Raw genomic sequence first — 144,179 nt, 5'->3', positions numbered from 1 at the left:
CCACCATCGGCCAGTAGAGCAGACCATGGCACACCAATCTCTCTTGGGTTCATACAAGGGCCCTCCCTACATACTAAAGTGATGTAAATATATTTCCTGGTGTATGTGTGTTTGTGTGTGTGTGTGGGGGGGGGGGGGGGGGGCGTGCATGCGTGCGTGCGTGAGTGCGTGTGTGCATACAGCAAGGAAAACCAACTGTCTTAGTCGTTCTATGCTGATGTACTTCGTGTTGTGCAGACCACGTGTGCATTGGTGGTCGATTCTCATAACTTCACAGGTTGTATTGACTACAGTCCATTCGGAAAAAGTTGAGCGCTGGCTCTGGAGAGCTCCCGTATTTGGCGATTTTGTGGTACACTGTGCAATGCCGCGATATTCGAAACTTGAAAAAGGGTCCAAAAAAGGTACCTCAACTGAGTTTCGAACCGGAAATGTACTGTTATGCAAGTGGAGTGAACGGCCTGCATTTTCATGGTTTTTCCCCAATTCAGTGCTTTGGGGGCAAAACCTGGCCGAAATCCTTTTCTTGTTATGGCTAACTCTTTGGAAAACTAGACTTCAAAAGCACAATTGGAAGAGAATTCCATGGGGGACTGCCTAAATAAATAAGACGGAAACTTAAAATTTGACCCATTTATGGCCAGAAGCTAGGATATCATTTATTTCTGAATTGACTGTAGGCAGATATCTGGCACTAGTCTTGATCTGTCTCATTCAGATCTTGTCCACTATCGTTGCTATCGTTTGCGTGCTTCTTTTGTGACGGGAGTACACATGGTACACGGTGTGTATGTGTTGGGGGAGGGGGAGGGGGAGGGGGAGGGGGTGTATGTGCATGTTTGTGTGTACATGTATATATTAGGGCTGAAACGATTATATCGGTTATCCGTATAATTGATCATAAAGCAGGATTCACAGAAGCATTTTGCGTTGTGACACACGATGCGACGGTTGCAAAACTGGGAAATCCCCAAATCGCAGCCAACTCGCAGCCCATTTAACTGCCGCAACTGGGCCATCGCAGAAGTTGAGCTCGGCTCAACTTTTGCGATGCGACAAACGATTTGGCGTACGATTTTGACCTTTTCTACAGCAAAGTTGTACAAAGATTCAAGAGTTGCCCGAAAATTTGTACAAGTTGTACCCAACCGCGTGAATACCATGGTGGCGTACCTGCCTGCATTGAACTTCGCGCCAAATCAGCAAGGTATCATCGCTTCGGGGACTTCGCCTGTGAATGGTATTTCGTGAGTTCGCATCGCACGTCTCCGTCGCAAATCGCGTCGCATCGCCAATCGCATAGCAAAAAAAGCTTCTTTGAATCCCCCTTACAACGAAGCGACTTCGATTATGCTGTCTATTTCGATAATGCGATTCCAAATAAATAAATACATAAAAGGAATAAAAAACGTGTACAAGAAGATGTCATGCACATGACTGTACTACGTAGTAGTAGGATCAGATAATGTTACGTACATAAGTCACCGGAGGATGTACCCAGTGTGCTGACGGTGCTCAACACCACGAAAACAGAGCGTTTGTTTGCCAGCTAGCTGGCCTCTGCGTACACCGCAGACACACCCACACACAACAGAAAGATACAGATCACAGTAGTAGTGTGGTATTTGTTCACTCACGATGATAGTTGTGTGTAGTAGTGTGGTTTTTGTTCACTGACGGTGGAAGATGGAAGAGCGTAGTGTATAGATGAGCATGAAGAAGGTTAAGGGCATGCCACCTCACGCATATACATGTACACGTATGTACCAGACCAACATGATGCAAGAAGTGAACCACTGTGGCGAATAGGGCCGCCGGATAATTTACCAGCCAGAAGCTGGCGGAAAAAACCTCAGGACCCCGGCGGAGGCACATCCCTGAGGAAAAACCGGTTAGAATAACCCCATAAGATAAACGAACCAAACGTAGCCTGCAGGACCTATCCCGAAGTGAGAATAAACGGGAGGGCGGGTGGTAAACTACAACGAAAAGAGAAAGACCACGATGAAGAGAAAAGTTTGAGAACACTGACAAAAAAAAACAGCTGACGCAATCCTGGTGCCGTAACTATGGTGAAAATGCTGGCAAAAAATACATTTTTCGTTTTATTCGCTACGCTCAGCCAACGAAAAATAACACTTTTTACCAGCTAGCTGGCCTCTGCGTACACCGCAGACACACCCACACTCGGTGTGAAACTTTGTCGAATGCTCCTGCTATGTCTATAGCCAGCACGCGGACTGCGCCACCACGGTTGGCTTCAGAGACCCAGGAGTGGTTGAGAGACGTGAGAAGGTCAGATGTGCTGAGCCCCTGCCGGAATCCGTACTGGTGGATGGACAGGGCCTTTTCATGCTCAAGATGATTGATTATGGCAGTGTTGACAATCTTCTCCATGACTTTGGAGACAACAGATAACAAGGACACAGGTCGGTAGTTCTTAGCAGCAGAATGAGATTGATTATTGTGTATCGGGACCACACGGGCTACTTTCCAGAGCGAGGGCTGGACATGGCACCGAAAACAGAGTGAGAACAGCTTGGAAATTGGTGCAGCCAAAACCTTTGAGCACAGCTTCAGAAATCTGGCAGGAATGCAATCGGGTCCGGTAGCCTTGGTTGGATCCAGCTGGCGGAGCTGGCGCTGGACTGTCGCTTCCCGAAATCGGACAGTTGTCAGGGCAGATGTACACCTAGGACGAAGGTCAGGAAGGTCGGAGTGCTGTAGATCTTGATCACACAGACTGCATTTGCTCGCAAAGAATTCTCCAAAGCAAGTAGCCTTTTCCTGGTTGGTGACATATTCTCTGCCCTGGGTATTGCGTAGGACAGGGATAGACGAGCTGCGGCCAGAGCCTGGAGCTTGCTTCAGGAGTGACCACCATTGCTTGTTTCGCATTGATCCATGTTTGAGCCGATCTCGGATGTGGGCAGATTCTGCCACACGCTTTCCACATTGGAGGCGAGCGACACGCATGAACGCCCAAACTTTAGCATGACACGTTGAGTGCCCACAACGCATGCCGCCCACGTTGAGCGTCGCGCATGAATGAATGTCGCGTTGAGTGACACGTTGTATGACACATAGAATGCCACGACGCATAGAGTACCATGTGAGCATGCACCAAGGCGTGTGACCAACATGGATACCGTGATGTACAGCGCACGTGACTGTAGCCAGCAGCAAAGCATGAGCATGCAGTAAAGCACCAGCAATCATAGCAGCATAGTTTGAGTGGTAGCACGAAGCAGCCGCGTGCACCCATTAATCTGCATTATTACTATAATGCTACATTAACTACAACACACAGCAGCTTGCGGTTAGGAGGGTGCTGGCCAGCGAAGTGAGAGGCTACAGAGAGAGCAGGATCTTGGCGGAGCCAAGAGGATAGTCACGTCCGAGGGACGAAGAACGAGAGCCCTGAGTAGCCGGAAATGAGCATGGCCCATTGTGGCCAGCAAGCCTCGTACCGAAGCAGCCGTGAGCAGGGTTAAAGTCATAGACACTGCCGGAGCAGGATCTTGGCGGAGCCAAGAGAGAGGTCAGAGAGAGGTCACTGCCGGAGCAGGATCTTGGTGGAGCCAAGACAGGGATCACTGCCGGAGCAGGATCTTGGTGGGGTAACCATCACCTACAGTGGGCTACGGTGGGCCGTAGATGCCGTAGAAATAACTGCACTCCCAGAGACGACAGAAGAATGCTGAAAGTTACCGTAGTTGTGTTTTCAGCTGCGCATAGAGGTTGCTCGCCGTTTTGCGCTGCGGGAAATCCTGCAGGTAGCTGACTTCTCATCCTCGGATTTGGTAAAATGATCCCAAACAACAGAACGGGGAGCACGACTGAAAACAGTTTCTGACAGGGGAACAGTGCGAACTCGAAACAAAAGAAAATTACGAAGTGGTCAAAGGAAGAGCGAGCAGCCAAAATATGTAAGTACATGTACGAGTACTCATGCTTTGTTCCGATGTTCGTCTACATGTCGTCGCCTCGACTCCAGCCAAGTGCCGGTTTAGATCGTGAACCGCGCGCGCGCGGGTCGTGTACCACCTGGCGCAGCGCTGGTCACAAGCACGCAGCTACACATAATAGGGAGGTTTAGTCCCACGTAATCCGTGGGTACTTTACGTGTGTGTACCACGTGATACTCAGTGACCCACGTACAGACGTTTTCTGATTCACGACATACCGTGTATGGAGGCTCACCCACGTTCCGCCAGAACGTGGGTGAAAATCAGAATGGAGCGCATTTTGCGAGCTGTGAGGGTGCTCAGCTGAAGAAATTTCCGAAGCACGAAATCAAAATATTCGATGAGCTTCTTAGGCCCGGGTAGCTTCGTCTTTGACCAGGTTTGGGCCTTTCGCTTCAGGCTTTTGTTTGTTCCATGTGACTAAACACACCATCGCAACGTGGATGCCCTTCATCCACTTTACGTGGATCACCCACGTACGCGTTTCCGTTACGTGGGAACTAAACCTCCCTATTCTACAGGCGGTGTGTGAAACGATCGTGACTGATCGCGATGTTTTTACGGGTTTATCGTACCGTACGCACATTCTCAAAGTTCGAATGTTCGTGAGAACTACGAATGTTCGTTTGCTGTGGCCTAACGAACGAATATTCGAATGTTCGGTATATTCGTTTCACCCCTACTGTTAGAGATGGGTAGCCGCAGCTCCCATCCATACAAGTGGGCAGTACTCCATTAGGGGCCGAATGAACCCCCGGCATGCTGTGGCCAGGCCGGGTGGGTCCAGGAAATGGCACGCCTTCCGGAAGAAACTAATTCGCTGTGTGGCACGCACTGCAGTTCCTCGAAGATGCTCCGAGTATGGAAGATGGGCATCAAACGTCACTCCAAGGAGTTTCAGCCGCGAGCATTCCGGGACCGCTGTGCCGTTGAACTTGATGGGTGGTGTCTCCCAGGGTCTGTGGTGGCGGGACACAGTCATTGCCTGTGATTTCGTTGGCTTAAAAGTGACGTGCCACTGAGCACCCCATTCAGCAAGTGCATCCACACCAGCTTGGAGGTTGCGGCACACTTCTGTCACAGCATGTGGCATTGGGATGTGGGCATAAAGCGTGGTGTCATCTGCGTAAACAGCCGGAGTGATCCCTTCCGGTAGGACGTCGCAGGCGTCATTCACGTACAGCAAAAACAGTGTGGGCCCAAGGATGCTCCCTTGTGGGACCCCAGCATCAATCTTGTATGGTTCTGAAGATGCTCCGCCGACTACTGCCTGCAACTTACTGTCATACAGGTAGTCAGACAGCCGGAGGGGACCAGTGATGCCGTATGACGCAGCCTTGTGGTGACATGTTCTCTGCCCTGGGTATTGCGTAGGACAGGGATAGACGAGCTGCGGCCAGAGCCTGCAGCTTGCTTCAGGAGTGACCACCATTGCTTGTTTCGCATTGATCCATGTTTGAGCCGATCTCGGATGCGGGCAGATTCTGCCTGCTTTGCGAAACGAAGGCAATTGGCAGAGGCTCGGACTTTGGCATTGTAGTCAATGAGTTGCTGGTGGCAGGTGGGGTGTCTCCTGAGACGGTTCCATGCATTCTTCTTTGCCTGGGTAGCGGCTGAGCATTCCGGCGTCCACCAGGATGGATCTGTTGGTTTCGTCGAAAGTTCTTTGTGTGGGATGAAGCGATTCATGCCTTCCATGACAGCAGCGGTTACTGATCTGCAGGACGCCTCGGGGTCTTCTGATATATCCCAGTTTGCTGTTGAGTAGAAGTGCCGAAGCCGGCCCCAGTCTGCCTGAGCATACCTCCAAACGCGCCGTTTAGTCGGTGGTTCGCGGAGTGGGGTGGCATCAAAAGTGGCCACAACGGTGGCATGGTCTGATGCTCCAATAAGGTCCAGTATATTTACCATCACTGAGGTCTCCGAGAAGTACTTGAGTGTGAAGTCCAGGGTGTTCTCACCACGTGTTGGTTGAGTAACGTGCTGGTGGAGCCCGTGAAACGCAGAGAGTTTTTCCATGTATTCACCAGCTGGTGTAGTCTTCGTGCTGCATATCCAGCTTTCATTATGAACATTTAAATCTCCGGCTATCACAACGCTGTTCCCGAGGGATTGAGCTTGATCCATGACTGAGTCAAGATACTCAAGCAGAGAAAGATCTTGTTCAGGGCACGACCCGGGTCGGTACATTGCACATGCAACTACTTTCTGGCCATTGACCAGGTGCAGGCAAAGCCAGATGACCTCATGGCCATGGTAGTTGATGTCACTCAGATGGTCAAAGGAGAGGGATTCCCGGACCCAGACTGCAACTCCGCCACCTTGAGCAGATCGGTCAAGTCGGAGGGGTGGGTGGAAGCCCGGCATGGAGGAGTCAGATAGTGAGGCTTTCTTCGGGGTGAATTTAGTCTCTGTTACGATGGCGATGTCAGATCTGCTCCGTTCAACAGCATGCTGGAAGGCTCCAAACTTTGACAGCAGCCCAAAAGCATTTGTCAGCAGGAGCTTCATTACCGGGTATGTCCTTGCGCAGCTGGTTTTCATTGGTGTTTGTGTGGCTGAATCGCTCCAGCTGAGGCAGCCTCTTCCTCACTGTCCCTATCGCCTCTGCTGCCCACATTCCCGGCGCCAGATGAGCTGTCACACTGCGGCCGTTTGTGGTGTCACCAGGCTCGAGCGTAAAGCGGTCGTGGCCAGAAGTTCGCAGCAGTGACGGAGACTTTCCCGTCTTCCGTGGACCTTGACGGATTTGGCCACGGCCACAGATCGCTGCTGAGTGAACTCTGTCACTCGCTCCTCTGTGCAATATGCAAATTATGTTTTGTCTTCAAACCAGGCTTGTATTCAAAACAGGCTTCCTAACGAGACAGGCTTTAATTAGTGTGCTGGCGTTCTGCAGTGTCTGCTTTGTGCTGACCAGCAAGTGAAATCCAGGCACTCCGTACAATCCCGTGCAGCTAGCTGCCCAGCGAGGAAAGTCTCGAGTGGGGGCCTCTCGATCTGCTCCCTCATTCGCCTGGCATTCAGTAGCATGTCATCGCCAAGGACTTCAATTCAAAACAGTTTTCACACGGCGCTTCAAGCCTTTTTCTTCGTGAACTTGCTGCGAACGCATGAGCTCTGCTACACATGTTCCCTTTGCGTGAGGCCCAGAAACAGCTAGTATCTCCGTACTTCGATAAGATGGATCGACGTCGTCCAGGTTCTCCTCACTATCGCCATCACGGCTCTAACCAGACACGATTTCTTCACCATATTCCGCAGCAGCAGCAGCTAGCGCAGAAATTTCGCCGTCCCTGAGTGCAGGAGAGATTGAATCGGGTTTGATCAGCTCAAAACCTCTTCGTCGTGACTAGAAGAGTAGCAGGAAATATTCTACCGGAACCCCTTTGACTTCCCTGACTGCTGAAACCCTTCCTGCCATGACTGCTACTTCTTCACACAATCGATATTCTCTTTGGTTCCACTTCACTGCACTCGCGCAGCCACACAACCTTTTTGCAAAACATAATTTTTTTCTGCTAAAAATTATTTCCACCCTTAACCTCTTTTTCGCAGAAGTTGGGCCATATGACGATAGTGTAGATTTAATAATAATACAAGAAAGACGAAGCAAACTCTAAGAGCACCAAAGAAAAACTGTACCATGAACAAGAAAGTCACCAAGACAAGGCTACCTCTTGCCCAGAGGAACAGTCCCGAAAAGGTGCTAGGAAACCAGAAAAGGATACAAGAAAATAAACAAGTGCAAAATTCCATACTGCACCGTACGCGTATATGGTGCGTGAGAACCCCGCACGGGATCAGCGGAAATGTTTGCAGAGAGGTCCAGGACATGCATTGCCAAAAAGAGAAGTGTGAAGAGGTCAAAGTACAAGTGCGATTCCAGTGCAAAACAGCAGATCAAAGAAAACTATCACACGCAAGTCACGCTACACGTATGCATGCGTACCACCACCAGATCCGCGGAGCTAGCGCTAGCAACAATCGCGCGTGATCACATGATCAATGATGACATAATTCAAAAATGGCGCTCCTGCGAATGCACACTTCGGCAGCTGGCACATGGCAAGAAAGAACGAAAGTAATTCAAAAACAGTTCGAACACAACGAAGAAATAAGTTTGAGAGAACAATAAATTTATCAAGTAGAACAATATATGAATCTGCCAGGGGGTGCTTGCACCCAGCACTGGGTGACAGTAAGCGCTGACAGACAAAAGAGAAAGAACTAACGGAAAAAGAGAAATACTACAGCGCTGCGGAACGAAGATCAAACGGCAATTCAGTAAATCGTAACATTCAATTACACTCAACCTGTCACAATCAATACGCTTGCCACTCAAATACTACTCTGACACTGCTCTGAGCACGCAGCGCGGACATGGGACATGGATTTACCACAGAAGTCTGCAGTTTCACAGCAGCAGTCAGCAGATATTGATATGCAGATTGCGTGGTGACCATTTGTCCACGATTAGAATGAACCCAAATGACCCACCAACCAATACACTCGAGAAAAAGACTGCCAAACGGTTCAGTCAGGATTGTATCATGTGGTTTTTAAAAGGCCCTTGGTGTGCGATTTTTAAGATATCAAGAATTCTCGATTACTCAAAATTCGATCGGAGAAAATCATAGTATTCAAACTCGGGATCTCAGTGCCAACTTTCACCCCTACTAGTAACAATCAGATCATCACAACAGTTATAAAAGCGGAGGTGTGTACAAATGCTACCAACCGATGCAGGCGTAGAACCTAACTTGGCATCAACCTTGCATCGTGGCCTGGGAAAGACAAAATGTGGGCCATCAGTTCCAGGCAAGCATATTCTACTGACCAATTTCTTGCCTGGCAGTGAGACATGTATTGGGGTTTTCAACCTTAACCTGGCAAACAGTTTGTCAATTGACTTATCAGAGTAGTGTGTATGTACATGAGAATAACTCATATCGTCGTCCTTTTCGTACTCCACAAATGTATTGCCCAACTCACTATGAAGTCTTCATAGTGAGTTTGGCACTACATTTGTGGAGTACGAAAAGGACGACGGCATATTCTCCAGAGACAACGATGGACAACAGGAACAGTTAGATGGGACAATATTTATTTGGGAGACGAAGAGACAGAGACCAAGACGAACGAAACGACTACATTGTGGCAGAGAGAGACAAGAGCTAGAGATCAAGTGTGAACGGCAAGATAAAGGGCCTGGGTCGGTATGGAGAATATGGGCGCGCAAGTAGCTACCCAGGCCAACAGAAAAAAAGGTGAGAAAAGGAGACAAAAGGTGAGTACGACGTAGTATGGGGTGCATGCAGGCCTGCCTGGAAAAGGTTGTACGGGAGGAGGTACCTAACATACCTCCCCTGCGCAAAGAAAAGAACCCCGACCTCGCGGGAAATAATACGACGACGAGAAAAATAGAAAAAAATGGCTGAGGAAGTAGAGAAAAAAAGCACACACACACACACACACACACACACACACACAGCACCCACACACACACACACACACACACACACACACACACACACAACACACGGGTGTCACAAAAATGTTATACTAATTATATACTACAGTTATGATGTTCCTGTACTCTAAAGTATTTACAAATCACTCATGGTAGCGTAGACATTGCCAACGACGGGCCAAATACCCCTCCACAAAAAAATTGGCAAACATAAAAAACTAAAAGCAAAGAACATTGCCTTCTGATTCGCATAGCTATACAGCATAGTTACTCTTCTGCCAATTAATGCGACATGAATAAAGGAGCGTGGCTCACCATCGGACGCCTAATATTGACGAAGGACACCCGCGCGCGCACTCACACTACAAAAATTGAAAAATAAATTAAACCGAAAATAAATTTGACGACGATGGACAGATGAAAAGAAAGAGAGAAATGAAGAAAATAGCTGACCTGCATGACTTGGACGAGACGAGATTGACATTGAAGAGACCAGGTTGACATGGACGAGACCAGGTTGACATAGGCGAGACGAGTTTTACTGAGGACGAGACGAATGGCGGTTGAGGACGACTGTGCATGGGATCTCATGCTCTACCGACTGAGATATCCGGAAGAGAGAGACAAGAGCTAGAGATCAAGTGTGAACGCGAAGGTAAAGGGCCTGGGTAGCTATGACAAATATAGGCGCACAAGTAGCTACCCAGGCCAACGGAACAAAAGGTGACTGCGACGTAGTATGGGGTGCATGCAGACGAGCTTGGAAAAGGTTGTACGGGAGAAGGTGCCTAACACATTTATATCCAATATAGATACTTTTCTGATGGATAACGCACAGGAATGTCTTGTCATGTGTGTTACCTGTACACAGACCGGTGATCTTCCTGTTCATGACTCTGCCAGGAATGGACATCTGGAAGTAGTCAAGTATCTACTAGACCTCCAACCCGACACGATCTCTGTAAAGTGCAATGTAAGTTGAGCAATCTCTATCCTTCATTCTCCTTAAGAATTTTTTTCCAGAACATGGTTTGAGCAATATATTCGATCACAACAAGTAGCATCTAGTCACTCGCGCCAGGCCAGAGCAACAGAACTTAACCTTACGGATTCCACCATCTGCCAGTAGAGCAGACCATGGCACACCATTCACTCTTGGGTCCATACAATGGCCGTCCCTACATTCTAAAGTGGCGTAAATATATTTCCTGGTGTATGTGTGTTTGTGTGTGTGTGTTTGGGGGGGGGGGGTGCGTGCGTGAGTGCGCGTGTGCATACAGCAAGGATAGGCAACCGTCTTAGCTGTTCTATGCTGATGTCCTTAGCGTTGTGCAGACCACGTGTGCATTGGTGGTCGATTCTCATGGCTTCACAGGTTGTATGGATTAGCCAGTTATCTGGCACTAGTCTTGATCTGTCCCATTCAGATCTTGTCCGCTATCGTTGCTATAAGAGAAAATCTGTGGGTGCACCTCCAGTACATTTCGCAGATTTGCGTGCTTCTCTTGTAACGGGCGTATACATGGTACACGGTGTGTATGCGTGTACATGTGTGTGTGTGTGTGTGTGTGTGTGTGTGTGTGTGTGTGTGTGTAGCGGGGGGGGGGGGGTGTATGTGCATGTTTGTGTGTACATGTATAATTATATTAGGGCTGAAACGATTATACTTGGTCCGCGTCAGCAATATTGTCGCTTATCTTTCAGCTTTGTTATTATGTGGCCAATGCTCACTTGGCAGCCCATTTCATCCCAATTTTGGTTAGTAGGTTAGTTTACTAGTATCTGAAAGGTCTAGCTAGATTTCGAGAGTGACAGGTTCGTGATTCTGATTGGTACAGCGCCGCATCAATAATTATAGATTATCTTGTCACACTGGGCAGGCAAGAGCAGCTCGTCGCACAAGAAAGTAATCGGCTACTCGGAATCAGTTCCATTTGCAAAAAGGCCGAGATCACTCACCTCAGAGATCGCTCGCCAAGCTGACATCGCAGTTCCCTCGCCTCCAGTGCAACACTCGGAGTATCCAGCGAATCGTGGAGATTTGCAAGTACTGTACGAGTCATCGTCGTTCAAAATAAATCTTGCAAAGAACGGCGACTGATTTGAACCACACAGGCAGTCGTGCTGCCGACGCGTAGTCCTATAGAGAAGGCGATCGTCACGGTCGACTTCCCTTTAGAAAATAGTCAGGCAGCGGAGAGGAAGAGAGATGAGCTTGCGAAAAAAAATATTTGTCACCAGCGCCGGGAGCAGCGACAAGGAGGACCAATAACGTATGAACCCTTCCTTGGACAATAAATTCCACTTGGCCAGTTGTCATTCTGTACTTTACCTTCCTTCATACCAAGTTTTATCGTCTCAAGTGCACTTGTTGTCCAAAGTCAAAGTTCAAATTGGACGATGTTTTACCGATACTTGTAGTTTTACTCTCTCTCACGAACTGTATTCCTATCTGTAATTGAAGACTTGTTTTCTTCTGGTTAGTGTGCCATGGTAGAGGATAGACTAATGCACAGCCAGTAATCCCCTTACAGCGTATGGTGCCGAAACCCAGGACCAGTGGAATCCGGTTTGGATCCGCCAAGCCTGATGTTGTCGCGTCTGCTAGCGATGCGCACCCGTCGCCTCATGTCAGCGTGAAGCATGATGGGCATGACGTAATTCTCCAGTCGAAGGATGGCGAAGTGCGCTGGAAAGCGGAGAAAAGGGAGTGGGAGCTTTCCTGGCAGTGAAAATATGGTGTTGCCCCAGCGGCTATGCTTTGATCACAATGCTACCTCCCACACGTCAGCTCAAGCACAGCAGGATCTTCTCGATAGCGGAGTACCCAACATCCTGTTTCAACCTCCCGGACATGAATCCAATTGAGAATCTGTGGGCTCTTCTCAAGAAGAGAATAATTCCACCTCGCTGCGAGAATTCTGACCAGCTTGTGCAGGCACTGCACCTGGAGTGGGACTCGTTGGCTCCTTACACGGTTTCCCCATGCGTGGAGTCACTGCCACGTCGTGTTGAAGCCCTAATCGAAGCAAACGGTGGCCACACGAAATATTGAAGCCCTTCTACTCTGTGTCTGAAATAAACTGTTTCGAAACGATCTCCGTCTTCTTTACTTGTCCTCAACTGAAATGAATGTTACCAAGAGTATATAACCCCCCAAGAGTGTGCAACTCTTGATACCCTTTCTATGGGGTACGCCGACGGCGAAAACTCACATCACGTTATGCAGTGTCTCAGTGGTACGTTTCCAGCCCGTTTTTAGCGAGCAGTGGAGTAATAAAAAAGCACTCTCTGACAGAAACTCACTACGCGTATGCAAATCCCCAGCATGACCATGGCAGATATTCGGATTTCGCACACGCTATCCTTCGTTTGCATGTAGTACGAAGATATCTGAGACACGTGATGTGAGTTTTCGCTGTCGGAGACCACATATGCAGAGGTGCACACTCTTGGGGGGTTATAATCTTGATGTTACTCTTCTCTTTGTTTGGCGCGTTTTTTTACACTTTGGTGTAAGCATGCATGCGTATGAGTACAGCACATGCACAGTTCATGTGGCACACTAGCACTTGTACAACTTTGAGGGCGTCAAGGGCCGCATCATCAATTCAACACCCGTGAACAGGAATGTTTTGGTGTGTGCAGAGATGTCCATAAATGATTCGAAAGAGTTCTTAGTATTGTATACTTGCGGCCATGATATGCCCCTCAACCCACAAGAGGAATATTGCAACATTACTTTGGCTCAAAAAGAATGCAAACTAATCAATCTCGCACCCAGCACTAAAGCATGTATTGGGGTTTTCCAGCTTTAGTTTGTAAACAGTTTGTCAATTGACTTATCACAATGTTGTGCGTGAGACTGCCTCACTTCGTGGTGGATTGTGCACTATACCCTATATAAATACTTTTCTGATGGATAACGCATTAGAATGTCTGGTCATGTGTGCTACCTTTACACAGGGCGGTAGTCTTCCTGTTTATTGCGCTGCCGCAAATGGGCATCTGGAAATCGTCAAGTATCTACTAGATCTCCAACCCGAAACGATCTCTGTGATTGGCTATGTAAGTTAAGCAATCTCCATCATTGACTCTCCTTGCTGTAGTCAGTTACTCCTACAGCACTCTTCTTGCCAATCAAGACTACTGTGCTAGCTATATGTCAATTGCTGGGGAGTATCAGGCCGAAACAGCAACCCCACCGATTGATATACTCCAAAAGTACCTGTGAATATTGGTGACTTTCCTGGCCGGCACTGATAGCTGCACAAAGCACCTCCATTGTGCATTTGGTTCACATAAACATTGGTTATGATTAAGAAAGGAAAAGGACAAAATGTTACGAGTTATGGCAAACTATCCACCAACGTAACCAGATATTATACAGTCAGCGAATGCGACAAAATGGCACAAAACTGACAAGGAGTACTGAGGCATTCGGCGACCTGACACCTAGCTTTTCCATTCTTCATCATAACTATATTGGCTCACCACACCAGTTCAAATAAACATTGGTCTCAATCATTTCTGATGTGACCTCATGGACACACTCATCATCAATTCAACACCCATCAACAGGAGTGTTTCTGTGTGAGCAGAGATGTCCACACATGATTCAAAAGAGTTCTTAGTATTGTATACTTGCGCCCATCATATGCCCCTCAACCCACGAGAGGAATATTACAATATTACTTTGGCTCAAAAAGAATGCAAACTAATCAATCTCGTACCCAGCACTAAAGCATGTATTGGGGTTTTCCAGCACTAGTTTGTAAACCGTTTGTCAATTGACTTATCACAATGTTGTGCGTGAGACTGCCTCACTTTGTAGTGGATTGTGCATTATACCCAATATAAGTACTTTTCTGATAGATAACGTATAGAAATGTCTGGTTATGTGTGTTACCTGTACACAGAACGGTAACCTTCCTGTTCATGGCGCTGCCTTTAAAGGGCATCTGGAACTTGTCAAGTATCTACTAGATCTCCAACCCGATACAATCTCTGCAAAGAACAATGTAAGTTGAGCAATGTCTATCGTTGATACCCCTTAAGCATTTTTTCCAGAACACGGTTTGAGCAATATATGCAACAAATAACATCTAGTCACTCGCGCCAGGCCAGAGCAACAGACATTAACCTTACGGATTCCACCATCGGCCAGTAGAGCAGACCATGGCACACCAATCTCTCTTGGGTTCATACAAGGGCCCTCCCTACATACTAAAGTGATGTAAATATATTTCCTGGTGTATGTGTGTTTGTGTGTGTGTGTGGGGGGGGGGGGGGCGTGCATGCGTGCGTGCGTGAGTGCGTGTGTGCATACAGCAAGGAAAACCAACTGTCTTAGTCGTTCTATGCTGATGTACTTCGTGTTGTGCAGACCACGTGTGCATTGGTGGTCGATTCTCATAACTTCACAGGTTGTATTGACTACAGTCCATTCGGAAAAAGTTGAGCGCTGGCTCTGGAGAGCTCCCGTATTTGGCGATTTTGTGGTACACTGTGCAATGCCGCGATATTCGAAACTTGAAAAAGGGTCCAAAAAAGGTACCTCAACTGGGTTTCGAACCGGAAATGTACTGTTATGCAAGTGGAGTGAACGGCCTGCATTTTCATGGTTTTTCCCCAATTCAGTGCTTTGGGGGCAAAACCTGGCCGAAATCCTTTTCTTGTTATGGCTAACTCTTTGGAAAACTAGACTTCAAAAGCACAATTGGAAGAGAATTCCATGGGGGACTGCCTAAATAAATAAGACGGAAACTTAAAATTTGACCCATTTATGGCCAGAAGCTAGGATATCATTTATTTCTGAATTGACTGTAGGCAGATATCTGGCACTAGTCTTGATCTGTCTCATTCAGATCTTGTCCACTATCGTTGCTATCGTTTGCGTACTTCTTTTGTGACGGGAGTACACATGGTACACGGTGTGTATGTGTTGGGGGAGGGGGAGGGGGAGGGGGAGGGGGTGTATGTGCATGTTTGTGTGTACATGTATATATTAGGGCTGAAACGATTATATCGGTTATCCGTATAATTGATCATAAAGCAGGATTCACAGAAGCATTTTGCGTTGTGACACACGATGCGACGGTTGCAAAACTGGGAAATCCCCAAATCGCAGCCAACTCGCAGCCCATTTAACTGCCGCAACTGGGCCATCGCAGAAGTTGAGCTCGGCTCAACTTTTGCGATGCGACAAACGATTTGGCGTACGATTTTGACCTTTTCTACAGCAAAGTTGTACAAAGATTCAAGAGTTGCCCGAAAATTTGTACAAGTTGTACCCAACCGCGTGAATACCATGGTGGCGTACCTGCCTGCATTGAACTTCGCGCCAAATCAGCAAGGTATCATCGCTTCGGGGACTTCGCCTGTGAATGGTATTTCGTGAGTTCGCATCGCACGTCTCCGTCGCAAATCGCGTCGCATCGCCAATCGCATAGCAAAAAAAGCTTCTTTGAATCCCCCTTACAACGAAGCGACTTCGATTATGCTGTCTATTTCGATAATGCGATTCCAAATAAATAAATACATAAAAGGAATAAAAAACGTGTACAAGAAGATGTCATGCACATGACTGTACTACGTAGTAGTAGGATCAGATAATGTTACGTACATAAGTCACCGGAGGATGTACCCAGTGTGCTGACGGTGCTCAACACCACGAAAACAGAGCGTTTGTTTGCCAGCTAGCTGGCCTCTGCGTACACCGCAGACACACCCACACACAACAGAAAGATACAGATCACAGTAGTAGTGTGGTATTTGTTCACTCACGATGATAGTTGTGTGTAGTAGTGTGGTTTTTGTTCACTCACGGTGGAAGATGGAAGAGCGTAGTGTATAGATGAGCATGAAGAAGGTTAAGGGCATGCCACCTCACGCATATACATGTACACGTATGTACCAGACCAACATGATGCAAGAAGTGAACCACTGTGGCGAATAGGGCCGCCGGATAATTTACCAGCCAGAAGCTGGCGGAAAAAACCTCAGGACCCCGGCGGAGGCACATCCCTGAGGAAAAACCGGTTAGAATAACCCCATAAGATAAACGAACCAAACGTAGCCTGCAGGACCTATCCCGAAGTGAGAATAAACGGGAGGGCGGGTGGTAAACTACAACGAAAAGAGAAAGACCACGATGAAGAGAAAAGTTTGAGAACACTGACAAAAAAAAACAGCTGACGCAATCCTGGTGCCGTAACTATGGTGAAAATGCTGGCTAAAAATACATTTTTCGTTTTATTCGCTACGCTCAGCCAACGAAAAATAACACTTTTTACCAGCTAGCTGGCCTCTGCGTACACCGCAGACACACCCACACTCGGTGTGAAACTTTGTCGAATGCTCCTGCTATGTCTATAGCCAGCACGCGGACTGCGCCACCACGGTTGGCTTCAGAGACCCAGGAGTGGTTGAGAGACGTGAGAAGGTCAGATGTGCTGAGCCCCTGCCGGAATCCGTACTGGTGGATGGACAGGGCCTTTTCATGCTCAAGATGATTGATTATGGCAGTGTTGACAATCTTCTCCATGACTTTGGAGACAACAGATAACAAGGACACAGGTCGGTAGTTCTTAGCAGCAGAATGAGATTGATTATTGTGTATCGGGACCACACGGGCTACTTTCCAGAGCGAGGGCTGGACATGGCACCGAAAACAGAGTGAGAACAGCTTGGAAATTGGTGCAGCCAAAACCTTTGAGCACAGCTTCAGAAATCTGGCAGGAATGCAATCGGGTCCGGTAGCCTTGGTTGGATCCAGCTGGCGGAGCTGGCGCTGGACTGTCGCTTCCCGAAATCGGACAGTTGTCAGGGCAGATGTACACCTAGGACGAAGGTCAGGAAGGTCGGAGTGCTGTAGATCTTGATCACACAGACTGCATTTGCTCGCAAAGAATTCTCCAAAGCAAGTAGCCTTTTCCTGGTTGGTGACATATTCTCTGCCCTGGGTATTGCGTAGGACAGGGATAGACGAGCTGCGGCCAGAGCCTGGAGCTTGCTTCAGGAGTGACCACCATTGCTTGTTTCGCATTGATCCATGTTTGAGCCGATCTCGGATGTGGGCAGATTCTGCCACACGCTTTCCACATTGGAGGCGAGCGACACGCATGAACGCCCAAACTTTAGCATGACACGTTGAGTGCCCACAACGCATGCCGCCCACGTTGAGCGTCGCGCATGAATGAATGTCGCGTTGAGTGACACGTTGTATGACACATAGAATGCCACGACGCATAGAGTACCATGTGAGCATGCACCAAGGCGTGTGACCAACATGGATACCGTGATGTACAGCGCACGTGACTGTAGCCAGCAGCAAAGCATGAGCATGCAGTAAAGCACCAGCAATCATAGCAGCATAGTTTGAGTGGTAGCACGAAGCAGCCGCGTGCACCCATTAATCTGCATTATTACTATAATGCTACATTAACTACAACACACAGCAGCTTGCGGTTAGGAGGGTGCTGGCCAGCGAAGTGAGAGGCTACAGAGAGAGCAGGATCTTGGTGGAGCCAAGAGGATAGTCACGTCCGAGGGACGAAGAACGAGAGCCCTGAGTAGCCGGAAATGAGCATGGCCCATTGTGGCCAGCAAGCCTCGTACCGAAGCAGCCGTGAGCAGGGTTAAAGTCATAGACACTGCCGGAGCAGGATCTTGGCGGAGCCAAGAGAGAGGTCAGAGAGAGGTCACTGCCGGAGCAGGATCTTGGTGGAGCCAAGACAGGGATCACTGCCGGAGCAGGATCTTGGTGGGGTAACCATCACCTACAGTGGGCTACGGTGGGCCATCGGGTAGTTGAGATGGTGGTGGAGCTGAACGTGTCCGTCTTGGAATTGCCGGTGGCACATGCACGTTGCCCCGCTGTAGCCACTGTCACATTAGCAGCCTTGCTAGCGTTCGGCCTTCGACTGCTTAAGTGTGGCAATGATTCATGTCTCGTTGATATGGAGACGAGGCAAGGAAATAGAAAGGTAGATAGACACAGAAACAGACAGGCAGGCAGACAAACACAAACAGACAGATGATTCAGGGTCAGCCGGGTAGACACTGCCGAAGCAGAATGTTGGCGGAGCCAAGTATCTACAAGAGTCTGCGTCCGAGGGACGGCGACCGAGGGCCCTGAGTAAAGAGAGGGGTCACTGCCGGAGCAGGATCTTGGCAGGGCCAAGAGAGAGGTCAGACAAGAGATATACGTAGACACTGCCGGAGCAGAATGTTGGCGGAGCCAAGTATCTACGAGAGAGGATTCAGGGTCGGCCGGGTAGACACTGCCGAAGCAGAATGTTGGCGGAGCCAAGTATCTACAAGAGTCTGCGTCCGAGGGACGGCGACCGAGGGCCCTGAGTAAAAAGAGGGGTCACTGCCGGAGCAAGATCTTGGCAGGGCCAAGAGAGAGAGGTCAGAGAAGGGTCACTGCCGGAGCAGGATCTTGGCGAAGCCAAGACAGGGGTCACTGCCGGAGCAGGATCTTGACAGGGCCAAGAGAGAGATCAGAGAGGGGTAACTGCCGGAGCAGGATCTTGGCGGAGCCAAGGGAGGAGTCAGAGAGGGGGCACTGCAGAGAGAGATCTTGGCCGAGCCAAGAGAGGGACGAGGACAAAAAGCCCCCCTGGGTAGCTAGGCAATAAATGTGTGTGCATTGAGACAGCATGTGGTAAAGAGGATACTGACAAGAGTTCAAGCAACACGGATGAGAACCAGCAAGACAGTTACCTTGATGATCTCCTTGGCGGTGTCCCTCATTCCACGCCAGATAAATGCTCGTGCAGCAAAGGGAGCTTGCCCAAATAGAAGGACGAACTTTGCTGCGGTGATTGGCTAGACCATGGTGTCAGGTCGCTCCGCAGCTGTGGGAGCAAAGGTTCTGGAGTCATCCAACTTGGTCCAGGCAGAGCATTGATGGCATTGAAGTTGACTGGCAGGTGTGATGCTCGAAACAGTAAATGGTACTGGACACAAATCAAGTAGAGGGTGCAGATGAGTGCCATGACCACAGAAGAACTGAACGGCTTGTGCCAACCTTCCATATGTTGATAGAGTATGGTGCCACCAGCTCAGGGTCGTCCTTGACTGAGGTTGAGAGGTGCAGCATTATGTGAGATGATCTGAGATGTGGCCTTGACAAGGTCAGACAGGCAGGGCATAATAACGTACGGGTGGGTAGCGAATGTGAGTTGGCCTAGAAGGCAGTTCGTGCTTGAGGACGCAACGCCTGTCAGTGTGGCAGAGACTAAATGACGTAGGGCCAGAGAGGTTGAGGTTTTGGAAAACTACATAAATGGTTGGACAAGTGTGGCCCAAGCAAATCTGCTGTTGGACTGAACACTTGAATACTTGTCAATTGCTGGTTGTACACACTGGTTGGGATGGCAGTGTGAACTGCAATAGTGCTAACCCCCGTACTAACTGGAGGAGACTGCAACAGCATGGGCATAGGCCAGCCTGTTAGCACGTGGGTGGTGCACCTCAAAAGTGACAGGCACTAGCAGTGATTGATTGATGCACTGTGGATGTGTGTGTGTGTGTGTGGGAGTTCCTTATCCTAACAATGACAAGTAGACCAAGTAATAGTAGTACTTGATGGATTGATGACAGGGCTGTGCCTGGGTGCAGATGAAGAACTGGATGCTGCTGTTCAAAGCAAGCTACAAGTATGTACACAGTACTAGTAACTTGGTGTGGAGTTGCATAGCCTGAGGTTGCAGAACTTACTTTGAAGAAGAAAGATAGACTATCGCTGGCAAACAGCTTCCTTCTGGCAATGCTAGGGCCAGGGCGTTGTAATCTCTCGGCCAGCACAATGCCTAGCCCAGACGACTGCATGGGGCTAAACGGTTGTGTGTTAAATGGACCAGCTGTCATACTGTCCTCGCAGCAGCGTTGGAGACAGTCAGAAATATATCAGCTGCCACAGACTTGGCTCAATGATGTCCCACTTCAGTGATGGGTCGGCAGCAGCCTTGATGCGGAATTGATAGGACAGCAACTCCACTGTCCTGTGCGAAGCAATGTCGACCATGATCTGGACCAAGACGGTGGAGGCCTCAACCCACGTCGCAAGTTTATGAACATGCCTACTCTTGCTGCGAGTAGCGCTGTCTTCCACCACCCGCAATGGGTTCCCAACTGACATTTAAAATCTAAGCACATTCTGTGTGCGAGCGGGCGGCACAGAGCAAGACACAGTGGGCAGGAGCCCACTCAACTCGACGGACTGACCTGTCACGACCCGCTCACGAACTTTAGTGCCCAGGTGTACAGCTACAGCGAAAGACTTGCTGCTCCCTAGGCTGGCTGGGTGAGGGCCCTGGTGCGGATGAGGTTGTGAATCCACGGCCGCCAGACTTGTAGGTAACGTCTCTGAAACTTTCGAAGCAATCGTGGAGCGCAAGGTCTCCGGAGTTAAAGCTGACGTTGATGACGCAGACGTCGCCAATGATTCGCGTTCTCTGCTGCCTGCTCCGCTCACCCCGCTCGGGGTAGAATGGCAGGATTCAGCGTGGTGAAGTACACTGAAACAGGCGGTCGGCGAGGGCAGCTTTCCTGCCCGAATTATTCAAACCGAAGAGCGAGAGTTCGCTGCGGAGACGCATAACCGTCATGGCGCGAATTTCACAGACAGTGAAGGCAGCCATGGCTCACGACAACAAGGATGAGAACGAGGCAAAGCACAAGGATGAGAACGAGCAAAATACACACTGTGAAACACTGGCACAGGCGATTGGCGAGGGCAACATTCCTGCCCGAATTAATCAAACCCAAGAGCGAGAGTTCCTTGTGGAGACGCAGAACCATCATGGCGCGAATTTCACAGACAGTGAAGGCAGCCATGGCTCACGACAACAAGGATGAGAACGAGGCAAAGCACAAGGATGAGAACGAGCAAAATACAAACTGTGAAACACTGAAACAGGCGATCGGCGAGGGCAGCTTTCCTGCCCGAATTATTCAAACCCAAGAGCGAGAGTTCCTTACCGAGACGCAGAACCGGCATGGCGCAAATTTCACAGACTGTGAAGCCAGCCATGGCTCACGACAACAAGGATGAGGAAACACAATGATCTGACAAGAAAAAGATCCACACACAGAACGGATCGAAATACGAAATATAAAACTAAAACACGACGAGCAAGCAAGAATGATCGTCGCACAGAACGGATCGAAAATATATAGCACAGCAAACTCTTGCAAGACATGCAACGATGCATGCCACCCATGTTGAGCTACAAGCAAGCGTCACCATAACGCCGCCACACGCTTTCCACATCGGAGGCGAGCGACACGCATGAACGCCCAAATTTTAGCATGACACGTTGAGTGCCCACAACGCATGCCGCCCACGTTGAGCGTCGCGCATGAATGAATGTCGCGTTGAGTGACACGTTGTATGACACATAGAATGCCACGACGCATAGAGTACCATGTGAGCATGCACCAAGGCGTGTGACCAACATGGATACCGTGATGTACAGCGCACGTGACTGTAGCCAGCAGCAAAGCATGAGCATGCAGTAAAGCATGTGTGTGTGTGCTACACACACACACACACACACACACACACACTATACACACACACACACACGCACACACACACACACACACTAGACACACACGCGCACGCACACACACACACACACACACACACACACACACACAAATCACAGGTGCATAGAGGCCCAATTCCAGTCAGCAGATCGTATATACTTCTGAACGCCTTCTTTGAACTGCTGGAGGCGAGGTAGAGTAGGTGGTGCTGTGATGAGCTCTGGAGGAAGGTGATTCTACTCCTCAACGATGGCGGACGGAAATGATCGCTGTACGCTGTTGCGTGCGTGACGGTTGTGGGGCATGGCAAACTGCAATTCATGGCAAATCCGGCTCTGCTGACGTGTGCGAGGATGCCCTTGCAGCTCTGGTGCAACGGCAGGGATCATTGCTCGCAGTGGTGAGCTAGTTGGGAGGCAGTGGAGCTTATATAAGTATGTGTGAGCAGCAACAGCACGGCGGAGGGCCAGACTTGGGAGCCATGACTCACGAGAGATGATCTTGAGAGCTCGTAACTGTACTGCATCGAGCTGGCGAAGGGTTGTAGTGGCAGCCCCCATCCAGACCAACGGGCAGTATTCCAGAAGCAAACGGTGGCCACACGAAATATTGAAGCCCTTCTACTCTGTGTCTGAAATAAACTGTTTCGAAACGATCTCCGTCTTCTTTACTTGTCCTCAACTGAAATGAATGTTACCAAGAGTATATAACCCCCCAAGAGTGTGCAACTCTTGATACCCTTTCTATGGGGTACGCCGACGGCGAAAACTCACATCACGTTATGCAGTGTCTCAGTGGTACGTTTCCAGCCCGTTTTTAGCGAGCAGTGGAGTAATAAAAAAGCACTCTCTGACAGAAACTCACTACGCGTATGCAAATCCCCAGCATGACCATGGCAGATATTCGGATTTCGCACACGCTATCCTTCGTTTGCATGTAGTACGAAGATATCTGAGACACGTGATGTGAGTTTTCGCTGTCGGAGACCACATATGCAGAGGTGCACACTCTTGGGGGGTTATAATCTTGATGTTACTCTTCTCTTTGTTTGGCGCGTTTTTTTACACTTTGGTGTAAGCATGCATGCGTATGAGTACAGCACATGCACAGTTCATGTGGCACACTAGCACTTGTACAACTTTGAGGGCGTCAAGGGCCGCATCATCAATTCAACACCCGTGAACAGGAATGTTTTGGTGTGTGCAGAGATGTCCATAAATGATTCGAAAGAGTTCTTAGTATTGTATACTTGCGGCCATCATATGCCCCTCAACCCACAAGAGGAATATTGCAACATTACTTTGGCTCAAAAAGAATGCAAACTAATCAATCTCGCACCCAGCACTAAAGCATGTATTGGGGTTTTCCAGCTTTAGTTTGTAAACAGTTTGTCAATTGACTTATCACAATGTTGTGCGTGAGACTGCCTCACTTCGTGGTGGATTGTGCACTATACCCTATATAAATACTTTTCTGATGGATAACGCATTAGAATGTCTGGTCATGTGTGCTACCTTTACACAGGGCGGTAGTCTTCCTGTTTATTGCGCTGCCGCAAATGGGCATCTGGAAATCGTCAAGTATCTACTAGATCTCCAACCCGAAACGATCTCTGTGATTGGCTATGTAAGTTAAGCAATCTCCATCATTGACTCTCCTTGCTGTAGTCAGTTACTCCTACAGCACTCTTCTTGCCAATCAAGACTACTGTGCTAGCTATATGTCAATTGCTGGGGAGTATCAGGCCGAAACAGCAACCCCACCGATTGATATACTCCAAAAGTACCTGTGAATATTGGTGACTTTCCTGGCCGGCACTGATAGCTGCACAAAGCACCTCCATTGTGCATTTGGTTCACATAAACATTGGTTATGATTAAGAAAGGAAAAGGACAAAATGTTACGAGTTATGGCAAACTATCCACCAACGTAACCAGATATTATACAGTCAGCGAATGCGACAAAATGGCACAAAACTGACAAGGAGTACTGAGGCATTCGGCGACCTGACACCTAGCTTTTCCATTCTTCATCATAACTATATTGGCTCACCACACCAGTTCAAATAAACATTGGTCTCAATCATTTCTGATGTGACCTCATGGACACACTCATCATCAATTCAACACCCATCAACAGGAGTGTTTCTGTGTGAGCAGAGATGTCCACACATGATTCAAAAGAGTTCTTAGTATTGTATACTTGCGCCCATCATATGCCCCTCAACCCACGAGAGGAATATTACAATATTACTTTGGCTCAAAAAGAATGCAAACTAATCAATCTCGTACCCAGCACTAAAGCATGTATTGGGGTTTTCCAGCACTAGTTTGTAAACCGTTTGTCAATTGACTTATCACAATGTTGTGCGTGAGACTGCCTCACTTTGTAGTGGATTGTGCATTATACCCAATATAAGTACTTTTCTGATAGATAACGTATAGAAATGTCTGGTTATGTGTGTTACCTGTACACAGAACGGTAACCTTCCTGTTCATGGCGCTGCCTTTAAAGGGCATCTGGAACTTGTCAAGTATCTACTAGATCTCCAACCCGATACAATCTCTGCAAAGAACAATGTAAGTTGAGCAATGTCTATCGTTGATACCCCTTAAGCATTTTTTCCAGAACACGGTTTGAGCAATATATGCAACAAATAACATCTAGTCACTCGCGCCAGGCCAGAGCAACAGACATTAACCTTACGGATTCCACCATCGGCCAGTAGAGCAGACCATGGCACACCAATCTCTCTTGGGTTCATACAAGGGCCCTCCCTACATACTAAAGTGATGTAAATATATTTCCTGGTGTATGTGTGTTTGTGTGTGTGTGGGGGGGGGGGGGGCGTGCATGCGTGCGGGCGTGAGTGCGTGTGTGCATACAGCAAGGAAAACCAACTGTCTTAGTCGTTCTATGCTGATATACTTCGTGTTGTGCAGACCACGTGTGCATTGGTGGTCGATTCTCATAACTTCACAGGTTGTATTGATTACAGTCTATTCAGAAAAAGTTGAGCGCTGGCTCTGGAGAGCTCCCGTATTTGGCGATTTTGTGGTACACTGTGCAATGCCGCGATATTCGAAACTTGAAAAAGGGTCCAAAAAAGGTACCTCAACTGGGTTTCGAACCGGAAATGTACTGTTATGCAAGTGGAGTGAACGGCCTGCATTTTCATGGTTTTTCCCCAATTCAGTGCTTTGGGGGCAAAACCTGGCCGAAATCCTTTTCTTGTTATGGCTAACTCTTTGGAAAACTAGACTTCAAAAGCACAATTGGAAGAGAATTCCATGGGGGACTGCCTAAATAAATAAGACGGAAACTTAAAATTTGACCCATTTATGGCCAGAAGCTAGGATATCATTTATTTCTGAATTGACTGTAGGCAGATATCTGGCACTAGTCTTGATCTGTCTCATTCAGATCTTGTCCGCTATCGTTGCTATCGTTTGCGTGCTTCTTTTGTGACATGAGTACACATGGTACACGGTGTGTATGTGTTGGGGGAGGGGGAGGGGGAGGGGGAGGGGGTGTATGTGCATGTTTGTGTGTACATGTATATATTAGGGCTGAAACGATTATATCGGTTATCCGTATAATTGATCATAAAGCAGGATTCACAGAAGCATTTTGCGTTGTGACACACGATGCGACGGTTGCAAAACTGGGAAATCCCCAAATCGCAGCCAACTCGCAGCCCATTTAACTGCCGCAACTGGGCCATCGCAGAAGTTGAGCTCGGCTCAACTTTTGCGATGCGACAAACGATTTGGCGTACGATTTTGACCTTTTCTACAGCAAAGTTGTACAAAGATTCAAGAGTTGCCCGAAAATTTGTACAAGTTGTACCCAACCGCGTGAATACCATGGTGGCGTACCTGCCTGCATTGAACTTCGCGCCAAATCAGCAAGGTATCATCGCTTCGGGGACTTCGCCTGGGAATGGTATTTCGTGAGTTCGCATCGCACGTCTCCGTCGCAAATCGCGTCGCATCGCCAATCGCATAGCAAAAAAAGCTTCTTTGAATCCCCCTTACAACGAAGCGACTTCGATTATGCTGTCTATTTCGATAATGCGATTCCAAATAAATAAATACATAAAAGGAATAAAAAACGTGTACAAGAAGATGTCATGCACATGACTGTACTACGTAGTAGTAGGATCAGATAATGTTACGTACATAAGTCACCGGAGGATGTACCCAGTGTGCTGACGGTGCTCAACACCACGAAAACAGAGCGTTTGTTTGCCAGCTAGCTGGCCTCTGCGTACACCGCAGACACACCCACACACAACAGAAAGATACAGATCACAGTAGTAGTGTGGTATTTGTTCACTCACGATGATAGTTGTGTGTAGTAGTGTGGTTTTTGTTCACTCACGGTGGAAGATGGAAGAGCGTAGTGTATAGATGAGCATGAAGAAGGTTAAGGGCATGCCACCTCACGCATATACATGTACACGTATGTACCAGACCAACATGATGCAAGAAGTGAACCACTGTGGCGAATAGGGCCGCCGGATAATTTACCAGCCAGAAGCTGGCGGAAAAAACCTCAGGACCCCGGCGGAGGCACATCCCTGAGGAAAAACCGGTTAGAATAACCCCATAAGATAAACGAACCAAACGTAGCCTGCAGGACCTATCCCGAAGTGAGAATAAACGGGAGGGCGGGTGGTAAACTACAACGAAAAGAGAAAGACCACGATGAAGAGAAAAGTTTGAGAACACTGACAAAAAAAAACAGCTGACGCAATCCTGGTGCCGTAACTATGGTGAAAATGCTGGCAAAAAATACATTTTTCGTTTTATTCGCTACGCTCAGCCAACGAAAAATAACACTTTTTACCAGCTAGCTGGCCTCTGCGTACACCGCAGACACACCCACACTCGGTGTGAAACTTTGTCGAATGCTCCTGCTATGTCTATAGCCAGCACGCGGACTGCGCCACCACGGTTGGCTTCAGAGACCCAGGAGTGGTTGAGAGACGTGAGAAGGTCAGATGTGCTGAGCCCCTGCCGGAATCCGTACTGGTGGATGGACAGGGCCTTTTCATGCTCAAGATGATTGATTATGGCAGTGTTGACAATCTTCTCCATGACTTTGGAGACAACAGATAACAAGGACACAGGTCGGTAGTTCTTAGCAGCAGAATGAGATTGATTATTGTGTATCGGGACCACACGGGCTACTTTCCAGAGCGAGGGCTGGACATGGCACCGAAAACAGAGTGAGAACAGCTTGGAAATTGGTGCAGCCAAAACCTTTGAGCACAGCTTCAGAAATCTGGCAGGAATGCAATCGGGTCCGGTAGCCTTGGTTGGATCCAGCTGGCGGAGCTGGCGCTGGACTGTCGCTTCCCGAAATCGGACAGTTGTCAGGGCAGATGTACACCTAGGACGAAGGTCAGGAAGGTCGGAGTGCTGTAGATCTTGATCACACAGACTGCATTTGCTCGCAAAGAATTCTCCAAAGCAAGTAGCCTTTTCCTGGTTGGTGACATATTCTCTGCCCTGGGTATTGCGTAGGACAGGGATAGACGAGCTGCGGCCAGAGCCTGGAGCTTGCTTCAGGAGTGACCACCATTGCTTGTTTCGCATTGATCCATGTTTGAGCCGATCTCGGATGTGGGCAGATTCTGCCACACGCTTTCCACATTGGAGGCGAGCGACACGCATGAACGCCCAAACTTTAGCATGACACGTTGAGTGCCCACAACGCATGCCGCCCACGTTGAGCGTCGCGCATGAATGAATGTCGCGTTGAGTGACACGTTGTATGACACATAGAATGCCACGACGCATAGAGTACCATGTGAGCATGCACCAAGGCGTGTGACCGACATGGATACCGTGATGTACAGCGCACGTGACTGTAGCCAGCAGCAAAGCATGAGCATGCAGTAAAGCACCAGCAATCATAGCAGCATAGGTTGAGTGGTAGCACGAAGCAGCCGCGTGCACCCATTAATCTGCATTATTACTATAATGCTACATTAACTACAACACACAGCAGCTTGCGGTTAGGAGGGTGCTGGCCAGCGAAGTGAGAGGCTACAGAGAGAGCAGGATCTTGGCGGAGCCAAGAGGATAGTCACGTCCGAGGGACGAAGAACGAGAGCCCTGAGTAGCCGGAAATGAGCATGGCCCATTGTGGCCAGCAAGCCTCGTACCGAAGCAGCCGTGAGCAGGGTTAAAGTCATAGACACTGCCGGAGCAGGATCTTGGCGGAGCCAAGAGAGAGGTCAGAGAGAGGTCACTGCCGGAGCAGGATCTTGGTGGAGCCAAGACAGGGATCACTGCCGGAGCAGGATCTTGGTGGGGTAACCATCACCTACAGTGGGCTACGGTGGGCCATCGGGTAGTTGAGATGGTGGTGGAGCTGAACGTGTCCGTCTTGGAATTGCCGGTGGCACATGCACGTTGCCCCGCTGTAGCCACTGTCACATTAGCAGCCTTGCTAGCGTTCGGCCTTCGACTGCTTAAGTGTGGCAATGATTCATGTCTCGTTGATATGGAGACGAGGCAAGGAAATAGAAAGGTAGATAGACACAGAAACAGACAGGCAGGCAGACAAACACAAACAGACAGATGATTCAGGGTCAGCCGGGTAGACACTGCCGAAGCAGAATGTTGGCGGAGCCAAGTATCTACAAGAGTCTGCGTCCGAGGGACGGCGACCGAGGGCCCTGAGTAAAGAGAGGGGTCACTGCCGGAGCAGGATCTTGGCAGGGCCAAGAGAGAGGTCAGACAAGAGATATACGTAGACACTGCCGGAGCAGAATGTTGGCGGAGCCAAGTATCTACGAGAGAGGATTCAGGGTCGGCCGGGTAGACACTGCCGAAGCAGAATGTTGGCGGAGCCAAGTATCTACAAGAGTCTGCGTCCGAGGGACGGCGACCGAGGGCCCTGAGTAAAAAGAGGGGTCACTGCCGGAGCAAGATCTTGGCAGGGCCAAGAGAGAGAGGTCAGAGAAGGGTCACTGCCGGAGCAGGATCTTGGCGAAGCCAAGACAGGGGTCACTGCCGGAGCAGGATCTTGACAGGGCCAAGAGAGAGATCAGAGAGGGGTAACTGCCGGAGCAGGATCTTGGCAGAGCCAAGGGAGGAGTCAGAGAGGGGGCACTGCAGAGAGAGATCTTGGCCGAGCCAAGAGAGGGACGAGGACAAAAAGCCCCCCTGGGTAGCTAGGCAATAAATGTGTGTGCATTGAGACAGCATGTGGTAAAGAGGATACTGACAAGAGTTCAAGCAACACGGATGAGAACCAGCAAGACAGTTACCTTGATGATCTCCTTGGCGGTGTCCCTCATTCCACGCCAGATAAATGCTCGTGCAGCAAAGGGAGCTTGCCCAAATAGAAGGACGAACTTTGCTGCGGTGATTGGCTAGACCATGGTGTCAGGTCGCTCCGCAGCTGTGGGAGCAAAGGTTCTGGAGTCATCCAACTTGGTCCAGGCAGAGCATTGATGGCATTGAAGTTGACTGGCAGGTGTGATGCTCGAAACAGTAAATGGTACTGGACACAAATCAAGTAGAGGGTGCAGATGAGTGCCATGACCACAGAAGAACTGAACGGCTTGTGCCAACCTTCCATATGTTGATAGAGTATGGTGCCACCAGCTCAGGGTCGTCCTTGACTGAGGTTGAGAGGTGCAGCATTATGTGAGATGATCTGAGATGTGGCCTTGACAAGGTCAGACAGGCAGGGCATAATAACGTACGGGTGGGTAGCGAATGTGAGTTGGCCTAGAAGGCAGTTCGTGCTTGAGGACGCAACGCCTGTCAGTGTGGCAGAGACTAAATGACGTAGGGCCAGAGAGGTTGAGGTTTTGGAAAACTACATAAATGGTTGGACAAGTGTGGCCCAAGCAAATCTGCTGTTGGACTGAACACTTGAATACTTGTCAATTGCTGGTTGTACACACTGGTTGGGATGGCAGTGTGAACTGCAATAGTGCTAACCCCCGTACTAACTGGAGGAGACTGCAACAGCATGGGCATAGGCCAGCCTGTTAGCACGTGGGTGGTGCACCTCAAAAGTGACAGGCACTAGCAGTGATTGATTGATGCACTGTGGATGTGTGTGTGTGTGTGTGGGAGTTCCTTATCCTAACAATGACAAGTAGACCAAGTAATAGTAGTACTTGATGGATTGATGACAGGGCTGTGCCTGGGTGCAGATGAAGAACTGGATGCTGCTGCTGGTCAAAGCAGGCTACAAGTATGTACACAGTACTAGTAACTTGGTGTGGAGTTGCATAGCCTGAGGTTGCAGAACTTACTTTGAAGAAGAAAGATAGACTATCGCTGGCAAACAGCTTCCTTCTGGCAATGCTAGGGCCAGGGCGTTGTAATCTCTCGGCCAGCACAATGCCTAGCCCAGACGACTGCATGGGGCTAAACGGTTGTGTGTTAAATGGACCAGCTGTCATACTGTCCTCGCAGCAGCGTTGGAGACAGTCAGAAATATATCAGCTGCCACAGACTTGGCTCAATGATGTCCCACTTCAGTGATGGGTCGGCAGCAGCCTTGATGCGGAATTGATAGGACAGCAACTCCACTGTCCTGTGCGAAGCAATGTCGACCATGATCTGGACCAAGACGGTGGAGGCCTCAACCCACGTCGCAAGTTTATGAACATGCCTACTCTTGCTGCGAGTAGCGCTGTCTTCCACCACCCGCAATGGGTTCCCAACTGACATTTAAAATCTAAGCACATTCTGTGTGCGAGCGGGCGGCACAGAGCAAGACACAGTGGGCAGGAGCCCACTCAACTCGACGGACTGACCTGTCACGACCCGCTCACGAACTTTAGTGCCCAGGTGTACAGCTACAGCGAAAGACTTGCTGCTCCCTAGGCTGGCTGGGTGAGGGCCCTGGTGCGGATGAGGTTGTGAATCCACGGCCGCCAGACTTGTAGGTAACGTCTCTGAAACCTTCGAAGCAATCGTGGAGCGCAAGGTCTCCGGAGTTAAAGCTGACGTTGATGACGCAGACGTCGCCAATGATTCGCGTTCTCTGCTGCCTGCTCCGCTCACCCCGCTCGGGGTAGAATGGCAGGATTCAGCGTGGTGAAGTACACTGAAACAGGCGGTCGGCGAGGGCAGCTTTCCTGCCCGAATTATTCAAACCGAAGAGCGAGAGTTCGCTGCGGAGACGCATAACCGTCATGGCGCGAATTTCACAGACAGTGAAGGCAGCCATGGCTCACGACAACAAGGATGAGAACGAGGCAAAGCACAAGGATGAGAACGAGCAAAATACACACTGTGAAACACTGACACAGGCGATTGGCGAGGGCAACTTTCCTGCCCGAATTAATCAAACCCAAGAGCGAGAGTTCCTTGTGGAGACGCAGAACCATCATGGCGCGAATTTCACAGACAGTGAAGGCAGCCATGGCTCACGACAACAAGGATGAGAACGAGGCAAAGCACAAGGATGAGAACGAGCAAAATACAAACTGTGAAACACTGAAACAGGCGATCGGCGAGGGCAGCTTTCCTGCCCGAATTATTCAAACCCAAGAGCGAGAGTTCCTTACCGAGACGCAGAACCGGCATGGCGCAAATTTCACAGACTGTGAAGCCAGCCATGGCTCACGACAACAAGGATGAGGAAACACAATGATCTGACAAGAAAAAGATCCACACACAGAACGGATCGAAATACGAAATATAAAACTAAAACACGACGAGCAAGCAAGAATGATCGTCGCACAGAACGGATCGAAAATATATAGCACAGCAAACTCTTGCAAGACATGCAACGATGCATGCCACCCATGTTGAGCTACAAGCAAGCGTCATCATAACGCCGCCACACGCTTTCCACATCGGAGGCGAGCGACACGCATGAACGCCCAAATTTTAGCATGACACGTTGAGTGCCCACAACGCATGCCGCCCACGTTGAGCGTCGCGCATGAATGAATGTCGCGTTGAGTGACACGTTGTATGACACATAGAATGCCACGACGCATAGAGTACCATGTGAGCATGCACCAAGGCGTGTGACCAACATGGATACCGTGATGTACAGCGCACGTGACTGTAGCCAGCAGCAAAGCATGAGCATGCAGTAAAGCACCAGCAATCATAGCAGCATAGGTTGAGTGGTAGCACGAAGCAGCCGCGTGCACCCATTAATCTGCATTATTACTATAATGCTACACACACACACACACACACACACACACACTATACACACACACACACACGCACACACACACACACACTATACACACACGCGCACGCACACACACACACACACACACACACACACACAAATCACAGGTGCATAGAGGCCCAATTCCAGTCAGCAGATCGTATATACTTCTGAACGCCTTCTTTGAACTGCTGGAGGCGAGGTAGAGTAGGTGGTGCTGTGATGAGCTCTGGAGGAAGGTGATTCTACTCCTCAACGATGGCGGACGGAAATGATCGCTGTACGCTGTTGCGTGCGTGACGGTTGTGGGGCATGGCAAACTGCAATTCATGGCAAATCCGGCTCTGCTGACGTGTGCGAGGATGCCCTTGCAGCTCTGGTGCAACGGCAGGGATCATTGCTCGCAGTGGTGAGCTAGTTGGGAGGCAGTGGAGCTTATATAAGTATGTGTGAGCAGCAACAGCACGGCGGAGGGCCAGACTTGGGAGCCATGACTCACGAGAGATGATCTTGAGAGCTCGTAACTGTACTGCATCGAGCTGGCGAAGGGTTGTAGTGGCAGCCCCCATCCAGACCAACGGGCAGTATTCCATTACTGGTCTGACGAAGCCTTTGTAGACCCGCTCTCGTCCACGAACATCAAGGATGGGGGCAGCTCTGTTCAGGAAGTGTAACCGCTGGCGTGCACGTACGGCTACAGAGGGCAAATGCTGGTGGAAAGACAACTGTGTGTCGAACTGGACTCCTAGGAGCTTGAGCTCTGCTTCCTCCACAGCTGGTACTCCATCGAAGGAGATGGCTGGGAGCTGCCGCCGTGGCCGATGGCGATCGATGGTGAGGGCCTGGGATTTGGTGGGCTCAAAAGAGATCTTCCAGGCTTTGACCCAGGCGGAGAGGTCATCCACTGCATGCTGCAAAACACGGCTTTGTTCATTCACGTCTGCGCCCACTGCGAGACACTGATACAGCGTGGTATCGTCCGCATAGACAGCGAGATCTGTCATTCACGTAAAACAAGAACAGGGTAGGCCCCAATATACTTCCTTGAAGAACACCAGCGGTAATGGGAAAAACATTAGACTCATGGCCAGATAGGACTGCACGGAGATGCCGAGCTAATAGATAGTCGGTCAACCAGGTTAAAAAGGGGCCCCTGAGCCCATAGACAGCAGCCTTGTGAATCACACCTTTGTGGGACACCTTATCAAATGCTCCAGCTATGTCTACTGCAAGAACATGGGCTGAGCCTCCCGAACCGGCAGCTCTACTCCATTGAGGATGTAGGAGCGTCAGGACATCTGCAGTTCCAAGGCGTTGGCGGAATCCATATTGCTTTGCCGACAGAACATGATGGCGATCTAGAAAGTTCATGATTGCGAGGTTCACAATGCCTTCCATTACCTTCGAGATAATGTTGAGTAGGGACACTGGTCGGTAGTGACTGATGGGTGAGCGGGAATTCTTCTTGTGAACTGGGACTATTCTGGCCTCTTTCCAGTCTGCCGGTTGTCTTCCAATGAAGAAACACGTGGCAAAGAGGCGTGCTAGGGGGGGGGGGGGGGCAGCAAGCTCGTTTGCACACGTCTTGAGGACACAAGCTGGGATGTTGTCAGGTCCTGTTGCTTTGGAGGTGTCAAGCTGACGGAGGGCTCGGGCTACAGCTGGTTCCCTGAAATGCACTTGGTGCAAGTGGGCGGTAGACTTAGGCTGTACATGTGGGAGAGGCTCATCCTCGAAATCATCCACAAGAGAGCATTTCCCAGCAAAATACTTCCCGAAAGCCTCAGCTTTGCTACTATTGGTAGAGTGTTCATTGCCATCACAATCGATGATAGTAGGTAGTAGGTATGCAAGAGTTGCGTCCATGGCCACTGGCTTGCTTCAGAGTTGTCCACCACTCTTTTAATATCGTTTGCACAACCTGCTTGCAGTTTAGCTCGAAGACGTTGACGGTGGATTAACTTTGCAGCAGAAATGCTCATACAGCACTCTTCTTGCCAATGAGGACTACTGTGCTAGCTATATGTCAATTGCTGGGGAGTATCAGGCTGAAACAGCTACCAAACCGATTATTTGCTGCAAAGGTACCTGTGAATATTGGTGACTCTGCTGCCCAGCACTGATAGCTGCACAAAGCACCTCCATTATGCATCCGGTTCACATAAACCTTGGTCTCAATCATTTCTGATGTGACCTCACGGACACACTCATCATCAATTCAACACCCGTGAACAGGAATGTTTTGGTGTGCAGAGATGTCCATAAAATGATTCAAAAGAGTTCTTAGTATTGTATACTTGCGCCCATCATATGCCCCTCAACCCACAAGAGGAATATTGCAACATTACTTTGCCTCAAAAAGAATGCAAACTAACCAATCTCGTACCCAGCACTAAAGCATATATTGGGATTTTCCAGCTTTAGCTTGTAAACAGTTTGTCAATTGACTTATCAGAATGTATTGTGCATTATACTCAATATAAGTACTTTCCTGATGGATAACGCATAGGAATGTCTGGTCATGTGTGTTATCTGTACACAGACCGGTGATCTTCCTGTTCATTACGCTGCCTGGAATGGACATCTGGAAGTAGTCAAGTATCTACTAGATCTCCAACCCGACACGATCTCTGCAAAGAACAACGTAAGTTAAGCAATCTCTATCCTTGATTCTCCTTTTAAACGAATTTTTCCAGAACACGTTTTGAGCAATATATTCGATCGCAACAAGTAGCATCTAGTCACTCGCGCCAGGCCAGAGCAACAGAACTTAACCCTTTATTGGCTGGCCCATACATTGATCGAACACCGATGTTCGATGGGGTAGGCATTCTGAAATTATCGTAACTTGGTCAAATCTCGGTCTTTCGGAGAGATCGAAATATGTAGGTCGAAGAGAAAACTCTCAGCTGTCGCCTCGAACAATTTCCAAAGGGATACAAAGAGCGGTCCGTGAGTTATAGCACTCGTAATATTGGTCCCGGGAAATTTGTGCTCAGAGCGCGATGCGCTGGTCTACGGCCGGGATTTTCCCTGCTTGCGTCACCTGTTGACAAGGCTACACTGATTCAACTTCAAAAGCAGGTTCCCGGGAGTCTCTACGAAAATTTTGAGGTTGATACGAGCAACAGGAGTGAAATGGTGGATAGAGATAGATCTCGAGCGTGAGCCCAGCGCTGGTGGGCCTTCCCTGGCTTGCAGCGCTGGGCCAGTGCATCCCGTGGAGTCGAGTGTAGGCTCATTGCGCTCCTCTCGTCAAGGCCTTTCCAGGATGCCCAAGATCGTGGAATTTGTCCAGTGCAAACTAAAGTTACGTCCAATTTAGTTACAGGTTTGGCGATTGCGTGGGCTTGTTTATATTTTAATCGGCCAATAAAGGGTTAACCTTACGGATTCCACCATCTGCCAGTAGAGCAGACCATGGCACACCATCCACTCTTGGGTCCATACAATGGCCCTCCCTACATACTGAAGTGGCGTAAATATATGTTGGACTAAGTATAAAGTCCATGCACTATATGATGTCCAGCGCCCTATATAGAGTCCATTGGTCCAAAATCGACTATACAGCGTCCAGGAGTCCACTCAATTTTGATCAGCTCCATCCAGCCGCGCAATCCCCTATAAGGAGTACACCTTTTCTGCAAGTCCCCTATTCACGGTCCACGAGTCCAGTTTATCCAGTCACACCATCCTAGATCCTGTGTGTAGTAAAAAAGAGAGCAAACACCTTTTCAGTTTTGCTTGCCTCGTGGTGGCGCATTCCTCTCTTCACTTCAGCCATGGCGGCCAGTTCTGCTGTACAGTTGCTGACAGGAATATGTCTCGAGATAACCAAGGAGGAAAAGGAGACGTTCAAAATCAAATCTGGAAAGCGTCTTGTAGTTCTCTGAAGACGTTTCATCAGTGTGCGGGATGAAAGCAGAAATTGGAGAACGAGAAAATTCAGCACAGTTCAAGGAGACGTTCAAAATCAAATCTGGAAAGCGTCTTGTAGTTCTCTGAAGACGTTTCATCAGTGTGCGGGATGAAAGCAGAAATTGGAGAACGAGATAATTCAGCACAGTTCAAATCTGACTAGTCAGGTACACTGACACTCTCTTTCGTTCGACGCCGCAAGGATCCCCTGTTTGACTGGCCATGGCTGCCAGTTCTGCTGTGCAGTTGCTGACAGTAAGACATTTGAACGGTTTCATCAGTCCGCGGGATGAAAGCAGAAAGCGGCCCCTCGGAGAGCGAGAAAAGTTCAGCACAGTTCCAATCTGACGAGTCAGATAAACTGACACTCTCTTTCGTTCGACTCCACAAGGATACCCTGTTTGACTGGACAAGAGCTGCCCGCACCACCGTGTCAAAAGGCTGTCCAACTACATGGTATGACAATGACTGAGGTAAGGAAGCTTTTACACGTTTCGATTGGTCTGCTGTTCTGTCGTTATGCTTGACATTTTTTTCCATTTTCAAGGAGCGTATCACGTTGATGTTGCTTGAATGAATGTCCTAAAAGTAATCAACGACTTCGTAATAGTTGCGTGACAATACTATCAGTCCTCAAGGACTGCAAGGACTTTGCATCAATCGTCTAGCTATCATCAATTTTATTTCATGAGAAAGTATTTTGTCGTAAAATAGCAATGAAAAATATCAATTGTGCACTCATAATCATGTATAAACAATTAAAATGAAACAATTCCAGAACGTTTTCGTGTGACCATCATCAGTGGAACATCGTCACATAGTAAGAATCACTAAAACAACCAGTTATATAGCTAGAGTAACATGAAAAGAAGCGTGAGAATGCAGCACAGCTAGCGGTTATGCATAACGCGTGTAGTGTGAACCTTTGCAGTGTATCTGAGAATGGTAGCAGTAGATGAATGTGGCAGCTGTGAGTGCGTGTGAACAAAAACTGGTGAGTGCGTATTATTTAAAAAGTGTGAGTGCTACAACATTTTCTTTTTGCTTGCATAGAACAGGGTCACGTGTGCGAATATATACAGCTTCCAACACCTGCAACTGCTTAAAGAAACGCGCGCGACAAATAACACTAAACCAGGAATCGTCAAACAACTTACGACAATCCGGACTGGACACCAAATGCTTGTAGATGGCAGACTTGCTCTTGTCGATGTCGAACTCCTCCTCGTCCGTATCACTCTCATCCTCCACTTCCCGTTCCTGCTCACCCTTACTTTCCTCCTGACCATCCTGTTCATCCCCATCATCATCCTCCATCTCCATCTCCTCATGCCATCGCTTCTTTCTCCTTGACGTGTTCACTGCTGCGCCCGTACTTTCACCTGCCACTACTGGTTCCGCCTTCTCCATTTTTCTCAGTCGTGTCTCCGCTAGTCTCTGGCTTCTCCTCAGATTCGTTTTTCCTCCATTTTCATTTCTTTTTTTTACGTTCTGGAATTGTTTCATTTTAATTGTTTATACATGATTATGAGTGCACAATTGATATTTTTCATTGCTATTTTACGACTGTTGTCTCCTCGTCGGTTATTTAAGTATTTTGTCCTGTGATAATTATGTGAACTCCACGACACTCTTCCTCGTATGATGTCAAACACAATGGGATCCACAAACGCAGTTCCAGTGTACTAGTAGTAGTAGGAGGAGGATTGCTTGTATGCCGATGACAAAAAAATTTTTCTCAAGATAATACTCGTATTCCATGAAATAACCGTTTTGATGTCACAAACATGAAATTTGTCAGTGAAATTGCCTCGTGACGACAAATCATTGCATTTCCATCTTGGGAAAACTGTTTGACTGCCGGTAACGCTGGAGCACATGTATGTTGATGTGTCTGTGCGTCTTGAGTGTACACAAACGATCTTATTCCTCGTATTACTAAGAGATTATTGTCCCTACCGTCACCTGTTCACAGGTCTTTGAGCGGATGGATTTTCATTGAGCATCACATTCGTTGAGAACTTGGTAGTTGTGTGCTTGCATGCATCATTACGGTAATAAGCGTATCCTTGTGCTATCTATTTGTTGCAGGTGTGCTGATCTTCAGAAGCTTGCGGGACTGAGTGCTGCTGAACATTTGCATGGCCATGAGCAATGGTGAAGCTTGCTATTGCACTCTCAGCATGTGCTAGTATTATGCTGACTACTGCACTATGTTACTCTCTTATACTAATATATTTATGTAAACGTGCGTGCACCCGTCCATGTATGCATTCGTTTCGTATAATTATTTATTATCCCTCTTTACTTTACGTGTAAATGGGTGACGTTTGCATGGCAGTTGGAGTTGCGTGTGTATTGTGTCTCTACTCTTTTCTTGGTCACGGTTTTCTTGGCGTTGTATAAGTTTGTGTGTGTATGTATGTGTGTGTGTGTGTGTGTGTGTGTGTGTGTGTGTGTGTGTGTGTGTGTGTGTGTGTGTGTGTGTGTGTGCGGGTGTGTTTGCAGTGTGTGTCCCATATGGTGCAGTGGTATGTGCAGCGATTTCCAATCGATAGGTTGCGGGTTCGATTCCCGACGATTATGGTCACACGCGTCTTTCTTCTCTTTCTCAGACTCCTCCTGACTTTTCTTTCATTCTCCTGGGTGGTTACCAACAGCCAGTGCATGCCGGAGTATGTGTGTGATGTGTGTGCGGGAAAAAAATGAAAAGACCAAAAATAGGGATTCACTGGCCAGAAAATGTCACTCCAAATAGCTGTATGGTGTAGACCAGGCTGAACAGTGATGGTCAATTCTTCAGCCTTGCAAGCTGTTGAATGGTGCAATCCCAGCACAAGTTGCTATGGCTTCTGCCGTAGCATTGCTATCATCGCCTCCGGCGATGGGCGTCAAAGGTCAGGTCAAGGTGTGTTTGAAAACAATAACTTAATCCTTGGCTCTCCATCATAGCCCATTCTCTTTCGATTCTTGGTATTTTCGTGGCGTTGTGTGGGTGTGTATATGTGTGTGTGCGTGTATAATGATTTGAGAACACTACATGATTGAGATGCTGTAATTTGCAGCGTCTGCGAAGAGACCACTTGATTTGAGGATGGTGTTTGTAGGGTTTTTCATGTGATGAAGTGGCTGCAGTGGAGCCTCAAGACTAAGGCGAGACCAAAATAAAATCGAGATTCCCGGGCAGGACACATGTGAAATTGGTGCGGGCGGGGGAGTTTTTATTTTTTCCCATGTATGTACATGACTATATGTGTGCATACCATGTTGAACTTTTTTTACCGCATTTTCCGGTAATGTTTATTCAATTTTTTTACAGACAACAGGTACGCGGTTTTCCCCTTTCAGTTTTTCTATATTTCGGCCAACGATGTCCCTGATCTGTTCATCAGGGAGTCGTACAAGCTCGGGTTTTCCAAGTTTGGACTCTGTACAGTGGATTTTGGACCAATGGACTCTATATAGGGGTTGGACATCATATAAGGGCTGGACGCTATACTGAGTCCAACATAATTATTATATTTCCTGGTGTATGTGTGTTTGTGTGTGGGGGGTGCATGCGTGCGTGAAAGAGTGTGTGTGCGCATACAGCAAGGATAGGCTATCGTCTTAGCCGTTCAATGCTGATGTACTTCGTGTTGTGCAGACCACGTGTGCATTGGCGGTCTATTCTCATAGCTTCACAGGTTGTATGGATTAGGCACTTATCTGGCACTAGTCTTGATCTGTCTCATTCAGATCTTGTCCGCTATAAGAGAAAATCTGTCGGTGCACCTCCAGTACATTTCGCAGATTTGCGTGCTTTTTTTGACGGGCGTATACATGGTACATTGTGTGTATGCGTGTACATGTGTGTGTATGTGTGTGTTGCGGGGTGGGGGGTGGGGGGGGGGGGGTGGGGGTGTATGTGCATGTTTATGTGTACATGTATAATTAACAACCACACAAGCCGACCTGTTTGGGAGCTATTACGCGTTGGATTATCAGGGCATAGGCAGCAATTGCCGCATGCAGTATGCAAAACTATGGACCAATGCCGTAGTATCGCAGGCAACAATTGCCGAATGCAGTATGCAATACTATGGACCAATGCCGTAGTATCGCAAGCACCAATGTGCGTTAGACTGGCCAATGCCAGGGCTAATGGGGGCAACAATTGCCCGGCGTGTCAATACACGCATACGGTAGGGATGCACTTGTGAGCACATGTAGGCGCACTTGGCTCAATGCCGGCCTGACCCACGATCCCTACCGTTCTCCGTTCCGGGATGGCTTAGAATAGAATGATGGTTGGAGATAATGGGGTGGGTGGTGGTGCTCAAAAACTGGCCAAGGTTGTCAAGCGATCTGACTGTTGGCGCGGCAAGGATGAAGAAGAAACAGCATCGAGAGCCGGAGTAATGCGCATGCTCCGCGTGGTCCCGTGCCGGGGCGCGGGAGTTCGGAGTGCGTGTTCTGCACGGGCACGTGATGCGCTATGGCAAGTACGTGCAAATTATGTTAGGAATGTAATTGTTGGTGGGTTGCTAACTTCACTTACCGTGCCATGCACGGAAACTTATATTTAACAACCACACAAGCCGACCTGTTTGGGAGCTATTACGCGTTGTATTATCAGGGCATAGGCAGCAATTGCCGCATGCAGTATGCAATACTATGGACCAATGCCGTAGTATCGCAGGCAACAATTGCCGCATGCAGTATGCAATACTATGGACCAATGCCGTAGTATCCCAAGCACCAATGTGCTTTAGACTGGCCAATGCCAGGGCTAAAGGGGGCCACAATTGCCCGGCGTGTCAATACACGCATACGGTAGGGATGCACTTGTGAGCACATGTAGGCGCACTTGGCTCAATGCCGGCCTGACCCACGATCCCTACCGTTCTCCCAAAATACAACATGACCCAAACAGGAATTATCGGCATTACTATAGTTATAGTAGCGTTACTATAGTTATAGTATAATAGGTATATCATATGTACACTACAGCTGTTGCTAGGGCCGTCCAATGCGGCTACCCATTAGCATAACGGGCAGAGACTAGAACAATGCTGCTGGCAATGCTCTGTCTGCGACAGGGGTGCGGACATAGCGGAGGTAGGCAGAGCTTTGCCACCTGCCGGTGGTCTTCAGCACGTGCTCAGTCACGCCAGATTTGCCTGCCAGCGTTGCAGCGCCTCGTCTGAGGCTGTGGCTGCGCACGTCTTTGTTAGGCAAGGCTGTTTGTAGTAGCCTGTTGATGTTATGCGGCTTCAGGGGCGTGCCGTCATCATAGCGATAGAGCGGGCCAGGTGCCGAGCCACGGGCTGCTAGGTAGCTGGTGGCTGCCGTGTGCGGGCATGTCGGTGAGCCTGTCCTCCTGACGCTGATGTCCTGGCCGCTGCCGTATTGGCTCGTCTTTGTCACACGCAGGCGCAGCTCCACGCGGTCTGGGTACATGGTCGCATTGCTGTACTCAAGGCCGGCGCCCCGTGCCGTGAAGGTGTACTCGTTGACTCTGAGCAGCCCGTGGAAGGCCAGAGTCACGGCGCTCCAGAGCATGGCACGGTTGTGCGGGCTAGGCACGGTGGACTGCAGGTAGTGCTGTACGCCAGCCAGATCGTCCAAAGTTGCGGCCGTTAGCACTTTCCGGACTGCCGTCTGGGATCTGAGCGCCCCCTGTTGGAGCAGCCGGACACGCGGTGAGGCGAAAACGTCCAGGCAGAGGCCCTGCAGGACGTGCTGATGTCTCAGCGCCTGGGTGTAGAGTTTCAGAGACGAGCCAGACGAGCCGGACGAGAATTTCCAATTCAGAAAGTTAATCAGGCTGGGCTCCGTCACCGGGTACGGCGCGACCTGCCGTAGGGCAGCAAAGCGTTCGTAGGAACGCTGCACTGAAGCGTACGTCGCGCTGGAGCTGTCTGCCAGGCCGTGACGGATGAGCTCCATGGCTGCGTCATCAACTGATGGAGGGTGGACTGCGCTGGTGGTGTAGGCGCTGCGTCGGCAGTTGGGTTGAGGGTCCGGAAGCGCCGTACCTGCAGACGGGAGAGAGAATCAGCAAGATCATTGCAGTGTCCGGCGATGTGGCGAAGCAGGAGGACAATGTTATGCTGGGCGGCTTTCAATAAGGGCCCTGACCAAGTCCATGACCGCTCTATTTGGGGACGTGCCAGAGCGCCTGATGTAGCAGATTGCTTCGTTGTCAGTGTAGAGTAGCACTCTTCTGTCCTCCAACGTGTGTGCCCAGGTACAGAGGGCCAACATCACGGCGTACAATTCTTTCCATTCAATAGTGTGCTCAGCTTGGTCAGGAGACCATGCGCCATAGGACCACTTGCTGCCGAAAACCAGACCGAAACCATGTCGACCTGAAGCGTCGGTGTACAGCCCGATGTCTTCGGCTGTGCTCCAGGACGGCTCGATGAGGGGCTTCCGACCATTCCATTGGCTGATGCAGGCGTCCCACCACAGGATGTCAAGCTTCGCCTCCGCGGGTACGGCTACCGGTGCATCTAGGCTAGGGAGCGTTGCTGCGCTGTCGAACAGGCGTCTGCAGAACGTGCGACCCGCTGGAATGACTTTGGCTGCGGAAGACAGGCTACCGGCCAGGGACAGCAGTTCCCTCTTGGTGCACATCTGCTTCGACAGCCACGCGGCAAGTGCTAGCCGTAGTTCCGCCAGTTTCGCAGCCGGGAGGCGCAGCTCCCAGGCGGCTGTATCGAGCTCGATACCCAGGAACGTTATTGAAGTTGACGGCTGGCACACTTTGTCCTCTCCGTCGGCCAATGGGATGTTCAGCATGTCAAATACAGCCAGCAGTGTCTTGAATTTGAGCATAGCTGCGGAGTTGGGCGGCTGGACGTGGAAGAAATCATCTAGGTAATGCAGCAAATCAACAATATCGTAATTATTAACTGCAATCCATGCCACAGCGTCGGCAAGTCTGTTGAACAGAAACGGGGAGGATCTGAGGCCAAATGGTAGTACCTTATCGACATAGTACGAACCTTCCCAAAAAATGCCAAGTAGGGGCCAGTCGTCAGGGGAAACAGGGCAGAGCCGGAAGGCGTGCTTCATGTCAACCTTAGAGAGGAGAGCTCCGGGGCCGTGCTGGAAGATGCAGCGTATTGCGTCATCTACCGTAACGTAATGCAGGGAGAATTCGTCAGGGTAAATGCCATTGTTAATGCTAGAGCCGCTAGGGGCAGATAAATGCATGATGAGGCGTACGCCGCCAGACTTCTTGGGCACGATGCCAACGCCAGAACATCGGATATTAGGGAATGGGGGTTGGGAATAAGGCCCGGCCATGTGGCCACGCGTGCATTCAGACTGAAGGTAAGCAGAGACGGCGGCAGGGTTGAGCAATGCGGAAGGGAGATTAGGGGCGATGAGGCGGGATCTATTACCGTGATAGCCAATGCGGGCCCCGACGCGCATGTCGCGACAGAGAGAATGCACAAAATCGTTATCGGGGTGCTGGGATAGCTCTTCGAACAGCAGGGGAATATTTACAGGGGACCAAGGCGCGTGTGAGCTAATTGGAGCTGCGGGGTTGGCCAGCAGAGCATGTGGATTGGCCATGACCGAGGCGGCCGCAAGAGAGGCAGCTGTGGGCGAAGCGGCAGTTGGAGCGGACGCAGTTTCCTTGTTTGAAGAGGCGGCATACTTCTTTGTCGACCGTGGCGTTGCCGCTGCTGGGCCGAAGGGAACGAGCGTCGTTGCTGCTGTTGGGCCGAAAGGAACGAGCGTCGTTGCTGCCGGTGGGCCGAAAGGGACGAAATGCCCGCGCGTCAAATATAATTGTGTATAGGTCCTGGACTATTGCGTCCCACCGCATGGTTGGGTCCGCGGCCAGGAGTGAGCGGAATGATCGGTCATACTCCTGCACGGCCTCAAATCGAAATTTCCGGGCTACTTTCAGGATAATCTGCTGGTACGCAAACAGCTCTGGGGCCCTGGGGGGGGGGTGTGCTGTGGCGTAAATCGCGCAGTATGTTGTCCAGGCGTCGAGCCAGGTGTCGATGTCCTCGACCTTCCTGGAGGCCCTGTTGGCCGGTGCTAGGACCACTGCGCCGTGCGAGCTGTCGTGGTCGATCTGGAGAATGCTGCGGCTAGTGTCCCCTTGGGACGGGTTAGGCAACAATGAGCCCAATTCAACAAATTGGCCAGTTACCACTTTATCGTGAATGGCTTTCGGCACGGTTGCATAAAACGTTCTCTTACCTGCGGGGTTCATTGGCGGTGAGACGGCAGCCGCCAAATGCGGAGCAGGCAGAGCGTCCTGCGGAGTTGCTGGTGCTTGCCGTGGGAGTGCCGCTGCGTGAGCTGGCGGTGGGGGTGCCGCTGTGTGAGCTGCCGGCGGGGCTGGAGCTGCGGCCTGATTTCCAAGGGCAGCACGGACCTCCTCCCGGATAATGTCCCTCAGGGACGGAGCAGCAGTTGCCTGGGGTAGGTTCTGCTCGGCTGCCTGAGTGGCCAAGTCCTCGCGTGCTGCAGTGAACTCCAATGACTCGAGCAGGCGAGTCAGCAGCCTGGGTTTGGTCCCCGTCGTGCCTAGATTGCGGGCCGCCAGTTCTTGTCGCAGCTCTACAGAGCGCATTTTCTTGGCGTCGTTCATTGACAGAGATTCAGACATGGTTGCTCGGAAATGGAAAGTCCTCAATGCTCAAAAATGCTCAAGCTCAAACAAAAACTCAAAAACTGGCCAAGGTTGTCAAGCGATCTGACTGTTGGCGCAGCAAGGATGAAGAAGAAACAGCATCGAGAGCCGGAGTAATGCGCATGCTCCGCGTGGTCCCGTGCCGGGGCGCGGGAGTTCGGAGTGCGTGTTCTGCACGGGCACGTGATGCGCTATGGCAAGTACGTGCAAATTATGTTAGGAATGTAATTGTTGGTGGGTTGCTAACTTCACTTACCGTGCCATGCACGGAAACTTATATTTATATTAGGGCTGAAACGATTATACTTGGTCCGCGTCAGCAATATTGTCGCTTATCTTTCAGCTTTGTTATTATGTCGCCAATGCTCACTTGGCAGCCCATTTCATCCCAATTTTGATTAGTAGGTTAGTTTACTAGTATCTGAAAGGTCTAACCAGATTTCGAGAGCGACACGTTCGTGATTCTGATTGGTACAGCGCCGCATCAATATAGATTATCTTGTCACACTGGGCAGGCAAGAGCAGCGAGTCGCACAAGAAAGTAATCGGCTACTCGGAATCAGTTCCATTTGCAAAACGGATCGCTCACCTCAGGGATCGCTCGCCAAGCTGACATCGCAGTTCCCTCGCCACCAGTGCAACGCTCGGAGTATCCAGCGAATCGTGGAGATTTGCAAGTACTGTACGAGTCATTGTCAGTCAAAATAAATCTTGCAAAGAACGGCGACTGATTTGAACCACACAGGCAGTCGCGCTGCCCACGCGAAGTCCTATAGAAAAGGCGATCGTCACGGTCGACTTCCCTTTAGAAAATAGCCAGGCAGCGGAGAGGAAGAGAGATGAGCTTGCGAAAAAAATATTTGTCACCAGCGCCAGGAGCAGCGACAAGGAGGACCAATAATGCATGAACCCTTCCTTGCACAATAAATTCCACTTGACCAGTTGCCATGCTGTACCTTACCTTCCTTCATATCAAGTTTTATCGTCTCAAGTGCACTTGTTGTCCATTAAAGACTTGTTTTCTTCTGGTTAGTGTGCCATGGTAGAGGATAGACTTGGGCGCAGCCAGTAATTCCCTTACAGCTTATGGTGCCGAAACCCGGGACCAATGGAATCCGGCTTGGACCCGCCAAGCCTGATGTTGTCGCGTCTGTTAGCGATGCGCACCCGTCGCGTCATGTCAGCGTGAAGCATGATGGGCATGACGTAATTCTCCAGTCGCAGGATGGCGAAGTGCGCTGGAAAGCGGAGAAAAGGGAGTGGGAGCTTTCCTGGCAGTGAAAATATGGTGTTGCCCCAGCGGCTATGCTTGGATCCGGCATGGCAGCTTACTCGCGAGAGAAGCTCACTCCAGAGCAAGATGCCCTGTTTTGTGCTGAAGTGGAGAAGTGGATCGAGAATGAGTGGCTGATTCCACACGATCCGATGGTGCATGGTGAGCCAGCAGCAGTGTTACCGCTCCTTCCCGAGGTGCAAGAGCACAAGGTAACGACAGTCGTTTGACCAGTGCTCGACTACCTCTCCCTCAATGCCCGGCTCCAATCGGACCCTGGTGATGATGCACCTGCCTGGGAGGAGTCTCTGCGTAAATGGAGAAAGGCTGGTTGCCCGGCAGATTTCAAGCTCTTGGACATCAAGAAAGTGTATCTCCAAGTCCACGTCGCTAAGTAGTTTCTGAAGTACTAGACTGTCCTTTGGAACGGAAAGCCATACGTGATGACACGAATGGGCTTTGGGCTCAGTATTGCACCGAAGTACATGGGCATCATCGCCCATTATGCAACGCGCGGTTACCCGAAAAGTTGACAGCTACATCGATGATATGCTGACCCCGTCAAATTGCGCTGACGCCGGTGCCAAGACGATGCTTGAGTAAAGCCTGCCCACGAAGCCCGCTGAGCCGCTGGAAGAGTCGAGAGGATTTGGTTTGCAGCTGCGCGACGCCGGCAGCGAGATGACCTGGCGACTCCGAGATGGCAGCGACCTCCGTGTACCGGAGGTCTTGACGAAGCCTGCAATATTCAAATGGTGCGGTAGGCTAACAGGCCATCTGCCAGTTTGTAGTTGGCTTCACCTCGCCTGCAGTTACATCGAGGATAGGCTACCATCTTAGCCGTTCTATGCTGATGTACTGATGCTGATGGACTACTGTGCTAGCGTGGTTGAAGTGGACAGACGTGGTGGTTGAAGTGGACGGACACGTCATTGAAGACCGATCATGGCTTCAACCAGCCGGAGACACACGACATATCAATGTGAGCGAGCTGGAAGCAACGGTCAAAGGACTCAACCTCGCCGTTCGTTGGGGTGCTACAAAAGTGCGGCTCGTGACAGATTCGAAGTCTGCCACTAGCTGTCCAGTTCAGCAACACGACATTGCGGCCGCTCAGCACACCGATGCACTGATCACTGAGGTGAGCTCGCAGATTGAAGGAGGCCGCCCACTACTCGAGTTGTTCACGAAGGTCGGTTCACAGCTTGTGATCGTGAATGGCCTGCTGTGCCGTAGTGTGTAGTTGCCTATCGATGGAGTCGTGGAACTTTCAGTCGTGGCACCGAAGCTAGTCGCTGATTATTGTCTGCTTTACATACGAGAACAGGTCATGGTTCGTGGAATACCATGTATGATGTTGTTCGTAGCCGCTGCTACTTTCCGTATATGGCTGCCCAGTGCCAGCGGCACATTCAGCAGTGTGTACAGTGCAAAGCAGCTAACAGCCGCCGCGAGACGTCTATGCCGCCTACGCAAGCAAGCATCGCAGGGAGCCCGTGGTCAGAGGTGGTCATAGACACACTTTAACTTGGTGCATAGCGAAGTGGCCGCTACCATTGTGTGCTACAGGCAGTCGATTCGTTCACTAAGTGGGCCGAAGTTATCCCGTTGGCTCGACATGATGTTTCCCCTGTTGCCAAGGCGTTCACGGCACTGTGCAATCTCTGGGGCCCGCCGAATGTTGTCCACATGGATAATGGGTCTGAGTTTCGGAACGCGCTCGTTGAGTCTGTCTTCAAGTACTTCGGTGTCCGAGTGAAGACAGGAGCCGTCAGACACCCACAGTCCCAAGGAACTGCTGAACGCTTCAACAGGACATTGCTTGGCCTGATTCGGAAGTTGGACGACAAGTCGAGCAGTTGGAGAGACGACCTGGACATCCTGCTGTGACTATATTGACAGCGACCCCATGCCTCTACCCGCGTGCCGACCAAAGGTCTCGGCTTCAATGCCACAAGCACGCACCAGGAAAAAGAAACAGAAATGTAAAGGAAAGCTAGATCTAGCTATGGGGAAGTAGAATGTGTAAAAGTACCGGTAGGTGTTTAGAAAACTAAAAACAAGATGAAAAGAGATTGTAAATTATCAGTGTTTGGACTGATGTACAATGTACATGTAAACTTCATCAACCAAAACTTATGAATTTTTTTAATAGATCTGATACGAAACTCGCACAAGGAAGTGTAAAGAAAACAAGCTAAAAAACAGAAAAATAATAAGGCACCCATTTTGATTATCCAGGGGATGGCCCACGCCTGGTAAAAGAATAAACAGAGAAAAGAAAAGAATCATAACAAGTTTTTTGCATGTATGCAAAACACAGCTGAGCACTCTGAGCAAGGCCAGGTACGCGGATTAGCGGGTCCGGCAAGCGACGAGCTCGAAAAATTACAGGGAATCTGTTGCCCAGTACCAGTTGCTGTCTCTCAGGTGTCGGTAGACCTTTGTCTTGAATGACTGAAAACATGTTTTGTGTGGGCGCTGAGACAGCAGCCTGTGAGGAAGGGAGCTCCATGCGCCAATACAGCAGTACGGGAACGACCGCTTCACGACGGATGGAGCTGAGACAGGGAGCGTGTCTGACAGTTGATAGGCGTAGCTAGTGGCATTATTGTGCTGGTTCCTGGTTCTGGGGTTGGCTGGAGAAACGCGATGCGGTGGCAATACAGCAAGTAGCTGAGGAGGACCAGTGATGAAATGCAATTTGTACATGCACGAGAGAGCAGCAACAGTCCGGCGGACAGCCAAACTGGGGAGAATTGCACCAGGGTCAATGATGCGCAGTGCGCGGCGTTGAACATTATCCAGACGTTGGATGTGGCTGGCTGGCGCGCCCATCCACACAAGCGGGGTATACTCCATCAGGGGCCTCACGAATGCCTTGTAGACAGTCGTTCGGCCAGCTGGCGTTAAAATGTGGGCCGCTTGTCGGAGAAAGCCGAGGCGCTGCTGGGCGCGGATGGTCACGGTCCTGAGGTGACTAGCGAAGGACAATTTGGAGTCAAATCGAACACCAAGCAGTGATATGCTGGTTTCCTCCGGTACAGGGGTACCACCAAACAGGATTTGGGGCAGGTCTAGGTCAGTGCGTCGGAGGGTAGCAGTCATAGCCTGTGACTTGGTGGGCTCGAAAGACACTTTCCACCGGCAACCCCACTCATGCAGGCGGTTTGTGGATACCTGCAAGGTGTGTGCAGCGTCCCGAGGGCACTGAGCTGAGGATACTAGACTGTATAGTGTCGTATCGTCCGCGTAGGCCTCAAGCTGAGCATTGCCATCAAGAACATCGGCAGCGTCATTCACGTATATTAGAAACAGCGTAGGGCCCAATATACTGCCTCTGGGCACCCCTGCAGAGTTTGGGTAGAGAGAAGAAATCTGACCGCCGACTAAGCACTGGAGTGAACGGCCGTCAAGATAAGACGATAGCCAGCTATAGAGAGTGCCAGTAATGCCGAGCTCCCGGACCTTGTAGAGGAGGCCCATGTGGGAGACCCGGTCAAAGGCCCCGGCTATATCGACTGCGAGAATTCGTGCCGCGCCACCTTGGCCAACGATGCCCACCCAGGCGTTATGAAGCGCCTCTAGAGCGTCTGCCGTGCCGAGACCTCTGCGGAACCCAAACTGGTGGGGAGTGAGGAGCTGCTGGCGCTGAAGATGGTTCATCAGTTGGCGATTGACAATAGTTTCCATTACTTTGGACATTATGCATAATAACGAGACCGGGCGGTAGTTCTTCAGAACAGAGCGCGAGGACCGTTTGTGGATCGGTACTACGTTAGCTGTCTTCCAAGATTCTGGTTGAACTCCGCACCTGAAACAGAGAGCGAATAGCTGGGACAAAGGCTTCGCAAGTTTTTTGGCACACTCTTTCAGGACCCGGGCGGAAATGCCGTCAGGACCAGTCGCCTTTGATATGTCGAGTCACGCTAGCAGACGGTAGACAGTGGCGGGGCGAAAATGAACGGCTGCGAGTGCCGGTGCTCCGGTTGCATCAAGGTCAGGTAAGTCGTTAGAAGTAAGATCCTGGCCAGTGACACTGCACTTCCTGGAGAAGAAGGTGGCAAAGGCCTCCGATTTCTCATGGCTTGTTGCCAACTCTCATCCGCCCGCATCAACAATGAGAGGAATGTCCGTGTTACGTCCGTCCCCACGAAGTGCTTTTAGCTGTTTGATGGCATTGAAGTACGATCTTGCATCCGGGCATAATGCGTCAACTGCCTCCGCTTTGTGCAGCCAATATAAGTCACCTTCGTTTCTGAGTAATGCTCGGATACGGTGAAGGATCTTGTTTCTACTTCGTGTTAGTTCTTTCTGCTTGTTTGGATCTTTTTCCATATGTATCCGGCTGTATCTGGCTGTGGATTTCTTTTTGTTGAGTTGATAGCTCAATAACAGCAGGGCTCGTACTTCTAGCAATCCTCTTCTGTGGTTTCTTTCTTCCAAATGCCTTTTCCGCTGCTGCATGGGCAGATGACACAAATCTCTCCCAGATTTGGTCTAGCGTGGAAATATCTTCAGGCGGGGTGTTTATGTCTGGCAACGTGCTTGCTATGGCATTTTGAAACTTTCAGCAGAGTCTTGTGTGGGTTCGTTGTACTTGATGAAACAGCGGTCGTTGGTTGCTTTATATGTTGTACACCGCCAGAATGTTAGTCGAAAATCTGCAATAACCGGATGGTGATCGGATCTTGTTGTGAATCCACCGTATGATCTGGCATTCACAACGCGCACTGTGTTTGATCTTCGCATAATCACAAAATCAATCATGTTTCAAACAGGTTGGCCATCCCTGTGTACGAGCCCATCCGAGAACCATGTCGAATGATGCTGCATACGATGTTTGAACATGGTGTTGCATAAAATCAGATTTTGCTCCTCACACAGCTCAATCAGTCTCTCACCGTTCGCGTTGCTTGATACGTGCTTGGAGAAACATCCCACTGCGCCTCCTGAAGCAGGTCGGGCGCTCCCTACTTTTGCATTCAGGTCTCCCAATATCATAAAATCATCTCTTCTACTGACCTCCTGGGCAATACCTCGTAGTGAGGAGTAGAAGTCATCTGTTTCCTGAGGATGTGATGTCGAGCGTTGCAGCGTCGGAGCGTAGCAGCAGACCACCGTGAGGGAGTTGCTGTCAGGTGGAGGTCCATTTCGGAGACGAACTGATATCATCCGTTCGGAGATAAATTTGTACGACTCCACATTATTTATTAGTTTCTTGTTGATCAGAAGGCCAACTCCAGCTCTGGACGACGAGCCACCCGAACGATACAGAACATGTCCGTTGCCGTACGTGTCTACACCGGCTCCGTTCAGCCAGGCCTCCGTCAGTCCGAGGATGTCAAGCCTGTATTGTTCGAAATCTTGTATTATTGTATTTTCCTTGATGTTGCTTGTCAAGGAACGAGCGTTGAACGTTCCTGCTCTGAGGGACGAGTCATTCTTACTGCGCTCCGTAAATATAGTTGCCTTCGGCTTATTCAAGCAACTCATCTAGTAGTAACTCATCTGTCTGGAAACATTTTCAAGGAACAAAAGTCTCTCGCAAGAGATAGAGCTGCCGGGAGCTCAACCAGAAAAACCAAATAGTTTTTGGGTTGGATCATGTGGTTTTTAAAAGGCCCTTGGTCTGCGATATGAATTCTCGAATACTCAAATATTCGATCGGAGAAAATCAGAGGTTTCAAACTCGGGATCTCAGTGCTAACTTTCACCCCTACTACAGTCTGTTTCAAAAAGATAAGCAATCAAGTTTGGGTCTTAAAAAGTATGAAGATAATGGAAATTTGGACAACAAAGTACATAAAACGGCTTGTTAGGGCACGGCAAATTGGTCTGTGAAGGTTTCGGAACAATTGGACCAACCGTTAAGGAGTTAGTATTTCGGCCAGGTTTCTGGCCTTTTCCCATGGTTTATAATTTGCCCTGGAAGCCAGTATCGATTTGTTATCAAAACCCACGATTTATCCCTTCCTTTTTGGCCTTGTGGTTAAGAATGCTGTCTGCTGACCATGAAGTTGTGAGTTCAAATCCCAACAAATCTTCAAGTCAAACATTTCTTCTTCACTTTTTCATTGTTTTGGTGATCGCGCTGGCACAAGACAAAGAAGGTGGCTGCGCCAAACGACTTGTTGTTGGAGCTCGTGTTTCCTGCCGAACTGACTGGCACTTGACTGGCTCATGCCATGTGAAGTTGTGAACACACACAACACTGAAACCGTGTGAGTGAACACGGAAGTCATTGCGCTGTACCTACGTACGTGTTGTTGGATACACCGGCACATCGATCGATCGATTTCTGTTTGAGAATTATTTTAGTATTTGAAGATCGCCAATTTATTTGAATTTAGGAGTCAACGCCGTCTTCTATCAGCTTTCACAGGCGTCTGCTTTTCTCAAAATGTCGTCGAAGTCACACGGATAGCTTTGCCACTTCAAGGCCTTGGGAATGAGTCTGTTTCGATGCCGTTTTCGTCACATCGTGAGAGTAAATAATTGCATCCGCGGCAGCTCAAATAATCTATTTGGTCACACATACGGACGCATCCCGCTCGTCAAAATTTACCACACTTAGTCTTTCGACATGTCCTCTCTGACTCCATATCGATGCGAGGAAGAACTCGTTTGTTGTAAACAAGACGAACATGTACGAGTACCGATGTCAGTGAGTTGTCATTTTTCATGCTTTCGCGCGGAATATTTCTTCGAGTTCACAGTGAGTTTTTCCAGGCAGCGCTCGAGCGCTCATACGGTAAGACGGCAAACTCCCCGGGCGATCGCCAGGACTGAAATCAGGAATCTTTTTGAAACTGACTATAGTAACAATCAGATCATCACAACAGTTGTAAAAGCGGAGGTGTGTACAAATGTTACCAAGCGATGCAGGCGTAGAACCTTAAAACAAATGACTTGGCATCAACCTTGCATCCTGGGCTGGGAAAGACAACGTGTAGGCTGTCAGTTCCAGGCAAGCATATTCTACTCACCGGCATTTTTTGCCCGGCAGTGAGACATGTATTGGGGTTTTCCACCTTAACCTGGCAAACAGTTTGTCAATTGACTTATCAGAGTAGTGTGTATGTGCGTGAGAATAACTCACTTTAGCCCACATCCCAGATGCACATGCAGATGCTACACTGCTATGAAGTACACCAACACACAGGGCACGGGGTTTGGAGTTATACGGATGCTGGCTGCGAGTGAGGCAATGTGGCTCAACATAGAGCACGAGAGAGAGAGAGAGAGAGAGAGAGAGAGAGAGAGAGAGAGAGAGAGAGAGAGAGAGAGAGAGAGTGGCTCAACATAGAATACGAGAGAGTGAGTGGCTCAACATAGAGCGCGATAGAGTGAGTGGCTCAACATAGAGCGCGTATGGTGGCTGAACATAGAGCGCGTGTGTTGGCTCAACATAGAGCACGGAGTGATTGAACGAGTTAAACCATTGCCATTAAGAGTTGCGCCAGCACCCAGTGTTTATTGTGAAGAGTGGACCGGTAGTGAGATCCTAGTTACAGATAGTGGTAAGGGTGGGATGGTGGGAAAAAGAATTCAAAAGCCAACCATTACTGCGGACAAGAAGCAGAAAACAACAACTAAACAGTTTGAGCTCTCCGAACTGCTGTAATAGAAAAACATATTTCTGATCGCTGAGCTGTAAGTGCAAACCCCAGCTGGGACAGGTGCAAGGCCCTGTGTACCCTATAATTATGGTAACTGCGTGCTGCATGTAGGAGGCGTATCAGTTTGCCCGATGAGTGCAGTGTGCACCTGCAGACGTGTAAGGCAGTGCATACTTTGCACATGTATGCAGGTGCCAAAGGTAAAAAAAAGGACATGCTGCCTATGTATAAGGAACATGAGGAAATGAGCAGTGGGAGTCTGTGAGGAGCAGTGGGAGTCTGTGATGAGCAGTGGGAGTCTGTGATGAGCAGTGGGAGTCTGTGATGAGCAGTGGGAGTCTGTGATGAGCAGTGGGAGTCTGTGATGAGCAGTGGGAGTCTGTGATGAGCAGTGGGAGTCTGTGATGAGCAGTGGGAGTCTGTGATGAGCAGTGGGAGTCTGTGATGAGCGCTAACAAGGGTTAACTGAATTTATAGGCCATTCACATGACGTGCAAACATTTGCCCGCGTGTGATCAAGATAACACTGGCAAACCATGATCCAGTTCACAAGGTGCTGGGCAAACTGTGCAACCGTCAATGTATCCAAAGTGACCCCCTGAAAATACGGTGAAATGTTAAATTTTGAGTTTTCCTTTGTTCAAGCACTGCATTTGCAGTACGCACTTTCAACAACCGACACTTTTCCAGGCGTGCAAAGATAATCGCGAGCAAAAGGGCCTTGGCCAAGATAAAAAATCAGTTGCATGCGTGAGTCCAAGTTTATCGTATCCGAGTACATATCCTTGGAGACAGTACGATAAAAGTGAGTTTGCATGTCGTGTGAATGGCCTATAACCCCACATCATAGTGAGTTGGGCACTACATTTGTGGAGGACGACGGAATATTCTCCAGAGACAACAATGGACAACGGGAACAGTTAGATGGGACAACACTTATTTGGGAGACGGAGAGACAGAGACCAAGGCAAACGAAACGACTACATTGTGGCAGAGAGAGACAAGAGCTAGAGATCAAGTATGAACGGCAAGATAAAGGGCCTGGGTAGGTATGGAGAATATGGGCGCGCAAGTAGCTACCCAGGCCAACAGAACAAAAGGTGAGAAAAGGAGACAAAAGGTGAGTACGACGTAGTATGGGGTGCATGCAGGCCAGCTTGGAAAAGGTTGTATGGGAGGAGGTACCTAACATACCTCCCCTGCGCAAAAAAGGAACCGCGGCCTCGCGGGAAATAATAAGACGAGAAAAATAGAAAAAATGGCTGAGGAAGTAGAGAAAAAAAGCACACACACACACACACACACACACACACACAGCGCGCACACACACACACACACACACACACACACACACACGCACACACACACAACGCCCGGGTGTCACAAAAGTGTTATACTAATAATGCACTACAGTTATGATGTTCCTGTACTCTAAAGTATTTACACATCACTCATGGTAGCGTAGACATTGCCAACGACGGACCAAACACCCATTCACAAAATAATTGGCACACATAAAAAAAACTAAAAGCAAGGAACATTGCCTTCTGATTTGCATAGCTATGCAGCATAGTTACTCTTCTGCCAATTAATGCGACATGAATAAAAGAGCGTGGCTCACCATCGGACAACTAATATTGACGAAGGACACCCGCGCACACACGCACAACAAAAATCACGAAATAAAATAAACTGAAAATAAATTTGACGACGAAGGACAGATGAAAAGAAAGAGAGAAATAAAGAAAATAGCCGACCTGCATGACTTGGACGAGACGAGATTGACATTGAAGAGACGAGGTTGACATGGACGAGACCAGGTTGACATAGGCGAGACGAGGATTACTGAGGACGAGACGAATGGCGGTTGAGGACGACTGTGCATGGGATCTCATGCTCTACCGACTGAGATATCCGGAAGAGAGAGACAAGACCTAGAGATCAAGTGTGAACGCGAAGGTAAAGGGCCTGGGTAGCTATGACAAATATGGGCGCACAAGTAGCTACCCAGGCCAACGGAACAAAAGGTGACAAAAGGAGACAAAAGGTGACTACGACGTAGTATGGGGTGCATGCCGACCAGCTTGGAAAAGGTTGTACGGGAGAAGGTGCTTAACACATTTATATCCAATATAGATACTTTTCTGATGGATAACGCACAGGAATGTCTTGTCATGTGTGTTACCTGTACACAGACCGGTGATCTTCCTGTTCATGACTCTGCCAGGAATGGACATCTGGAAGTAGTCAAGTATCTACTAGACCTCCAACCCGACACGATCTCTGTAAAGAACAATGTAAGTTGAGCAATCTCTATCCTTGATTCTCCTTAAGAATTTTTTTCCAGAACGTGGTTTGAGCAATATATTCGATCACAACAAGTAGCATCTAGTCACTCGCGCCAGGCCAGAGCAACAGAACTTAACCTTACGGATTCCACCATCTGCCAGTAGAGCAGACCATGGCACACCATTCACTCTTGGGTCCATACAAGGGCCGTCCCTACATTCTAAAGTGGCGTAAATATATTTCCTGGTGTATGTGTGTTTGTGTGTGTGTGTTGGGGGGGGGGGGGGGGGGTGCGTGCGTGAGTGTGTGCATACAGCAAGGATAGGCAACCGTCTTAGCCGTTCTATACTGATGTCCTTCGTGTTGTGCAGACCACGTGTGCATTGGTGGTCGATTCTCATGGCTTCACAGGTTGTATGGATTAGGCAGTTATCTGGCACTAGTCTTGATCTGTCTCATTCAGATCTTGTTCGCTATCGTTGCTATAAGAGAAAATCTGTGGGTGCACCTCCAGTACATTTCGCAGATTTGCGTGCTTCTCTTGTAACGGGCGTATACATGGTACACGGTGTGTATGCGTGTACATGTGTGTGTGTGTGTGTGTGTGTGTAGCGGGGGGGGGGGGGGGGGGGTGGGGGGGGGGGTGTATGTGCATGTTTGTGTGTACATGTATAATTATATTAGGGCTGAAACGATTATACTTGGTCCGCGTCAGCAATATTGTCGCTTATCTTTCAGCTTTGTTATTATGTCGCCAATGCTCACTTGGCAGCCCATTTCATCCCAATTTTGGTTAGTAGGTTAGTTTACTAGTACCTGAAAGGTCTAGCTAGATTTCGAGAGTGACAGGTTCGTGATTCTGATTGGTTCAGCGCCGCATCAATAATTATAGATTATCTTGTCACACTGGGCAGGCAAGAGCAGCTCGCCGCACAAGAAAGTAATCGGCTACTCGGAATCAGTTCCATTTGCAAAACGGCCGAGATCACCTCAGAGATCGCTCGCCAAGCTGACATCGCAGTTCCCTCGCCTCCAGTGCAACGCTCGGAGTATCCAGCGAATCGTGGAGATTTGCAAGTACTGTACGAGTCATCGTCGTTCAAAATAAATCTTGCAAAGAACGGCGACTGATTTGAACCACACAGGCAGTCGTGCTGCCCACGCAAAGTCCTATAGAGAAGGCGATCGTCACGGTCGACTTCCCTTTAGAAAATAGTCAGGCAGCGGAGAGGAAGAGAGATGAGCTTGCGAAACAAATATTTGTCACCAGCGCCGGGAGCAGCGACAAGGAGGACCAATAACGTATGAACCCTTCCTTGGACAATAAATTCCACTTGGCCAGTTGTCATTCTGTACCTTACCTTCCTTCATATCAAGTTTTATCGTCTCAAGTGCACGCGTTGATGTCCAAAGTCAAAGTTCAAATTGGACGATGTTTTACCGATACTTGTAGTTTTACTCTCTCTCACGAAATGTATTCCTATCTGTAATTGAAGACTTGTTTTCTTCTGGTTAGTGTGCCATGGTAGAGGATAGACTTAGGCGCAGCCAGTAATTCCCTTACAGCTTATGGTGCCGAAACCCGGGACCAATGGAATCCGGTTTGGACCCGCCAAGCCTGATGTTGTCGCGTCTGTTAGCGATGCGCACCCGTCGCCTCATGTCAGCGTTCGTTCACTAAGTGGGCCGAAGTTATCACGTTGGCTCGGCATGATGCTTCCCCTGTTGCCAAGGCATTCACGGCCCTGTGTAATCTCTGAGGCCCGCCGAAGGTTCTGCACATGGATAATGGGTCTGAATTTCGCAACGCGCTCGTTGAGTCTGTCTTCAAGTACTTTGGTGTCCGAGTGAAGACAGGAGCCATCAGACACCCGCAGTCCCAAGGAACCACTGAACGCTTCAACAGGACATTGCTTCGCCTGATTCGTAGTTGGGCGACGAGTCGAGCAGTTGGAGAGACGACGTGGACGTCCTGCTGTGACTATACCGACAGCGACCCCATGCCCCCACCCGCGTGTCGCCAATTGAGGACATGGTGGGATGAAAGCCGGACAACGTCATCGAGAGTATTGCAGAAGCGTTTTTCAATTGACTTATCGGAGTACTGTGTGACTCCGAAGTAGCGACAAACTCGGCCATTTGAAAATAGTCTTAACCGTCCACCTCTCCACACTGCCCTCTTCGTTATCTACCTCTAATGGCCAGGTCATCTGATGATGACCTGGCAGCGACACGGATTTGCGAGGTGAGTCGGCTGATGATTTGTCCAGAGCGCACATTGCTTCACAAATCCGTGACAATGCCAGCATTGGCTGTAAGTGTAAAACCAATCACTGCGCTCTGCTACTACCTCAGATCGATGATTTGAGTGCCCTCATGCACAACATGGCTAACATGGGCAGTAGGCAGCGCAAACAGTACATCTTGGGCTCACTTGCGAGTGGATCAAGCCGTGTACAGGAGGGCACTGGTGCCCGGAATATGAGTATAACATACTGCGTGCTGGGCAAGATTGTGTGCCGCAATGCGTATCTGGAAGTGCATAGCATCTCACGGGCTATCTTGACCTCACTTATGAAATGTGTTGAGAACAACGAATCATTGCCACCTACGCATGGCCGTGTAGGATCCAGTAGTCCGACCAAGATTTCAGAGTGCACTATCACGTGTGTAGTGCAGTTCTTAGAGCACTATGCATCGTGCCATGGCATACCACAGCCAGCAGCGCCACGTGGCCGTGGCAAGCCAGCACCGATTTACTTACCGGCTAGTTTGACTAAGAAAAGGCTGTACAGGAAGTATGGTGACATGGAGGACACTAGACCGCTTGGCTTCACGACTTTCCGGAAAATCTGGAAGCAACGCGCATCAAACATCGTTTTTATGAAACGCCGTTCAGATGTCTGCGCACGATGTGAGAGGATGCGAGAGAAGGTACGGCTTGCAAAAACAGAAGAGCCGACTCGTGACGCTGTAGAAAGGCTTCAGCAACACATCGATGCAGCAGACAAGGAGCGCGAGTTCTAAAAATCAAGTATCGCGGACGCCAAGAAGTTGCTGGTGGAAGCAACTGAATCTGGTAATGTCTCGGCAGCTGCACATGTAACTTTTGATTACGCACAACAGCTTGAGCTCCCGCACCACACTAGACAAGTTGGCCCACTTTATTTTAAATCTCGCTTTAAAGTTCACTTATTCGGTGTTTGTAATGAGGCTAGGAACACGCAGTCTAACTACATATTCCACGAAGCTGAATCTATTGGCCAAGATGGGGCTAAAGCACACGGTCCCAACGCAGTTGTTAGCATGCTGCACCATTACGGGCAAACTCTTCCAGAGCGCAAGGTCTGCATGCATGCTAACAACTGCGTTGGTCAGAATAAGAACCGTACAGTGATGGCATACTTGTACTAGCGTGTGATGCATGGTTTGTCAGATGAAATAATTTTATCTTTCATGCGTGTAGGACACACCCGCTGCAGTGTTGATGCTAAGTTTGGCAGGCTTAAGCAAAACTTCAGAAACTCTGAGGTAGATTCAATGGCAGATGTTGTGCTTGCTATTGATTCTTCATGTGATGCGAATATTGCTGTTCGCCTATGCTGGGATTGGCTGGATTGGAGCAGTTTCCTAGCTAAATTCTTCAAGGCCGTCAAGGGCATTACAAAGTACCAACACTTCAGAGTAACGAAGGGCAAGCCCGGTGTGTTGTTTATGAAGGTGGATTGTGATGGTGAAGAAGTCGAATACCAACTACTTCAGACATCTGCAACGGTTGATCGCGTTCTAGCTGGTGGCTCTCCTGTGGTGCTTCAACCAGAAGGTATTTCGGACACCAGGCTCAGCTACCTGGAGAAGGATGTGGCCGAGTACCTGTCAGCTGAGGCTACAAAACCCTGGACGGAGTAAACACCCCAGAAAGAATGAATCAAGTGACATACCAACTGAGTGCATAATGACACTCTCATCAATGTACAGTAAAACCTGTAACTAACGACCACCCCTTGGTGCCCGGAAAAGTGGTCGTTAGTGCCAGGTGGTCTTTAGTTAGAGGTTTGCATCGCGCGACCATATATGGATCCCATTATATGATATGTATGTCAAAATGCAGATAATACAATCCCCCACCACTTGCGCACTGACATTCTTCTTTCAGATCATACAACACTTGGAGAGAGAAAATCAAGTTATTTATACACCGGAAGCGATACGACCTTTTGACACGTATGTCGACTCACTGGGTTTCCAGAGCAGCGCTGGCCTGGCCAGGCAGTGCACTAGTCACTATCGACTCCATCCTCATCTGTGTGCGACTACACTGGCAACTGGTATCAGTGTGTAGATCTACAGTGGAAACTCAGTCGCTCCGACTTGGATGTAGTGTAGCGTAAACTGTACTGGTGTGTACCAGTACGTGATGCGGCGATGATGCGAGTTTTCGCACCTTTCACTGTAGACTATTATCCGCCATCGTAATAATTACAGTAGGTATCGGTTATAGCGTGGGTGTTTGAAAAATGACATTTGATTCTTATTCCCGATATTTCTTACACACGATAAATCACGTGTGACGTATCATATGCACGTGTGACATATCATATGCGCGCACGTTTGGCATGTGGACACGTACACATGATACACACGGATCAATCAGACTCGCGGTCGTGTTAGGCGACTGCGGAGCAGCAGATACAAGAGAAGTCGGAAAAAAAGAGTCCGACTGGACAGAAAAAGTGATTCTCAAATGCTCCCTTGGGCATAACTCTTTTTGTGTTGAATATTATTGTATTTAGTATGCACAGAGCACAGATGTTATTACTACAGGCGATACCCTTTGCACTAATCTGGCATATTTTGCTACACAAAATCCATTCTTAGGGCCGATATATTCCACTATGCGATAATACTGCTTGTAGGAATAAATATACACATAAAATATGTGTTATGATTATGAAAAAATGAGTGTTCATTCTTGTAAGCAGTATTATTCTTGTATACGACCACACTATAACCGATACGCACTGTATACGTATCCTGGCCTGTGTTCCGTACAGGTGAGTACATAATACCGTAGCATGCTAGCTAGCCAGCACAGACTGTCAGTGTGACCTGGTGTAGTGGTGAGTCTGGTGACTGAGCTGTGTGATTGCACTTCGACACAGAGCCGCTCAGTCTTAGTTTCTCCTTCGAGTAGTAACATCGATCAAAGAGCGCTTTGGATGCGCTCTCCAAGACGTTTCCTATCATGTTTGTTCTTGACAGCACTTGAAATTATGACAGGTGTAGTGCAATCCACATTGATTCCACAGTAAAAATGAGACTGCGCTCATTTGTCCAGCTGTAGTATCGAAACGACCATGGAAAATCATCAAAATTTCGAGAAGGAGATTCAAGCAATGTTTGATTTGCTACATCGCGGTTGCTAGTTACGGGTCAAAATTCGACATTGGGACAAGAAAAGTCGGTCGCTGGTCGCGTTCAGCAGGTAGTCGCTAGTCACAGTGCATTTTGAATGTGAGACCGTCCGTGCCTGACAAAGTGGTCGGTAGTACCAGGCTGGTCGCTAGTCACGGTGCCGGTCGTTGGTTACAGGTTTTACTGTACATAGAATTCCACAATTCTGATAGTGCCACATATAATACCACTATAGCACCACTTAGACATGTCGGATCAATCTAAAACTCTCAGAGAGGGAACGTTAGGTGTACTAGACCATTTTTTGGGAAAAAAGTAAAAATCGAATTGTTTGGTCTGTGGTCATATTTTAGCGTGCTCTGGCTCATGTAATGAATTCATGACATGCTAACTCCATGCTATGTACCTGTTTTGTTGGATTCATCAGGCATGTGCTCCAATGCAATGTACCATCAAAGAGTGTTGTTCTATGCCTGAAAGTGTCGTTAGACCCAGAAATATTGTATATATCACATGCTTTACTGGTCAAAATGTTTGATTGGGGTTTCCAGTTTTTGGAATGGGCTTTTTTTTTCGCCCTCCCGCCTACCTTTTCGCGAAAAAAGGACGTTAAACAATGAATTAACAAAGGGTGGCCTAAAGCAGGATTCACAGAAGCATTTTCGCTATGCGACACACGATGCGACGGGCGCGAAACCGGGAAATCCCCAAATCGCAGTCATCTCGCAGCCCACGCAACTGCCGCAACTGGGCCATCGCAGAAGTTGAGCTCAGCTCAACTTTTGCTATGCGACAAACGATTTGGCATACGATTTTGACCTTTTCTACAGCAAAGTTTTCAAAGGTTCAAGAGTTGCCCGTAAATTAGTACAAGTTGTACCAAACCCCACGAATACCATGGTGACGTACCCACCTGCTCAGATAGAATAAGGACACTTTTCTGATGCCGCTGAACTTCAAGATCAGCGCTAAAACTCGCCATGGTGATAATGTGGCTGACGTCATGTTACCAAGGAAAACATGGCATTTGGCCGTGTTCGCCGCACTCGAGCCCTCAGCTTTTTTTCAAAATCTTGTTTTGAAAAATACTTCAAGTCTTTTGCAGCACTTTTGGAGGCCAGTCACATCGCGATCTGTACGAGTATCTTTATCATGGCCATTGTTTTGTGTCGTTTTGAGCTCGAATAGCTTTCTCTGATAAAGGATTCAAATATCATGACGTTCTCTTTTATCGTGGGCATGAAGCTCCCCACTCGCAGCGGGGATGATATCGGACGGAATAAATGTGTCGAGTCCCGAGCAGGAGTTCTGCTGACAAAAGTGATTAGCTCCTCGCGACCCGGGGCATGTGAGGACTACAGTTCTAGTTGGGTAACACCCCACGGACACATCTAGCTCGAAGCGCAGAGTCGATTGAGAAAAATGACCAAGATCATAAAGAAGGCTTGTTTGCTTTCACAAAATGTTTTAGTAGCCGAGTCCACGCACTGAAAACTGCACTTGCATTGTTCCTGTCCAGTCATACAGTACATACTGTCCAGTCATACAGTACATACTGTCCAGTCATACAGTACATACTGTCCAGTCATACAGTACATCAGTGCAGTACAGAGTGCACTTGCAAGTCAGAACGACACGAGCACAGTCGCGTGTACAGACTCAGTTGTGACCAGCGATCGCGCATGGGAGTCAAGTACCCTACTCAAGTGCGCATGCTCGGCTCGCTGCATGCACTGTCTGTAGATCTACAGCAGATTGCTGGTGTGATGCACTACATGTACAGCGCAGTCATTTATGTGTAAGAGACAATGTCGGCTATTTTGCTTCAAGAGATTCATGCTCACCAGCGTCATCAGTCACAACATTGTGCACCGACGCGTCTGACGTGGATTTCTGCCGACAAACAAGCTCCAAGTGCCCCTTCCTGTGGCAGTGACGACACTCAGTGGCCTTGTGTTTGCACTTATCCGCCAAGTGTTGAGTAGACCCACAGCGGTAGCACAATCTCTGCTCTCGAGATTGGTGAGATTGACAAGAAACACCAGACTGCGCCTGCGAACGCGATTTCACTGGCCGGTGATTCACCTTGTGCACTTCCTGCTGAGAGGTCAGCTGCACGGCCGCGCGCGCCGCCGATTCCTGCGTCAAAGCTAGTTTGACGATGTCATTGAACGACTGTGCCGAAGTATCTTCTTTCGTCAATAAGAAATTCCGAGTGGATGAGCTGCTCAAGCCAGCAATAAACTGGTCTCGAAGTGCTCGATCGAGGTGATCAGCAAAGTCACACCTCACAGCCAATCTCTTCAGACGAATGATGAAATACGCAGTCAACTCATTTTCCTTCTGCTTCAACTGATGGAAATTGAATGTCGCCGAAACTTGCGAAATTGCAGGTTGAAAATACTTCCTCAAAAGATCGCAAATCTCTGACAGTTTCTTGTCAGCTACTTTCGCTGGCAAACAGAGGCTCCTCAAAATCGAGTAGACTTCCGCAGACAGCAAACTCACTAATACAGCCTTCCTTTTCTTGCTGGCAGCCAACTTGTCTGCAGCATTGGCCGAAGCAGCCACGGTTCCAATATCATTGGCAAAAAAATAGAATTCAAGTCTTTCCTCAAACTCTTGAAAGTCGCCGCCGGTAAACAGCTGAAGCGATGATACCCGAGCCATATCTTCGTCGCCAGTTGTTGTGTCCTACCCCAGGTGGGTTCTACTTGGACTCATCCAGCTCGATCACACACACACACACACACACACACACACACACACACACACACACACACACACACACACACACACACACACACACACACACACTCACTCGAAGCCATTACAGATTTCAGTACATCTCAAACTCCATATCCGAAAAAGGCCAAGGTCACGTGCGAGCATGCGCTCTACATACATATTATGGTCCATGTCCAGGACATGACACACCTCCAGTACATTTCGCGGATTTGCGTGCTTCTTTTGTGACGGGCGTATACATGGCGCACGGTGTGTATACACGTACATGTGTGTGTGCGTGTGTGTGTGTGTGTGTGTGTTGGGAATTGAGGTGTGTATGTGCATGTTTGTGTGTACATGTATATATTAGGGCTGAAACGATTATATCGGTTATCCTTCTAATTGATCATAAAGCGGGATTCACAGAAGCATTTTCGCTATGTGACACACGATGCGACGGTCGCGAAACCGGGAAATCCCCAAATCGCAGCCATCTTGCAGCCCACGCAACTGCCGCAACTGGGCCATCGCAGAAGTTGAGCTCGGCTCAACTTTTGCTATTCGACAAGCGATTTGGCATACGATTTTGACCTTTTCTACAGCAAAGTTTTCAAAGGTTCAAGAGTTGCCCGTAAATTTGTACAAGTTGTACCCAACCTCACGAATACCATGGTGACGTACCTCACCTCAATCAGCAAGGTATCATCGCATCGCATACTTCTTCTGTGAATGGTATTTCGCGAGTTCGCATCGCACGCCTCCATCGCAGATCGCGTCGCATCACCCATCGCATCGCAAAAAAGCTTCTGTGAATCTCATTTTACAACGAAGCGACTTCGATTATGCTGTCTATTTCGATTACGTGATTAAAAAAAAATGATAAAAATAAAATATAAAAAAACGTGTAAAAGATGTCATGCACATGACTGTACTACGTAGTAGTAGGATCCGATAATGTTACGTACATAAGTCACCGGAGGATGTACCCAGTGTGCTGACAGTGCTCAACACCACGAAGGCAGAGCATAATACAAAACAACAAGGACAATCAAGGCGTGTTTGCTGCTAACAGTTACTTCAAGTTTCATGCTCCCACAATCATCAGGAAACATGATTGCGAGAACATGAAACTTGAAGTAGCAGCAAACAAGCCTTGATAGTCATTGTTGTTTCGTACATTAATAATTGTATAGGCCAAATACCTTGGTTTATTGATAGATGACCATCTCACCTTCCAGCCACAGATTCAGAAATTGTTAAGCTCAGTGTTTGCTTAAGTTGCTGCATTCCGACAAGGCCGTAGAAATTTAACAAATGATGCAAAGTAAACATTCTACTTGTCTATTATTCAGTCTACCCTAGACTACCGTATTATCTCTAATATAAGCACGGTCCTTAATTTTTTCAATGTACCTCCGCCCCGTGCTATGAATGGAGACGTTCCTTTATTGGAGACTGTTCCATTATTATTTCAACCTCATTTCAGAGGCATGTATGCTGCCATGCCAAATTCATGTCAGACACACACATTTCAGGGTTTTTTTCGCCGGTACAGATAATGAATTTACACATTGTGCTTATAATGGAGACATGGGCATCATCGCCCGTTATGCAACCGGCGGTTACCCGGACGTTGACAGCTACATCGATGATATGCTGACCCCGTCAAAGTGCGCTGACGCCGGTGCCAAGACGATGCTTGAGTACAGCCTGCCCACGAAGCCCACCGAGTCGCTAGAAGAGTCAAGAGTATTGGGCCTGGAACTGTGCGACGCCGGAAGCGAGGTCACCTGGCGATGCCGAGATGTCAGCGACCTCCGTGTACCAGAGGTCTTGACAAAGCGTGCCATATTCAAATTGTGCGGTAGGCTAACAGGTCATCTGCCAGTTTGTAAATTGGCTTCGCCCCGCCTGCAGTTTCATCAAGCGCCTCACAGTGATGGAGGCAGACTCGGACGAGCCCGTATCCGACCAAATTGCCGGGTTCTGTCGTCAGCTGGACGCAAGAGTCACTGGTGATGGCGATCCCGCGCGAGGAAGCTGGTAAGTACCGTCAGACAAAGATGTCGAGTATGTGATCTGGTGAGATGCATCGTATTTCGGTCTTTGAAGTGGACGGGCACGTCATTGAAGACATGGCTTCGACCAGCCGAAGACACACGACATATCAATGTGAGCGAGCTGGAAGCAACGATCAAAGGACTCGACCTCGCCGTTCGTTGGGGTGCTACAAAAGTGCGGCTCATGAAAGATTTTAAGGTTGCCGCTAGCTGGCTGAACGATGTGGTGACGAACTCATGCCGTGTTCGTGCCAAGGGCCTTCACGAAGTGGTGGTGCAGCGACGTCAGCAGATAGTGTCGGACATTGTCATTGTAGCGAGTACAGGTCATGGTTCGTGGAATACCATGTATGATGTTGTTCGTAGCTGCTGCTACTTTCCGTATATGGCTGCCCAGTGCCAGCGGCACGTTCAGCAGTGTGTACAGTGCAAAGCAGCTAACAGCCGCCGCAAGATGTCTATGCCGCCTACTTGAGCAAGCATCGCAGGGAGCCCATTGTCAGAGGTGGTCATAGACACACTTTAACTTGGTCCATAGCGAAGTGGCCGCTACCATTGTGTGCTAGCGGCAGTCGATTCGTTCACTAAGTGGGCCAAAGTTATCCCGTTGGCTCGACATGATGCTTCCGGTGTTGCCAAGGCGTTCACGGCACTGTGTAATCTCTGGGGCCCGCCGAAGGTTGTCCGCATGGATCATGTGTCTGAGTTTCGGAACGCGCTCGTTGAATCTGTCTTCAAGTACTTCGGTGTCCGAGTGAAGGCAGGAGCCGTCAGACACCCACAGTCCCAAGGAACTGCTGAACGCTTCAACAGGACATTGCTCGGCCTGATTCGGAAGTTGGACGACAAGTCGAGCAGTTGGAGAGACGACCTGGACGTCCTGCTGTGACTATACCGGCAGCGACGCCATGCCTCTACCCGCGTGCCGCCAATGGAGGCTATGATGGGATAAAACCCGGACTACGTCATCAAGAGTACTGCTGACTTGTGTGTCAATTGACTTATCGGAGTACTGTGTGACTCCGAAGTAGCGACAAACTCGGCCATTTGAAAATAATCTTAACCGTCCACCTCTCCACACTGCGCTCCTTGTTATCTACCTCTAATGGGGAACTCTTATTGAGGAAACAGCTATCTGGAGGATATGGAACATCTACCCAAGAATGAACTTCCTCGCTATGGAGTGGTGTTGTGACTGTGGGCCAAGAGTGCAGTGTGGAGAGGTGGACGGTTAAGAGCAGTGCTGCAACGAATAGCAAAATGAGGAACGAATATTCTAACGAATATGCACCGTACGAACGAACGAATATTCTACTTATCTACCCATACAGACGAGCACATTTCAGCACACTATGTATGCTTCCTTGTTATTTGAACCAGAGCGCACTGACACATGACCACAGCTTTTGTGGAAAAAATCGAGAAAATAGCAATTTGAATTCCGCGGCAAAAAATACGAGTGGCGAGTTGCTGTTCTTGTTCTCATTGCGCTCAGTTGACTGGATCTGTTCTGGATGCAAATCTTTCTCGCAAGTAAGTTTATTTGTTTGAGTTTGTATCCCATGTTGCACTGAGTCGCCTAAAACGGATCGTCGTCGATGTATCAAAGGAAGAGCCTAATGACTTTGTACTGCGGAGCGGAAGAAGACGACATTATCGCGCTCCATGCGCAGAAATGTAGGTTTGCAGCGTATGGCAAGCCGTAGTTATCGCTGACAACCGAGCAGCAGGCAAAATCCACGTGTGTGGCTAGGCGTGCGGCAATGGGGGTGTCCGGCATACAATGGCAGGAAGCCGTACTGGGGAAAGCCCAGGCCGAACCACGAGTACGAGAACGCCCTTATGCGTAGGCGAGACCAACCCATATTCGCATAAAGGTATCAGTGCTACTAATGCAATATTTTCTACAAGCAGGGCTCATGGTGCCTAATCTCTATATTAGGAAGCAGTTCCTTTCATGGCAAGGAAGGACTCCAGCACGTGTACTACGCCTCAGCCAAGGTACAGTACAACAGTTGCACTCGGTGAAATCCGGCCCGAAGTGCAAAGCCGGCGCCGCGAAGCCAGCTCCCATTACATCACTGGCGATTTGTGTGTATGAACTCAACTGTACGCACCTCTTGTAAAAGTTCGGAGTGCACGTGTTGCATGCTAAAAACAGTTCAAAATGTCTTTCTTTAGGGACTTTTCGCACCACACGTACGGGTACGAAACGCATGCTTGTTCGTCACCTGGGTTCGAGGATTCGTCAGACTCCCTGCGGAGAGCTCATTTTCACGAATGGAAGCCTCTTCATTCGTGGCGCGCTCCGAATCCGTCAGGTACACATTTATTTGGCCAGGTACACATGTTTTTCCAGGTACAGTAAAACCTGTAACTAACGACCACCGTGACTAGCGACCGGCCTGGTTCTACCGACCACTTTGTCAGGCACGGACGGTCTCACATTCAAAATGCACTGTGACTAGCGACTACCTGCTGAACGCGACCAGCGACCGCCTTTTCTTGTCCCAATGTCGAATTTTGACCCGTAACTAGCGACCGCGATGTAGCAAATCAAACATTGCTTGAAGCCAGGGAGTCGTAAACTATCGTATTTTACGACTCCCTGCTTGAAGCTCCTTTTCGCAATTTTGATGATTTTCCATGGTCGTTTCGATACTACAGCTGGACCAGGGAGTCGTAAAATACCCCGGTATTTTACGACTCCCTGAGCTGGACAAATGAGCGCAGTCTCATTTTTACTGTGGAATCAGTGTGGACTGCACTACACCTGTCATAATTTCAAGTGCTGTCAAGAACAAACATGATTGGAAACGTCTTGGAAAGCGCATCCAAAGCGCTCTTTGATCGATGTTACTACTGGAAGGAGAAACTAAGACTGAGCGGCTCTCTGTCGAAGTGCAATCACACAGCTCAGTCACCAGGTCACACTGACAGTCTGTGCTGGCTGGAGTCGATAGTGACTAGTCCACTGCCTGGCCAGGCCAGCGCTGCTCTGGAAACCCAGTAAGTCGACATACGTGTCAAAAGGTCGTATCGCTTCCGGTGTATAAAAAACTTGATTTTCTCTCTCTCCAAGTGTTGTATGATCTGAAAGAAAAATGTCAGTGCGCAAGTGGCGGGGGATTGTATTATCTGCATTTTGACATACATATCATATAATGGGATCCATATATGGTCGCGCGGTGCAAACCTCTAACTAAAGACCACCTGCCACTAACGACCACTTTTCCGGGCACCAAGGGGTGGTCGTTAGTTACAGGTTTTACTGTACATATTTTCCCTTGATTCCATGATCCATGCACGTGTGCGTGTAAACACCCGTACGCCAAGCTACCGGCCGTAGTCGTAGTTGCCATGCACATTTGCATGACGACTTGCGAAACCTGAATCTGTTTTCAACGAAACCATTACGAGCCGAATCAAACTTTCGTTTCACATTCGATTCGCAGCAAATGCGAAAGATCCCTATTCACTTCACGGAGTACAGCTCATGAAGAGATAGAGAAGAAGGACATGGCCATTCCCAAAATCTCGTACAGAGTCCACAGTGCAGACAGAACAGCAAACAAAGTACACACAAACATGCTCCGCAATCCCATTTCCAAAACGGGGTGAAACCATTCTCTACAGCTTTCTTCACAAGCCCTATTCAATAATGGAGAATAATGAGTTCTTTGGAGGAAATGAATTGAGTAGACGAGAAAAAATAGCGACCCTCTACAGAGGAGGTCATACTCCGAGACAAATTATGGACATAACTGGTTACAAGAAGACTCAGGTGAGTGAAACAGATCATCAATAATGTGATAAAATCAAGAACAAGTCCCAAAACAATCTTCGATTCTATTGTCCATGTTCAGGTAAAGGACACATGCAATCGAGTTGAAATTGGGAGAAGCGTAGCAAGACAGGCAGGCAGCGGAACAATGCTGAGACTCTCACCTGTGGGCATGGAGTTTGTTGCTGATCACATCGTTGCCAATCGTTTCGCGAGCAGTGAGAAGATTTCTGAGGTTCTGGACACGGAGCAACCCGGTGGGGAAATGACAGCTTCGGGCGGCCGGTGCGTAAGTTTGTTTTGAAAGAAGCAGCAAAGAACAGCCAGCTAGTATGGGGAATTCAGCATCGCCAGTTTGACTTTGACCGCGTTGTCTTTGCAGACGACTAGGCATGTTTTGTGTTGGGTCCTGACAGACGTGTTATGTCCTGGTACCCGCGGGACGACAAGGCGATAAGCGAGGTGCCACACTATCCAGCAAAGGTGCACGTCATCGGGGCCATTTCACTTTTCAGAACCGTTCGGCATTTGTCCTTTGCTCCGACGTGGAGTGCAGCAGCGTTCGTCCAAAGAAAAGCAGCCGACATTGTACCGAGTGGTATCAGATTCTTCGCAAACGAGTGGCCCTTGCCGCTCCCACACGTCAGCTCAAGCACAGCAGGATCTTCTCGATAGCGGAGTACCCAACATCCTGTTTCAACCTCCCTGCTCGCCGGACATGAATCCAATTAAGAATTTGTGGTCTCTCTCAAGAAGAGAATATGTCCACCTCGCTGCAGGAATGCTGACCAGCTGGTGCAGGCACTGCACCTGGAGTGGGACTCGTTGGCTCCTGACACGGTTTCCCCATGCGTGGAGTCACTGCCACGTCGTGTTGAAGCCCTAATCAAAGCAAACGGTGGCCACACAAAATATTGAAGCCCTGCTGCTCTGTGTATGAAATAAACTGTTTCGAAACGATCTCCGTCTTCTTTACTTGTCCTGAACTGAAATGAATGTTACCAAGAGTATATAACCCCCCAAGAGTGTGCAACTCCTGATACCCTTTCTGTGGGGTACGTCGACGGCGAAAACTCACATCACGTGGTGCAGTGTCTCCGTTTTACGTTTCCAGCCTGTTTTAGCGAGCAGTGGAGTAATAAAAAAGCGCTCTCTGACAGAAACTCACTACGCGTATGCAAATCCCCAGCATGATTATGGCAGATATTCGGATTTCGCAACACGCTATCCTTGGTTGGTACGTAGTACGAAGATATCTGAGACACGTGATGTGAGTTTTCGCCGTTTAAGACCACATATGCAGAGTTGCACACTCTTGGGGGGTTATATACTCTTGATGTTACTCTTCTCTTTGTTTGGCACGGTTTTTTACACTTTGGTGTAAGCATGCATGCGTATGTGTACAGCACATGCACAGTTCATACGGCACACGTGCACACTAGCACTTATACAACTTTGAGGGCGTCAAGGGCCGCATCATCAATCCAACACCCGTCAACAGGAATGTTTTGGTGTGTGCAGAGATGTCCATAAATGATTCGAAAGAGTTCTTAGTATTGTATACTTGCGCCCATCATATGCCCCTCAACCCACAAGAGGAATACTGCAACGTTACTTTGGCTCAAAAAGAATGCACCTCCATTATGCATTTGGTTCACATAAACATTGGTTATGATGAAGAAAGGAAAAGGACAAAATGTTACGAGTTATGACAAACTGTCCACCAACGTAACCAGATATTATACAGTCAGCGAGTGCGACAAAATGGCACAAAACTGACAAGGAGTACTGAGGCATTCGGCGACCTGACACCTAGCTTTTCCTTTCTTCATCATAACTATATTGGCTCAGCACACCAGTTCAAATAAACATTGGTCTCAATCATTTCTGATGTGACCTCATGGACACACTCATCATCAATTCAATACCCATCAACAGGAATAATTTGGTGTGAGCAGAGATGTCCACAAATGATTCGAAAGAGTTCTTAGTATTGTATACTTGCGCCCATCATATGCCCCTTAACCCAGGAGAGGAATATTGCAACATTACTTTGGCTCAAAAAAGAATGCAAACTAATCAATCTCCTACCCAGCACTAAAGCATGTATTGGGGTTTTCCAGCACTAGCTTGTAAACAGTTTGTCAATTGACTGATCAGAATGTTGTGCATGAGGCTGCCTCACTTCGTTGTGGATTGTGCATAATACCCAATATATACTTTTCTGGTGGATAACGCTTAGGAATGTCTGGTCATGTGTGTTATCTGTGCACAGAACGGTCAGCTTCCTGTTCATTGGGCTGCCTTTAATGGACATCTGGAAGTAGTCAAGTATCTACTAGATCTCCAACCAGACACGATCTCTGCAAAGAACAATGTAAGTTGAGCAATCTCTATCCTTGATTCTCCTTAAGCATTTTCCAGAACACGGTTTGAGCAATATATTCGATCGCAACAAGTAGCATATAGTCACTCGCGCCAGGCCAGAGCAACAGAACTTAACCTTACGGATTCCACCATCTGCCAGTAGAGCAGACCATGGCACACCATTCACTCTTGGGTCCATACAGTGGCCCTCCCTACATACTAAAGTGATGTAAATATATTTCCTGGTGTATATGTGTTTGTGTGCGGGTGGGTGTGTGGGTGTGTGCATGCGGGCGTGCGTACGTGTGTGCACACAGCAAGGATAGGCAACTCTCTTGGCCGTTCTATGCTGATGTACTCCGTGTTGTGTATGTGTGCATTGGTGGTCGATTTTCATGGCTTCACAGGTTGTGTTGATTCGGGAGTTATTAATTGCTAGTCTTGATCTGTATCATTCAGATCTTGTCCACTATCGTTGTTATAAGAGAAAATCTGTGGTTGCACCTCCAGTACATTTCACAGATTTTCGTGCTTCTCTTGTGACGGGCGTATACATGGTACACGGTGTGTATGCGTGTACATGTGTGTATGTTGGTTGGGGGGTATGTGCATGTTTGTGTGTACATGTATATAATAGGGCTGAAACGATTATATCGATTATCCGTCTAATTGATCATAAAGTGGGATTCACAGAAGAATTTTTGCAATGCGACACAGGATGCGACGGTCGCGAAACCGGGAAATCCCCAAATCGCAGCTATCTCGCAGCCCACGCAACTGCCGCAACTGGGCCATCGCAGAAGTTGAGGTCGGCTCAAATTTTGCGAGGCAACAAACGATTTGGCGTACGATTTTGACCTTTGCTACAGCAAAGTTGTACAAAGATTCAAGAGTTGCCGGAAAACTTGTACAAGTTGTACCAAACCACGCGAATACCATTGTGACGTACCCGCCTGCATTGTACTTCGCGCCAAATCAGCAAGTTATCGTCGCATCGGGGACTTCTTCTGTGAATGGTATTTCGCGAGTTCATATCGCACGCCTCCGTCGCAAATCACGTCGCATCGCCCATCACATCGCAAAAAAGCTTCTGTGAATTCCGCTTTACAACGAAGAGACTTCGATTACTGTAAACCGGGAAACTTTCGCGAGCGGATAATTTTCGCGAGTTTCGCGATCACCGCCAAAACGCGAATTTGAATCGTCGTGAACTGAAGAATTTGAACGGAAGTAGTGCATCGCGTACTTAGCTACGCTGGTCAGTACCACAGTCATGGTCAGTGTACAAGACTGTCTGTAGCTAGCTGTGTGCATGCCTTGTCTATGTGACTGTACTATCATGTACATGACTGTCTGTAGCTGTGTGCATACCTTGTCTATGTGACTGTACTATCATGTACAAGACTGTCTGTAGCTGTGTGCATGCCTTGTCTATGTGACTGTACTATCATGTACATGACTGTCTGTAGCTGTGTGCATGCCTTGTCTATGTGACTGTACTATCATGTACATGACTGTCTGTAGCTGTGTGCATACCTTGTCTATGTGACTGTACTATCATATACATGATTGTCTGTAGCTGTGTGCATGCCTTGTCTATATGACTGTACTATCATGTACTAGTGCATGACTGTGCTGAGCTGTTTCGCGGAAGGTGCGCGCGGAACTAGCTGTTCGTTCAGATCCGTCAGATGACTGTTGTTGTTTGCCGCTTGAATCTGAAATTATCGCGTACAATCTTTCGTAACTTTGTCACTTCTTTCAAGTTCTTTGCCCAAGCTGGAGTTGTTCGTTTATGCTTTTACTGTTGTTGTAAATTGTCTAAGAGTCATGTCGCTTTTTCAGTGCATCAGCTCTCAGAAGAAAGCATCTGGGTCAACCAATGCGCCTGTGCCTGCTTACTTACCGCCGGCAGAGAAAAGCAGCGAAACAGAGGCAGCCAACACTGCTGTGAAGGAGGAGCTCGCTTCGAATCGGCCATGAGTAAGTTCACAAAGGAACTGGAGCATTTCGTGAACGAAAGCACCATCTGGAATTGCAAGCGCCTCTACCTGGGATGCTTGAAAGACTTGAAGAGTCCCGACTTGGTGACAACTCTCCCTCATGCAGCTGGGGGTCGCTCACTGCTGCTTGGCGACCTGGACGGTGAAGTCGCTGAATACGTAAAGGCTTTGCGACAAGCAGGTGGCTGCGTCAGCACAAGTATCATCATCGCTGGAGCGAAGGGAATCGTCGCGCACCGTAAGCCCTCGCTGCTGAGAGAAAATGGCCGAACAGTTGTCCTCACAAAGGACTGGGCCGACTCCTTTCGTCAGCGTCACAGATTTGTGAGGCGGAAGGCCACCAAGGCTGCTCAAAAACTGCCTGCTGACTTTCCGGTGCGGAAACTTGCTTTCCTGGAGAAAGTAAAGGAGGCAGTGACTACGAACTCGATTCCGCTTGAGCTGGTCGTCAATTGGGATCAGACTGGCACGAAGCTCGTACCAGTAAGCTCCTGGACCCTGGCAGAGAAGGGGAGCAGACAAGTCGCGGTGGTGGGGAAGGATGACAAACGAGAGATAACAATCCTTCTGGCTGTGTCTGCGTCCGGATGTCTTCTGCCACCCCAGGTGCTGTACGAGGGGAAGACGAAGAAGTGCCACCCGAAAGTAACCTTCCTGGATGACTGAAATGTATCGCAAAGTGCATCGCACTGGAGTACAGAGCAGACCATACTTGAGTACATCGATGCTGTGATCGTGCCGTACGTGAAGTCATGGCGTGAGGCTCATGACAAGCCATCACAGCCTGCTCTGATGATTTGTGATGTGTTTGCAGCTCACCGATGTGAGTCTGTAGGAAAGAAGCTGGAAGACAACAACATCCGTCGCATCTTCATCCCTGCAGGCTGTACCGGTGAGCTGCAACCATTGGATCTTGCCTTGAACGATGTGTGCAAAGCCGACATGAAGCGCCAGTTCTCGGAGTGGAATGCAGTTGAAGTTAAGGAAGCATTGGACACTGGATTGGAGCTGGAGAATGTCAAGGTTGACTTGAAAGCCTCCACAGTGAAGCCGCAGCATGCCAGGTGGCTGATTGACACCATTGCCAGTCTGAAAACGTCCTTGTGCCTGAAGCTTGGATTTGAGAAGTCTGGAATCACCGAGGTTCTGCCAGCAACTGTTGTGGAGGTAGAGTGAGTTGTACATGCGTACAAGGGCATATTAGGGCGTATTTTGCAGCGTTGTATTCTGTTCTCTTGAAGTTGTGCCATGTAAAACTGTAAGCGTGGTGCTGTTCTATTATGATCGTGCTGTTGTGTTTTGCCCGATATTCTGCATTTGCAATGCTTTGCAATGGTCCTACCATGTTGAAACTGTGTCTCTGAGCATGTCTGTGTCCTGAAAGTGTGGAAAAAAGGACCACCTGAAAAGACCAAATCGCTAAAATTTCCCGTCATTAGCAGGGGCGTTTTTTCAAAACGCTTAAGTTGCACGCCGCAAAAGTCTCCCAGTTTACTGTATCCTGTCTATCTCGATAACGCGATTCTGACAAAAAATAAATAAAAAACGTGTAAAAGATGTCATGCACATGACTGTACTACGTAGTAGTAGGATCCGATAATGTTACGTACATAAGTCACTTGAGGATGTACCCAGTGTGCTGACAGTGCTCAACACCACGAAAACAGAGCGGTTTTTGCCAGCTAGCTGGCCTCTGCGTACACCGCAGACACACCCACATGCAACAGAAAGATACAGATCACAGTAGTAGTGTGGTCTTTGTTCAATCACGGTGGAAGATGGAAGAGCGTAGTGTATAGATGAGCATGAAGAAGGTTAAGGGCATGCCACCTCACGCATATACATGTACACGTATGTACCAGACCAACATGATGCAAGAAGTGAACCACTGTGGTGAATGGGGCCGCCGGATAATTAACCAGCCCGAAGCTGGCGGAAAAAACCTCAGGACCTCGGCGGAGGCACATCCCTGAGGAAAAACCGGTTAGAATAACCCCATAAGATAAACGAACCAAACGTAGCCTGCAGGACCTATCCCGAAGTGAGAATAAACGGGAGGGCGGGTGGGAAACTACAACGAAAAGAGAAAGACCACGATGAAGAGAAACGTTTGAGAACACTGACATAAAACCAGCTGACGCAATCCTGGTGCCGTAACTATGGTGAAAATGCTGGCAAAAATACATTTTTCGTTTCATTCGCTACGCTCAGCCAACGAAAAATAACACTTTTTGCCAGCTAGCTGGCCTCTGCGTACACCGCAGACACACCCACACACAACAGAAAGATACAGATCACAGTAGTAGTGTGGTCTTTGTTCACTCACGATGGAAAGGATAGCCGACCCGATAGTCACTTGTGTAGTGTAGCGCGAGACACCGACAGCATGTCCTTGAGGGAATCCTCCACATACATATTCTTGCATGTGGATGACTTCCAACCCCCCTTGCCGCTGAAGAAGGCGCTCTGGCACGCCAGCATTGGCCGCTGTCGTCGCTCCCCCAGAGCGGAGATTGTGCGTGCCATACCCTGTGGGGTCTTCACCTACGCGGGCGAGAGCTATGCGAATCAATTCGCGCGCCCGGGCGTATGTCATCTTTCCCCGCAGACATGACTGGTGGGTTGCTGCGGAGACCTTGCCAAAGAGCGGTTGAGTGGGTACATGCCGTGCTCTCTCCAAGAAACCCTCTATGACCGACACAGGACATGGTTTAGTAGCCTACTGCTCCAGTCGGCTCACCATGACCACATCGCCCTGGCGCAACTGGTCGTTCTTGCGTTGCCGCAGGTGGAGGGACATGTGCGTGCCGCAAATGGAGATATCCTGAGGCGTGAGGCGTTGTAAATCGTCCCAGCGAAGCAGAGCAGTGAAGCCGAGGACAAACAACGCTGCGGTTTGCCAGTCCTGCAACGGGGCGGTAGGGATAGCCAGTGTGGCGACGACCTTGTTGAACACCACCGACCTCAAAGGTGAGCGGCGATTGATTGGTCGGGCACAAATACGTCTTGCAGCAGTGAGCAATTGTCTCACCACGCTATGTTGGGTGGGATCCTGGCAATCCGCCTTACAATACACCCAGAGCAATGTCACCACAAATTGGTTTATTGTCCCCATGGTACACTGTGACTACAATAACTTCATGATGTATAAGCTCACGCTGGTGAGTGCCGCTGGGAATGACGTAACTTGACACGGTATAAGCACACGCTGGTGAGTGCCGCTGGGAATGACGTAACTTGACACGGTACGGCCCACTTTTCCCATCGGTGTAACGCGCGCTGGTACGCAGACGCAGTGGAGTTAGCAACATCCTTCCAAATCACTGTCCTTAGCAGGTCCGCCAGAGGTTTCAGGGACGGTTGTGTCACAGCGTCCACCTCGACCCAGAACGCGGATGGGCCTGACAAGAATGACACACGGAGAAGCAAAAATAGGCAAAAACACGCAACCCAGTCAGCAAAAACACAACAACAACAACAACAACAACAACCATGGGTCCTCATTAATGGCCACCGTAAACGGGTCCCATGCATGATAGCAGCTCATTTCGTAGGCTTCCGAGCCACAAGCAAACCCGACCCCGCAGACAACAGCATCCCGTAGCACATTGTCCCCTTGGGCAAACACATGCACAACCTAACCACTAAGTGGGGATGACCAACCCGCTCCCAGGGAGCTCCAGGCCTGCCTCTCATTGGCATGCAGATAACCCAGTGTCCTGTCGCACATTGTCCCCTTGGGAAAACACATGCACAACCTGCCCACCAGGTGGGAATGACACACACGCTCCAAGGGAGCTCACGCTCTGCCTCCCATAGGCATGCAGATCACCAAGTGTTGCACACCTTTGCTCCCAGGGAGCCTCACACACAAATGCATGCCCTCCATAGACTGTAGTGACTGCACTCTGCTAGCACTCATTTGCGCATAGGATCAAGCCCAGCCCATAGAAATCTACACCATTACTTTCCAAGACAAGAAAAGTCCAATAAATATGTCTCCTCCAAGGCCAGGGAACACTAACAACAAAACAAAAACAAAAAATGTAGGGAACAAAATAGACCAAAGAACAAGAAACGGCAAACGAGAGACAGACCAAATAAGGTAGAAGCAAGAATGTGCAGCATGCTACTAGAAGACTAAGCTGGCACAACATACCATCCTATGGCAAAATTGATTCTATGGACGTGTCAGACAGAAAGGGTCAGTGTTTGAGATGGCCAACGTTCATGGGTTATGCGCCCGGCATGACATCATCGAGCAGACCTGCATGAAGACAAATTGGAAAAGCGGCGGGTCTGGACCGAACAGGCATGTTGGCTTGGATACATGCTGGAAAGCACCAAACGGCAAGGACACGATTTCCGAGTCCGTAGCGAGATGACAAGGGCCATTTTCCGGCATCCACACAGGCCACCACGGGGCCGACGGCCAGAATGGGAATGCCACTACAGCGTGGCATGGTACATTGGCGAGGAACGCATAAAGGTCACCCAGCAGCGCCGGCGGTGGTAGACACCAGTTGACCTCACCTTCCCAGGCTTGGGTGAAACAGTCCACAGCTTCGCACCCTGGTGACCACCACTTGGAGTTGAAGCGGGGTGGTTGCGTTGATAGGTGGGTTGCAAAGCGATCCACCGTCAAGGGGCCCCATTTGGCCTTAAAATGGCGAAATAAAGATGGCTCCAACTGCCAGTCATTATCGTCAATGATTCTCGACAAGTGATCCGCTGTGACATTGAGGTCCCTCGGGACCCACTGCGCAAACAGACGTGCCTTAATCGTGGTGCAAAACCGAAATATAGCAACAACTTGTTCCTGCAACTCAACCTTGCCGCTACCGTTACACAGGATCCTGACTACATTCTGGTTGTAAGTGTTGATGCAGATCTGGCGTTGTGCAATGTGAGTGCGAAGTGAGACCAAAGTGTACCGGACTGCGAGGAGTTCCCGCAAAGTGGAGCTACTGGTCCTGGCACTAGAGTGAAATGGCCATTCGCCTCAGGCAACCGCAACACCATCATGTAAACAGAACCCACCCCAGCCCGTGTCCCTGGCATCTGACCACGTCAGAGACATGATGCGCGGTCTGCAGGGCCAGATGGGCTGTCCATGGAAACTGTGAAAATGTTGCCGCCAAAATGCAATCTCTGCCTTGACCAATGGAGTAATAGTTGTGTAGGCATTCCAAGACTCCAAGACTCGGCACAAACATCAGCGATCAGTGCGTGTAGTGAACGAGTTTGGAGACGCGAGATGCTACCGAGTGCCATCCACATCGATACAATGGATCCTGCCAGTCTCGCCAGGTAACTAACCGGAATCCGCTCAGATGAACCATGCAGCCGCTCAAGAATCGCTAGTAATCTGTCAACCCTGGTTGGGGAGGCACGGATCCAGTTCTCTGTACTGTCAACTATGTGACCGAGCGTTTCGATTCTTTGCTTAGGGTGAAAGTCACTCTTAGATTCATTTACCAACCAACCCGCACATGTTAGGTCTACCCGGACAATGTCAACCATCTGACGGGCGGCCACTAACGGAGATGCAGCGCCCGTACCATCATCCGAAAACATGAAGATTCTGAGACCCTTGCTGCGCCAATGGGCAACAAGTGGTCGCAGGACCTTAGTGAACACAAACGGGGCTGGTTTTAGACCAAACGGTAAAGCAGCAAACCGGAAATATCGAACAGTGCCATCAAGAAGCCAAGAAAAGCCAAGGTATTTCCTATGAGCTTCGGCCACCGAGATATGGTGATACCCATCTTTCAAGTCAATTGTGAACATAAAGCACTCGGACTGAAATAACTGCGGAATGACACGAAGATTTCAAACGAGAAATGCATATCAGCTAGGAATTGATTAACATACCGCAGATCTAATATTAGGCGCAGCTTCCCATTTTTCTTTGGAAGCACACCCAAAGGACTGACCACAACTAAGCTGGCCAGTGGGGCTTCCTCAACGGCACCCGGAAAATATATATCCCGTATATGGGAGGACACAAACTCAGCATGGGAGAAAACAGAAGGGGAATTACAGATGATCTTTGGAGGAGGAAGGGCAGTGAAACACAAAAAATAACCACACTCAATAATCTTCAATACAAACTCTGACGCACCAATACCACGCCAAAAACTAACACATGGCTTAAGCCGCCCGTGCACACTTATCTTATTGTGGGTGCTGGGCTGGCATGAGGGCTGCTGCCACTGGTGAAGCACTAAACATGCTCGGGCAGCCGAATTGCCCATTTGCTGCTCCACCAAATCACGGTTGGTATTGCCATGGACCACGCTGCTGGCTGGGGCATACTCTGGCCATGTGATCCACCTGTCCACAGGCATAGCAGGTGACTCCCGCAGAGCCCAGAACTCTGCCTCCGTCTCCGAACGCCCCGAAGCCAATGTTTCTTCGGCCGTACTGTGCAGGCTGCCGCGACATATACTGCTCGCTGGGGGTGCGAAAATTCCGCTGCTGATGCTCCCGAGTGCTATCAGGACGTGCTGCTGTCCGCCGTGCTGTTGCAGCCGCCTCAGCAATCCTCTTGTCATCTGCCAACCCCTTCACCCAGCACACCGTTTTCATATACTTCGACTGTTTTCCAATCGTAAGCGTCCGCAATCCGGAGATGCTTCTGGCGGAGGGTCAGGGTCGCCTTACTTTTTGCTAGGTATGCAGCCGCGTCATGACCTGATGGCAGTTGAGTGAGCGCTCCCTCCACGCCATCGAGCACAGTTTGGTTTACGTCAAATTGTTTTTGCAGGCCAGCTTGCTTCAACGTGACCTGGTTCGACTTGGAGGCTGCCAGCTCATCCCGAACAGGAACAGTTAGATGGGACAACATTTATTTGGGAGACGAAGAGGCAGAGACCAAGACGAACAAAACGACTACATTGTGGCAGAGAGAGACAAGAGCTAGAGATCAAGTGTGAAGATAAATGGCCTGGGTGGCTATGGCAAATAGGGGCGCGCAAGTAGCTACCCAGGCCAACAGAACAAAAAGTGACAAAAGGAGAAAAAAGGTGAGTACGACGTAGTATGGGGTGCATGCAGGCCTGCCTGGAAAAGGTTGTACGGGAGGAGGTACCTAACATACCTCCCCTGCGCGAAGAAAAGAACCGCGACCTCGCGGGAAATAATAAGGCGACGAGAAAAATAGAAAAAAATTGCTGAGAAAGTAGAGAAAAAAAGCACACACACACACACACACACACACACACACACACACAGCACACACACACACACACACACACACACACACACACAACGCACAGGTGTCACAAAAGTGTTATACAAATTATGCACTACAGCTATGATGTTCCTGTACTCTAAAGTATTTACACATCACTCATGGTAGCGTAGACATTGCCAACGACGGGCCAAACACCCCTTCACAAAAAATAGGCACACATAAAAAACTAAAAGCAAGGAACATGGCCTTCTTATTTCCATAGCTATACAGCATAGTTACTCTTCTGCCAATTAATGCGACATGAATAAAAGAGCGTGGCTCACCATCGGACGCCTAATATTGACGAAGGACACCCGCGCGCACACACACACACTACAAAAATTACAAAATAAAATAAACCGAGAATAAATTTGACGACGAAGGACAGATGAAAAAGAAAGAGAGAAATAAAGAAAATAGGTGACCTGCATGACTTGGACGAGACGAGATTGACATTGAAGAAACGAGGTTGACATAAAAGAGACGAGGTTGACAGGGACGAGATGAGGTTGACATTGGCGAGACGAGGTTGGGGACGAGACGAGGATTACTGAGGACGAGACGTATGGCAGTTTGGGACGACTGTGCATGGGATCTCATGCTGTACCGACTGAGATAGCCGGCAGAGAGAGACAAGAGCTAAAGATCAAGTTTGAACGCGAAGATAAAGGGCCTGGTTAGCTATGGCAAATATGGGAAGTAGCTACCCAGGCCAATGGAACAAAAGGTGAGCATGACGGAGTTCGGGTGCATGCAGGCCAGCTTGGAAAAGGTTGCAGGGGAGGAGGTACCTAACACATTTATATCCAATATACATACCTTTCTGATGGATAACGCATAGGAATGTCTCGTCATGTGTGTTAGGGTTGGTTCACATAAGCAAAATCGGTGCCACAAGACATCGCAAGACATCAGCGGTGAGCCAGCTCCCGATCCGTTGCGCATACAGTTCGAATACCAAATCTACTACAAAGTAGTACAGAATGTGCCCAAATGCTACCACAGGTTTGCCAATTGAAGCTTGAATTCTTTGTTTCTTCAGTAGTTCACGGTCTTTCGGTGATGACCACTTGATGCTACCTTCCTTTTATTGCAGTCTAGTAAGCGTTGGTGTCTCTCTTCTCTCTCTCTCTCTCTCTCTCTCTCTCTCTCTCTCTCTCTCTCTCTCTCTCTCTCTCTCTCTCTCTCTTTCTCTCTCTCTCTCGAAATTATGCGTGCAAACGTTGATGAAGTCACACGGACTTGTCTATGTATCCTTCGTATTCATTTATTTATTTCAACTGCAAAGGTTATTATTATTATTATTATTATCTTTATTCTCACGGTGACCGTAGCCAATAAGAGAGATACGGTACTATGTGTTATCAATCAGAATGGGTGCAATAAACCGGGAGAAACAGTGGCTAGTGGCAGCCGTGGTTTGGGTGCTTCATTTAAGTAAAGACGAGGAGGGAAGTATATCCATTGCGAAGGCAGGTAGGCGATATACCTTGATTAAAATACTATACCTAGGCTGGGCTGCAGCGGGGGTTGGAGCATGTGCAAATTGATGATACTATGATCGGGGTAACTTCTCTTTTGAATGCATTTATTTCTCGGAGGGAGTAACAGTGTGGTGGCAGGTGGTTGTACTGAGTGCATTCGTGTTATGTGTATTTTGTGTCAAAATTGTAGTTTTTAGACATGACAATATCATTGGCTGTACTTCTCTAATATGGTACATAACCCCTGCTATAAATGTGTTATTTAGGCAGACTGGACCATTGTGCAAGTCATAAAGAAGAAATGGGGCAGATACACGACTTACAATTTTCAAAACCTGGCTTCGTATTATGTGTAATTTGTGTCAAAATTGTAGTATTTCAACATGACAATATCACTGGCTGTACTTCTCTTATATGGTACTTAACCCCTGCTGTAAATGTGTTGTTTAGGAAGACTAGTGTATTGTGCAAGTCATAAAGAAGAAATGGGGCAGATACACGACTTACAATTTTCAAAAACCAGCTTCGTGTTATGTGCAATTTGGGTCAATTTTTAGTATTCGGATTAACCTAGGATACGACTCTGAAAAGTTCTGAACAGTTACCGCAACACTACACGCCGTTTCATAACTGCTGCTGTTGCCATCACTGCTATCAAGTAGTTCGGACATGGCAGGAGCTAAAAAAAATTGCTGGTAGTCTTTCAAAGAATACTGGCCAGTGATGGGCTGTTAACGAAATGTGCTGCCTCAATAATTTCAAAAACTAGACACCATGCGGCACGCTTGGAGGTGAAGTACAGAAGGCGAGTCGATCCGAGTATGACCTTTCGGACTGGACTGGACTGAACTATTCCAAAAATAACAACGAGGGGTCACGGGTGCGAGTCAACCCCTGTGACACGGATTTCTGTGCCGTGTCACCTCCCTAGTTTGAGTACGACTCCCTGGGTAGGACTAAAGGGACAAGCCCAACTATTTTTGCAGTTTTCTGTCATAAAAAAAATAAACGTCACAGGCTGCTCTTCGCAGGTGTCCGCGTCGGAGCGGTCCGGGCGAGCGACCGCATCTCAGTGGGACACTTGTCCGTGGCCGTTGTACTGGAAATCTGTGGCAGAACCTTGCCATGCCAGAGGCTACACACACCCGGGTACCTATACCGGGATAGACAAATCCTTGGTGTTGCTCCTTTCATTTTTATTTGTTCTTGCTGAGAAAGAAACGTTGCTGCTTGGAAAGCTTTCTGTTCACTCCAGCGACTTTCCTCTAGTAACGTTGCTCACTGATAATGATCATAGCTCGTGATACCAATGGTGAAGAGAAGCTGGGTTCCTTGCCATTTGCAACTTCCTGGCTCTGAAAATATAGCTTGAAGTAAATAAGAGCTCCAAGTATTTTAGTTTTAGATTTCGATGTGCCAGACCTATCGTTACGAGATGCAGAGATGAGGAGCAAGGGAGGCGTTGGATTAATGCCAATAATGGTGTTTATGGCCCAGACAACGCCAGCGATTTTCACTTGTCAAGAGGACAGTCAAGTTGGAGCAGGCAGATGACAGATTATTTGAGCATTTATAGCGGAGTGGGTGGTTTGCTAAAGAGAATCGTCTCAGTACCTCATGGTTACTAGTATCTGACAAATGCCTCTTATTGCTAGTCTGCATTAGAGCATAGCAGAATTGATCATGTCACAAGTAGTGTCAAGACTTGATGTCCTACGATTATACTCAGATCATGTTGTAACTTCACGGGAATATCCGTCCTGCCACTTTACGCTCTCCCAAAATTGCCTGCAGGAGTCACGTGCCTGTGCAAGGGACAATGCGTTTGCATTGCTTACGGATGCAAGCGGATGGAGTGTAGACCAGATGAGAAAAAGTGATCCGGATATTCAACTAGCTTGGACCGCCATTATAAATTTGCCTGATGCCTGGACTATCTGAACATTGCGTGTGTCTCTCTTGCGACGAATGCACATGGTACTTGGTGTCTGTGTCAATTGGCTCATTCTGTGGGCGAGTGGTCACTGCCTGAGTTCAATGTCGGAAAAGGTAAGTAGCTCTAGAGTGCAGTATAGAGAAAATTATGCCAAATACGCGGTCATTAGGAGAGACTATACCAGCAACTTCGACTCATATACTTCAATATCTAATTGGATCTGTATAGAAGACGCTGCTCAGTGGTATTGGAGTTGTGGTTGATCAACAGCGTATCTTTTAGGTACATGTGGCATCCATTGGTCTTGTGTGAGTGACACTAGGCATGCAACCGGACAACGTTGGTGAAAGGTTTCATTACCAAAGAACTTGATTGGTTTGCCATTTAGCTTCCTGTGTGGCGTCACATCGTTTCCGTGGACTGGTTTAGATTCTTGCCCACGTTTCCAGGAGTCCAGCCAATTAATAGCAGCCGAAGCTATTTGAATAGCCAGATTATGTCTTCTTATCTGCTCTGCACTCCATCCGCTTGCATCAGTAAGCAATGCAAACACGTTGTCCCCTGCACAGGCACGTGACTTCTGCAGGGAATTCCGGGAGAGCGTAAAGTGGCAGGACGAATTACCGTGAAGTTGCCACAAGTTGAGTACAATCGTAGCACATCAAGTCTTGACACTACTAGTACTTGTGACATGATCAATTCTGCTATGCTCTAATGCAGACTAGCAATAAGAGGCATTTGTCAGATACTAGTAACCATGAGGTACTGAGATGATTCTCTTCGGCAAGCCACCCACTCTGCAAAAAAATGCGCCAAAATTAATAATCTGTCATCTGCCTGCTCCAACTTGACTGTCCTCCTGACAAGTGAAAACCGCTGGCGTTGTCCGGCCATAAACACCATTATTGGCATCAATCCAACGCATTAATCCAACGCCTTCGTTGCTCCTCATCTCTGCAGCTCATACCAATAGGTCTGGCACGTCGAAAAACTAAAATACTCGGAGCTACAAGCTACATTTTCAGAGACAGGGAGTTGCAAATGGCAAGAAACCCAGCTTCCCTTCACCTTTGGCATCACGAGCAATGACCATTTATCAGCCAGCAATGTTTTACTAGAGCAAAGGCGCTGGAGGGAACAGAAACAGCAACGTTTCTTTCTCAGCAAAAACAAATAAAAAGGAAAGGAACAAAAAAGGATCAACACCAGGGATTCGTCCATACCCGGTACCCGGTACCCAGGCCAGGTGTGTACTACCCCTGGAAAGGCTCTCCCACAGATTGCAGTACAAAAGCCACGGCCAAGTGTCCCACTGAGGTGCGGTCGCTTGCCCGGACCGCTGGGACGCGGACACCTACGAAGAGCAGCCTGTGACGTTTATTTTTTATGACAGAAAATCCGCAAAAAAAGTTGGGCTTGTCCCTTTAGCCTTTCGCGTAGCGATCCCGCGATCGCGTATCGACGCTAAGATGGCGGCTGCACTGGAGCGCTGCCAGTGCGTGCATGCAAAAAAGGGAAATAAATAAATCAGAAAAATGCAGTTCAAATAAATCGACAGTTCGATCGAAGAGATCAAATAATTCCACACATGCAATTCATTTCAGAACAAGATTATAGAGCGAAGCTAGTCATGTGTCAAGCTACCTTACTACAAATAATTACTATACCTAGAACTTAGCTATGGGCAGCGGACCTGGACCCTATCGCTCCTGGGATATACCTTAGGTAAGAGTGCGACGAAAGACAAATTGTGATTACTGTAAATTCAAATTGCACTCGTAACATGTATTCAAATATTGACAGCCCGGCATTCGCACATATTGCGACACTCCCGCCGAGAACAGTAAGCCTAGGTCTAGGACTAACATGCATGCTCAAATAATTAAACTAAACTGAATCTGACACAATCAATTGTCTTAGCTGTTCCATACTCCTTTTGGCCGCTTGCCGCTTGCCTCTTGCTTTGACTTCTGTGCCGCCGTGCACTGTACCGCCGTCATTTTGGATTAGCTGCTGATCATTATCTGCAGCACCGTTGTCGTTTGTTACCGAGCCGCCGTCCGCCGAACCATTGTTTGCCGAATCGTTTTTTTCATTGGTTTTTCCATTATTATTAATATTCAGTTCCATCAGTGTATGACTCGCACCGCCATGCATTAGCCGTTTGTGACATTCTTCAATTAGCAAAGTTGTGATTACTCCGTGTTTGGGTACTAGGACTGGGAACTTAGACCGTAGCGGTATGTTTGCTTTTTCCAACCGTCCTTTGCACCGCATTATTTCGTTTTCATCTAGAAACAGGCCGAGTTTGTTAGCTAGATCATTTCGTTTTCCTTTCTGAATTAACTTGAGCGTGTCTGGAATTTCCGTACGTTGCAAATGTTGTAGCCAAACCATTGTCGCATTCTTGAGCTCTTGTGATGTAAGAAACCCATTACATTAATTACCACGCATACATTCGATGGCTCTCAAAACATATGCTGAGACACCTATCCGTTTTCCCCAAGACGAATACTTTCCAAATTCATTATCATTGGGTACTCCGTGGGACCCTCCGCCGCCGCCAGTAAGGTGTTGGCAGACTTCTCCAACTCCACGGCGTTTGCTGGAATCACCAACACTGATGGCCAACCTTTCTCATTGTTAATCCACTGGGGCCCGTGCCACCAGTTCTTGTTATTCCCGTAGCTATGCAGAAGACGTTACTTCAGTAACGTCTGGCGCTAGCCAGGGTCCACACAGGTTTAATTTGGTATTTGTGTGTTTGTGTGTTTGTTTGTTTGTTTGTGTCACGCCTGGCGCTATCCGTATCTGGCGCAAAAAAGCATAGGATGTTTTAAATTTTACAATTCTCCTATTTTTTTTTCAGGCATATCCTGGGATTCGAACCCGCACTATCGCGCGCCCTGCGTGCATCCCCGTACACTTCGCATTCATACCCATTCTTCCAAGTTGCTTCACGTTATTATCTTGCGTTTGAAAGCCCTATTTGAATATTGCGGGCAGCTGTATGTGGCCAGCTGTGTTTGATGGTGGTATGGGAGACGGTGTCGTATTACCCTCGATCGTACCTGTCCCGTACCTATCCCCTACCGTACCGTGCCATCAAAGACGGCTGGCCACAATGCATATTCAAATAGGGCTTTCAAATGCAAGATCACAATGTGAAACAACTTGGAAAAATTAGTATGTATGCGAAGTGTATCGGGGGATGCATGCAGGGCGCGCGATAGTGCGGGTTCGAATCCCAGATTATGTCTTAAAAAAAGGATTTTTTTAAAGAATTTATAACATCCCTATGCTTTTTTTTGTCTAGGTCATCAAGGCAAAAAATCATAGCGTAGGGCCCTGAGCTTCCAAGCTCTCTCGTTTTTCAGCGTGTCCACCGTGGCCCCGCGAGAAGGAGTGTCTGCGGGGTTTTCAGCTGTGTCTACATACCGGTACTCAACCGACGACAGAGACCGGATTTCATTCAAGCGCCGGTCCACAAATGTACCGTGTTTTTGAGGTTTCTTGATCCAATGTACCACACATTGCGAATCAGACCACAGCACCAGTCTGGGTTGTTCCGAGAAATTCAATTGTGAGAGTACAAATCGTAACGACCGAATACCAATCAAGGCTACCATTAATTCTAGTCTCGGTATTGTTAATTCCTTGATGGGGGCTTGGCGGGTTTTACTGAACACAAGATGACAAGAGTCACAACCTGACTGCTCGTCGACAACCGCAAGGCACACACACGCTGCATATGCTGTGTGAGAGGCATCACAAAAACAGTGAAGTGTGTATGTGACTGCCCCTGAGTGTGCGACTGTCATCCGTCTCGGAATTTGAATTTCGTGGATCTGCTTTAGATCACCTGTGACTTCTTTCCATTTATTTAGAATTTCCGTTGGGAGGATGTCGTCCTAGTCGCATTTCAATTTCCACATGTTTTGAATCAGGATTTTCGGTTGCGACAGTATTGGAGATAGCAGGCCCATTGGGTCAAAGAACTTTGAGACGACCTGCAACATTTGGCGTTTGGTCCGAACGATCACGTGCTCAACGTCATGACCGGCCAGCGAAATCTGATCGGTGGGTGTACACCACTGCATACCAAGTACTGTCATGACCGTTTCAGAAACTTTGTCAACTTCCGGAATGTGAGAGAGGAAGTCGGAATTGTTCGAAGCCCATTCACGGAGGTTCATAGACTCGTTTGGCTTGCAGGCTCCCTACATACTAAAGTGATGTAAATATATTTCCTGGTGTACGTGTGTTTGTGTGTGTGTGTGTGTGTGTGTGTGTGTGTGTGTGTGTGTGTGTGTGTGTGTGTGTGTGTGTGTGTGTGTGTGTGTGTGTGTGTGTGTGTGTGTGTGTGTGTGTGTGTGTGTGTGTGTGTGTGTGTGTGTGTGTGTGTGTGTGTGTGTGTGTGTGTGTGTGTGTGTGTGTGTGTGTGTGTGTGTGTGATATGGTGCAGTGGTATGTGCAGCGATTTTCAATCGATAGTTTGCGGGTTCGATTCCCGACGATTATGGTCACACACGTCTTTCTTCTCTTTCTCAGACTCTTCCTGACTTTTCTTTCATTCTCCTGGGTGGTTACCAACAGCCAGTGTATGCCGGAGTATGTGGTGTGGTGTGTGTGTAGAAAAAGAAGAAAAAAAAGAAAAAAATGGAAAAATGAAAAATAGGGATTCACTGGCCAGAAAAAGTCACTTCAAACAGCTGTGCGGTGGATACCAGGCTAAAAATAGTGGCGGTCAATTCATCAGCCTTGCAAGCTGTTGGATGGTGTAATCCCAGCAGCAAGTTGCTATGTCTAAAAACATAGCTGTTCGCTATCATCGCTCCCGCGATGGGCATGTCTGAGGTCTGAGGTGTGTGTGTGTGTGTGTGTGTGTGTGTGTGTGTGTGTGTGTGGGTGTAACATTTTCACGGAGAGGAAGCAGATTTGTTAGCTCCTGGTTTTCTCTTTGTTGGCCTCCTCCACGGGGCGGCCTTGGCCTTCTGGTCAGGGTCGTCCCTGGGTATTGACTGGCAGTAGGCTTTTCATGCCTTGCAGCCGGTTTCGCTCGCGCGGAAGGACATTCAGTGAGCTGACGACCAGGGCGGGTAATTTGTTGCCGTCACCGTCTTCTTGCGTCCTTTCCGCATCCTCCGCAGTGGATTGGCGAGCCCTCGGATCAATCCCCAGCCTGAAACAATGCAGTGGCGTTCGGCAAAACAAGTGGATTTCTGGATGAGAAAGGATACAGGTCACACTCGCAACAATTTATTCCTGCGCGGTGATAGCTGGAATTGTGAATTTGTCGTGTTGTTTGGACCTGAGTGGCCAGTCGTCGTGCGGCGATGGTGTAGTGATGTTAGCTTGCTGCGCATACTCCTCGTCGTTTCGTGAAAGTACTTCTTGTGGAGCCCTTGTGGGACGTTCGGTGCCCACCCTCCAGCTCAAGATTGTGCTTTCCTGGTGCATGAAGGCCGAAGCAGTACGCGTACAGACGTAATAGTTGAACAGAACATCATGTTCACATTAATTTTGTTCCTTTTTGCAGTCGTTGCATGTTATGGTGGACATACAGCAGACTGTTCATCTGGTTTGTGATAATTCCTTCCTCTCCTTTCCATCAATATGGCAGCTTGTTTTGATTTCCTTTCAATTCATTTTGCTGTACTTCCTGTTTTGTTTGCGCCACTGCCCCTCACCTTGCGCTCAGTTCTCTGAGTGGAGGGCGGTGGGACCCTCAGGGGTAGCTGATTGATAGTAGTGTGTGTGTGTGTGTGTGCATGTATGTGTGTTTGTGTGTTTGTGTATATATATATATATATATGTGTGTGTGTGTGTGTGTGTGTGTGCGTGCGTGCGTGCGTGCGTGCGTGCGTGCGTGCGTGCGTGCGTGCGTGCGTGCGTGCGTGCGTGCGTGTGTGTGACAACATTCGACTCCGGTGTTATCGATCAGGTGGAACAGCAGGACATCGTCGAGGAGCTTGGCGAACCACCGAACCTTGCTGAGCTTCAGCGTGCGGTGTCAGCCATGAGCAATGGGAAGGCGGCTGGCGGCTCTGACATCTTACCTGAGATGGTTGAGGCCGGTGGCCCCGCTCTTATGTGTGCCCTCTTGGACCTCGTGTGTACCGTGTGGGAGGCCGAAGCAGTCCCTCAAGAGTGGGTGTGTAGCAATCTGGTCCCCATCCCGAAGGAGGGCAATCTTGCCAAATGCGATAATTGGCGGGGCATTGCTTTGTTGGAAGTGGTTGGCAAGGTCGTTGCTGCCATGATTCAGCGCCGCTTGCAATCTTTGGCCGAGACCATCCTTCCCGACTCCCAATGTGGTTTTAGGAAGGGTCGGTCATGCACGGGTATGGTTTTCGCCGTTCGGCAGGTCGCAGAGAAGCTCTACGAACATCGGTGCAAGGGTTTTCTAGTCTTCGTAGACCTCCGTAAGGCGTATGACTCTGTCAGCCGCCAATGCCTATGGATTATCCTCAAGAAGGCAGGTGTCCCTGAGCGCCTCATCAATATCATACGCTCTTTCCACACCAATATGACAGCAACGTTGAAGATCCCGGGAGTTGATGCGCCGCCAATTGAGGTGCGGAACGGCCTTCGGCAGGGTTGCTGCATGGCACCGGTACTCTTCAATCTGTTGATGTGGGCCGTTTTCCAGCAGTGGCATCGTGCTGTTGCTGACATTCCTGGCGTTGGTATTCCTGTGGCAACAAAGCCTGGGGGCAGTCTCCTATTCAGTCGGAAGTCAACAGACAAGAGCAAGGTCCATCGCGAGTGTCAATTTGCAGATGACTCTGCTCTGCTGGCTACCACTCATGATGGTGCACAGCGGGCTCTTGACCAATTCATACATGTAGCGTATTCTTTCGGCTTGACAGTCAACCTGGACAAGACAAAGGTGATGGCTGCTGGATATGGACTCGCGGAAGCAGACCGGCTGCCCCTGGACGTGGCGGGTGAGGTGGTCGAGTGTGTAGATAGTTTCCGTTATCTTGGCTCTCTCCTCCACACGAATGGCCGATCTACCCCAGATATCAGCTCACTCATTGCCGGTGCATCGCGTGCATTTGGAGCCCTGCGCCAGCCGGTTTTCACTGACAGCAACCTCTCACTTGCTACGAAGCGGCTTGTGTACGGGGCATGCGTGTTGTCTCTGCTTCTGTACTGTGCTGAGTGTTGGGTGCCGTTGAAGCCCGACCTTGATGCACTGTGCTCTTTCCATCTGCGCTGCATCCGTTCCGTGATGGGTATCAGCCAGCGGAATGTCTGAGACGAACGACTGACCAGGGTTGATGTTCTGGAGCGGTGGAATCCGCGTCAGCCCCGTGACATCCCCAGCCTGCTGACATCGCGCCGCATGGAGTGGCTTGGGCATGTTGTGCGAATGCATGAGGAGCGTGCCCCGCGTCAACTACTGTTTGGCACCCTACATCCTGTCCGTCCAATGTGCGGCCCAAGGAAAAGGTGGCGCGATGCTGCGCGGAAGGATCTGGCGGCGTTGGGCATCGACGAATGGTATGACTTGGCCCAGGATAGACGGGAATGGCGGGCCGCTTGCAGTGTTCTGCCCCCGCTCGAACCCGTTTGTGAGCCCCTGCGGATACCTTGTGCCGAGTGTGGCCGTCTCTTCTCCAGGGGTGGTTTGCCTCGCCATAAATGCCTCGATGAGCGCCGCAAACCTGTATCAGAACAGAGAGGTAGCCAACAATGTTCTTCCTGCGAGCGCTGGTTCCGCAGTGCCGGAGGTTTGGCGGTCCACAAGTGCCCTAACTCCCGGATGCTCCCCGCGACATCGTCTCGGGCTCCGTGCCGGGCGGCGGTGTCTACCATTGCTGCTCAGGCGACTCCTCCGCCGCAGCGTGTGCGGCTCGCTCTCTCATGCTGCAAGGCCCACTGTGGGGCCTGTGGCCGATGCTGCCGCTCTACTCGTGGATTCCAAATCCATAGCTGCCGGAGATGGCTCTCTCGTCGTGCCGATTGAACATGGTCCCTGATCTCTCGGCAGACTGCCGACTTTCTGCCGACGCGCGTCGTTTTCCATGTTGTCGGCCCCGAGGGGACACGTGACCGTAATGGCAGTGTTTACCAGGACCAGGACCAGGTGTGTGTGTGTGTGTGTGTGTGTGTGTGTGTGTGTGTGTGTGTGTGTGTGTGTGTGTGTGTGTATGTATGTATGTAAATGTGTGTGTTTTTGTGCATGTGTGTGTGCGTTTGTGTGTTTGATTAACTCCTTTGTAATGAATGGTGGTCTTGAGGCTTACACCAGATCAACTCTATTTTAGCCACCCACAATGGTAGCAAGCAATGGCCGAAACTTCACATGATTTACGGATCTACAGAAGAGCCACAGGAAAGGGCAAGCTCCATCAAGTTAACTTTGCCTCACCTTGTACGAGTTCATCATGCGGCTTGCAGCGCTTATCCAGACAGAGTAAATTTTCTACGGGACAAGACTCCCAAGTATATCTCTGTGTAAAACACCTTTAGAATTCTTTTTAGAGAACGCAGCACAACATAATGAACGTAATTGTAGAGCATGAGAAGTTGAGAACACAATTTTATTATTGCCAATTTGTCTGGTCATAGATGGCAACATTTCCTTCAGAGATATGGGAAAGGGATACTTGATGTTGGCCGCACCACGTCAAAGTGATGAAGCCAAGGACAGATGTATGCGCACTGTGTGACAAGCTGGGGACAAAATTCGTGTCGCCTGTACAGAGGAAGATACGGAATGTAGACTGTAGTGTCCAGGCCCTGCGTTCGCACATATCACTTGCACAAGAGGAGCGGCAGTACTACCGAGATATCGTGGATGGCGCGAAGGCGTCACTGGATGAAGCTGAGGGCAAAGTTCACTATACATTTGACTTTGCCCAGCAACTTGAACTGCCATTTCATACTCGCCGTGTACATATATTTGCTCTATATCGCTCAATGGACATGCCACTATTAAATAGGTGGTTAGGCACATTTTGCCATCGCAGATCAACTTGACATTTTGTTTGAGCACATTACCATACCATACCAACATTTTGAGAGAACATTTTTTTCGCCAAAAGTGCCATAGGGTAGTTTCTGTTGTCCCTGGCTCATGTTTTGGGGTTTTCCACCTTAACCTGGCAAAACAGTTTGTCAACTGACTTATCGGTGTACTGTTTTACTCAGAAGTAGCGACAAACTCGGCCATTTGAAAATAATCTTAACCGTCCACCTCTCCACACTGCGCTCTTCGTTATCTACCTCTGCTGGGGAACTCTTACTGAACGAAACAGCTGTCTGGAGGATATGGAACATCTACTCAAGAACGAACTTCCTCGCTATGGAGTGGTGTTGTGACTGTGGGCCAAGAGTGCAGTGTGGAGAGGTAGACTGGGTAGCTATGGCAAATATGGGCGCGGAAGTAGCTACCCAGGCCAATGGACCAAAAGGCGACAAAAGCAGACAAAAGGTGAATACGACATAGTATGGGGTTCATGCAGGCCAGCTTGGAAAAGGTTGTACGTGAGGAGGAACCTAACACATTTATCCACTATAGATACTTTTCTGATAGATAACGCATAGGAATGTCTTGTCATGTGGGTTACCTGAATGTTGTGCATGAGATTGCCTCACTTCGTAGTGGATTGAGCATTACATCCAATAAAAGTACTTTTCTGATGGATAACGCATAGGAATGTCCATCAGATTGATATACTCCAAAAATACCTGGGAATATTGGTGACTCTGCTGACCAGCACTGATAGCTGCACAAAGCACCTCCATTATGCATCCGGTTCACATAAACATTTGTCTCAATCATTTCTGATGTGACCTCATGGACACACTCATCATCAATTCAACACCTGTCAACAGGCATCTTTTGGTGTGTGCAGAGATGTCCATAAAATGATTCAAAAGAGTTCTTAGTATTGTATACTTGCGCCCATCATATGCCCCTCAACCCACAAGAGGAATATTGCAACATTACTTTGGCTCAAAAAATGCAAACTAATCAATCTCGTACCCAGCACTAAAGCATGTATTGGGGTTTTCCAGCTTTAGCTGATGGATAACGCATAGGAATATCTGGTCATGTGTGTTACCTGTACACAGGACGGTAATTTTCCTATTCATTGCGCTGCCGGGAATGGGCATCTGGAACTCGTCAAGTATCTACTAGATCTCCAACCCGACACGATCTCTGTGAAGGGCATAGTAAGTTAAGCAATCTCTATCATTGACTCTCCTTGCTGTAGTCAGTTACTCCTACAGCACTCTTCTTGCCAATGAAGACTACTGTGCTAGCTATATGTCAATTGCTGGGGAGTATCAGGCCGAAACAGCAACCCCACCGATTGATTTACTCCATAAGTACCTGTGACTATTGGTGACTTTCCTGGCCGCCACTGATAGCTGCACAAAGCACCTCCATTATGCGTTCGGTTCACATAAACATTGGTCTCAATCATTTCTGAAGTGACCTCATGGACACACTCATCATCAATTCAACACCCGTCAATAGGAACCATAATTTAATTGGCTTACAATCCGAGTTGAATAATCAATATCTAAAGAATATTCGTGCGGACACAAATGAATTTTTTAACCTAATATGTAAACCAAGTTATAACCGAAACAATTATAATCAAAACGAAAGAGATTGCCTCACTCACCTCCTTTATCACCACCGGACTCCTTACAGATATGGACAGGACCAGTCCCATCATCCTTCACACCACGGGCAAAGGATAGACGACATTATCCGCGACCTAAATTGCCTTTCTTACAAGTGGACGAGTTGGTATGTAGATTCGTCGCTGCTATCACCTGTTGCAAAAGGTCTTAAACATCATCACCATCACCCACATTTGGCAATGGCCCAATGCGATCCGATTGTAGCGATACGCGAGGACCAGCTTCTCGCCGAATCCGCCTCTCTTGAACAATTTCGTTAACGCCTTCAGGCAATGCCTCTATCAGAACGCTGTCAATGGCATTTGCAATCTGAGCAGCAAGATCACTATCCGCTTGGCAACGCTCCAGAAGTGTTGGTCCGAGACTGCAAAGAAGACATCCATGCATATGCAGAGAACCACGACCTTGGGTTTCAGTCACCGCAAAGTAACCCATGCACTCTCCACCACACATTAGACATTCCCTTTCTTGTAGACCAGGGAGCGTCGATGTACGCGTTGAGTCTTGCGGTTCTTGACTAAATAAACACCGCAATATAGAGTTGATCAACGCTTGAAACCCTCGCGCTGCCGCAACCGGATTGGCTGCAATGATGTTTGCGCGTTCTTGCAGGGATGTCAACTGAAACTCCACGTCAATACCTGCAATGCGAAGGGCTGGCGTGCTATCAAAATCACTTGGAGACACTGTCCAGAACCAAAGTGGCAGCCCTGCATAATGCACCATTGCGCACATCTTGCTGATAGAGTCGTTCGTCTCGGCTGGACCACATGGAACACGTCTTTCTGACACGACCAACAGCGGCTTCAATAAATTCATCAATAATCTAGCGTCTCTATTGGCCGGGTTTGCTGCAGCTTGCGTGACTCTATCTGAGATTGACGGATCCAAAATTAACCGGTTGAAAATTAACCGGTTGAATTTATCGACCGACCCTCTATCATTTTTGACCTTCAAATGAATGCCGAACGCAGCATTCCAACGGCGAATTCGGTCATATAGATAGAACAAAAATCGGTTGTCCCTGCCAAAACGACCATCATGCCACAATCATAACTCTTTTGGATATAGATGTTGGCATAATATCTTTTTCTCCTATGCCCAACGGGAAGAGGTATGGGAAACCTAACAGGAACGCGTTGTGAGTAAATTCATTAATCATCTCACTAGTATCCGTCCTGATGGTGACTTCCAATAACCTGTCCCTCCGTGTTTGAAAAGATGCATTTCGGTACGTGCCATCTGTTGTCACTGGCTCACTGTTGTTCACCATCCGTGCCATTAACAGTGTGTTCTAACACTTTGAACACTCCAGATGTTACGCTAGCATCATGCTGCATGGCTCGAGAAGTCAGCATAACAGACTGCACACCGTCCACAGCTGGTAATCCCAAGGTGTCGTCGAAATCAGTCACGTCACCATGCGGTCTTACATTGGCTGTGTCATCGCGCGCGTAGTCGTCTATCGCCGCTGCGTTTGTACTGTCCGCGCAATGAGCATTGTCCACAAGTAATTCTGGAAGAATCTCCAAAGCGTCTATAATGCTTGACGACAAGTTGAATACATCTTCCGGCAAATGGCGATATGCGCAGTGGTCAGCAGCTCTCATCACACGGAGCCATTGCATTATCTTGCGCCAACTACACGCCTGAAGGCCAATGTGCGGGCCGTCCCATCTTAATATGTCAGACCGCCTTTGTCGCCATTGTACACTAGATCCTAGGAACATAATCGAAAAGTCTTCAGATATATCTTCGAGCCTATAATCATAGCAAAACAATTGACACAAATATCCAGTTTAAAACCTTTTTGAACCAAATTTAAACAACGTCAAAAACCAACTACATACGTCACAACTACCAACGAACTGCACAAACTAATAAAAAAAGTTGTATTTCAAATCTTAAACGAACCTGTGCCTTGGAAACATGGCAACAGTCGCCTCGACAGCATCGTGACGGAACATCAGTGCATGACCCCCCAGGAAACTCTGAGATGATCTTCCAGCGGCTCCACGAGAAGGTTTCATTTTGAGAATAGTTGCGAACGTTCGATACGGCGACACCACAATCTTCTCAAGTAATGACAACGGTTCCAGCATGTCCAACCTTCCGAAATCGTACCCACTAGCCAAGCGAAATTTTGGCACCATTCCCTTTTTCAAGGTAGAGCTACAAGCGGCACAAATGATAACTTCAGTGGCACCATCTTCTACCTCTTTTATATGATCAGGGAGAAGGTGGTACAGATTTCCATCCGAAGGGGACCGATATACATTCATCACTTCCCTTACCGTTAAGTGACCAGTCTTATCAGTCTATAACCAACAAAGCCACAATGCTACAGCCGTGTGAATGGCACAATAGCAGGAAGTAGTAAGAACAGTCTCAGGACAGAACATTGGCAAAACCAGTTGAAAGAAGTGTAGAGAACAGACTGACTAGCGAAAGCCTGAAACGCCAGCAAAGAGCCAAAACCCAATCCACGCATGACGTCACCTGCGCATGCGTGGGGCACACATATAACACATGTGTACTTGAACGCAGTACACGTGACATCTCCCTTTCGTTGAAATAAGAGAGTGTCCGAGCAAATCAAATACATGTGTATGGCGGCATTATAAGAGTCAAATGAAATAGCTCAACATGATGAGCTGGCTTGAGCGTATGTAATGCAGCACGCACATACATAATGAAACGACTCGTAAACAGACACTACTAATCAATCAGGAGTCCATGATGAGACGCTTAGGGATCCGGACCACTCTTCCAGATCGCGTTGTCTGGATGTCAGTGCGGGCGCCTTGTGACTGTGGCGACCGTTGCACCAACACCGGGATCTTGGATGGTGTGCGTTGCACCAACGCCGGGATCTTAGATGGCGTGCGTTGCACCAACGCCGGGATCTTGGATGGCGTGGCCTTGGGGCCAGGCGTTGACGATCCAGGTAGCTTCGGGCTCGACGGTGGGGATGATGCCCGGTCTGGTCCGTCAGCTGCAGTCGGCGGTGCGGGTCGGATAAACTGTCGATTCCGCTGCAGAACTCTTCCGTTGCAGGAGACTTCATAACTTCGGCTCGACGTCTTGTCGGTGATTACTGCAGGCTGCTATTCTCTCGACTTGCCGTCAATCGGTTGAATGAAAACCTTTGTGCCAGACATGCGTGGCGGAAGGTCTTTCCTTCGGTGGTCGAGGAGCTCAGCTGCCTTCTGTGTTCTGGTCTCCTTCTTCTGAATGTCGACTGACATATCTGCAGCGGGCTTGAGGCGATCATTCAGGGTTTACAACACTGTTCTGGTTCGGCGACCAAATAGCCGTTGCACGGGACTGGTGCTGAGACCTTCAGTGGGTGTGTTGCGGCCATTCAGTAACTCGAGGTATGGGTCGGACTTCTCCTCGTTGCACTTCTTCATGAACTTCTTCGCATCCTTGACGGCGGCCTCAGCAGCACCATTCGATTTGCTGTTGCCTGGGCTGCTGCTCTCGTGCGAGAATTCCCACTTTGCGGCGAAGGCGCTAAATTCCCGGCATGAGAATTGGGGACCATTGTCGGAGATGACTACATCAGGGATCCCATGCCTGGCGAAGTGATACTTGATCTTGCTGATGCAAGTGCTGGCCAGGGTGTCAGGAAGAAAGTCAACTGTAACCAAGTAGTTTCTTGACTTGATGTTGAAGATGTCGATTCCTACTTTCTGCCACGGGCGATCTTGCACTGGGTGTAGGAAGAGTGTCTCGGGCTGCTGCTTGCTGGTATGAGCACAGGTGTCGCAGCTTACGACGAGCTGACGAATCTTACTCGACATTCCAGGCCAATAAACAAGGTCACGGGCTCTCCGTATGCAGGAGTTGACTCCCATGTGACCGGCGTGTGCTTTGGTTTTCACAGCATTGCGCATGGATAGTGGAATGACGATGCGCTCGCCGCGGAGCAGAAGGCCGTCTTGTGCTGTGATTTCATCTCGGTAGCTGAAGTAAGGCCGTATTTCTGGGTTCACTAGATGGGGAGCGTCTGGCCACCCCGACATGACCTGGTGCATTAGCTTGGTGAGACTCGGGTCTTGCTGTGTAGCGAGGCGAATCTCATTGAGCCGACGCTCACTCACAGGGCAATGCTGAAGATTGTTGACAGACACCTGCTCGTCCTTGCTATCATCGGGAAGTGGAGCTCTGGACAGTGTGTCAGCAAAGTGCAGTTTTCTGCCTGGACGGTAGGAGAGTTTTATGTCGTACGGCTGGACGCGCAATAGCATTGACTGCAACCGCTTCGGCGCTTTGCTTAGCAACTTCTGTGAGATGGATACTAACGGCTTATGGTCAGTGATGACATCAATGGTATGCGCACCATACGTGTAGTGGTGAAACTTCTCCAAACTGAACACGATGGCTAGCATTTCTTTTTCTATCTGTGCATAGTTGCGCTCGGCAGGCTCTAACGAACGACTGGCGAAAGCAATGGGGCGATTATCTTGTATCAGGACCGAGCCCAGGCCATATTCGCTGGCGTCGTTCTGCAATATGATCTTCTTGCTCGGGTCGAAGAATGCCAAACCTGGTGTGGTGGAGAACATCTGCTTGATTGTCTTGAATGCGCATTGCTGCGTGTCAGACCACATGAATGGCACGACCCTCTGCAGCAGGTTCTGGAGTAGCTGCATGACATCGGTGAAGTTCGGAACGAAACGAGAGAGGTAGTTCACCATGCCGATGACCCTGCGTAGTTCAGTGAGGTTGGTTGCAGCTGCCAAGTCGTTGACGGCCTTGACTTTCTCAGGGTCCACTTCCAAACCATCCTTGGTGATGCGGTGTCCCAGGAAGCTGATTCTGGATAGCTGAAGCTGATTCTGATCTCGACCATGTATAACAATGTCGCCCGCGATAACGATGATGCCCTGGAGGTCTCCAAGCACATCTTGCAGACGCTTCTGAAATATCTCGGATGAGACGTTGGTACCAAACGGTAGTCGGAGGAAGCGGTATCGACCAAAGCATGTTTGGAACGTCGTCAACAGGCTAGATTCCTTGTCTAGCTCGACGTGCCAATAGCCTGATGCCAGGTCCGCCTTGCTGAACACCCTCGCTTCCCTCAGCTCATGCAGCTTGTCGTCGATAACCGGCAGGGTGTAGTGTTCGCGCTGTAGGGCTATATTTAGTTCCTTTGGGTCGATGCAGATTCGTAGGGCTCCAGACTTTTTCTTCGCCACGACTATCTGGCTGACCCAAGGTGTGGGCTGGTCGACGGGCTGTATGACCTTGAGGTTTACGAGGCGAGTCAGTTCCTCCTTGAGCTTTGGCCGAACAGCTACAGGCACACGTCGGTTGGGCATAATAACGGGCTTGACCGTCTCGTCGCACTTCAAAGTCTGCTTGCCGGGCAGTCCGCCAAGCTTGTCGTCGCTGAAAACGTCTTTGTAGTCCTCAGTCCAATCCTTGATTAGCGCAATGTGGTCGAACTGGTCATCATTGACTGTGATGAGGCCCATCCGCTCACATGTCTCCAGTGAAGGAGTACATGTTGTACCGCTGAAGATCACTAGCTCGACGGCATACCGCTTGTTGTTGTGAGGATTCGTCAGAGTCTTTCGGCACGTACCCACGGGCTTGACGTCAGCCTTGTCCCACGTCCTGAGCTTGCCACGGTATGGCCTGATTGCTGCTTGGCCAACGTACGTCTGTGGTATCATATTCACAGAAGCTCCGATGTCAAGTTGAAATACAACTTCTTGACCATCCACTAGCATCCTCGTTTTCACCTCCTTCTTCATGCGGCCATGGAGGGCATCCAACCAATCATCATCATCACTGCTAGGCTCATACACCTGGCGCGTGTGTTGGACCCGCTTGCCTTTCTGGCCGGTTGTTGGGCGATACGAGGTCTTGGGTTTGCCCTGCTGACAGACTGATTGAAAATGATTCTGCTTCCCGCACTGCTTGCAGGTCTTGCCAAATGCAGGACACGTCCTCGGTGGATGACTGTGTCCACAGTACCTGCAGCTCTTGGACGCGACGTGGTGAACAGAGCGCGTTTCTGTCTGATCACCCTTGATGGAGAGGTGCTGTTCCGACGACTTCTCGGACGCTTTACAGGCGTCGACTGCGCGTTGCAGTGTCAGACCAGGCTCTTTCAGTAGCGCAGACTGGACGGACGCTCGATTGACTCCAAGAACGATTCTGTCACGTAGTATTGAGGGAGTGCAATTTTCGCAATAGTTCCACGACTTAACCAGGACGCGAATCGACCATAAGAACGTGTCGAACGGCTCGTCTGGCCCTTGGCTGCGGTTGTTGAACACGAAACGCTTCTAGGTCTCGTTTACCGCCCCAACGGTGTACGCATCGAACTGGGCAATTATCTCGGCCACGGTACGATCACTCTCAGGCGTAGAAAACTCAAAACCATTGAAGATTTTCAACGCGTCATCGTCAATCAAGCTTAGAAACATGGCTACCTGAAAAACATCTGGGCGGCTGGTCAACTCGTTGAGGATGACGTGGTTCAGCCATCGTTGTTTGAAGAGCCTCCAGTTGTCGGGACTGTTTCCTGTCACGCAGAAACGGAATTTGGCTGGGAATGACGGACTGTTTCCGGCGCGTGCACCCCCACTACTGCTGCCGCTTGAGGAGCCAGCAGAACTGCTGCCGCTCGAGGAGCCAGCAGAACTGCTGCCGCTAGACTGACTACTACTACTACTACTGCCGCTGCTGCTGCCGCTTGAGGAGGGCGCAGGGGCTGAACTGTTCGAGCTAGACATTGTCGACTGGCGCACTCACGCCGAAAAAAAAAATGTTCTACTGCAAGCACACAAAAAGTAGCTACGGAAATACTAACTAATTACTTGTAAGAGTTCGGTATCCAGCTGCCACCATGTTACGTGACCAGTCTTATCAGTCTATAACCAACAAAGCCACAATGCTACAGCCGTGTGAATGGCACAATAGCAGGAAGTAGTAAGAACAGTCTCAGGACAGAACATTGGCAAAACCAGTTGCCAGAAGTGTAGAGAACAGACTGACTAGCGAAAGCCTGAAACGCCAGCAAAGAGCCAAAACCCAATCCACGCATGACGTCACCTGCGCATGCGTGGGGCACACATATAACACATGTGTACGTGAACGCAGTACACGTGACACTTACTATCTCTGGCCTCTGCTCGTACATTTCGGCGGCTGAATCATCCAGTCGAAGGCATTTCATAAACGCCTCGTCCTGAAGTCGATACTTGTGTGACTTCACCATATCACGGCAGCCACACGCAGCGCAAGGACAAACATTCTCTAAATTATACTCCGCTTGGAACGCTTCCAGACCATCAGCTAGCAAGGATGTAGAAACTGGTGCTGGAATAATGGATGCCAGTTCTTCTCTCACAGAAGTATCAGGTACTGTCCGAGACGGTCAACGACCATCACCTGAAGCAGCATAAAAGGAAAGCAGAGCTACGTCAACGTTATCTTCCCTGCAAGATTGCAATAAGTGGCTATACTGCTGGCGCTCTTCACGCGTCAAAGAGGACACCATTGCATGATTTGTTTCCTCTACCATAGACTGCACAGTTTCCATGTGCGCAGCTGCATTAGCACGACGCGAATCAGCACGAATAAGCCTCCTATGCTCATTTCTTGCATTTGTGTCGTCCGACGTTTCCTGGGACAGGCGCTGACTCTGCAGATCACGGGTGTTCTGGAGTCGACGGGATGTCTGTCCTGACGTTTCCCGGGACCGGCGCTGACTCTGCCGATCACGGGCATTCTGGAGTCGACGGGATGTCTGTGCTGACATTTCCTGGGACCGGCGCTGACTCTGCCGATCACGGGCGTTCTGGAGTCGACGGGATGTCTGTCCTGACGTTTCCTGGGACCGGCGCTGACTCTGGCGATCACAGGCGTTCTGGACTCGACGGGATATCTGTCCTGACATTTCCTGGGACAGGTGCTGACTCTGCCGATCACGGGCGTTCTGGACTCAATGGGATGTCTGTCCTGACAATTCCTGGGACCGGCGCTGACTCTGCCGATCACGGGCGTTCTGGAGTCGACGGGATCTCTCTTCCGACGTTTTCTGTGACCGGCGCTGAATCGCCCGTTCACGCTTATTTTGGAGTCGACGGGATGTCTGTCCTGACGTTTCCTGGGACCGGCGCTGACTCTGCCGATCACGGGTGTTCTGAAGTCGACGGGATCTCTCTTCCGACGTTTCCTGACCGGCGCTGAATCGCCCATTCACGCTTACTTTGGAGACGACGGGATCTCTCTTCCAAAGTATGTTTTTGCTGACGCATTCTATCACCTATTCGGCAACTAACGTCCATTCTAGTTTCATTTCCTCCTCGTCTTCCTATTTCTTTCCAAATCTCCCTGTACATCCGGAAGTCGTATACATAATACGACGAATATTGTGGCCAGCTGTTTGTGGCCAGCTACGGGACAGATACGGGAGCCAGCAGATATTGTGGCCAGCTGTTATGTACAATCCTGTAGAGCCTTTGTAGTCACAGATACGGCACAGATATGGGACAGACACGGGATAGCTCTAGGCGTGACACAACCACACAAACAAACAAAAAAACAAATACCAAATTAAGTTTACGTTTGGTTGGTCACATTCCCAAATGGGAATCACTTGGAATCACTCGGAATCATTCTCGCCCGTTTGGTTGGTCAAAAAAGTGCGTTAGGTTGGTCACATTCCATATGATTCCAGAATGGGAATCGCTGAGAATGATTCTTTTTGGAGAATGATCATTCCACCTCACATGCTGGAATGAGCATTCTCATTCCGGAATCAAAAATGATAATGGCTGCCATGAGCCAAACAATGTAGCAACAGGTTTTAGAGCCTCAAATCATGCACTCAGAAATACCATGACTCTCTCAAGGAAACTAGAGTCGGGTAAAAGAAAAGACAGCCGCCGTTCCACAACGACATCATGGAATTGTTATGTCAAGTGATTCCTAATATTGACTCCGGCGCGTTAGTTTGGTCAGGTGATTCTTGCCTATTCCCATTCCAGAATGGTTGTTATTTACATTCTGAAAATGCCCAACCAAACGCAACCTAAAGCTGTGTGGACCCTGGCTAGCGCCAGACGTTACTGAAGTAACGTCTTCTGCATAGCTACGGGAATAAATTTGGTACTACAGCAGTACTCGAACCGTATACAGGACAAACCGCGAGGTGGATCACCGCCAGTGCTTCCCGGCGCCGATTAACGAACAGCAGTTTCACACGACAATCGTTTCGCAGTATAAATAAGGACGGCTCATCAGGTGTGCAAAGACGGACTCAGATGGAGAGCCAAGGATAAATTTATAGTAAAGAAAAGGACCAAAGAGCTACAAGATAGGCTATAATTATTGTCCACTAACACCACCAGTTACTTGGAGCAGACACTTTCTTTACCAATCACTCTGCCACCAAAGTCACAACATCTTTGTTCGTTTTTTTGGTGCGGTTTATGTCCCCATGACGCCGGGACCTTAGGTCAGGAGAAGAAAAAAGCCTCACCATCACTATGCTCCCATATGCAAATTATATTTTGTCTTCAAATTAGGATTTTATTCAAAACATGCTTCCTAACGAAACAGGCTTTAATTAGTGTACTGGCATGCTGCAGTGTCTGCTTTGTGCTGACCAGCAAGTGAAATCCCGGCACGCCGTACAATCCCGTGCAGGTAGCTGCCCAGCGAGGAAAGTCTCGAGTAGGGGCCTCTCGATCTTCTCCCTCATTCGTCTGGCATTCAGTAGCACTTCATCGCCATGACTTCAATTTAAAACAGTTTTCACGCGGAGCTTCACGCCTTTTTCTACGTGAACTTGCTGCGAAAGCATGAGCTCTGCTGCACGTGTTCCCTTTGCGTGAGGCCCAGAAACAGCTAATATCCCCGTACTTCGATTGGCTGGATCGACGTCGTCCAGGTTCTCCTCACTATCGCCATCACGTCTCTAACTAGAAACGATTTCTTCACCATATTCCGTAGCAGCAGCAGCTAGCGCAGAAAGTTCGCCGTCCCTGAGTGTAGGAGAGATTGAATCGGGTTTGATCAGCTCAAAACCTCTTCGTCGTGACTAGAAGAGTAGCAGGGAATATTCTACCGGAAGCCCTTTGATTTCCCTGACTGCTGAAACCTTTCCTGTCATGACTGCTACTTCTTCACACAAGCGATATTCTCTTTGGTTCCACTTCACTGCACTCGAGCGGCCACGCGACACAACCTTTTTACAAAACATCATTTTTCTCAAAAAAATGATTTTCACCCTAAGCCTCGTTTTCGCAGAAGTTGGGCCATATGACGATAGTGGAGATTTGATAATAATACAAGAAAGACGCAGCAAACTCTAAGAGCACCAAAGAAAAACTGTACCATGAACAAGAAAGCCACCAAGACAAGGCTACCTCTTGCCCAGAGGAACAGTCCCGAAAAGGTGCTAGGAAACCAGAAAAGGATACAAGAAAAGAAACAAGTGCAAATTTCCGTACTGCACTGTACGCGTATACGGTGCGTGAGAACCCCGCGCGGGATCAGCGGAAATGTTTGCAGAGAATTTCAGGACACGCATTGTCAAAAAGAAAAGTGTGAAGAGGTCAAAAGTACAAGTGCGATTCCAGTGCAAAAGAGCAGATCACAGAAAACTATCACAGGCAAGTCACGCTACACGTATGCATGCGTACCACTACCAGATCCGCGGAGCTAACGCTAACAACAATCGCGCTTGATCACATGATCAAAGATGATATAATTCAAAAATGGCGCAGCTGCGAATGCACACTTCGGCAGCTGGCACATGGCAAGAAAGAAGGAAAGTAATTCAAAAACAGTTCGAACACAACGAAGAAATAAGTTTGAGAGAACAATAAATTTATCAAGTAAAACAATGTATGAATCTGCCAGGGGTGCTTACACCTAGCGCTGGGTAACAGTAAGCGCTGACAGACAAAAGAGAAAGAACTAACGGAAGAAGAGAAATACTACAGCGCTGCGGAACGAAGATCAAACGGCAATTCAGTAAGTCATAACATTCGATTACACTCAACCTGTCACAATCAATACGCTTGCCACTCAAATACTACTCTGACACTGCTCTGAGCACACAGCGCGGACACTTTACATGAATTTACCACAGAAGTCTGCAGTTTCACAGCAGCTGTCAGCAGATATTGATGTGCTGAGTGCGTGGTGAACATTTGTCCACGAGTAGAGAGAAGTTTTCCTGCTGTCCGCTGACAACTTTTCTTAATATTCCTGGATCGAGGCAGCCGGGAAAAACCCTTGCCGACGGACGCATTTGTGAGGGAAAAAACTGGGTATGCATCCCCAATGGCGATTAGGCATCATGTAGGCATGGCACGCACATCACGGCAAACAGTGATAAAAGCAATGATAATATGCACAGAAATGAAGGGTGGGAGGGCAGGGACACTGGTGAGACTGAAAACTGACTGAAGAAGTGAGGAAAAGAAGCGACAACAAAGAACACACCAGATGCCATATTTGCAACTGAAAGTATTTCGCGAGAATTCATTTCTCGCCTATCTCGCTGCGCTCGGCCAGCGAGAAATACAACTTCTCGCTCCACATATACTGGCATACACAGAGATATAGACAGCAATAGCGACAACACACAAAGTGAAGGGTAGTTGGCCGCAACCAGATGTGACTCACAAAAAGCATAGTGCGGCGACAACGAGAAAGAAGGCAGAGAGATGCAAACAAGACAGGAAGACTGACGGGGAGAATACAGTACAAAACGAGCAGGCTATGACCTATACAAAGTTGTTCATAGTCCAAGGAGTTAGCACCCTGATCTGGTGCAGTACGTCCCAGTTCAGTGCTGAGGAACCACCCACCAAGTAGACTGTGAGAGCATGTAGGGTGTCTATAGTAGTTCAGGTGTCAGGAACTGGCCAGCCAGGCCTTGACCATATATCGAAGGATAGTAGCTGCTTCAGTGAAGAGCTGAGCAGTGCTGGCCGCACTGTAATAACAGGTAGGTGATAGTGATACGTCCACGCAGTGCACATGAACAAGGCATCTGATTCTCAAACCTGACTGAACAGCAAGTGGCGACTATAAAGATCACAGATAGCAGATATATCGGTTCAGTGTGGGCTGAACAGAATCAATCCTCCCATAGCCAACCCCTGAAGTACTCTAAAGCAGGGAGTAGAGAAGAGAAAGGCGAAAGAACAAGCAGGAAAAGCACACAGAACAGCTAAGTAAGTCATCTGGATGCAAGAATCATGTACAGGGTTGTGCCACAAACAGACTCGGGACGAGTGAAAACCGATAGGGCCGGCATGATTAAATTCACAGCATAAAATTGTTGGAATAAATCCAGGAATATTCACACAGTGCCGCCAGGCCTCACACAGAGCCCATGCAAGAAGCCAGTAAGTTAGGTCTGATCTAGCTTTACAAAGTGCACGCAACACCTGTCCAATCGGACTGGTGCAGTGGGCTGATCTTGACTTCGCACAATAGAGAATGAACTGCTCCAGTAAGACATTTTTACTAGGATACAGCTGACACCACACAGCATGCAAGGCACTCCTCCAATAGGACAGATAATGATACTGGAACTCAATATTTAACACTCCGTGACCGAAACGTATAGCCGGTAAGATCATTCTACTGGGACCTGTCCAACATGGTACGTGGTGAACGCATTCCTTCATCGAGACGATCATACAGACTCAACTGACATCGCACATTGCACAATACGTCAACTACATGTTGTAAGCCATTGATATTGGGAGGTGGAGGACATTACACAGTACCCAATGCACCCATAGAGACTGTTAGCCCATCCCTCACACAAACAAGTCAACAAAGAGGCATCTTTGGATTGAGGAGTGCTGGTTTCGATACAACTGGTTTGAAGCTCAAAGTAGAGCTGGTGTTAGCTCAGAGCAGAGCTGCTGTTAGCTCAGAGCAGAGCTGGTGTTAGCTCAAAGTAGAGCTGCTGTTAGCTCAAAGTAGAGCTGCGGTTAGCTCAAAGTAGAGCTGCTGTTAGCTCAAAGTAGAGCTGCGATTAGCTCAAAGTAGAGCTGCTGTTAGCTCAACGTAGAGCTGCTGTTAGCTCAAAGTAGAGCTGCTGTTAGCTCAACGTTTGAGCTGCTGTTAGCTCAAAGTAGAGCTGCGGTTAGCTCAAAGTAGAGCTGCGGTTAGCTCAACGTAGAGCTGCTGTTAGCTCAAAGTAGAGCTGCTGTAAGCTCAACGTGGAGCTGCTGTTAGCTCAAAGTAGAGCTGCGGTTAGCTCAAAGTAGAGCTGCTGTTAGCTCAAAGTAGAGCTGCTGTTAGCTCAAAGTAGAGCTGCGGTTAGCTCAAAGTAGAGCTGCTGTTAGCTCAAAGTAGAGCTGCGGTTAACTCAAAGTAGAGCTGCTGTTAGCTCAAAGTAGAGCTGCTGTTAGCTCAACGTAGAGCTGCAATGTTAAATGGATGTTATATAGCGCAAGGCAGAGCCGCAGCAAATACGTAGATATTACCAGTTGTGAGAGTGGACCCGATTAGTGCGTACGATAATTATAATGATGGTGTGAATAAGTTGGATAGGGAGGGATGGTGGGAAAAGAAACACTGCTGAAGCACGATCCGTTGTCTGGAAGAGCACAACAGGGCAAGCAAGATTTTTGTTTTTCTTTTCCGCAAAATGGGCAGGTGCCATTTGTGATTACGCAGCAAAACAAAGCGCATGACGTCAGTCTTGAATGCAGTACAAAGCAATGCAGTGCAGTGTGTGCGCTAGTTCGGATTGTTGCTAACAAGTACTAGCACAGCTAGTACACCATTAGCCCCATCCCTCACACAAACAAGTCAACAAAGAGGCATCTTTGGATTGAGGAGTGCTGGTTTCGAAACAACTGGTTTGAAGCTCAAATTAGAGCTGGTGTTAGCTCAGAGCAGAGCTGCTGTTAGCTCAGAGCAGAGCTGGTGTTAGCTCAAAGTAGAGCTGCTGTTAGCTCAAAGTAGAGCTGCGGTTAGCTCAAAGTAGAGCTGCGGTTAGCTCAAAGTAGAGCTGCTATTAGCTCAAAGTAGAGCTGCGATTAGCGTCAAAGTAGAGTTGCTGTTAGCTCAAAGTAGAGCTGCTGTTAGCTCAAAGTAGAGCTAATGTTAGCTCAAGGTAAAGCTGCTGTTAGCTCAAAGTAGAGCTGAGGTTAGCTCAAAGTAGAGCTTCGGTTAGCTCAAAGTAGAGCTGCTGTTAGCTCAAAGTAGAGCTGCTGTTAGATTAAAGTAGAGCTGCGGTTAGCTCAAAGTAGAGCTGCTGTTAGCTCAAAGTAGAGCTGCGGTTAGCTCAAAGTAGAGCTGCTGTTAGCTCAAAGTAGAGCTGCTGTTAGCTCAACGTAGAGCTGCAATGCTAAATGGATGTAATATAGCGCAAGGCAGAGCCGCAGCAAATAGCTAGATAACACCAGTTGTGAGAGTGGACCCATGAAACCAGCACTCCGTTAGCTAAGCACTATTGACGCACAGCAAGGGTCAATTAATGTCAGCACAGGCAAGCATTGCGCAGCTATAGTTCAGTAGATCATTACTCACCCGAGTTGGGGATCATGGCACCCATGACACGGCAGAAAACCGGGACGATAGCTGGCGCTTAGCGCTTGTTATAGTCCAGATGTAGCATAGACACGCATCGCTCTTTCCACGGACCTGCCATTCGGAAGAAGGAGTCGGGGGCACTAGCCATAGCAGCGGTGGTGGCTGCACCAATGTGGACTGAATGCCCGGAGTAGTTCGACTGGGATGGTACACCGGCCGCAGCCACAAGAGACCATACTGTTACTGTGAAATGACTGCCTGGTCAGCTGCTGTCTGTTCGAGAGTACGAACAAGGGTTGCTCCGGTCCCTCGCGACGAGTGACAAATGGGTAGCTTACAATGGTACGGACAGGGCAGTACGGCGGTACAGACGGGCCAATGTCACTAGTAACGCCTTTACCGAGTGGGTCTGTCTTGGATGAAAGCAGGAAGAGTTGCAGGCGTCCGTCACGTCACCAGGGGAGCTAGTACAGCCCCGTGTGATGCCATTAGTGAATTCGGCACACCGGTCAAATCCAAAGAAGCAGCATGGCGGCGTGGTAGAGCAGCTTGTCATGGCCATTCAGGATACTACTTTTCCGGCGTGCATCCGTCAGGTGTCGTAGGATTGGCATAGTTATAGGAAGGCGAGGCGTGAGTACAGCCGTGCCATGGCATTGCTGGATGCCCTTCAACACCCTCTTCAGAAGCCACGCATCTACTAAGGGGCCGGCAAACCCATTCTAAAGGTGGGCTTTATGCACCGCACTCGCATACACAGATACAGTTCAGGGCACGCTGATCATAGTTCACGCATGAATGTGTGTCCAGAAACGATGACTCGGGCAGAAAAAGTGAGCTTCCCCAGGAGGGACTCGAGTTGTCGCTGGCCGATGCTGCGCTTGCTGATAGTAGCCATGAGTGGCGCATGGGTCTCGGACAGCTTGTCCTCTAGTAGCCGAGCTTCGTGGCGCTCGCAGTCTAGGACAATACCAAGGAAGGTCAATGATGGTGATGGCCCTTCGAGCTGGGATGGAGCAAAGAGGAATGCCGAGATACGTGAATGCCCGGAGGGGGATGGTGAGTTGCTGGTTGGCTGCAGCCAAACCAGTGGAGATATCAAGAAACTTTCTTGTCATCGAGGTAATGAAGCCGGTGATCTATAGCAAACTCGTGCTGCATGATCCAGTTGACTGCTGTGGCTACTGAGTCAAAGACGGCTGGGCTGGAGCGGAGGCCGAAAGGCAGAAAGTGCTCGTAGTAGTAGGAGCCTTCCCAGCGAAGTCCTGACGGCGGACTGGGATCTGCCGAAATGCACTGCGTACATCAAGCTTGGACAAATACACAGGCTGAAGGCATGATATGATGATGTTGATCGCGTTGTCAATGCTCGCGTAGTGCAGAGAGAGCGGCTCGGCAGGAATGCTGTCATTCGCGCCGGTGCCTTCCGGACTAGACAGATGGTGGATCATTCGCAGCTTGCCGTTCATTTTGGGGATGGCACCAATACCAGAGCGGCGCATGAACTGAAATGGAGGTGACGGAAATGGGCCTGTGGTCTCGCTGCAAGCGCAGCCGAGTGAGTGAAAGCCGAGGGCAGATTATTAGAGAAAACCGAAATGTCGTGTTGGCCGGCAGATCCAAGAGTAAAGCCACGGCGCAGGCCATGGAGAACATACGCAACACATGATTGATCTGAGTGGTTACGTAACAGGCGGGCAAAGTGGTCAGCTAGCAGTGTGGTGTCTGCAGAGTGTATAGGAAAGAAGCTACGTACCGAGTCAAGCGATTCAGTAGCCATTCTGCTAGGAGCGGCGAGGTGGCCGATTGGCTCCGCTCTGCTGCTGGTTGCACATGATGCATGGGTGGTCCTTGCCACACTGGCTGCAGGTGTGGGAGAAGCGGCACGACGACGAAGAATAGCGACCTCCATTAAAGTTGCGGCAGATTTCTTGGCCGTCGCTGGTATGGTTGCGACCACTGGAGGTAAATGCTGCTGGCTTGGGGACGAAACGGACACAAACCGCCACTGGATGGACCGTCTTACATTGAGCGCATTTTGGGTGTGCATGGCCTGTGACAGCTATCTGCCATAGGTTCACGTCAATGGTGTCCAACCTCTTCGTGCCTGGTTACTGGGCCACGAGCATCCGCAGCTGGCGGTCATACTCTAGCCACGCGCTTGGGAAGAACTGGCGGTTAGCAGTCAGGATCAACTGCTGGTACGCAATCAGTTCATCAGTTCAGCAGCCATGATAACAGACATGTATGTGGTCCATGCCTCGAGCCGGGTAGCTACATGCATATCATGAACCTTGCGACGCACCTGCTTCGCGTACGGTCATCCGACTCAACGATATTTAGCTGGCTATCCTTATTCGGGCTGTGCACCAGCCGGAATGTTGGGCCGGAAGTGTGCAAGAATTTCAGGCAACAAACTTGAAAAATCTACGAACTCCCCTCGCAAGATACGTTCTTGCACAGCCTTGGGCACAGCTGGTGCAGGTGGCTGATCGGGTGGGTTACAGGGGCTTGGCCCGGCGTAGTGGCGGCAGCAGCCGCATTCCCTTGGCCTTGGGTGAGGAGCGGCACAATGCTCTCCGATAATAATATAATGGCGGCCGACAAAGCCGACTACACCTCGTCCCGTACGAGAGCGCAGAGATCCATCGAGCCCGCGTCGCCTGAGCTGGCGGAGGAGGCATTGGTGCCAGTCGGGCTTCTGGGCTCGCGAGCCGTGTCCGCACTGTCATGTTGCTGGTTCTCCTGGCCGGAGCAGACCTCACTACCAAGGGCTAGTTGTGCCAGCAAACGGTCCTGTAAAATACTTTTACTAAGTTTCCGTTCGGATTCAAGCCGCGCTGAGAAGGCTCGCCGCGGGGGGGCTTGACAAGGCATTGCCTTGACAGTGTCGACAGTTAGGTCAGACATACTGAAGAAATACAGTGTCTAGGTGACACTCGGGCTGGCAGCAAACTCGACATATAACTCTCGGTAAACAATACGTACATCCGGTAAGACCATTCTACTGGGACTCAACCCAATATTGTACGTGGCATAATGCACTCATTCGCTGAAACAATCGTACAGAGACTCAACTGACATCGTACATTGCACAATACGTCAACTAGCAAGACATTGATATTGGGAGGTGGCGGACACTGCCGGGCTGGACGTGCCTTACGTTGTACGGTGCATAAGGCGCTCATCCAGTGAGACAGTAATATGAGCACTCATCTGGCGTCGCACAGTGTAGAGCGCAATCATCCAGGGCGACAGATCTAGAGGGGTTCATCTGGCATTGGACAGTGCACAATGCACTCTTCAGGTAAGACAGTTATACCGGGCCTCCACCGTCATCTCTCAGTGCACAATGCACTCTTCCAGTAAGACAGTTATACTGGGGATCCTCTGTCATCTCGCAGTGCACAATGCACTCTTCTAGTAAGACAGTTATACTGGGAATCCTCCGTCATCTCGCAGCGCACAATGCACTCTTCCAGTGAGACAGTTATACTGGGAATCCACCGTCACCTCGCAGTGCACAATGCACTCTTCCAGTCAGACATACCGGGATCCGGCGGACATCGCACAGCTCCCGATGCTCTCCTTCAGTGAGACAGTTCTATCAGGACTCATCTGACATTGCACAGCGCATAATGTGCTCGTCGATTCAGACAGTTACACCAGGAATCAACACTGACACTCAGCGCACAATGTACTCATCAAGTAAGACTGGTCTGGGATAGCACATCGCACGATGCATTTATCCAGTAAGACAGATACAACAGGACATGTCCACCCACACGCTATGCAAAGTACACTCATCCAGAAACACAGTTTCACCACACAGCGCATAATGTGCTTGTCAATTAGGACAGTTACACCAGTGCTAGCTCCCGGCTAATGAAGTCCCCCCACACCAGAACACAGAGGTTTTATAGTATATTTAATTTTGGAAGTATTCGACAAGAGTGTAGACAGGAATGGAAAGGAGAACAGGACAACGACAACTCAAGACTATACTACAACAAAACCACTGGAGCATGCGCTCTTCTATGTGAGTGGCTCTCATTGCCAAGAGGAACGAGCGGGAAATACGAATAGTGAGTATGTACAGGTCGTAGCATAAATACACCTATTACACCAACACTCAGTGCCGGATGCACTCATCAGGCAAGACCGATCTAACATAGCACAACGCACAGTGCGTTCAGTAAGACAGATACAGCAGGACTTGTCCGCCCGCACAGTATGCGCAGCACACTCATTCCGAAACACAGTTATGCCACCAGCACACAGTGTGCCATACGCGCGTTCACAAAGATAGCTTCGCGTACACGAATTTGTAGATTCATCCACTGACGCACAAATAATGCACCGACGCTGTACAATGGATATACTGGAAGCGGAACTAGTGTAGTACCCTACCCCACATAAAGTACTGGAATTCCAAACATTGCCTGTAGGGGTGTAAAGCCATCACACGATTACTATAAGCTGGAGCTTATTCGATTGTACAACTACGCCTGACCAGCTACACGTAAGAAAGCACTTTACACCACAATATACAAATCGGGCATGGTTGGCGGCGCTACTCTCGGTACCGAATTATTTGGTGTGTGCCGGAGGAAGAGAAAGGGAGAGACAATATCCATTATAATAGGATGCTTGGAGTACAGAAACAAGTAATTTCATTCACGACCACAACAAAGCTGGAGCAGAGTCGACTGTAGTACACTACGGCACCAATCTGTTAAACCTATGAGAAAAAGCATACAATAAAATCAACTTATCTGGATAGTCACTGGCGGCAGCCACGATCCGTCCTCTGGCCAGCTGCGGCTGTATGCTACTGTAGGTACGGCAGTGGTCACTGCTTTTGCTGGAGATGGCATGTTTCTTCGTCCTGCCTGTTTTGCATGCAGCGTCATCATCAGCATCAAATCATCACCACAATATCCCAAACTTTTCCTCCGCAATTCTCAGAAGTTTGTTTCATGTGTATCTTAGGCTCGCGCGATGGTCGATGGATGACATAGCGCCTTGCTGGTGTCTTGCACGGACCTGGGGCTTGGCGCCGTCCTTGGTTGCGAACAGTTCGATTTTTTGTTCAAACTGTTGTTCGCAGCATTTTTGGCTACGAGTGCGAGCGAGGGTTTCGTTTGCTGGAGGTTGGGGTGAGGCCCGTTTTAGACAATGTCCTCAGCTCCTGGATCTTGTCCTGTGGGTGTTGCAGTTTCAACTGCAGGCTTTCCACGGGTCGTGTCAGATTCCGTCACGCAGGGGACCTGTACGCCTCGGATGATGGTCAGTTGGATGGCGAAGACTTCGATTCGGGGGACGCGGGGGAGCCGACGACGATGTGATCGGAGGGGAAGTCAAAGGCACTGAGAAAGAAGCATTATGCTCGAGGGGATCCTGACAAAGGAGTTCGTTCAAGGAAAATCTTACGGAGATCGAAAAAAACGGTCCACGCTGGTGAGACTCAAAACTGACTGAAGAAGTCAGGAAAGAAGCGACAACAAAGAACACACAATATGCCATATTTGCAACTGAAAATATTTCGCGAGAAATCATTTCTCGCCTATTTTTCTGCGCTCGGCCAGCGAGAAATACAACTTCTTCTGTTAATGGTATTTCGCGAATTCGCATCGAACGCCTCCGTCGCAAATCGCGTCGCATCGCCAATCGCATTGCAAAAAAAGCTTTTGTGAATCCCGCTTTACAACGAAGCGACTTCGATTATAGGCCATTTACACGACGTGGAAACTCACTTTTATCGTACTGTCTCTAAGGATATTTACTCGGATACGATAATCTTGGACTCACGCGTGCAAGTTCTAGGGCTGAAACAATTAAGTCGACATCTCCAGAAAGTGAGACCAATCCGGCAGACACACTTTGAAGCTCACAGAGGACATGGCAAAGGAACTAATCAAAATAAACACCAAGTCTTGAGGGAAACACTCGTGCAAAGGTCTTTCAGGAAACTAGCCGAAAAGCCTGGTGCACGGCGTAAGGACTAGGAGTTAGGTGCAGTACGCCCAGGTGCTACATCAAGCGGAAACTATCAGTGCGCTGTGTGTACAAGCACCAGCGGCTCGCGGTAGTGCTGATCAGCACATAGGTCTACGACAAGCGCAAGAGGCGATTTGAAAAAAGGACACTGATATGGCGTTCCTTTTTGTCTCAAACAAAGTCGCATTATTGCGACGAACAGGGATAACAATTACGGCCAACATGCAGGCAGTCTCACTCAGCTTCTGATCGTCAAGGTGACAGGCACGCACTGCCTTTGAGCATGATTCGAGACGAGGAGAAGTTGAACAAGCTATGAAACGTGCAGCAGCTGTCCGGATCGAACGTTTTTGAGCTCTTCCTCCAGCGACGATAGTGGCGAGGAGGATGTGTAACTTGCTTGAATTTTCGACTGAGTTGCTTACTGACATGTAAATAATCATGTACATAGTGCTTTGTGACCGTGGCTTGCTTCAAATATTCGTATTTCCTTCCTGAGACAAGTGTGAAGATAAGCGCCAATTGTAACTGGGCGGACCAAGTACGTAGTAGTAGGATCCGATAATGTTACGTACATAAGTCACCGGAGGATGTACTCAGTGTGCTGACATTGCTCAACACCACGAAGGCAGAGCATAATACAAAACAACAAGAACAATCGAGGCTTGTTTGCTGCTACTTTAAACCCTAGAACTACCGGAGGCATCATAATTATGATTCATTTGCGAATTTCAAAATGGGATTGCTGTTAGATGGGGGCTTAGAATCTCTCCAAATTTTGTGACTTTTATTTATTTTAAAATGGCAATAAATAAGATAAATTGTGCACTCATAACAACAGCAAAAATGAAGAAAGTCAAGTTCCATAACGTTTTCTTGTGACTGTCATCAGTGGAACGCCGTCACATAAAAATGTAATAACTAAAACACACACTTATATACATGTAGCTAATATGGTTTCAGGTAGAAATACAGCAGCTTACAAGTACAAAAAGCGAAGTTTGTACCTTTGCAATGTGTGAATATAGTGTATGTGAGAAAGGTAGTGGCAGATGAATGTGATACTGTGTGAATGAATGTAATGGTGCGTGTGTATTACTTGAAGAGTGTGAGTGATACAAAAAATTGCAGGTGTTGGAAGCTGTGTATATTCGTACTCGTGACCCTGTGCTATGTAAACAGAAAGAAAACGTTGTATCACTCACACTCTTCAAGTAATACACACGCACCATTACATTCATTCACACAGTATCACATTCATCTGCCACTACCTTTCTCACATACACTATATTCACACATTGCAAAGGTGCAAACTTCGCTTTTTGTACTTGTAAGCTGCTGTATTTCTACCTGAAACCATATTAGCTACATGTATATAAGTGTGTGTTTTAGTTATTACATTTTTATGTGACGGCGTTCCACTGATGACAGTCACAAGAACACGTTATGGAACTTGACTTTCTTCATTTTTGCTGTTGTTATGAGTGCACAATTTCCAGTCCAGAATGTCGTAAGGTGTTTGACGATTCCTGGTTTAGTGTTATTCGTTGCGCACGTTTCTTCCAACAATTGCAGGTGTTGGAAGCTGTGTATATTCTTACTCGTGACCCTGTGCTATGTAAACAGAAAGAAAACGTTGTATCACTCACACTCTTCAAGTAATACACACGCACCATTACATTCATTCACACAGTATCACATTCATCTGCCACTACCTTTCTCACATACACTATATTCACACATTGCAAAGGTGCAAACTTCGCTTTTTGTACTTGTAAGCTGCTGTATTTCTACCTGAAACCATATTAGCTACATGTATATAAGTGTGTGTTTTAGTTATTACATTTTTATGTGACGGCGTTCCACTGATGACAGTCACAAGAAAACGTTATGGAACTTGACTTTCTTCATTTTTGCTGTTGTTATGAGTGCACAATTTATCTTATTTATTGCCATTTTACGACTATTGTCTCCTCGTCGATTGTTTATTTATTTTGTATTTTGTTAATGGCAGTGGGTTGTGTTTTCAAAAATGTAGTACAGTTCCGAAATGCCAGAGGGTGCTACCTAGAACTACCGCGCGGCATCATATGACTCCACATACCATAGGCATCAATAAAAGGGCGAATTTGGCTTAGAAACACACGTGAATAACGTGAAGAGGAGTACATTTGGGAGCAAGGAGATTGGGGACCATGAAGGTGGTGATTTGTACACATGGACATGCTAATATGCACATTTAACGTGCCGTTATGGTCAATATCGTAATCCCGAATCCTGCGGAAACAGACAAATTTGTTTGTCCTAAGTTTGGACAGTGATTCACTATGTCATCTGCAGCATAGAACGATATGAAGTGCCAGGGCAGTTATAGTATTCTAGGAACGTTCTTTGAGTTTACGTTGGTCTGGCGGAAGCCATGTTCAGTAGGCGCAGTGTCGCTGCCGATAAAGCATTTCATTTGATTTTTGAAATGTTTTGGGCAGGAGTTTGGAATGAATGCGAGGAGAGTGCCTGGAGCATTGTGCGCGAGCAATTAGAAGTGACCGAACACAGATACACATAGTTATATGCTCCAGATGAAGATGAGTGAATACTAATTGCTCCGGCTTCTCGATCAGTCTGATACGGGACTGGAGTCGAGGAAGCAAGCGGATAATGGTGGTGATAAAGCTATGGAGCCATACATATAACAGAACATCAATGTCCAAAACTCGGGCAGGATTTCCTTCATGAAACTGGGTTCTCTGGCAAAGTTGGTAGATGGTGGAAAATGTGTTGCACCAAGCAAGTGCGAACGCGCGCAACTGGTTGTTGCTTCCGAAGTTTACGGGCTTTTCCGAGATATTAACAATTTTGAAGATGGGGCAGATGCATTATTTGCATTTATTGACCAGAATATGATCCATATTGTGATGAAGTGCACAAGGAAGGAGGGAAAACAGAAAGTTGGAGAGGACTCTATTTTGAGTGAAGGCAATATCATGGCATTGGTTTCGCAAATTTACGCAAGAGGCGTCCTCTGTACCCGCAATAATCTGCCGACGGTCCTTCGGCTGGATAGGAATGGACACCATTATAATCAAGTAAAATCCCTAAAAATAGTTTCCAGGAACTACTCTGCTACTTGAGGTTTGATCACGAAGATGGTCTCCGGACACGACGTCGAACGGAAATTATTCGTTCGCTATGAGTTGCGACACCACGTTCTCCTTTCGCTCGTAAATGTATCTATCACAGCAGTCAAAGAATGACCAACCTGGCTGAAAAAAATCCTGCAAGTTGGCCCAGCAGCAGCCATTTCCGGGGTAATGGACTGAAATGTAGAGTTTGCAGGATGAGCATGGCAAGCAAATGCTCTTTTCTTTTTCCGTAAACCGACGAGAGGTCGCCCTTTCGCTGCGCTTAATGCCAGCTGCTGGTCTCCAAGATAGTGCACCGGTCATTCGTTCTTCCTTTTAAAAGGTACCTTTTACCCCAAGGACTTCTGTTTCTACACAAGTCATATTGCCGAAAATAATTCCAAGGAGGTATGTTTAAGTCCGGTGGAGTCATATGATGCCTCCGGTACTTCTAGGGTACTTGAAATTTTGGTAGTTCTAGGGTTAAGTTTCATGCTCTCGCAATCATCAGGAAACATGATTGCGACAGCAAGAAACTTGAAGTAGCAGCAAACAAGCCTTGATTTTCCTTGTTGTTTTGTACATAAGTCATTGTAGAGGCCAAATACCTTAGTTTTTGATAGATGACCATCTCACCTTCCAGCCACAGATTCAGAAATTGTGTAACTAAGTGTTTGCTAAAGTTGCTGCATTCTGACATGGCCGTAGAAATTTAACAAATGATGCAAAGCGAACATTCTACTTGTCTAATATTCAGTCTACCCTAGACTATGTCAGTAATGCTTACCTACATTGTTTAAGCACAACTCTGTACAATAGGATTGTGAAAATTAGTCACATAGCAATGAAGAGAGTGTTTGGACTCGGTCGTACCACGCCCACTGAACTAGCTCTTCGCTTATACCACCTCTATTCTTTGGAACAGCATATTAGCCTCAAGCTCTATTTTTTTGTGTACCGCTTCTTGGCCCAGCATCTTGCTAGTCCTCTTCTTCAGTCTTTGTACCAGATTCGGGAAATTGCAGCTGGTCACCAGGCATGCACCTGGGGCAAGGCACGAAGATCCTTGGTTCTCCCACTTGTTTATTATATTACGCAGTATGGCATGCGCTCTATTTCTTTTCTGGCGGCAGGCAGATGCAAATCTCTTCCAGCTGACTGTCGACAGGCCCACTCTCTAGCTCTGTTCATTAACATCGTTAAACTTTGAAATAGTACAACGTTATCTTTGGTAACATCATTGTGTTGTAATCCTATGAATTGCTAATACTGCATGTTTTGAATAATATTATATGTTGTGAAATTGAAACATACCGTATTGAAACATATTTGTATTATTGTATGCTTACCGCTGACAGACGTTGTCATCCATGGTCAACTGCGTTGTTACTGACTCTCTCCCTTGTCCCTTACCTTGATTATTGTTCATGATTGCTCGTTTGACATTGTCTCTCTAATCCTTTGTGTCTACGTCGAGTATTCGATCATTCTCTGATTTTCCATTTTATTGCCGATCTCGTCATTCGATTTATTTGCGTTGTGCGCAGGTGACGTTGCTTTCTTTTGGCTAAAAAATTCTACCTGTGCTGGTGATGACGTAACTCGCCATTTTTCCTTGCCGTCTTGATGTGCGATCCTTTCTTGGCTCAAGACGATTATTTGATTTGACCCAAGAGTACATGGGTTCATGTACTCTTCATCGGTTAGTTGACGATGTTTTACCGATACAGGCGATACTTGTAGTTTTACTCTCTCTCTCTCTCTCAATGTATTCCTATCTGTAATTGAAGACTTGTGTTCTGCTGGTTGGTGTGCCGGGGTAGAGGATAGACTGAGGCGCAGCCAGTAGTCCCTGTACAGCTTATGGTGCCGGAACCTTTTGAATCCGGTTCGGACCCGCCAAGCCTGATCTTGTAGCATCTGTTACCACTGCGCACCCATCGCCTCATGTCAGCGTGAAGCATGATGGGCGTGACGTAATTCTCAAGTCGCAGGATGGCGAAGTGCGCTGGAAAGCGGAGAAAAGGGAGTGGGAGCTTTCCTGGCAGTGGAAATATGGTGTTGCCCCAGCGTCTACGCTTGGATCTGGCATCGCAGCTTAGTCGCGAGAGAAGCTCACCCTAGAGCAATACGCCCTGTTCTGTGCTGAAGTCGAGAAGTGGATCAAGAATGAGCGGCTGATTTCACATGATTCGATGGTGCATGTTGAACCAGCAGCAGTGTTACCGCTCCTTCCCCAGCTGAAGAGCACAAGGTAAGTACCAGTGCTCGACTACCGCTGCCTCAATGCCCGGCTGCAATCGGATCCTGGTGATGATGCGCCTGCCTGTGAGGAGTCTCTGCGTAAGTGGAGAAAGGCTGGTTGCCCAAGAGATTTCAAGCTCTTGGACAGCAGGAAAGCGTATCTCCAAGTCCACGTCGCTAAGGAGTTTCTGAAGTACCAGACTGTCCTTTGGAACGGAAAGACATACGTGATGACACGAATGGGCTTTGGGCTCAGTATTGCACCGAAGTACATGGGCATCATCGCCCGTTATGTAACGTGCGGTTACCCGAAAAGTTGACAGCTACATCGATGATATGCTGACCCCGTCGAAGTGCGCTCACGCCGGTGCCAAGACGATGCTTGAGCACAGCCTGCCCACGAAGCCCGCCGAGCCGCTGGAAGAGTCGAGAGGATTGGGCCTGCAGCTGTGCGACGCCGGAAGCGAGGTCACCTGGCGACGCCGAGATGGCAGCGATCTCCGTGTACCAGAGGTCTTGAAGCATGCCATATTCAAATGGTGCGGTAGGCTAACAGGTCGTCTGCCAGTTTGTAGTTGGCTTCGCCCCACCTGCAGTTACATCAAGGATAGGCTACCGTCTTAGCCGTTCTATGCTGATGTACTGATGCTGATGGACTACTGAGTAAGCCTGGTTGAAGTGGACGGACGTGGTGGTTGAAGTGGACGGACACGTCACTGAAGACCGATCATGGCTTCGACCAGCCGGAGACACACGACATATCAATGTGAGCAAGCTGGAAGCAACGATCAAAGGACTCAACCTCGCCGTTCGTTGGGGTGCTACAAAAGTGCGGCTCATGACAGATTCAAAGTCTGCCACTAGCTGGCTGAACGATGTGGTGACGAACTCATACCGTGTTCATACCAAGGGCCTTCACGAAGTGGTGGTGCAGCGACATCTGCAGATAGTGTGGGACATTGTCATTGTAGCTGGCCTCTCTGTGATAGTCGTATTGGTCCCGTCTGCCAAGAATCGAGCTGACATCCTAACGCATGTCCCCGCTACCTGGAAGGCTCACGGCAAAGCGCAGTTGAAGGAGAGCAGCATTGCAGCAAGCCTCGTCGGTGGACCTGCTGGTGATCCAGTTCAGCAACACGACATTGCGGCCGCTCAGCACACCGATGCACTGATCACTGAGGTGATCTCGCAGATTGAAGGAGGCCACCCCCTTCATGAGTTGTTCACGAAGGTCGGTTCACAGCTTGTGATCGTGAATGACCTGCTGTGCCGTAGTGTGAAGTTGCCTATCGATAGAGTCGTGGAACTTCCAGTCGTGGCATCGAAGCTAGTCGCTGATATATTGTCTGCTTCACATACGAGTACAGGTCATGGTTCGTGGAATCCCATGTATGATGTTGTTCGTAGCCGCTGCTACTTTCCGTATATGGCTGCCCAGTGCCAGCGGCACATTCAGCAGTGTGTACAGTGCAAAGCCGCTAACAGCCGCCGCGAGACGTCTATGCCGCCTACGCAAGCAAGCATTGCAGGGAGCCCGTGGTCAGAGGTGGTCATAGACACACTTTAACTCGGTGCATAGCGAAGTGGCCGCTACCATTGTGTGCTAGTGGCAGTCAATTCTTTCACTGAGTGGGTCGAAGTTATCCCGTTGGCTCGACATGATGCTTCCGCTGTTGCCAAGGCATTCACGGCACTGTGTAATCTCTGGGGCCCGCCGAAGGTTGTCCGCATGGATAATAGGTCTGAGTTTCGGAACGCGCTCGTTGAGTCTGTCTTCAAGTACTTCGGTGTCCGAGTGAAGACAAGAGCCGTCAGACACCCACAGTCCCAAGGAACTGCTGAACGCTTCAACAGGACATTGCTTGGCCTGATTCGGAAGTTGGACGACAAGTCGAGCAGTGCCTCAACCCGCGTGTCGCCAATGGAGGCCATGATGGGATGAAAGCCGGACCACGTCATCCAGAGTACTGCCGAAACGTTTTTCAATTGACTTATCGGAGTACTGTGTGACTCAGAAGTAGCGACAAACTCGGCCATTTGAAAATAATCTTAACCGTCCACCTCTCCACACTGCCCTCTTCGTTATCTACCTCTACTGGGGTACTCTTATTGAGGAAAACAGCTGTCTGGAGGATATGGAACATCTACCCAAGAATGAATTTCCTCGCTATGGAGTGGTGTTGTGACTGTGGGCCAAGAGTGCAGTGTGGAGAGGTGGACGGTTAAGAGCAGTGCTGAAACGAGTAGCAAAATCACGAACGAATATTCTGACGAATAAGCAACGAACAACAAAACGAATATTCTACTATTCTACCCATATAGACGAGCCCATTTCAGCACACTATGTATGCTTCTTTGTTTATTTGAACGAGAGCGCACTAAAACATGACCACATCTTTTGTGGAAAAAGTCGAGAAAATCGCGATTTGAATTCCGCGGCAAAAAAATACGAGTGGCGAGTTGCTGTTCTTGTTCTCCTCGCGCTCAGTAGACTGGATCTGTTCTGGATGCAACATTTTCTTGCAAGTAAGTTTATTTGTTTGAGTTTGTATCCCATGTTGCGCTGAGTCGCCTAAAACGGATCGTCGTCGATGCATCGAAGGAAGAGCCTAATGACTATGTACTGCGGAGCGGAAGAAGACGACATCCTCGCGCTCCATGCGCAGAAATGTAGGTTTGCAGCGTACCGCAAACCGTAGTTATCGCTGACAGGGACGTAGGAGGGGTTTTGGAAGTGGTACGACCGAAGACTGATGGGTGCGGCCGAAGGCCGTGTTGGAGGGGGGTCGGGGGGACCTCCCCCGGAAATTTTTTGTAAAAAGGACACAAAATCCTGCGTTCTGGGAACTTCTGGCACACTTCTGGCGCAGTGTGCAGTCGAGTCGAGTACAGACTCAGTACTCAGTACGACTGCAGATGCATAACAGATCTGCGAGTACGAGTCTAGAAAAAAGGTCAAAGTCTGATGCGCATAATATATGCATCGATGGATCCTGATTTTTTTTATTACGGTTTTGCACGTTCCGGACGGACCACACTTTTCGAAAAGTGGTACGGCCATGGTCGTACCAGTCGTAGCGGGTGCTACGCCCCTGGCTGACAACCGCAGTCCGTGCGCCAAGTTCAAAAAAGTCGTCTAAAAGTTGCACTTTTATTTGTAACCGCGGGAAATTTGAAGACGAATTTAGTGACATACCGAATTATTCTCAATTTTCGACTATTGGTTACCTCGAGAATACAATCTTATCCTCCTATATCGATTGCTTTTGCGCCGTTATGGTGTTATAAGGGTGAGCGATGAGCACATTTTTCGAAAGTGCACCTCGATATTCGACATCTCAAGTCGTTGCGGTGCCTTTTTGTTTCTCTTCTCAATTTCCCATTTCGTAAATACGTCGCAGGACATTGTGGGCCGTCTTATTTTGCAAGGCTCTATCTCTGATAAAACTACGCGAATGGGCGGACAGATGGTTTTGCTATAGGCCAGTAAGAAACCACGAGTGTCCGCACTGTGACCAAGTCCAAATGGGCCGCCAAAGCCAGGGCTCGAAACTGCATCCTGACAGGCAATGCGGACCATGTGTAGCCTGCCAAGATGTTCCCCTTGATGGCAGATATGCCCACCCCGATACCACGCAATGCTGGGAATATGCACATCCCCCTACAATACCACGAAATGCATGTATCTGCAAGAAATGCATGAAAAGGCTCGTAAATCATTCAGCGGAGCCAATGCCTGTCACTGACAACGTGCATGCCTGCACAGCATGTTGCAGCAGCAGTACCAGCAGCACCGGCACCAGCACCCGCAACAATACCAGACTGCTCAGTAGATGGTTGTGATTTGCCACGGCATGTCACAGTTTCATTACAAGCAGTAGAGCTGGCCGAGAAGCTTAATGTGAAAGTAAACGCAAACGATCAGCCAGCGGGTCTCTGCAACCGGCATAACATGCAGCTACATGACAGCAACAGGCCCACATGCACCATGTGTGGCGCACAAATAAGGGGTGTTAAGCGTAAATGTCCGAACGTCGGAGCAGTTCAGCGTCAGCTGCACACTGAGCGTGGTCTTACGGTCACCGAGGATAGTGCTTTTTGCCTAGCCTGTTATAAAGGCCAACTGGATATGGTGGACAGTCAGACTACTGACTTCAAGCTGGAGAGCCTGGTGCAGAGTATAACAGACGAAATGCACCAATGCACCTCACCCGAGGAGTCCGCATTGCTGGCAACAGCAAGATTTGTCTGTCTTGCATGCCTCGAGAACCGTTCTCTTCTTCTGGCAACGGCTGCTGATTTCTTCACCATCCATCGACTGCAACAACCGGTGGCTACTGTCCAGCCTTATTTTGAAGCTTGGCGCTCATCTCAGTCACGGGTCATATGGTACCAGTAAGAAACGAGGTACGCTCCTGTATCGTACAGGGTGTGACACAGTTCTGTGCTTATACAATTCCCTCGCCGTTGCACGATCCCAGACCCTGAAACACAGAGCACAAAATGAAACCCAGCACACACAGCACACAAGCCAACCCAGTGGCCCATCATCCTTCGTATCAGAGCTGTCGGCTGCAATGCACTCATAAATCAAAAGTCAAGCACAAGAATTCAAGCACAAAGAGCATAACGACCTAACTTCACTGTCGGAAATGAAGCTGGACGCAGTGGTGGATAGTGTGGACAGTGAGTTGTGGGGAAACATTTCGCTGATGATGTACGGCCAATCGGAGTCAGAAGGAAGTCAAGCATCCAACCACCGTGCAAAGAGGATCCGGTGCTTGTTTGTTCTATCATGCATGATGCATGCAAGCACACCAGCATGCACTTACCCTTTCCAGCTTGTTCTTTCGGACTTTGTGGATGCACATAGCAATTCCAGCGAGCTCATGCGAGTACTAGCACGAGTCGGCGCAACAGCAGGTGGCGACTCCTACAAGCGATATCAAAAGACCATCATTGATAAGAAATCAGAGCTCGGAATGAACAGTGAGATACCTCACGCATAGTTCTCCATTGCAACAGTGGATAATATCGACAAAACGAGCCAGGCAGGCGAATGTACTACGGAGACCAATCAAGAGGCTTTCATGGTACATCTATTCAGAGCATCACACCGAAGCCCATCAGTGGCAATATCGTCGCGTGCAACAACATAGACCGAGTGCCACATCAATGATTCCGCTGTGCATCACAGCCTGCCAACACGAGTGAACCACAGGGGATGCGAGGCAGGCTGAGGTCCCGTGCAAGAACAATGATTGAAGGCCAGAAGCCACAAGTCGACCACCAGAGCACGCAGAGACACTTACCTACACCCCAGTCACAGCTGGATGATGTCGTTCAGCCTGATTGGCCCACTGGACCTAGTGCTGTTGATGACGAGCGCGCAAGACCATCTACAGAAAGCACAGAGAATCCAGAAAATACTGCAAAAACCTGTGACACAACTATCACACATGATCAAGATAAGGCTGCAAGTACAGAATGTTCAGTATGCAACACCCAACTCGCGACCCGCGCCAGATGACGCGCGCGTGTCTGTGTGTGTGTGTGTGCTTCTAAGGCTTCTGCTGTAGCATCTTTATCATCGCCTCCGGCGATGGGCGTCCAATGGTCCAATGGTGTGTGTGTGTGTGTGTGTGTGTGTGTGTGTGTGTGTGTGTGTGTGTGTGTGTGTGTGTGTGTGTGTGCCAGCTAGTTCGGTTGGTGGGTGCACTTATGCCAGATAGTGTTGGGCCTGTTGCCAACGGGCTCGGCTGCTTGAAGGTGTATTGTTGTACCTACCACCTTTGTTGGTTTCAGGGTTCATATACTTTCTGTTTGAAGTATACATACCTGTTAACCATGGACTGCTTCTGGCTAGATTAACTCTTGTGTGATCAATGGTGCTAGTGAAGCTTATATCAGATCCGCTCTGGTTTAGCCACCCACACTAGTACCCAGTATTACCTTCACTGGGGGCAGGGGTAACTGCAGTTGGATCCCGGGACGGATACCCTGATGCCGTCAATCCTTTTTCTGCACCTTGTCCTCACCCACTTACTGAGGTGTGGTGAGCCCATAAGTGGGATCATTTCAAGTCCACCCTAGTTTGGGGATTTCAGGGGGTGTCGGCCGTTGGGTGGTTCAATGGCCAATTGAGTCATCTTTCCAAGATTCCTTTTGAGTCTCTCTCCCCTCTCCCGGGGAGACCCACGTGACCAGTTTTGGCAGTGAGCAAGTACAAGTACAAGTACAAGTACAAGTGTGTGTGTGTGTGTGTGTGTGTGTGTGTGTGTGTGTGTGTGATACGTGTTTGTATGTGTGTGTGTGTGTGTGTGTGTGTGTGTGTGTGTGTGTGGAGCATGCGCGTGTGTGTGTGTGAGTGTGTATATGTGTGTGAGGCTGAAGACACATGCTCTCACAATAGATTCGCACATGCTGCGGACCCTGCGTCTCCAGCGCTTGATTTTCTTTCAGGCCCTGCACTTCTGTGCAGTTGTGCTAAACTACATAAAAAGTTTCTTTGACTATGTACTCCATCTATAATTATGTAATGAACGTCCTACCATGGTACATACAAAAGAAAATGTTCCACAGGCTACCTTCAGCCAGAACTTTAGCAAACTAGATCAGCAGCCAGGAATACTGCTGGATTTTGATTAAAATCTGGACCCCAATCACACGACTTACATAGAAATTCCGTATAGATGTCGAAGACAAAACAGCAAGGGGACTAGTTTGCAATGTAGAGGTGCCCAAGAAAATAAGCAGCCAAAACGTCCTTGTTCAAGCACAATTACTTTAGTGCAAAATTCCACACAATTCGACATACCTCCACGAAATTGTGGGCCGCTCCATTTTGCATAGCCTGATTGGGATGTGCTTTGGGAATCAAAACCCAAATATATCTACCTTTGGCTTAGAGCATAAGCCGAGAGTGTCCGCTATATGCTATCCACTCCGGCACGACAAGCAAGTTGATGGTACGATTACGACGAAAAAATATATAGTGCAAACACAGGTCTTCATGGTCTACAGTTGGGCGCAACGAACCTCAGCTGAAGTGACATAGGTGACAAAGGGACATACCTCAGCAGCAAACCAAGTTATGAACAAGGATTCCTCCAGCACACGCCAGTTCAGATCCAAATAAGGTTGCAAATTCCCAACAAAACAATAGACCCTTTGCACAATAAGCGAGAGGGGTCGAGATGGGGCATGCTGTGCACGCGCTGCACACTTGGCATACAACCAGCATGCATGCATGGTTTGCTGCAGGACGTGATCAAACTTCCTGTGACAGGCTGTGTTTTCACGGTCCTGACGCGATGTTCATGTATGTACTTCCCAGCCTTTTTCATTTGAAGTTTTTTTAGTTCTGAAGGAAGAAGTTCCGAAATGCTTTCCAAGGACCACTGTTGGTTTCTTGTTTGCAGCAACCGTCATCCCTAGTGGCTAGTCTAAGAAACCCACTTGTCTTTCCATGCATTCCCTGGCTATGCTGGCATTCCACACTTTTGAATCCTCGCTATCTGGCGAGAAGAGGGCCGCAGTTTGCTGCGACATCGTTCACAGTGTTGTGCTCGGAACACTTTGTTGATGACGACTTTCATCCTTGCTTTTGCGAAGACGCTGAACGCCCTGCCAGGAGACTCTGGAGCCTGAGAAAAAGGCATGACCCATCCCTGTCTTTGCAAGGAAGATCGACTGCTTGCTGGCGCTGCTCGAGCTGCTGATGTTGAAGTGCAGAGCGACGCAGCCTCATCGCTCAGGTGTGCGGAGAAAGTCATCTGAGTTCGAGCTGTGGCTGTGTGCACGATATGACAGACTTTCACATTATGCACATAGCCACCAAAGTAAAACTCATGGACACTAACCACGGACTTCTTCACTAGTACTACACCATCAGCTCCCTAGCCCTCTTCACTGTCGTCGGCGACTTGCCCCTGCGTTGGAGATGAGCACGCATGGTGTGGCACTCACTCTGGGAAACGTGAGAAGTTCATCACTCATCCACTCGGACGCATGACAAAGTTGGGCATGATGAAGGTACACTCGAGGAAGACTGGTGCCCCTCTTAGTTCTAGGAGCATCAGGGTTCTGCATCGAGAAGCGTTCTCTACATCGACAGAGGAGAGAAGGTAGAGAAAATAAAAATAAATTTCAATCTACAGTAATCCGAAATATCCACTGACTGCGGAAAACTTACCGCTCCAATAACTCCTTCTTTTTCGAGACAGATACGCATCCTCATTCAGCAGAAAACTGTTCAGTTCCTTCACAGACCATTCTTTATTTGACAGCTCCTCCACGGGTTCCACAGCCATCGATGGCAAACCACTCGGCACTCTCTCCTCCATCTCCAAAATGGAAAATACAGTGTTTCACCATGCTCAACAACTGATACTCTGCACAAAAATCGAAGAGGATGCCCCGTCTCGGATCACGTGACCGTTACTGTGCAAAGGGTCTATTGTGTCGTCGTCATCTTTTTGCACCTCGATTTTTCCTGCGGTTGCAAATAAAAAAACAGGCTACTCAAGCCGTCAAGGGCTTGGCGCACGGACTGACCGAGCAGCAGGCAAAAGCCACGCGCGTGGCTAGGCACGCAACAATGGGGTGTCGGGCATACAATGGCGGGAAGCCATACTGGGTAAAGCCCAGGCTGCACCACGAGTACGAGTACGCCCTTATGCGCAGGCCAGACTACCCCATATTTGCATAAAGGTATCAGTGCTACTAAGGCTGTGTTTACATGAAGCGTTTCAACCCGGGTTGAGTTCGACCCGGGTCAGATTTCAACCCGCCATGTGCATAAAATGAATGGCGCGTTTACATGACGCATTGCGCTTGACCCGGGTTGAAATTTCGCCCCAGGTTGATTTCAACCCTCCCCCCCCCCCAAGGGGAGGGTTGAAATCAACCCGGGTCAAGAAAATCGTACAAACGTACTTCTGTGCGTATCTCGCACCAGGTTTGAACAGCACTGCACATGTAAATTTCGCGCGAACGGATTCACGTGACCATACAGGACTGTAGAAGTGGACTTTTGGCGGCATATCAGTATTTGACCCGGGTCAACTGTCTTCATGTAAACGCTCATCGTACAGACTTTCAACCCGGGCTGAACTCGACCCGGGTTGAAACTTCTCATGTAAACACAGCCTAATGCGATGTTTACTACAAGCAGGGCTCATGGCGCCAAATCTCTATAATAGGAAGCAGTTCCTTTCATGGTAAGGAAGGACTCCAGCGCGCGTACTACGCCTCAGCCAAGGTACAGTACTACAATTGCGCTCGGTGAAATCCGGCCCGAAGTGCAAAGCCGGCGCCGTGAAGCCAGCTCCCATTTCATCACTGGCGATTTGTGTGTATGAACTCAACTGTACGCACCTCGTGTAAAATTTCGGAGTGCACGTGTTGCATGCTAAAAACAGTTCAACATTTCTTTCATTAGGGACCTTTCGCACCACACGTACGGGTACGAAACGAATGTTTATTCGTCACCTGTGTTCGAGGATTCATCAGAGTCCCTGCGGAGAGCTCCTCTTCACGAATGGAAGCCTCTTCATTCGTGGCGCGCTCCGAATCCGTCACGTACACATGTTTTGCCAGGTACACATTTTCCCTTGATTCCATGATCCATGCACGTGTGCGTGTAAACACCCCTACGCCAAGCTACCGGCCGTAGTCGTAGTTGCCATACACATTTGCATGTTGTGTATACTTTATTTATAGTGGAAATCAAAACAGGCAAAATGCCTAATAACATTGGACCCACTGTGAATAACATGTTAAAGGATATTGTGGAAAAGTAGATACAAGAGAAAAAGAGAAAGGAAAGAAAAAAAACCAGAAGGTTGGTTGCAACGAACAGATATCAATCCAGTGAGCATTGGAAAACCTATGTCGCTGATAATATATACTGCAAGGCTTGAGATTTAAAATCCAAATACCTATTTAAACATTTTGCTGCTGGTGGCAATCTATTCCACATAATGGCTCCAGCGTGCGTTAGGCGCTTAGCAGAACAAGCAGTGCTAGCAGGTGGAACCACAAGCAAGTTGCTTTGGCCTCCCCGAGTGCGAGTTGAGGGCACATCAGCAAAAAAGGACTGAAATAGGGTGCTACATGCATCATGCAAACATCGCCAGATGAAACAAAACATACTCACAGAAACCTGTAGATCACATACATGCATTCGATTTAGCAGGGGAGCAGTTCTGGCATGACGACTTGCGAAACCTGAATCTGTTTTCAACGAAACAATTACGAGCCGAATCAAACTTTCGTTTCACATTCGATTCGCAGCAAATGCGAAAGGTCTCTATTCACTTCACGGAGTACAGCTCATGAAGAGATAGAGAAGAAAGACATGGCCATTCCCAAAACCTCGTACAGAGTCCACAGTGCAGACAGAACAGCAAACAAAGGACACACAAACATGCTCCGCAATCCCATTCTCGACAGTTTTCTTCGCAAGCCCTATTCCAAAATGGAGAATAATGAGTTATTTGGAGGAAATGAATTGAGTAGACAAGAAAAAATAGCGACCCTCAACAGAGCAGGTCATACTTCGTGACAAATTATGGACATAACCGGTTACAAGAAGACTCAGGTAAGTGAAACAGATCATCAATAATGTGATAAAATAGAGAACAAATCACAAAACAATCTTCGATTCTATTGTCCATGTTCAGGTAGAGGACACATGCAATCGAGTTGAAATTGGAAGATGCGTAGCAAGACAGGCAGGTAGCGGAACAATCCCGAGACTCTCACCTGTGGGCATGGAGTTTGTTGCTGATCACATCGCTGCCAATCGCTTCGCGAGCAAGGAGAAGATTTCTGAGGTTCTGGACACGGAGCAACCTGGTGGGGAAATGGCAGCCCCCCAGCACGGTACACAGAAGCCTCAGACGGAATAATGACAGGTTCGGGCGGCCGGTGCGTAAGTTTGTTTCGAACGAAGCAGCAAAAAACAGCCGGCTAGTATGGGGAATTGAGCATCGCCAGTTTGACTTTGACCGCGTTGTCTTTGCAGACGAGGCATGCTTTGCGTTGGATCTTAACGGACGTGTTATGTCCTGGTACCCGCGGGACGAGAAGCCAATAGTCGAGGTGCCACACTATCCAGCAAAGGTGCACGTTATCGGGGCCATTTCACTTTTCGGAACCGTTCGGCATTTGTCCTTTGCTCCGACATGGAGTGCAGCAACGTTCGCCCAAGGAATGGCAGCCGACATTGTACCGAGTGGCATCGGATTCTTTGCAAACGAGTGGTCCTTGCAGCTCGACAATGCTACGTCCCACACGTCAGCTCAAGCACAGCAGGATCTTCTCGATAGCGGAGTACCCAACATCCTGTTTCAACCTCCCGGACATGAATCCAATTGAGAATCTGTGGGCTCTTCTCAAGAAGAGAATAATTCCACCTCGCTGCGAGAATTCTGACCAGCTTGTGCAGGCACTGCACCTGGAGTGGGACTCGTTGGCTCCTGACACGGTTTCCCCATGCGTGGAGTCACTGCCACGTCGTGTTGAAGCCCTAATCGAAGCAAACGGTGGCCACACGAAATATTGAAGCCCTTCTACTCTGTGTATGAAATAAACTGTTTCGAAACGATCTCCGTCTTCTTTACTTGTCCTCAACTGAAATGAATGTTACCAAGAGTATATAACCCCCCAAGAGTGTGCAACTCTTGATACCCTTTCTATGGGGTACGCCGACGGCGAAAACTCACATCACGTTATGCAGTGTCTCAGTGGTACGTTTCCAGCCCGTTTTTAGCGAGCAGTGGAGTAATAAAAAAGCACTCTCTGACAGAAACTCACTACGCGTATGCAAATCCCCAGCTTGATCATGGCAGATATTCGGATTTCGCGCACGCTATCCTTCGTTTGCATGTAGTACGAAGATATCTGAGACACGTGATGTGAGTTTTCGCCGTCGGAGACCACATATGCAGAGTTGCACACTCTTGGGGGGTTATAATCTTGATGTTACTCTTCTCTTTGTTTGGCGCGGTTTTTTACACTTTGGTGTGAGCATGCATGCGTATGAGTACAGCACATGCACAATTCATACGGCACACGTGCACACTAGCACTTGTACAACTTTGAGGGCGTCAAGGGTCGCATCATCAATTCAACACACGTGAACAGGAATGTTTTTGGTGTGCAGAGATGTCCATAAATGATTCAAAAGAGTTCTTAGTATTGTATACTTGCGCCCATCATATGCCCCTCAACCCACAAGAGGAATATTGCAACATTACTTTGGCTCAAAAAGAATGCAAACTAATCAATCTCGCACCCAGCACTAAAGCATGTATTGGGGTTTTCCAGCTTTAGTTTGTAAACAGTTTGTCAATTGACTTATCACAATGTTGTGCGTGAGACTGCCTCACTTCGTAGTGGATTGTGCATTATACCCTATATAAATACTTTTCTGATGGATAACGCATTAGAATGTCTGGTCATGTGTGCTACCTGTACACAGGACGGTAGTCTTCCTGTTTATTGCGCTGCCGCAAATGGGCATCTGGAACTCGTCAAGTATCTACTAGATCTCCAACCCGAAACGATCTCTGTGAATGGCTATGTAAGTTAAGCAATCTCGATCATTGACTCTCCTTGCTGTAGTCAGTTACTCCTACAGCACTCTTCTTGCCAATCAAGACTACTGTGCTAGCTATATGTCAATTGCTGGGAAGTATCAGGCCGAAACAGCAACCCCACCGATTGATTTACTCCAAAAGTACCTGTGAATATTGGTGACTTTCCTGGCCGGCACTGATAGCTGCACAAAGCACCTCCATTATGCATTTGGTTCACATAAACATTGGTTATGATTAAGAAAGGAAAAGGACAAAATGTTACGAGTTATGGCAAACTATCCACCAACGTAACCAGATCTTATACAGTCAGCGAGTGCGACAAAATGGCACAAAACTGACAAGGAGTACTGAGGCATTCGGCGACCTGACACCTAGCTTTTCCTTTCTTCATCATAACATTATTGGCTCACCATACGAGTTCAAATAAACATTGGTCTCAATCATTTCTGATGTGACCTCATGGACACACTCATCATCAATTCAACACCCATCAACAGGAATGTTTCTGTGTGAGCAGAGATGTCCACAAATGATTCAAAAGAGTTCTTAGTATTGTAAACTTGCGCCCATCATATGCCCCTCAACCCACGAGAGGAATATTACAATATTACTTTGGCTCAAAAAGAATGCAAACTAATCAATCTCGTACCCAGCACTAAAGCATGTATTGGGGTTTTCCAGCACTAGTTTGTAAACAGTTTGTCAATTGACTTATCACAATGTTGTGCGTGTGACTGCCTCACTTCGTAGTGGATTGTGCATTATACCCAATATAAGTACTTTTCTGATGGATAACGTATAGAAATGTCTGGTTATGTGTGTTACCTGTACACAGAACGGTAACCTTCCTGTTCATGGCGCTGCCTTAAAGGGGCATCTGGAACTCGTCAAGTATCTACTAGATCTCCAACCCGACACAATCTCTGCAAAGAACGATGTAAGTTGAGCAATGTCTATCGTTGATACCCCTTAAGCATTTTTTCCAGAACACGGTTTGAGCAATATATGCAACAAATAACATCTAGTCACTCGCGCCAGGCCAGAGCAACAGACCTTAACCTTACGGATTCCAACATCGGCCAGTAGAGCAGACCATGGCACACCAATCACTCTTGGGTCCATACAATGGCCCTCCCTACATACTAAATTGATGTAAATATATTTCCTGGTGTATGTGTGTTTGTGTGTGTGTGTGGGGGGGGGGGGGGGGGCGTGCATGCGTGCGTGCGTGAGTGCGTGTGTGCATACAGCAAGGAAAACCAACTGTCTTAGTCGTTCTTTGCTGATATACTTCGTGTTGTGCAGACCACGTGTGCATTGGTGGTCGATTCTCATAACTTCACAGGTTGTATTGACTACAGTCCATTCGGAAAAAGTTGAGCGCTGGCTCTGGAGAGCTCCCGTATTTGGCGATTTTGTGGTACACTGTGCAATGCCGCGATATTCGAAACTTGAAAAAGGGTCCAAAAAAGGTACCTCAACTGGGTTTCGAACCGGAAATGTACTGTTATGCAAGTGGAGTGAACGGCCTGCATTTTCATGGTTTTTCCCCAATTCAGTGCTTTGGGGGCAAAACCTGGCCGAAATCCTTTTCTTGTTATGGCTAACTCTTTGGAAAACTAGACTTCAAAAGCACAATTGGAAGAGAATTCCATGGGGGACTGCCTAAATAAATAAGACGGAAACTTAAAATTTGACCCATTTATGGCCAGAAGCTAGGATATCATTTATTTCTGAATTGACTGTAGGCAGATATCTGGCACTAGTCTTGATCTGTCTCATTCAGATCTTGTCCACTATCGTTGCTATCGTTTGCGTGCTTCTTTCGTGACGGGAGTACACATGGTACACGGTGTGTATGCGTGTACATGTATGTGTATGTGTTGGGGGAGGGGGAGGGGGGAGGGGGTGTATGTGCATGTTTGTGTGTACATGTATATATTAGGGCTGAAACGATTATATCGGTTATCCGTATAATTGATCATAAAGCAGGATTCACAGAAGCATTTTGCGTTGTGACACACGATGCGACGGTTGCAAAACTGGGAAATCCCCAAATCGCAGCCAACTCGCAGCCCATTTAACTGCCGCAACTGGGCCATCGCAGAAGTTGAGCTCGGCTCAACTTTTGCGATGCGACAAACGATTTGGCGTACGATTTTGACCTTTTCTACAGCAAAGTTGTACAAAGATTCAAGAGTTGCCCGAAAATTTGTACAAGTTGTACCCAACCGCGTGAATACCATGGTGGCGTACCTGCCTGCATTGAACTTCGCGCCAAATCAGCAAGGTATCATCGCTTCGGGGACTTCGCCTGTGAATGGTATTTCGTGAGTTCGCATCGCACGTCTCCGTCGCAAATCGCGTCGCATCGCCAATCGCATAGCAAAAAAAGCTTCTTTGAATCCCCCTTACAACGAAGCGACTTCGATTATGCTGTCTATTTCGATAATGCGATTCCAAATAAATAAATACATAAAAGGAATAAAAAACGTGTACAAGAAGATGTCATGCACATGACTGTACTACGTAGTAGTAGGATCAGATAATGTTACGTACATAAGTCACCGGAGGATGTACCCAGTGTGCTGACGGTGCTCAACACCACGAAAACAGAGCGTTTGTTTGCCAGCTAGCTGGCCTCTGCGTACACCGCAGACACACCCACACACAACAGAAAGATACAGATCACAGTAGTAGTGTGGTATTTGTTCACTCACGATGATAGTTGTGTGTAGTAGTGTGGTTTTTGTTCACTCACGGTGGAAGATGGAAGAGCGTAGTGTATAGATGAGCATGAAGAAGGTTAAGGGCATGCCACCTCACGCATATACATGTACACGTATGTACCAGACCAACATGATGCAAGAAGTGAACCACTGTGGCGAATAGGCCCGCCGGATAATTTACCAGCCAGAAGCTGGCGGAAAAAACCTCAGGACCCCGGCGGAGGCACATCCCTGAGGAAAAACCGGTTAGAATAACCCCATAAGATAAACGAACCAAACGTAGCCTGCAGGACCTATCCCGAAGTGAGAATAAACGGGAGGGCGGGTGGTAAACTACAACGAAAAGAGAAAGACCACGATGAAGAGAAAAGTTTGAGAACACTGACAAAAAAAAACAGCTGACGCAATCCTGGTGCCGTAACTATGGTGAAAATGCTGGCAAAAAATACATTTTTCGTTTTATTCGCTACGCTCAGCCAACGAAAAATAACACTTTTTACCAGCTAGCTGGCCTCTGCGTACACCGCAGACACACCCACACTCGGTGTGAAACTTTGTCGAATGCTCCTGCTATGTCTATAGCCAGCACGCGGACTGCGCCACCACGGTTGGCTTCAGAGACCCAGGAGTGGTTGAGAGACGTGAGAAGGTCAGATGTGCTGAGCCCCTGCCGGAATCCGTACTGGTGGATGGACAGGGCCTTTTCATGCTCAAGATGATTGATTATGGCAGTGTTGACAATCTTCTCCATGACTTTGGAGACAACAGATAACAAGGACACAGGTCGGTAGTTCTTAGCAGCAGAATGAGATTGATTATTGTGTATCGGGACCACACGGGCTACTTTCCAGAGCGAGGGCTGGACATGGCACCGAAAACAGAGTGAGAACAGCTTGGAAATTGGTGCAGCCAAAACCTTTGAGCACAGCTTCAGAAATCTGGCAGGAATGCAATCGGGTCCGGTAGCCTTGGTTGGATCCAGCTGGCGGAGCTGGCGCTGGACTGTCGCTTCCCGAAATCGGACAGTTGTCAGGGCAGATGTACACCTAGGACGAAGGTCAGGAAGGTCGGAATGCTGTAGATCTTGATCACACAGACTGCATTTGCTCGCAAAGAATTCTCCAAAGCAAGTAGCCTTTTCCTGGTTGGTGACATATTCTCTGCCCTGGGTATTGCGTAGGACAGGGATAGACGAGCTGCGGCCAGAGCCTGCAGCTTGCTTCAGGAGTGACCACCATTGCTTGTTTCGCAGTGATCCATGTTTGAGCCGATCTCGGATGTGGGCAGATTCTGCCACACGCTTTCCACATTGGAGGCGAGCGACACGCATGAACGCCCAAACTTTAGCATGACACGTTGAGTGCCCACAACGCATGCCGCCCACGTTGAGCGTCGCGCATGAATGAATGTCGCGTTGAGTGACACGTTGTATGACACATAGAATGCCACGACGCATAGAGTACCATGTGAGCATGCACCAAGGCGTGTGACCAACATGGATACCGTGATGTACAGCGCACGTGACTGTAGCCAGCAGCAAAGCATGAGCATGCAGTAAAGCACCAGCAATCATAGCAGCATAGTTTGAGTGGTAGCACGAAGCAGCCGCGTGCACCCATTAATCTGCATTATTACTATAATGCTACATTAACTACAACACACAGCAGCTTGCGGTTAGGAGGGTGCTGGCCAGCGAAGTGAGAGGCTACAGAGAGAGAGCAGGATCTTGGCGGAGCCAAGAGGATAGTCACGTCCGAGGGACGAAGAACGAGAGCCCTGAGTAGCCGGAAATGAGCATGGCCCATTGTGGCCAGCAAGCCTCGTACCGAAGCAGCCGTGAGCAGGGTTAAAGTCATAGACACTGCCGGTGCAGGATCTTGGCGGAGCCAAGAGAGAGGTCAGAGAGAGGTCACTGCCGGAGCAGGATCTTGGTGGAGCCAAGACAGGGATCACTGCCGGAGCAGGATCTTGGTGGGGTAACCATCACCTACGGTGGGCTACGGTGGGCCACCGGGTAGTTGAGATGGTGGTGGAGCTGAACGTGTCTGTCTTGGAATTGCCGGTGGCAAACATGCACGTTGCCCCGCTGTAGCCACTGTCACATTAGCAGCCTTGCTAGCGTTCGGCCTTCGACTGCTTAAGTGTGGCAATGATTCATGTATCGTTGATATGGAGACGAGGCAAGGAAATAGAAAGGTAGATAGACACAGAAACAGACAGGCAGGCGACAAACACAAACAGACAGATGATTCAGGGTCAGCCGGGTAGACACTGCCGAAGCAGAATGTTGGCGGAGCCATTATCTACAAGAGTCTGCGTCCGAGGGACGGCGACCGAGGGCCCTGAGTAAAGAGAGGGGTCACTGCCGGAGCAGGATCTTGGCAGGGCCAAGAGAGAGGTCAGACAAGAGATATACGTAGACACTGCCGGAGCAGAATGTTGGCGGAGCCAAGTATCTACGAGAGAGGATTCACGGTCGGCCGGGTAGACACTGCCGAAGCAGAATGTTGGCGGAGCCAAGTATCTACAAGAGTCTTCGTCCGAGGGACGGCGACCGAGGGCCCTGAGTAAAGAGAGGGGTCACTGCCGGAGCAAGATCTTGGCAGGGCCAAGAGAGAGAGGTCAGAGAAGGGTCACTGCCGGAGCAGGATCTTGGCGAAGCCAAGAGAGGGGTCACTGCCGGAGCAGGATCTTGACAGGGCCAAGAGAGAGATCAGAGAGGGGTAACTGCCGGAGCAGGATCTTGGCGGAGCCAAGGGAGGAGTCAGAGAGGGGGCACTGCAGAGAGAGATCTTGGCGGAGCCAAGAGAGGGACGAGGACAAAAAGCCCCCTGGGTAGCTAGGCAATAAATGTTTGTGCATTGAGACAGCATGTGGTAAAGAGGATACTGACAAGAGTTCAAGCAACACGGATGAGAACCAGCAAGACAGTTACCTTGATGATCTCCTTGGCGGTGTCCCTCATTCCACGCCAGATAAATGCTCGTGCAGCAAAGGGAGCTTGCCCAAATAGAAGGACGAACTTTGCTGCGGTGATTGGCTAGACCATGGTGTCAGGTCGCTCCGCAGCTGTGGGAGCGAAAGGTTCTGGAGTCATCCAACTTGGTCCAGGCAGAGCATTGATGGCATTGAAGTTGACTGGCAGGTGTGATGCTCGAAACAGTAAATGGAACTGGACACAAATCAAGTAGAGGGTGTAACAGTGTAGACTTGATTGATTGGAGAATTCCCCGAATGATGTTCAAACCAGAGGTTATAAAGCAAAAGAAAGGCGAGAACCGCAGGAGTGAGAATAGTAGGAACACAAGGTGTTACCATAAGACAAGCAAGAAGTGTCAAGGTAAAACTATTACACTCTCCCGGCCCCATAGGAAGCCCAAGGTTCTATTAGATAACACAATCCAGTTAGGAGATGCAATTGTGGAAAGGGGAATATTACATTATCACTCATGCACATGCATAACCACATTGAAGTGTAATCCAACTCAACTTCATCACTCTCACAAGGAGATGACGCAAAACTATATCAGTCTATAACATATTATTAAACTATCTCAGTAAGAGATGCATATGGCTCAGCCCAGTTAGATCAAGGCTGCTGTCGTTGTGAGGCTAGATAGTTCTGCAGCGGTTTAATATTCCGACCAGACTCATCACATAGGTTGCAAGCGGGCTCCCACGTAGCTTCGCTGCTGGGGTAACCCTTCCAATGCACCAGGAAGTGTTGCTCACCACTGCGGTGTCGGTGATTCAAAACGGCTTCGACAACATAGCGTGTGTGTCCATCTAGATCTGTGAAGGGTGGAGGCGGGGGTTGGTGTCTTCCAGGAATCGTGTTCTCTTCGTAACATTTAAGAGCAGTGACATTAAACACGGGATGGCAGCGAAGTTCACGGGGTAGTACCAAGCGAAAAGCATTCGCTCCAATCTTAGCCTGGATACGATACGGACCAAACCACTTGGGTTGCAACTTCCGAGAGGGCTGGCCACAAGCTTCCGGGGTCAGTAGAAAGTCTCTGTAGACAAGAACGCTATCACCAACCTTCAAATCACTGGGCGTTCTCGTCTGGTCTGCGTATAGAGCTTGCCTTGCCTGGGCGTCGAGCATTTCATCTCGAGCTATCCTTAGTGCGGCTTCCTGCTCATGAAGCCAATCGACCGAATCACTCCTTTCCCCTCCCGTAAGAATGAATTCGGGCGGGGACTTAGGGTCAAACCCATAGTTCAGATAGAACGGTGTATTAGCTACAGATGACTGTTGTGAACTATTTATTGCAAACTCGCAGAGTGGTAGAAGCGAATCCCAATTGTCCTGTCTCAAGTTCACAAATGCTCTTAGAACATCTCCCACTTGCCGGTTAACTCTCTCTGTCAAACCATCCGTTTGAGGGTGGTTAGCAGTGCGGAATGCCAATTTAGTTCCTAGCTGAGAGAATACTTCTTTGAGAAAAGCTGCAGTGAATCGTGGATCGCGATCGGAAACAATGGTCGAGCCCGTGCAGACGAAACACGTTTTGAATGTACAGTTGAGCGCTGCCCTTGGCATCAATCTTCGAGTTTGTTGGAACAAGATGTACGCATTTCGTAAGTCGGTCCACAAAGGTGTAAATTGCATCGAAGCCACGAGAAGGAAGGGGCAATCCAACAATAAAATCCATTGAGATATCCTGCCAAGGACTATTAGGTATTGGAAGTGACTGGAGAAGCCCTGTTCGTGGCTGACCTCCCTTCGTTCGCTGGCAGAGATCACAGGTTTTGACAAATCTCTTGATATCGAGACCCATTCGGGGCCAGTAGAAAAAACGTGCTTGGCGGAAGTACGTTCGATCACGACCCGGGTGGCCAGCCGTTGCACACTCATGGTGTTCTTGAATGAGCTTTAACCGGACACCGCACTGTGGTATGCACAACCGGTTATTGGGGGATGCCTTGAGGTACAAGCGATCAGTGGATTCGTCCCAATAATAGCGATCATGCAAATTATCTCGGAGAGAATGCTTCAATCTTTCTATGATGGGAGTTAGCTCTTTGTCTCTCTGGTAGGCATCTGATATTGTATTGGACACGTCATCATTCATGGCTAAAGCATACTCAATAGCATTCAAACGTGGTACTGCATTCTCCACGAGGTTACTCTCATGGAGATCTGGGCGACGCGAAAGGGGATCTGCAGGGTTTTCTCTGCCGGGTCTGTGACGGACTGTGTAGTCATAGTCAGCTAGGAATTCAACCCATCGCGCCTCTCTCTTTGTAATGCTTGGTTTTGTTTTCAGATAAACTACCGCCATGTTGTCTGTAATGACCTCAAAGTGTTGAAAGAGGTAGATGCGCCAGGTCTTTAGCGCAAACACTACGGCCAATGTTTCTCTTTCTGTAGCTGTATAATTCTGTTCAGCAGCAGACAATTTTCGGCTAGCATAAGCCACTGGATGCCAGGCATCTTCCTCTAGTTCTTGGAGAAGAACTCATCCCAAGGCGAAATCGCTTGCATCTGTTACCACTCTGAATGGTCGGTTCACATCAGCCAGCCGCAATAGGGGCGCATTCAACAAGGCATGCTTTAGCGATTCAAAGGCATGTTGCCGAGAGCTGTTCCACTCGAATCGTGCATGTTTTCCCGTTATCTCCTCTAAGTTCTTAGAGAGCGATGAGTATTGATCTATGAATCGCCTAAAATAATTCGTAAATCCAAGAAATTGCCTCACCTCTGCGACGGAAGTCGGAGCGGGCCAGACCTTTACTGCGGCAATCTTGTCTGGGTCAGGGGCGATGTGCAGTCCATCGATGCAATGTCCCAGGAACCGCACACTCTCCACGCCAAATTCACATTTTGACCGTTTGCAAAATTACTGGTTGTCCCGGAGCACGCTCAATACCGACCGGACATGCTGCATATGCTCCGACCACGTTTTGCTGAAGATGAGTATGTCATCTAGGAACACGACTACGAACTCCCTCAGATATGGTTGAAGAATCGTATTCATCATGGATTGAAATGTTGCCGGTGCATTGGTGAGACCAAATCCCATGACCCTAAATTGGTAATGCCCAAAGGGAGTGCTAATCGCGGTTTTGGGCACGTCCTCAGCTTGAATGCGAATCTGATTATACCCTGATCGGAGGTCTAGTTTCGTGAAGTGCCTAGCGCCCTGTACGGTATCGAATAAATCATCCACATTGGGCAAGCACGCCTTGTTCTTAACAGTTATCTTGTTTAGCTCCCTCCAATCGCAGACCATGCGTAACGAACCATCAGCTTTCTTGACAAAAAACACCGGTGCACCAAAGGGGTACTTACTTGGTTCTACGAAACCCTTTTTCAAGAGTTATGTGAGCTGTTTCTTCAATTCCTCCATTTCTGGCCTGGGCAGGCGATAGGCAGGTCGCGATGGGGGTGATGAGCCTTCCTCCAGGCGGATTTCGTGGTCTACAGACCTCTCTGGTGGGAGTCTAGCTGGCAGATCATCCGGGAAAAGATAGTCATAGTCAAGGAACATGGCCTTGAGATCTGGGTGCTCGTTCTGAGTGGATTTGTCGGGTGGTTCCTTGCCAATGCCGTCTTCTACGCTGACCCACGCCAGAACACCTTCGTCTCCACTCCTAAGAGCATGCCTAGCCTGACGACCAGATATGAACATCGCCTCCACAGGAGCGGTCGGTTCGCTTTGACTGGGCGACGCACAAGGCAAACCATTCGAGTTCAACCTGACTTCATTCGTCCGGAAGTTTATGTCTGGATTGTTACGCGTTAACCAAGGTTTCCCCAATATAGCGTCATAGCGATGAAGGGGGAACACCGTAAAGGTTTGGTTATCGCTGAAGTCGCCTACGATAACCTTCAATTCATGGGTCGTCTCCATGGGAAACGAGCTTGATGCTCCATCAGCCAGCGTGACATTCAGGTTTTCCGAGCCAATTTCGGTTGGCAGGTTAACTCTCCTGGCAAACTGTTCGGCAATGAAATCATGGGTCGAGCCCGAATCTATTAACATAAGCGCGCGACGACCGTTGATTTTGCCTTCTACACGCAGGAGCTCATGTTCCGTTTCCACATTGACGCTGGTAACCTGGGCCTCAATAGTTGGTGTAACATCTCGCTTGAAATTGGCTTCGGAGCATTCAGCATCATCGTCAACATCCTCAACAGCGAGGCTACTGAATCGGTTACGGGTAGAGACGGAGCACACACTACACGCAGGTGATGCCTTTTCTTGCTGCGTCAGTAATCGCATCGGCCTTACTGACGTCCACCGTTTGGGTGATCTCGATGCTGCCGGCAATTCTGGGCCATATGGCCTGGTCGACGACATGCGAAGCAGCCCCCCTGGGCTCG

General features: G+C 48.7%; 2 protein-coding genes and 1 long non-coding RNA gene across 3 annotated transcripts in view; 2 read left to right on the top strand and 1 right to left on the bottom strand.

Annotated features, from left to right (window-relative positions):
- Positions 1 to 17,008, top strand: part of LOC135826673 (ankyrin repeat domain-containing protein 50-like) — a 111,551-nt gene extending 94,543 nt beyond the window's left edge. The window contains exons 13-17 of the mRNA XM_065339274.1: positions 10,313 to 10,414; positions 13,408 to 13,509; positions 14,361 to 14,462; positions 14,828 to 14,832; positions 16,819 to 17,008. Of these exons, the coding sequence (XP_065195346.1) occupies positions 10,313 to 10,414; positions 13,408 to 13,509; positions 14,361 to 14,462; positions 14,828 to 14,832; positions 16,819 to 17,008 (501 nt within the window). The remainder of the gene's footprint in view (positions 1 to 10,312; positions 10,415 to 13,407; positions 13,510 to 14,360; positions 14,463 to 14,827; positions 14,833 to 16,818) is intronic.
- Positions 17,009 to 23,536: 6,528 nt separating this feature from the next.
- Positions 23,537 to 135,049, top strand: LOC135826498 (uncharacterized). The gene is made up of 6 exons (XR_010555311.1): positions 23,537 to 23,628; positions 24,480 to 24,581; positions 34,718 to 34,819; positions 55,831 to 55,932; positions 134,000 to 134,101; positions 134,953 to 135,049. It is a non-coding gene; the product is annotated as an uncharacterized LOC135826498 (long non-coding RNA).
- On the bottom strand, positions 41,137 to 44,731 carry LOC135826159 (uncharacterized). The gene is made up of 2 exons (XM_065338796.1): positions 44,305 to 44,731; positions 41,137 to 42,113 (listed from the first exon to the last, which is right to left on the bottom strand). Exons 1-2 carry the CDS (start codon positions 44,714 to 44,716, stop codon positions 41,137 to 41,139), a joined length of 1,389 nt encoding a protein of 462 aa, XP_065194868.1. The 5' UTR covers positions 44,717 to 44,731.
- Positions 135,050 to 144,179: the final 9,130 nt, after the last annotated feature.

This window comes from Sycon ciliatum, chromosome 10, assembly GCF_964019385.1.
Source record: "Sycon ciliatum chromosome 10, ocSycCili1.1, whole genome shotgun sequence".
In the NCBI taxonomy this organism is placed as follows: Eukaryota; Metazoa; Porifera; class Calcarea; order Leucosolenida; family Sycettidae; genus Sycon; species Sycon ciliatum.
This window is presented reverse-complemented; position numbering and strand designations above follow the sequence as displayed.

Excerpts from the sequence above, each read along its gene's own strand:
- LOC135826159 (XM_065338796.1), bottom strand. The coding sequence starts at position 44,716 with ATGTCTGAATCTCTGTCAATGAACGACGCCAAGAAAATGCGCTCTGTA. Across the intron at positions 42,114-44,304 it reads ACCGCCAATGAACCCCGCAG|GTACGGCGCTTCCGGACCCT; the intron begins GTAAGAGAACGT and ends TCCCGTCTGCAG.